General features: G+C 48.0%; 2 protein-coding genes and 1 non-coding gene across 3 annotated transcripts; 1 reads left to right on the top strand and 2 right to left on the bottom strand.

The window, feature by feature from the left end:
- The first annotated feature begins 9,561 nt into the window (after window positions 1–9,561).
- Window positions 9,562–51,121, top strand: Elf4 (E74 like ETS transcription factor 4). The gene is made up of 9 exons (XM_077106669.1): window positions 9,562–10,178; window positions 36,433–36,702; window positions 40,967–41,138; window positions 41,507–41,599; window positions 42,999–43,181; window positions 44,175–44,258; window positions 44,350–44,542; window positions 45,169–45,546; window positions 46,564–51,121. The coding sequence occupies exons 2-9, from the start codon at window positions 36,631–36,633 to the stop codon at window positions 47,366–47,368; spliced, it is 1,980 nt and encodes a 659-aa protein (XP_076962784.1). The 5' UTR covers window positions 9,562–10,178; window positions 36,433–36,630; the 3' UTR covers window positions 47,369–51,121.
- Window positions 16,819–16,890, bottom strand: Trnaa-agc (transfer RNA alanine (anticodon AGC)). Its single transcript has one exon. It is a non-coding gene; the product is annotated as a tRNA-Ala (tRNA).
- A 3,595-nt stretch (window positions 51,122–54,716) lies between the features above and the next one.
- Window positions 54,717–100,520, bottom strand: Bcorl1 (BCL6 corepressor like 1). The gene is made up of 13 exons (XM_077107252.1): window positions 100,399–100,520; window positions 94,887–94,977; window positions 91,342–94,602; window positions 86,623–86,788; window positions 85,414–85,494; window positions 83,091–83,480; window positions 78,955–79,178; window positions 74,137–74,358; window positions 71,339–71,505; window positions 69,888–70,033; window positions 62,334–62,411; window positions 61,098–61,251; window positions 54,717–56,777 (listed from the first exon to the last, which is right to left on the bottom strand). Exons 1-13 carry the CDS (start codon window positions 100,482–100,484, stop codon window positions 56,495–56,497), a joined length of 5,349 nt encoding a protein of 1,782 aa, XP_076963367.1. The 5' UTR covers window positions 100,485–100,520; the 3' UTR covers window positions 54,717–56,494.
- Between the last annotated feature and the right edge of the window lie 23,934 nt (window positions 100,521–124,454).

Here is a 124,454-nt window from a genome sequence, read left to right as displayed (position 1 = left end):
CACCATGGCTCTGCTGCCTCTTTGCCTCAACTAGTTTCACAAGTTTGTTGGTTTGTTTTTTATTTTTCAGCTTTCAGCTTCTTTGAACTAGCAAGTTACATGTGGACCTAGGACTCCTAGAGATTTCACCTTATCTTATTTCACCTCCATGGAGAGTCTGGTAGCCTCAAAACTTGGTTCTATGAAACACAGCAGCCTTTAGCCCCTAAAGTTTGGCTTCAAACAGGATTTCTTCAGGAAGGCTTTATAGTGTGACTGTTCTCAGTGAGGATCCTACCACATGTATTTCTACCCAGCCATTTAATATTTTCCAATTCCCAGCAAACACACCTTAAAGAGCTGGTAGGTGGACAGGTACCATAATCCAGGGCAGTTCTCAAGTTGATGCCAAGATAGGAGCTCAGGTTTGATGCCCAGCTTTGCAAAAACAACAGCAAGATCAACATCCCTCAGACTACATAAGCTCCAAGTTTAGCCTTATACCTCCCCCTCCTTGCTCTTTGTCCATGTCCATGGTAGAACTGTGCCCTGACAAGTGAGTCAGGAAGCTTGAAAACTTTAGCGCCATGCTGTTACCATTCAGACAAAGGAAATGACACAGCAAGAATGACAATCCATTTCCATGATTTGCTGGGTGGGAAACGATGCTTAAGGACCATGCCCCTCCAGAAAGAAAAGGGAGCTTTAGGTATTTCTGAGGCCAGCAGAGCTCCAGTTTGAAGCCTTCTCTAGCCTGGGCCTGAGCCCTCCACCACCATGTTGAAATTACTGTTCCAAGCAACTAGTGTGGGATTCTGGTCTCCCACTCCAGTGATGAGACACACCAATCCTGTGATCCTTCCACTGTCCTCAAACTAGGGGCATAAAGGAATGGGGTTAAAACTGCCTCAAAGACACCACCATCCCAATCTGAAATTGTTCTAGTGACAAGTTCCAGGAAGAAAAGCCACAGTGACCTGTCAGGCCATAGCTCGATGCAATGTCAAGACAGTTCAAAGCTCATAGCACAGTTGTCATTCTGGTAGCACAAGCCCTTCTGAGCCCCTACCCGACCCCAACCAAACACTTGTGCTTGTCTATTCACTGGAATAGGTGGTGCTAAAGAAGAGAACTCAGCTTCAGGTGAACTCCCTACTCTGCCCTCAGGCCTGTGGAAGGAAGGGGGTGCCCAGCTGCCTTCCCCTCAGCAAGCGCTTCCTGTATGAGGTGGCTAATTGCAAAAGGATACCTTAGTGGGAGCTTTGCCCGAAGTTGCAAACATGAATTCCCATCCCCTCCCGACAATTTCCATGCGCCCCAGAACAGTGCAGAGTGGCGAGGCTGGAACAGAAGCTTGGCGGTCTCCACGGGACCGGCCGAATACTTCCCTCCCAGCTGCCTTGCCAAAGCCTTCCTTGGGAGCCCTGAGCCGTCCTTGTTCGCCTGCCGGGACAGAGGAAGGGGGGCGGGAGCAGGAAAGAAGAGATTGAGGGGAAGTTTCAAGGGGTGTGCCGGGCAGCGGGGAGGATTCTCATTCTCATGAGTCAGCGGATCGGGCCCAGTGTGACTTCACTGCTTCCCGAGAAGAGGCGCCCAGGGCAGGAGGCCGCTCAGAGTGCAGGAGCAGGAGTGAAAGGTCGGAGCACCGGCGGCTTGCGCTCTGCAGTGCACTGGGCTGAGCGACTGTGGCCAGGCCGTTTGGGGCTGGGGCGGTGAGGGGAGGCCTTGCACCAGCTGGGAACGCAGGGGGGCAGAGGAGCCGACCTCGCCTCCTTCTGGGACGCCAGTTCCCGCCGCCTCCGCTATAGCCGGAGTCGCCGCGCCGCGCACGTCCCGCCTGTAGGTGGCGCTACAGAGGCGCCCTGCTCACACTGAAGGGAGGGTGGAGAGTTCAGCTGCATCGGGGAACCCGGAGTTGGGGGGTGAGCAAGGGGAGAAGGTGGGTGGCAAGGAAAAGACATAAGGGGCCAGGAGAGCTCTTGCTGCTCCTCAGGTCTGACGCTGGGACTCGAGAGAAGGCTGCGCTGTCACCCAGGAGCCAAAAGAGCCGCCCTGCGGCGCCAGCGCCCCAGGCTAAGGGCTGGCTCCTGCGACGCTTCTTCATAGTCCTTTGGGCCACCTCCCAGGCCCCGCAGAGCTCGGGGCGGCTCCTAACTTCAGCAAAGGGATTGTGGTTTCAGGGCCGTGTTTGCAACCCGGAGATGGTGCGCTTGATCCGCGGGCAGTAGAATGGAAACTTTGAGTCGCGTCTCCAGAGCTGGGGGTGGGTTTCCCTGAACAGCCACTCGCTAGCCTGGTTCCCTTGAGACTGAGAATGCATCTCCAGCACAGAGTTATAGACTGTGGCCAGGGCTGGGGCTCAGTCTGGGACCAGGACTGGGCCTATATGACAATTAGGGGCTCAGCCTAAGACAGGATCTCCAGCGAGTTTTAAAGATCCATGCTTGTCTTCTGCAGCTACTTAAGAAAAAAAAAATGCTAAGAGGCCCATCTGGGGCTCTAACTCGAAACCTCGGTCTCTGTAGTTAGAGTTTTGTGTCCTAACTAATCACAGGCCCCGAGCTCTGTAAGTCACTATGCTGTGCTGGACCTCCCATGGCTATGACCTATGGTTCATGGTTACGCGGTGACTGTTTAGTTAACAAATTGAGAATATCAGGACAAAAAAAATATATATCAGGACAGAAAAAAAAAAGACACCTCCCAGCTGAGGGGGAAAAACAGCTAGGGACTCTAACCCATCCTTCCTAGAGATTAGAGTGGCCATTTCCACGATACAACTTCACAACAAAATATATGGGTAGAGTGAGTCCCTTTATTTTTCTGTGCCAAGAAATAAAAGATACACCCTGTCCTAGTGTTCTGGGTGACTCTTCTCCCCCTCAGTCCATCCAGCTCTCCTGCTTTCAGGGTGTCCAAAACCATCTGAGAAAGTTATCTAAAGATTTTCCATAAGGAGAAAAGAGGGGAAAAACCCAAAGGATCCTAAACATTCCCAGGTTTCACTGTGTGCCAGGAGAAATACTGTCTGTCTCCCGCCCAGACCTCAGAGCCCGGGCCTCCTTCCTACAGGGCGGTGCCCAGCTATTCCTGGAAACCCCCTCCTTTCTATTAGCCCCCTCCCCAAGGTGTCTCCTCCCAGAGCACAACCAAGGGAAAGGATCAAATTGGCAAAATTCAATGCCTCATGTCCCCTCTTTTGCCCCTTCTCTCTGCCCCCATCGTGATCCTCAGTCCTAAGCCTATGCCCTTCTCTGATGCCACCTTGCCGTCTTTACTCAGAGCAGGACCTGAGTTGACAGCCCTCCCTCCAGCCTGGATCTGTGCCCTAAGAGGTGATTGGGATGAAGATCTGATTTAAAAATTTGTGTTAATGTGATAATGGGCACTGACGGGGTCACATGCTAACCACCAGCCACGTTCTAGCCCAGCCTCACAGCCTCAACCCCAAGTCCAGGCTGCAGGGATGGGAATTTCAGGCTGACTAATCTCCTTTGCTGGCGGGAGGGGGTGGGGGAGGAACCAGAGCCCAGGGATGATCCCAGGGTGCTGGTGCTTTAGTTCGAGCTGCTACTCCAGTTTCAGTTTCATCCTTGGCTGACACTTTCCTCCAACTAGTGGAATAGCTTTGGTTTCTCTCCAGCCCCTCTCCCCTCCCCTGCTACCTCCCTTTTGGACTGCTAGCTTCCCTCCGTCAGCCCTTTGCTTCGTGAGGGGAGAGATGGGAAGATAATTTGGCAGCAAAGAGAAAAAAAATGTACACGTAGTCACCCTCAGACGCACAGGCTCACATACCATACTGCCTTGCAGATGCACACATGCACACGCCCCCCGCCAAACACACACGCACACATGAGGGGACTGGACACTGATATCCAAAACTGGGCCCACAAACACACACACAAACCCCGAACACAATTACACCCTCAATCACATCTGTGAGACCCACACAGATGCATGCATAGGCAGGCAAGGCCCTAGCAAAGACCCTCAGGCAAACTCGTGCACTTTCTCACACACAGAGTTGCAGCAGCAGCCCAGTTGGATGGCTTCCTCAAAAGAGGGCTGGAAAGTTTATTTGCTGCCAGCAAAGGGGCCTAGACATTCCGTGAAATGACTCACACTGCACCTTTATAGACATTAAATGTTGTATTTTTCTGCATTAAACAACAACATCAACCTCAACCCGTGACATGTGGGCAGGGTGGGGAAACTGATGTGTGGCTGCCTTCCCATTGGGCCTGTGCTATCATCTGTCTAGCAAATGTCTCTGGCTTATCATTGCTTCCCTGTGGGATGGGGCAATCCTCAGAAAACAGGACCAACTAACTTTTGGTACAACCATCAGCCTGAGCCTGCCCTTTAGCAGGATGTAAAGTGGGGTCTAATGAGCCCCTATCACAGCCTCTTATCCCACCCCCTCATCCCCAGAACCAGATGTTGGGGGTCAGGACCCTATGCCCTCAACTGGGCATCTCAGTCTGAGCCCTTCCCCATCCCTTTTCTCTCTTTCTCTCTCTTTCTTTCTTTTTAATTGTTTTTTTAGTTGTAAATGGACATCATGCCTTTATTTTATTTGTTTATTTTTATGTGGTGCTGAGGATCGAACTCAGTGCCTTACATGTGCTAGGCAAGCGCTCTATAATGAGCTACAGTCCCAGCCCCCATCTCTCTCTCTCTCTCTCTCTCTCTCTCTCTCTCTCTCTCTCTCTCTCTCTCTTTCTTTCCCTCCCTCCCTTCCTTCTCTGTCTCTCCTTCCCCCCCTCTTTCCTGGGGATTAGAACCACAGGTGCTTTACCACTGAGCTACATTCACAGCCCTTTTTATTTATTTTTTATTTTGAGACGGGGTCTCACTGAGTTGTTTAGGGACTCACTAAATTGCTGAGGCTGGCCTTGAACTTGCAAACCTTCTGCCTCAGCCTCCCAAATGACTGGGATTACAAGTGTGCACCACCAAAGCAAGTTAGTTTGAGCCCTTTCTGATCTCTCCTATTCAAGCACCCTCTCTGAATCTCCTAGATCTGTACTTACTGCCAACTCTTTCCACAACTCCAGGGGCACCATTCATTTTATAAAATATGTAGAGTCCCATATGGGACCAGAACCCCCTCCCTTCTCCCAGATCTCTTCTCCATCTTAGGAGGAACTGTCAGCATGATGGCCATTTAGTGTCCCTGTTCCTAAGACACTCAAGGGTCTGCAGAAATCACTCAGTGCCCCTGTGGCAACATTTCCATTTGTTGATATTCTGGCCCATCTGCACTGGGATGTGGGCAGTGAGCCAAGGCCAGGGCCTCCCCAGTTTCACTCTGAGGACACATCAGATATCAAAAAGATGACACAAGATAGGTATTGGGCTAGCAGATGTTGAGGGCCGAGGGACTAACTGTGGCTCCACTGGGCAGTGGCCCCAAACCCTTGGATGCTGTATTGTCTCTGGTATGTGCCCACAGCAGGTGCCTGCACCTCTGTCCTGGCCCCAGGAACTTTTCCAGACAGTCCTCTTGCTCCAAGATAGGGGCTGTGGACCCATGAGACTAGAGACTCCTGGGGGCTTGCGGTCATTTGCAGAACTCTGTGTGAGGTCACTTCTTCCTTGTTCTTTTCAAATGAACCACAGTCTTGGGTCCCTCCCCCTTCCCACCTCCCAAATATGCTGCCATCCCAGAGGGACAATGGAAGGGCACTAAATCTGTTTCCTAAACACCAGCCTTGCTACTGGCTGTGGGTACAGTGCTTACAAGCAGCTACCGTGCCCAGGGTTAGCATGCTGAGTGCCATATCTGGGGCACTGCACCTCCTGTTGGGAATCATTTCAATTCAGGCAGTCCCCCGTACTGTTGTATAATCCCCCAAGAAGTGAGACCCACTGTTATCTGATGTGTTTTAGGGGTTCTCATGGTGCCAGGGCCTGTTTAAAGGGCAAATGTAGAACTTTCTATTTTAATCACTGAAAACTGAGTGGGGCTGAGTGGTTTTCTGTGAGCTCCAGTCGGGCATTGTCCCTGATCAAGGAAGTTGGCAAGACAGATGAAAAAATCATGATCTGGGAAATTGCTACCAATTCCATCCCCTTATCTGCCTGCATTATAGCTTGGGCACAGCATCCCCACCCCTATCACAGGCCAGAACAGCAGAAAAACTTTGGTATAATCTAGCCAGGGAAGGAACTCTATTTTGCAGCTACTCAACAAGCTTTATCTGTACTAGAGATTGAACCCAGGGTTGCTCTACCACTGAGCTACACCTCCAGTCCTTTAATATTTTTAAAAAATTTTGGGAGAGTGTCTCACTGAATTGCCAAGGCTGGCCTTGAACTTGCCATCCTCCTGCCTCAGCCTCCTGATCACAGGCGTGTGCCACTGCACCCAGTGAGGACCTCTTCATGTAAACACAATAAAAGCAACCCTGGGGTTACTGAACACAACAGAAGTATGACAACTGGCTTTACAGAAAGAATTATAGAAGGATTCTCCAGGCTCTTTTGAAACCATAACTTCTCTCTAGCTTTTGAATATATTTTTCCTTCAAAGATATGATGGACTGGTTGACAACTTTCCTAGCATGTACCTGTGGTAGAAAGCAAGGGCTACAAAAGTGGTGGCATTGTGGTGTTTTGTTCTGGTCACAAGTTTGACTAAAATTTGTTGAGGCCAAGGGGTTAAATGAAGAGAGAAGCAACCAGGCATCTTATCTCCAAAGAACCTGGGGAGGTGATGATTTGCAGAATAACATGAGGCCATTGGGCACCACTTGAAAAATGAGACACAAAGAGGGACTAGGAATGTTGTCAAGGTGGAGGGCAAGTGAATGAACAAGTGAGAAGTTTGCCCACAAGCTGTGGGCAGCTGGGAGGGCCCTCAGTTCCTGCCAGGATCCAGGTTCTGAGGCCCTGACAGCAATCAGTCATGGTTGGAGAGTGGGGGGAACAGGGAGGAAGGAGAGAGACTGCGAGTCCACTGCTAGATGGTACAGCCTAGGCATCCATGGGCAACTCAGGCAACCCGAGAAGGGGAATTCCTGCCAACTCAGGGAATGAGCCATTGGCAGAGACAGTGTGGCTGTCGTCAGGAGAATGGTGATCTCAGCCTGGCTGGCCCCACCTGGCTGGGGCTCACCCAACACCTAAGTGGGGAGCCAGGTGGGGAAGAGCTGACAGGCTGTGGAACATGAAGGTCATGGAGAAGGGCATCCAGGAAGGTCATTTGGGTGGCTCATGGCTCCCCAAGGTGAGGCAGACACAAGATTTTCTTCAAGGTGGGAGGGGGGATTTGCTTTGGCTACAACCTCCATATCATGGGGCAGCCATTAGTTCCAAGTGGCTGAGGAAGGTGGGAGTTTAAGGGATTCCTACAAGCCCTGGTCAGCAGGTCCCTGGCAGGCATTAGGGCCAGTCACCATGAGCTGCTCCACAATGCTGAACACTTTCCCTGCTCTTCCAAAAGGGAGACCTTGCCTTGTGCTCCACCTTGAGGCTTCTGCCCTGGTTGAATCCATATACACTCACAGGAGGGATCCACTATTACTCCCTAGCAGTATCTGCCCTGGTCCTGGTACATTTTCTCCCGAGACCTGGGTTGAGGAAGCAAAATGAGGATAAAGATGATGCTGAAGACAGTCAACATTTACTACACACCAGGCACTGCCAGAGATACAGATTATCTCATTCAATCCTCATCAGACCTTGTGAGGTAGGCTTATGATTCCCAATTTTTAAATAAGGAAAGTGAAGCCAAGTGCTGTGATGCATGCCTGCAATCCCAGCAACTCCGGAGGCAGAGGCAGGAAGATGGCAAGTTTGAGGCCAGCCTCAGCAACTTGGTGAGATCCTGTCTCACTAAAATAAAAATAAAAATGGCTGGGGATATAGTTCAGCAGTGCTGTGTCCCTGAGTTCAGTCCCCAGTGCCAAAAACAAAACAAAAAAAGAAAAAGAAAAGAAAGAAAGAAAAAGTGAGGCTCAGAAGAGTTTAAATGACTGGCCTAAAGTCACGTAGTTCACTAACTTAATAGTGGTGCAGCTAGCTGGGCATAATGGCAATGTGTATAATCCCAGTGACTTTGAAAGCTAAGGCAGGAAGATTGCAAGTTCAAGGCCAGCCTCAGCAATTTAGCAAGACCCTAAGCAACTTAGTGAGACACTGTTTCAAAATAAAAAACATAAAGGACTGTGTCTCAGTGGTTAAGCACCCCTGGTTTCAATCCCCAATACCAAAAAAGGAAAAAAGAAAAAAACCAACAACAAACTAATGGTGCAGCTGGAATAGACAGGGGTCTGTCTGATGTTACAAACCACTGAACTCAGACTGCAGATATAGTTCAGTGGTAGTGTGCTTGCCTGGCATGTGCAAGGTTCTGGGTTTGACCCCCACCACCCAACACACAGAGAACACTAAACTCTTAGCAAAGGGTAAATATGTTTGTGTGTGTGTGTCCATTAGTGAATTTCAAGATCAAGGTAATAGGGTTTAGAGAGAGTTGAGACCTACTGCAAACAAGTCTTATAAGCAAGAGCCAGCAGAGAACTGTGTGTCTCCAGAATCCCTTAAAAAATAAGTGGAAAGTTGTTCTTAGTACTTGTTTCAGGGACTTGGCTATGGGTATCCAGGAGGTTTTAGGGGCCATTGTCCCAGTCCAGCCACTACATCTTTCCTTGGAAACCTGTAATCTACAGCCACCTTTGCTACCATCATCTGCCACCACCACCCCTGTCCCTAGCCCTGTGCCAGGGATCATCTTTTCCAAGGCTGAGGAGCCAGACAGATGCTAGTGGCTGGGTAAGTCCTTGAACTGCAGGCCCTTTGGCCACCCTTATGCTTCAGAGGGCACTCCTCCTCTGAGGTCCCTTCAGCTGCTTTCTGCCAAGGTCAAGGCCTGGCTGGATCGCTCCTCCAGACCATGCAGAGCCATAAGGAGTGACAATTTCCAGCCAACTCCTTCCCAGAACTTCATTGCTGCTGAACCAGGTGGGAGCTGGCATGGGTGTGGAGGCGGTTCAGAGGAGGGGCAAAGGGGAGATAGAATGGGAGACCTGTTCACATGGACACTTCAAGTAGAGCAGATTGGCTTTGGACTGGAGAAGAAAGGTGGGCAGGAGCTTTCCTCCCAGCACCACGACTCTGGTTGCCTTTGCACCTGCCATGTCAGCCACATTGCCTCCGGCCCCTTTCCTGATTCCTATCCTCCCTGCCTTCCTCCGCTGGAGCCTTGGGTTGGACTTCCCTAGGAGTCCGGAAACTCTCCTGTCACACAAACTTCAACATGCATTTGACCAGGGATTCCACGGGGGTTGTCTAAGTTTCCAACTTAGAGCCTCTGGGTATCACCCCCCCCCCCCCGCTGGGCCCGTGCGGTTTGCACACAGCAGGCGCTTGATAGTGTTCATTACAGGGCCAGAGGCAAAGGCGTCAAATGAGTGGAGTGCACAGGCCAAGGTGGTTGGACGCAGCCTTCGAGTCCACTGGGAATAGGTTACTCCGAGGAACATTGTGTGTGTGTGGGGGGTGGTTCCCGCCCCGCAAGGGCCCTGGTTAGGGTTGACGGCCCCGGGGCCCGCCCACAGTGAGCGGAATGAAGGGGGGGCTGACCAGGGCAGCATCACGCGACGTGGACTCTGCGGGAGCCCTGCCCCAGCTGTTCCCCGGGCGAGCTAGCCGCGAGGGAAAGGAGAGGCCGCGAGGGAAAGGAGAGGCCGCGCGGGCCCCTGGCATGGCTCCTCCTGCCGTGCTGGCGACCGCGGCGGGCCGGGGGTGGAGGGGCGCTGTTTCCACCAAGATGCCTCGTCCCTCCCTCGCTCCCTCCTCCACCCCGCCCGCCCGCGGTCCCTCCCGTCGGTCCCTCCCTCCGGCTCTTCCCTCCCTCCCGCCCAGCCTTCTTCGCGCCCGCCCCAGCCGCCGCCTGCGGGGACGTGTGTGTCTCTACTGCAATTTCCCCTTTCGTTCGGTTGTCTCAGTGCAGGTCTCCGCTGGCTGGCGCCCCCTCCCCGGGCGCCCCTCCGCCCCCTCCCTCGCCCAGGCCGGCCCTCCCCTTCGTGTACCATTTCCCGTGGTGTTCCACTCCGCCCCCCGACTCATTTTTATCAGGGCCGCCGCCGTCTCACCTGGTATTTGCATCTCGCCCTCCAACTTGCCATTGGTGGCGCGACGTGTGGGAGAGCCCTGCGCCTCGCCCGCCCGGACCAGCCTGCCCTGGCGCCGAGGTGAGTCACGGGCGCGGGGCGGCGGGGGCAGGCGGGCAGGGAAGAAAGAGGGAGGGAAGCAGGGAGGGGGACGGCGGCCCCGGCGGCCGCGGGGACGGAGCGGGCGCCGCGCTCGACTTCCACTTCTCCTTTCGCTGGCGCCGAGCCCCCGGCGCCTCTTGCCCGGCCCGGCTTCCACGAGGGGTAAAGGCGCGCTGGCAGGGTTGGCGGGGCTGGAGACCCACGTCTCGTCTCGGCCCCTGCAACGGGGAGGGGACCACGGCTTCCGACCCTGGCTTGGCGACCAAGCCTGGCCCATAAGCCACTCAGCTTCAGGTACGTCGATGGCGCCGGTTCTTTGAGCCTTCGGAGACCTCGAAAAGTTTGCTTGAGGGCGGTAGCGAGGGCCGCGGGGCCCCAGAGTGGGGTTGGGGGCCCTGGAAAGGGTGGGAGAGCCGTGGCGCGTGGAGTGCGGTGCTTGCCTCGCCCCGCCGCGTGCATGGTGGGGAACCCGGGCTCCTGATACCAGAGTAGAAATGGAATCGATTTCCTGAGTCGGGTCGGGGGCCAGTTTTCCTGAGGCTCGCTCCACCTAGTTCCGTGATAGGGCTGTTTGTGATAGCTGGGGGCCCCCAAAAGCCCAACGCCCGAGGGCAGGATGTTGGTGGACTGTGGCAGGGCTGCTAGATTGATTGAGCCGGCCCTTAGAGCTCCTGGGGCCAGGTGCTTTAGGGTCACACACATGCACGTACATAAACCTATGACTTGGAGTATTGAATCGCCAAAATAGAGACCTCTTGGCAGAGGCTGGAGTTTCCGTGTGAGCCAGACGCCAGCCTTCCCGCTCCTGCGTTCCCGCTCTCCCAGCTTCTCCCGCCTATCTGTTCCCTCCCCTGCTACCACCAAGAGAACTCTGCAGAAGCAGGGCGAAGAGTCCCCTGACGCCAGAGCCTTGCTTTGGAGGTTTGGGGGGACTTCTGGGTTGGCAGCGACTTTGTGAATTCCTGGCCCCTCCGTGGCACCTTAACCCTGTTATCCTTTCCTCGTGACTATGCCTGCCACATAGACTTCCTGATGGGAGCCACCTCCTGACCCCTTGGCACCTTGGCTCAGAGAAGTTCTCCAGGGTGCCCCCCAGCAACACCACACCCCAACTGAGGGATTTGATGGCCCTTTGATTCCTGTCCCTCATCCCTCTGCCCGAGATAGAGGCCTGTCTGGTCCTGCAGCTTCTTCTGGTTAATGTTTGACAGTTCATTGTGGCTAATCATTTTAATTAGCTCTTAAAGTGGGGAGGAACAGTTAACCTTGGACTTCTCGATTTTGGCCTGGTGGGGCCTCAAATGGGAGGAGTGCTAGGGAGGTGGGGAGGTAGGAACGGAAGTGAGGTCACCATCCCAGGGCCTGAGCCACCACTGCTGGCCCCAACAGCTGGTGGGCACGCCCATTGGGGACTCAACCCCTGTGCACTGACCCCTGGCCTCAATGCCAGGTTGGGGAGAGGTGAAGGGAACCTATGCTCACTCTCCCCTTTGGAGGGACAGGGCACTTTGGCACTGAAAATGCCCAGGGAATATGTAAGAATGTCAATCCCTCCTTGCAGTCGGTTACACAGGGTTTTCCTAGTTATAAAGTGCTTCCTCAACCATTAATTCAGCGCACCCAATGCAGAAACCGTCTAACAGGAGTTATCTGAAGTAATGAGGATGATCCGGGAGATCCTGGGAGATGGTGTGGACAACTGCTGCCTTGCATGCGGTTGTCTCAGGGGCTGGGTTCAAATCCTAGAACCTCTTGTTGCAGAGGACCATGAACCAGGCTCCACGTTGCCACCCTCACCCAGCCTCTTGCTGGGAGCCGCTGGGAGCCGAAGGAGTGGCTTGTTTGCAACTATGTCTGGCATTCCTCCCTCTGCTGCGCTGTGTTTGCTCGGTGGTTACTCAGGAACTGGCGCCCACCCCTGGACAAGCTGGGGGCCCCAAATCCACCCACCTTCCCTCTCCTGGTTCTAAGTGGTGGCACAGTGGCTTCCATCTCCTCTGCCATTTACTGTGATCTAAAAATGAGGGTATTCTGGTCCTTCTGCCATGGACCTGATGGATAGCATGTTCAAAATGCCCCTAATTCTGCAAAACTCAGGGCTTTTGTCCCACGAAGGCCCAGCCAGCTACCAGCTGAGGGTTTTGCTTTTCCAGGGAAACTGCTCCTGAGCCTGTCCTGGGTTTTCTCCCTCCCAGCACCACACCCAGTTTTCTCATTTTACCTTTAACCTCTAGAGCCAGTCTGTCTGGGTGGGTTGAAACCCCAGCTTTGTCACTTACTCCATGTGTGCTCCCAGTCAGTCCTATGCCTCAGTTTCCTTATATGGCAAATGAGACCTATCTTGTAAGGTTGTGATAAGGACCAAATGTGTTAAAACATAGGAGTTACTTATTAGAACAGTGTGTGGCACACAGGAGGCATGAACTGGCATTATGATATTTTCTAATGTAGTGCCTAAAACTCAGATTCAACTCAGCAAATATTTGCAAGGAGTAGGTCCCAGTACTGGGCAGTGAGGAAAATATGGAGACACCTCCTACCTTCCAGGATTGTGTGTATCTTCCTATGTGGACCAGGGTGGTGGTGGGGGTGTGGGAAGGGGGGACTGGGATATTAGATAAGCCAGGCTTGGACCCTTGACTCAGGCACCCCAGACTTGGAAGCTTCTCCTTGTCTGGAGACCCTGGCTGGTCTGGATCCTGCCTGCTCCCCAAGCCTGCCTGAAGGTTTGGGTGAAGGAGGTCTGGTCCTTGATGCACTGTAGGTGATAAGCACTGAGGAAGTGATTTGCTGGGTGTCAGGGCAGGATGGCATCACTTGGGACCACTCTCAAACACCCACAAAATTCTCCCAAGTGGCAGGACTTGTGCCTGATATGCCTCCTGTGTCTTTCTGGTGTCCTCTGCTGAGTTAGGAAGGGCCTTGGGTAGCCTTCTCTCTTCAGCCTGGGCCTGACCCCAACCTGGCCTTGGTTATCACTCCTGGGTTTCTAAGCTGCAAAGAGGTTTCTGGCTTCACTGCCAATTTATTCCCTTTGTGGTTCACAAACTGAAAACTAGTTCTGCAGGGGAGAGAGGAAACTCATGCGAGGTACCCAGAATCCCATGGGCGCTTTCCTAGGGGTCAGGGGCTTTTCTCATCAACACCAACCTGCCTGCAAATCTCTGACCGCTGAGCCTTGTGTGCCCTGTAATAGCGGCCGAGCTGCTAATGCCCTGTAGCTCGGGCCCCAGTGCTGGTTGCCAAGAAACTGCTGGTCGGGGTGCTTATGAGGGTTCTGACCTCATAGGGGCTGCTGAGTTTCAATTCAACAGACCTTTATTAACACCTACTGTGTGCCCAACCTGTGCTAGGAGCTGTGGGAGTGAAGGGAAGGAGGTGGCAGGGTAGAGATGACTAAGACACTGAAACAATCAGAGGCGAGGACAAGCAGCCAGGCCAGTGGCTGGTCAGGTGCTAATTGTGCTCCTTGGAGCAGAGGCCAGCACGGCCAGGACTCTGAGGTCAGCAGCAGCTGGAGGAGGGAGGGAAGGCTTTGTGAGGGATGCGGGCATGAGCTAGACCTTGAAGGGGGCGGGGCAGCGAGGGGGAGACTTGGCTCAGCAGAAAAGGGAGAAAAGACGCCTTTCTCTCTATTCCCTGGCCACCGACTGACCTTCAGAGCCTGGATAATTGTTTAGTAAATGCATGTCACATAAAAGACCAGGTCAGCGAGTGTGGGTGGCTTGGTGCAAACTCTGATCTCCACTTTAGGAGATACAAAGTGGTCTGCCCAGACAGTGAGCCCAGTGTGTATTGATACAACACAAAGGGTGGCCAGGCTTTCCTGCCACCCAAGGTGAGGGGGTTTCATTCTGATCCCCACCGCCCCCTAACACACACAGGCCCTGGGGGGTAGGGAGAGAGGAAAGAGGTAGGGGACACCGAAGTGACATGCCACAAGTGTTCACCACAGACAGGCTGGTCGGGTCCTACCTTTTGCCAGGGTTTTGAGATTTCTCTGGAAGCCCAGAGGTTCAAGTGGAGGACAGAGATTTTCATAATTGCCCCTCTCCACACACAGCCAGCTGGGAACTGAAGGGTCCAGACCACCAAGGATTAGCTACATATTTGTTCTGTTGCTTTTGTGTCTTCCCTGGCTGGGTCTAAAGAGGGCCTTGGATCTTGTTGTGTTTAATTAGATAAAAACACCCGGACATACCCCCACACCCACATTCATTATTTTTCCTCTCAGTACCCTTTTGTTTTGCCCCCTCCCCAGCACATTTCAAACACTGAAGGGGCCCTGACTTCTGGGCTGGGAGATTGTGCCTTCAGTGAGTTTCTTGGCAAAGAGATCCCAGTCTGCTCCTGGGGCGAGGAGGAGGCTCAGGCAGCAGGGAAGGGTGTTTCACACAGGAGGGTCTGCAAGGGAAAGTGCCGGAATATGTTTCAAAGAAGCCAGCAAGAAACAAGAGGTTAAGCAGCTTGCCCAGGTTAAGCAAGCTTTGTGGTGGGTTACCACTTTCTAGATGGGCCATTTTGTCATCCCAGCACTGGCACTTCCTGCCTCTCTGTCCATCTGCCTTTCCTGAAGCAGCCTGCCCCTTCTAGTTTGACCCAGTATTCTTCTCCAGAAGCATTATTGTCTAGAGGAGAAAGAGCACAGGTATATCCCAGGTCTGCCACTTACTGGCTGTGTGACTCTGAGCTAGTTACTTAACTTCTCTGGGTCTCAGGGCCAACTTCACAGGGTCAGAGTGGGGATTAAAGAAGATAAATGCACGTGAAGCACTCAGCATAGTGCCTGGCACATAGTAAATCACCCAGTAAATATTCTGTGCTGTTATTATCATTTCCTGTGGCTAATATTGTTGTTGTCGTTATCATTCCCCCTCTACACACACTTGACTTTGCCAGGCTCCTGGAATCAACCACCTCTCTGACAGTGCTGGCAGGGTACACCACGCCCATTCCTGAAACCGACAGGGAGATTTTCCACGTTTTTCTGCCTTTTTTTTTTATGTTGTAGATGGACCCAATATCTTAATTTATTTATTTTTATGTGGTGCTGAGGATCCAACTCAGTGCCTCACACATGTGAGGCAAGTGCTCTAATACTCCACCCCAGCCCCAGCCCCAGCCCCATTTTTCTGCTTTTTGTTAAGTCTGCCATCATATAGGCTAAGGAGGGGATGTGAAAGCAGGTGTGTGTGTGTGTGTGTGTGTGTGTGTGTGTGTGTGTAATCTTTGTGAGTGGTAGGCAATGCTATAGTGAAGAGTGAAACTCAAGTCTTCCATATTTGTGTTAACATTGCCATCTTTCTCCCTCCACCATTTTCATCTTGAGTATCATTCAGTGCAGAAATCAGGGGATGTTAGCTCCTTCAAGAGAAGGCCTAATGTTTTACCCCTGGGGACAATTTTGCAGTCATCAGTTTGTTGTAATTGCCCTCCTGAGTGTTGAATTCTGGGAGCCAGCTGGCTGACCCCTTTCCCTCACATGGATGATGGTTGCCTTCTGTGCCAGTTCCCGGAGGCCTTGAGTTGGGGCTGGCACACTACCCTTGCCCAGAAGTACCCTTGGGGGCTCGAGGCCATTCCCATTTTCTAAAGACCTTTCAGAAGGTAACTTGGAGGTTCCACCTACTATTAACCAGCTTGTGTTTGCTTGAGGAGCCTGTGATTGCTTGCAGGGACAGGAGGCCAGGATCAACTAGACTGCACATGGACCACCCCTGAGCAGAGTATTCCACTGAGTCCCTCCATCCCACTCATTAGGTTAGGACAGCTAGGCCTTGGGGAATAGACAGTGGGCAATTAGTCTTAACCTCCCCATTCCTGATGACCTGATAACAAGGAGGTACTTAGTACATGTAGACTGAAGAGATAATTTGTCTTTCTCTCATAATGTCCTCTGAGGATAACAGAGGCTAGTTCAGCTTTGCTGAATCTGTGAGAATCCATGCACAGAAAACACCTGTCTCACTTGGTGATCATTTTGTCGACACCACACTGATTCTGAAAAAATTGCAACAGTCCCAATTCCCTGCCAGAAAGCTCTAAACCCCGTTCTAGAACAGTAGTGGCACACGCGTACTTAGCCCCACAGCAGGTGGGAGCCAGTGTGCCAACCGGCCTGTGGCACATACTGTTTGTAGACTGAGTGATGATCCATCCCGAGGCTTGTCTACCGAAAGATCAGTCTTCTTCCCCTGCTGCTTTGGGGAAGGCTTCCTGGAGGCCAGAGAGAAGATGGCCTTTCAAAAGAGGAAAGGGGGACCATTGGCTGGGTTCTGCTGGCATTCCAGCCTCCATGAGATGATAACACTGGCATGGGAGTGAGCAAGAGATAAAATGCCATAAGCCCATGACAATCAGCACACTTGATAAGTCCCAAGGTTCAGAATCAGACTCTATTGGTTACACCAAGGAATGTGTTTTCTAAGAGAGCACAGGAATTCTTGCTTCTTTTGTCTTGTCTGCTGTTACAGAGTGATATTACATTGTAAAGTTGGCATGGCAATGTCATATCATAAAATCATATAAGAAGGGTTGTCATGGTGGCTGTTATTTTGTCCAACCTGGGGTCCTTTTTCTTTCATTTTATTTTCTTTCATTTCATTCTATTCTGTTTATTTAGTGATGCTAGGGATGGAACCCAGGGCCTCTTGCGTGCTAGGCAAACACACTACCACTGGGCTACATCACCAGCCTTCTTTCTTTTAATTCAACAGCTTTATTGAAGTCATATTGACATACAATAAACTGCACATATTTCCAAGTGTACAATTTGATAATATTTGACATGTGTATATACCCGTGAAACCATCACCTCAATCAAGACAGCAAACACATGCATCAGTCCTGGAAAGTTTCCCTGTGCCCCTTGTGATTTCCCCCTCCCATCCTGAGGCAACCATGGCTCTGTTTTCTGTCACTATAGATTACTCTGCATTTTCTAAAGTTTTATATAATTGGAATCATATAGCGTGTAGTCTTTTTTGTTCTGGCTTCTCTCACTCTGCATATTTATTTTAAGATCCATTCCTCTTGTGTATATCAGTATTTCATTCCTTTTTATTGCAAAGTAGCATTCCATTGTATGGCTAGAGCATACATTGTTTATCCGTTCATCAGCTGATGGACAGTTGGTAGATTTTTTTTCTCCCAGTTTTTAGCTCTTACAAACAAAGCTGCTATGAACATCTGTGTCCAAATCTTTCTTATGGCTGTATATTTTTTTTGCTCTTGGATAATTACCTAGGAGTAGAAAAACTAGATCATACATTAGTGAAGGTTCAACTTTCTAAGAAACTATCCAGTTGTTCTCCTTGTTATCTAGCTGTACCACTCTACTTACCCAACAGCAGGAGATGGAAGTTCCCAATTGTTCTGTTCTTCATCCTCACCAACACTGGGTATAGGTGACCTTTTTATTTTTAGCCATTCTGATAAGTATACAGTAGCTTTAATTTGCATTTCCCTAATGACTGTTGATGATGAACATTTTTTGGTTTTCTTTTTCTTTTGGTACTGGAGATTGAATCCAGGGGTACCTTACCACTGAACTATATCCCTACCCATTTTTATTTAGAAACAAGGTCTTGCTAAGTTGCTCAGGGTCTTGTTAAGTTGCTGAGGCTGGCCTCAAACTTTCAAACCTCCTGCCTCAACCTCCTGAGTCACTAGGAATATAGGCGAACATTTTGACATGTATTTATTTGTCATCCATTTATCTTCTTTAGCAAAGCGTCTATACAAATCTTTTGCGTTTTTATTTATTTTTAAATTTTCAGACAGGGTTTTACTAAGTTGCTGAGCCTGGTCTTGAACTTGCAATCCTCCTGCTTCAGCTTCCCAAGTCACTGGGATTACAAGTGGCCACTTTTAAATTGAGTTGTTTGTTTTCTGGTAGTTAAGGTTTGAGAGTTCTTATAGATTCTGGATACAAGAACTTTATCAGATACATGCTTTAGCTTGTGTTTTCATTCTCTTAGTTGGACACAATACCTTTATTTTACTCATTTATTTATTTATGTGGTGCTGATGATCAAACCCATAGCCTCACACGTTCTAGGCGAGCGCTCTACCGCTGAGCCACAACCCCAACCCTTTCATTCTCTTTGTAGAAGTTTTTAATTTCAACAAAATGCAACTGATCATTTTTTTCTTTTATGGATTGTGCTTTTAGTGTTCTATCTAAGCAATCCTCATCTAGGCTTAAGTCACAAATATTTTATCTTATGTTTTGTCGTGTAAGTTTAGACTTTACATTTTGGTCTGTGTTTTTTTTTTTTTTTTTGAAAAAGGATTGAACCAGGGGTGCATAACTGCTGAACCATATCCCCAGCCCTTTTTATGTTTTATTTTGAGACAGGGTCTCGCTAAGTTGCTCAGGCTGGCCTCCAACTTGCAATCCTCCTTCCTTGGCCTCCCAAATCACAGGGATTAAAAGCATGTGGCACCACACCCAAGCTTTGGTGATCCATTTTGAGTTATTTTTTCTGTATGGTAAAAGATATGAATCCAAATTTATTTTTTTTCTCTTTTTTACATATAGATAACCATTTATTCTAGCACCATCATTGAAAAAGCTATTGTCAATCTATTTCTATTGTTTTTGTGTAGGTGGGCTTATTTCCGAAGTCCACATTCTGTTCTGCTGAGTGATCTATTTGGTTATGTTTATGCTAGTACCAACTACTTTGATTACTTTAGTTTTATAATAATTCTTGGAGTCAGGTAGTATTAGCCCTTCAACTTTGTTTTTTGTACTGGGGTTTGAACCCAGGAGTGCTTAAACATTGAGCCACATTCCCAGCCCTTTTTATTTTTTATTTTAGAGAGACAGGGTCTCTCTAACTTGCTTAGGCCTCACTAAATTACTGAAACTGATCCTGGACTTGGGATCCTTCTGCCTTAGCCTCCTGAGTTGCTAGGATTACAGGTTGCTGGGATTACAGCTGTGTACCATTATGCTCAGCCCAACTTTGTTTGTTCTTTCTCAAAGTTAGTTTCAGCATTTTTTTTTTTTTTGTACCAGGGATTGAACCCAGAGACACTCAACCACTGAGCCACATCCCCAGCCCTTTTTATTTTTTTTATTTTGAGACAGAGACTCATTAAATTGCTGAGGCTAGCCTTGAACTTGTGATCTTCTTGCCTCAGCCTCCTGTATCCCTACAGTTATAGGCGTGAACAAAAGTCCTCTTAAAACAACAATTTGTCCTCATACAGTTCTCTTTACATCCTACTCTCTGGAATCATTTTAGCTTATAAACCTGTTCCAGTATCATGAAGTCTTTTCCTGAGAGTTTAATGGCTCAGACCAGCACCCAGTATTCCCAGGGTAGAAGCACTATGGTTTACAAAAGGAAATCCTTTGATGATCATCAACTCCCTTCCAGTGCAACTTTGAATGAGTGATTCTAGCTCGGACACGTTGCCCCTAGCAGAGGCTTAGAGTAAGAGAGAAAAAGTAATGGAGCCTTGGAAACATTTGTCCCCTGACTATACCATTCCCCCTGCTTAACTGTAGCCCTAAAATCTATTAATATCTGTGGGTTGATACTAAGGACTTAATTCACGAATACTTAGACCTGTGTTAGCATCAGAAGATGAAACAGGCCTTGACCCCATAGATTTGACCACCTGTTGGGGAAATGAGAGGTTCATATGAAATAAAGAACAATTCAAGACCATGTGGGCTTAAGAGAGCTTGCAATAGAAATTAAAGGTTATGGGAGTTCAAAGAAGAGGGCTCCATGGATGTGGGCTGTAGTCACCCGGGCATAACCTGCTCCGTGAATTTGATGGACTTGGTCAGGACCTTGCTGGATGGGTACTATTTGATTAGCCAAAAGGAGCAGCAAGGGTATGACAGGCCTGAGAAACTCCGTGAAAGAGGCTGGAATGTTCCCCCAGGGGACCATGAGGAGACCACTGGGCTTGAAGCCCAGCTTGAGTTGGGAAATCATGGGAAACAGGGCTAAGTAGGTAGGGTGGAGTCACACTCTGAAGGACCTTTGGAAACTGAGCAGATGAGTTTGGACTCTACAGCTCTGCAGAGTCTGGCTGGTGTGGTCACAGCCACAGATCTGAATGCATGTCCTGGAGTAAAACTTGGAACCAGCTCCAAGACTGAGGGAGGAGTTAAGTGGAGGCAGGGCTAGGATTGGAACTTGATCTTTCTTGCTCCCAATCAAGTGGGCCTTGTGTTGCACCAGGCCTAGGTTTTATTTTTATTATTTATTTATTTTGGTACTGGGGATTTAACCCAGGGGCACTTTACCACTGAGCTACATTCCCAGCCCTTTTTAAAAACTTTTTTTTTTTTGGTTTTGTTTTCAGACAGGGTCTCACTAAGTTGCTTAGGGCTTCACTAAGTTGCTGAGGCTGGCCTCAAATTAGAAATTCTGCCTCAGCCTCCCCAGTCACTGGGATTGCAAGCATATGCCACTATGCCTGGTTTAGGCCTAGGTTTTATATTTCCAAAGGACATTAACATTCACTCCCTGTATCTTTCTAACAGAGGCCACAGGCATAGTGAGCTTTACACATTCCCTCCTTGATGAAGGTTGGCTCATTCCATGGCATATTGTGTGACTGATGACAGAACCACCAAGAAGTACCCTGTAGCTTTCCTACATACTGGTTGACCCCACTGCTTGCCCTGGAGCCCTTCCTTAGGTAAAAGCATGGTTATGCTATATAGTCTTTCAAAATGAAAATGTGAGCTGAATGGGTGAGAGTTTGGGACCTATGAGGCTCTGAAATCTGGGTGTGTATTGGCCAAGATTGTGCCCGAGGATTTCTTAGCCTCACCTCGTCCATCACATTCAGACTGTAGTTGTCCCAGCTACTTGGAGGCTGAGACCAAAGAATCACTCCATCATAGGAGTTCAGGAATTAGAGACTGGCCTGGGTAACAGAATGAAAACCCATCTCTTGAAAAGAAAGAAGAAAAATGTGTTAAGGAGAGAGATGACATTTTAACCCATTGTCAGCTATTAACACATTAACACTAAATGGCTTTTGATTTTTCTGAATGGTAGGAAATTCTGTTCCTGGGGGGATGAGACAGTGACCTGAAAGTTTTGATAGAGTGAAGAACTGTGGAGCCGGACAGCCACTAGGGTCAGTAAAGCCTGTAAGAAGCTCTAGATAACATGAAATCTCCAGTGGTTGGGCCTGAGGCTGAGGCTATGAGAGCCATGTGACATGGCATGCCTGTGGTTTACATTGCCCATTAATGGCAAAGTTGCCTTAGCAGAGTTTTCCTAAACTTTCCCATCCAAGTGACCCAAGCTATTGAATTATATTCTAGAGACCTAGAAGAACATAGTGTCATCACATTTCTTTGAAGTGCAGCATTTGATCTTAAGTGTGAATGTTGCAATCTACTGCCTCAGATATATTTTATTTTTTATTATGTACTTATTTATTTACTTTGGTACCAGGAATTGAACCCAGGGGCACTTAACCACTGGGCCACATTCCAAGTCCTTTTAATTTTTTTTATTTTAAGACAGGTCTTAAAATAAAAAAATTATTTTAAGACCTGTCTTAAAATGTGCGGCCCAGGTTCGATCCTCAGCATCACATACAAACAAAGATGTTATGCCTGCCGAAAAACTAAAAAATAAATATTAAAAAATTCTCTCTCTCTCTCTCTCTCTCCACTCTCTCTTTAAAAACAAACAAACAAAAAAAAAAAAAAACAGGTCTTGCTAAGTTTTTTAGGGCCTCACTAAGTTGCTGAGGCTGACTTTCAACTTGCAATACTCCTGCCTCAGCCTCCTGAGTTGCTGGGTTTATAGACCTACACCACCATGCCTGGCCCCAAATATATTTTAAATGATTTATCAGTGAACATAATGGAAGTGCCTGGAGGATGAGTGGGGTTTGGACTGTAGCTTTGATCCTTCGTCTGGGGCTTGGTCAGATTTAGCAAGCAGGCCCTGTCCCTGTGGGTCTGCCTACGGGCACATCAGGTCTTGAACTTTCAGGATTTTTGCCCAAGTGCTAGAAGGGAAATCCACCACCTGCAGCATCTTCATTTGCCTGGCATTCCCAACCCTGTCTTCCTTGGTTCAAACATATTTGAGAGGAAAATCTAGGCCCTTATATTCTAGGACACACTTTTTAATTAGTTTTTTTTTTCAATCTTTTATTTATTTATTTATTTATTTATTTATTTATTTATGGTGCTGAGGATCAAACCTAGTGCCTCATTTGTGCGAGGTAAGTGCTCTACCACTAAGCTACAGCCCCAGCCCCTGAGAGAAAGTCTTTGGATTTTCTCAATGGTTAGCTCTGCCCTCATCCCAACATTTAGGCAGGTGAGCAGATTCCAGGGTTGGGATAGAGAGTTTGGGACCTATGAGGCTCTGAAATCTGGGTGTGTATTGGCCAAGATTATGCCTGAGGATTTCTTAGCCTCACCTTGTCCATCACATTCAGCCTGCAGCCCCTCATTCAACCCTCCCTTTAGCCTAGAGTTTACTAGTGCTCTTCAGTTTGAAAAATCTGCTTGGACTGTCAGAACCTTCTAACCTGGTCCTGCTTTCCCTCATCTCTTGGGACTAAGGACAGAAGGACCAGCAAGGCACTCTGGGCCAAGGTTAGCCTTGCTAGCAATCCAGGCATTTCATTCTTCTCTCTAGCCTGCAGATAGAGAAGATGACAATTTAGAAAGATCTCATGCCCTCTCCAGCTTGGGCAGGCTGGGTAAAGCACTATGAATATTCCGGTTTCTCTCTGGCAGGCAGGGCCCCAGGCACTGAGGGATTGTGCCAAACAGCAGGCTTCGGTCCACACCCCTTGCCTGCCAGGGGGCTCCTGGCTGTGGGTGCCTATAGTGACGAAAGTGCAGGTAGGGCACTGAGCAGGCTGTCTAGGCTGGGCGGGCGGGGCGCCTGCTGGGTGAGGCCCAGATTCCCCAGGCTGATAAGGCAGCCTGTAAACACCCAGCGAGGGGAGGGGGCAGAGGGCAGGCAACCAGATGGTAGGAGAGGGGGGAAACCGGAGCCCAGGCCTAGCTGCAGGAAGTGGGGCTTGATGTGGAAACATCCTGTCCAGTGGGGGCTAGAGCAGTGGCCATAAGCAGTCATTCCCTCCACCATGAAGGCAAGCTCAGCACAAGGTGGGGCTGCCTGCCTGGGCGCCAGGCCAAGAACCTGGTTCCTGACATCTCAAAAGGACATGATCAATGGGCCTCTGTTATGGGTTGCTCTACCACCTAGCACTATCAGGGGGAAGGGGAAAATCAGAACCAAGCTACCCCACCCATGAAGAGACTTAGCAGAAGAACTGTCTGAGAGAATTTGACCATCACAAGAAAATTATTGTCATCTCTGTGAGTGAGGAACATTGATTGGAACATGGAATCGTGTCAATTGTGTCAAAGGACTCCTGCAGCCCTCAAAGAAGAGCCACACAGCTGATGCTCCATTCTGCTCTGCTTGCGGGGCCTTCTAATTAGAATCTCAGAGGGTCAGAGCTGGTGGAGCCTTTAGCAAAGGATCACAAACTCATCTGCTGCACTTTATGGATAGGGAAACCAAGATCCAGAAAGAGGGAGGGACTCAGCCTGTGAACAGCAGACCTGAAATTCAAGCTGCTGCTCTGGAGTGTTTCCCACCACTCTCCCTGATGCAGGAGGTCTGCCCCCCCCATCCTTCCACTTCCCTTAGACACACTCACTGAATCTGCACTTAACCTTGCTAAGGGCCACAGAGGAGCTGGCAGAAGGAAGGAGACTCAGGGTCATATATCAGAAGTCTTCCACTTGCCTGTGGCCTTAGATGACCATTCTCTGGGCCTCGTTATTTTTTTATTATTATTATTTTTATTTATTTTTTGGTACCAGAGATTGAATCCAGGAGTGCTTAACTACTGAGCCACATCCCCAGCCCTTTTTATTTTTCATTTCGAGAGATGGCTTCACTAAGTTGCTGAGGCTGGCTTTGAACTTGCAATCCTCCTGTGTCAGCCTCCTGAGTGGCTGGAATTACAGGTGTGTACCACAGTGCCTGGCGGGCCTCAGTTTTAAAAAATATCTTTCAGGAGCATGTGAAATGGGGCTCTGGCCAGGCACAGTGGTGCATGCCTGTAATCCCAGCAACTCGAGAGGCCGAGGCAGGAGAGTGCAACTTGGAGCATAGTCTGGGTAACAGCGAGACCCTGTCTCAAAATAAAAAGACTGGGGGTGTAGCTCAATGCTTGCCTAGAATGTCCAAGGCCTTAGGTTTAACCCCCAGTACCAAGAGAAAGGAACCCCCCAAAACCCAAAACAAACTCACCCCAACTTTATTAGAAGAATAGGGTGGACCTGTGATCAAGCCCCTGACCATGGGCCTGGCACATATGAGGTACTCAGGTCTGGCTTTCCATAAATATTTGAATAAACATGTGAACCAACACCCCAAGATAAGACCAAGACTTACATTATGTGTAAGTGGCAAGTAACTGTGTATTTATGGGGCAGGGACTATGCCATGGTGACTCCAGATATAGAGCTTGGAACTTTCTGGAAATAGTAGTTCCCTGGGGTACAGGAGTAAAGTCAGCCTCCCTATCAGTAGAGCTAGAAGCTGTCCTCCACAGCTGACTGTGGAATCAAATTGTCACCATTTTGGTTCAGGAAGTTAGGATCCACTTATGAAGCTGAGCTCTGCTTGAGCTTGAGGCCTCAAGGGGCACAGAATCTGAGAAGCTTCTGTTGAAGAAACCTCACAGGGGCCCTGAGCCTTCGGATTTGAGTGTCCCGAGCAAGCCTTTTGCTAGTGATCGCAGCAGATGATCTCCAGCATAGGCAGAGGGAAAAGCAGGGACTTTGAGATCAAGGCCACCAAAGCCTGGGTTTGAGTTCTGCATCCATTCCTGACAGGCTTGTGACCTTGGTCATGTTGCCTAATCTCATCTGAGCTTTCCTTCTGCTGTTTTTAAAATGGAACTGTTAAAACAGAATTATTGCCCAAATAGATTTTGCTGGAAACATAGTTCACAGAGTATGTAGTCGTTGGAAATAAACCTGGGTTCAAATTCTAGTTCTGCCACTTGCTAGCTACTTTGTAAGAATGAAAGAAGGCCAGGTGTTGTGGTGCATGTGTGTAATCCCAGCAACTCAGAAGGCTGAGACAGGAGGATTGAAAGTTGGAGGCAAGCCTCAGCAATTTAGCAAGACACTGTCTCAAAATGAAAAGTAAAAAGGGCTAGGAATGTGGCTCGGACCACCTCTAGGTTCAATCTCCACTACTGGTTTCAAAAAAAAAAAAAGAATGGAGAGCAGGGCGTAGTGATGCACACCTGTAATCCCCTGTAATCCCAGCTACTTAGGAGGCTGAGGAAGAAACATGGTAGGTTCGAGGCCAGCCTGGGCAACTTAGTAAAACCTTGTCTGAAAAATGTGTTTGAAAGGGGGGACCTGGGGACGTGGCTCAGTGGTAGAGTTTCCCTGGGTTCAACCCCCAGTACTGTAAAAAAGAAAAACAAAGAAAGGAAATAATATATCTATAGGGCATAAAACCAACCCCACAGCCTATACCCCAGAACTTTAAACCCCTGCCACCTTCCCTGAGCCTCATCCTGTCACCCTCTAATTTTTACTGTTTGGCTCCTTTCCCCAGAAGCAGGGGGAGCAACTTGAAGTGCTATCAGATGGTGTAGGAGAAAATCCCATCCACATTTAAATAAGAACCCACAGCCCTCTGCCCCTCCTCTGACAGGCCATGGCTTAGGCCATAGTGGCCACACCCACCGCTTTGGGCCCAGCATTTGCTCTGGTGCCAACCCTGCAAGTGCTCACCCTGTGCTGACACCAACCTCGAGTGTTTCCACCCCCTCCACCCAGGCTCAATGTGCTATACAAACACGTGCCAACAGCTTTGAGTCGGCTTGTAACCAAACCCCAGCCCTGGGTTTACACTGATGATGTAGGGAGGGGCTGGCAGGAACCCAGGTGCACATCCAGATGTTGTCTCTGAGGCTTCCTTGGTGTCCCCCATACCAGCTGTGAAACAGTATTCACTCCACTTTGCTGGGGTGGAGAAGTAGGCCCTCCCCTCGGGGACAGTGAGGCCCCCTTCTTGGGGGAAGGCTGGTTTCTTTGGGGAGCTTGGAGAATAAAAAGTGGGACCTTGGTCTCCTGACAGAAAGCCTGCTGGGAAAGGCCCTTGGCCAAAGTTACAAGAAGACAACACCCCAAGAGCCAAGAGAGGTATCAGGATCATCTCCTCATCCATTTTTTGCTGGCCCATCTAGAACCAGCTCACTTAGGAGTCCCCTGTGTTTCTTTCACTGCAGTTTGAACCTGATGGAATATTTAATCACCATGGGGGGAATAACGTGGGAATAAGGTGGCTGTGTTCATCTATTGTTAAGCTCTCATCTCAGACATCAAGGCTTCTAGGACCATCATTATGCAGTTCTGGCCTTTCCCTGGGAGGACTGGCAACTGGGCAGAGGTCCAAGACATTGGGCTGCTATTGCTGTCCTGACCCATGACCTTGAAAAGGTCTCACTGAACAGGTCGTATGTCTTCAAGATCTCTCTCAGGTACCCAGCCCTACTAGTAAGAGCCCCACCTTGCAAGGATACCTGGGTGGTACTTAAATATAACTCACCACGCCAAATCAGCAGCCATTACAGAATGTGAGAGTACTTTGCTTCTTTACCCAGAAAGGCCATGACCCTTGACCTACATGAGACTAGTATTTTGTTCTCCATTGTTGTCTCTGTCCATTGGTGCTAGGGGCAAATCCTCTGCAAAATAATGAAGTGACATTGGTTTCAGTATCACCTGCCCATCTGAATTAACTCCTCATTCAGGCCCTTCTTGCTTCAATCTGTCCATCTGAAGCCACTTTAGACTAGTCCCTACTAGGCACTGGCCTTTATCCAGTTCTTTAAGGCCAAACCCACTGTGCTAATTCCCAGAGGCTATAGTGACAGGAGAAGGTGTGTGGAGATGACCTCTTTGTGCCTCCCTCCCAGGTAATGAATCCTGCTCCCTCCCAGATGCAGGTTGATGGAGTTGCTGCTGGGGCATCCCCTTGTGTAGACAGCTGTCTTTTCAGCCTTCCTGTGAGGGATCCTCCCCTCTGTGCACTCTCTGACCTGTGTGGGGCAGGGGTGGGGCTGGGAGGGCCAGCAGGTCCTGAAGGGGAAACTGCAGAAACCCCTGGGACAGGAAGTGGCAGAGAGGGGCTGCTTCCTCTGGCAGAGCAGGGGTGCGGTGAGAGCAGGCCCTATCTCCTGCCCCCTTGCCTATCTGCTGTGGGTCTTAGGAGGTTGAGAAGAGGTGAGATTCCTTTTGCTGCCTCCCTCCTGTCCCCAAATGGAGGCTTTGGGAGGGCTCTTTCAGACATGCCATAGGGAGAGGAATTCAGAGAGCTGAAGGGAAGGACAGGGCGGGGCAAGTGAGTGTGGAGTGAAGGACGTCCCTGCAGGGGCAGCTTTAAAAAAACCACAGCTGGGCAAGGGAACCTTCTGTAAGCTCCTGTTCCAGGAGTAGGGACTAAGTGATCAGGACAAGGCCTGCTCAAAACAAGACAGATGAGCAAGTCTAGATCATAGAGCTAGAAAGGGCCTTGGATCATCCAGCCCAACCCCCTCATTGTGCAAATGAAGAAAGCAAGACACACAAAGCAGAAGTGACTTGCTCAGTTCACGTCATAGGCAGACCCAGGGTCAGAAGTCAGGACTCCTAATCCTGGACTGAGACTCTTTCTGATGAGAACCTGCTGAGTTTGTATTTAGTGTCCCACACCTCCCCCAGGCACCTCCATCTCCACGGCTCTGTGGCATTCTTCTCAGAAATAAACTTGAATTTATTCTCATTGAAGGGGAACAAGGCCTTCAGTCCAGGGATGAACAAAAATTTTTAATTTATTTTGTACTAGGGATTGAACCCAGGGGTGCTTTGCCACTAAGCCACATCCACAGCCTATTTATTTATTTATTTATTATTTTTATTTTGAGACAGGGCCTTACAAAGTTGCTGAGGGCCTCGATAAGTTGTTGAGTCTGGCCTTGAAGTTGCAATTCTCTTGCCTCAGTCTCCGGAGTCACTAGGATTACAGACATGCTACCACACCCCACAGCAAAGTTTCTTGTAAAGGACCAGATAGTAAATATTGTAGGTGTTGTGGCTCATGCAAGTAGCCTATCACAACTATAGATAAGGCAAAAGCAGCCATAGACATACCTGTGTGCCAATAAAACTTTATTGACCAGTATTGAATTTGAATTTCATATCATTTTTATGTGTCATGAAATATGCTTGTTTTGATTTTTCTCCTAATTATTTAAAAATGAAAAAAGAAACAAAAGCCATTCTTAGCCCATAGGCTATATAAAAACAGACACTGGGCCATATTTGGCACCTGGACCACAATTTGTCAACCCCTCCTTGGGTCTAAGTCAAACTAAGGTGTCAGGAGGAGGAGGAAAGAGTATATCAGGTGGGTAAGGCTTTGAAAAGGTAACATTTGCTTTAAGTCTTGAAGGATGTGTGGAAATTGGACCCACAGACGTTGGGGAGGGGCATACCAGGCCGAAGGGACAGTGTGAACAAAGGCATGCAGCGGGAGGAAGTCACTGTGAAAGTTAAATGTGTTCTGCACATGTGTGGCCTCATTGTTATTTGCCAGCCCTGAATCTTTGGCTGCTGTCCCTTCTTGCCAGAGGAAAGGGTTGGCTTTGTTGAGGATGCTGGGAGACAATGAAGAGGGGAAGAAAGAATGGTCGCCAGGGAGCCATGGTGACTAGCTGTGTGACCTTGAACAAGTCACTTCCCCTCCCTAGGGGTCTCAGTATGGAAGCTGGATAAGAAGAGGGATGGATCTTTCAAGCCCTTTTTAACTTTGATATCCTGGGACTCTGGTCAAGGGGGGACTTCAATAGTGCAGTAGGAGAGAAGGAAGAACCAACTAGGGGAAGAGTGCATTTGGGAGGGGCACCCAGTGCCAGGCACACAGTGACCCCACCATGGCCCCTTCCCTTGGGTGTTCCAGAGCTGAGCAAGGACTTCTGCCTCAGTTTCTAGGACACACTCTGGCAGGGGTCCTGACAAAGAACATGCTCCCTTCAACATAAAGTTATCTGAGTTAAAGTCCTACAGGTACCTAGTCACAGATTATCCCAGCTTCTTTAAAAAGAAAAAAGCCCACTAATGAATTTATTTAGTCTCTGGTCAGTGTTCCTGTTTTCTTCCTCCCCTAACAATGGAAGCAAGCAGGATTTCCTAGGGGCTGGGATGGGGTGTACTATTCTAAAGCACCATCCATTCAGCACATGTAACTCTCTGCCACCTTTACCAGGCCAGGCTGGTTTGTGTGGCCACTGGACACTTGTCTAGGCCCTTCCTTCCCTGAAGCCCCAACCCCAGACAAGATGGAAGCTTCCTGGGTCCTCTTTTTCCCCCACTACTCCTGGGTTTTTCAAGATAATCACAGCTAATCCCCACTTCGTCATGTTCAAGATGAACTGCTTGTCCTGCCCTATATCCTGCTCCAGTCACTTCACATCTTTTAATATTTTTCTAGAAAGAATAAGCTACCCATCTTGGGAGTCTGTAGATACTATATTACTCCATAGTCTACTACTTTTTTCCTTTGGGGATTCACCTCCTGGGTTCCAGCTGCCCCACCTGGAGTCCTTCCATCTCCTACACTCATAGACCCACTCTCATACCCAGATCAAATTGCTTTTTCTAAAGAATTGGTTTTGGCCTGGCATGGTGACACATGCTTATAATCCCAGCAGCTCAGGAGGCTGAAGCAGGAATATCATGAGTTCAAAGTCAGCCTCAGCAATTAGCAAGGCCTGAAGCAACTTAGTGTAAGATACTGTCTTGAAATAAAATAGAAGGGCTTGGGTTGTGGCTCAGTGGTAGAGTGCTTGCCTTGCATGTGTGAGGCCCTGGGTTCAATCCTCAGCACCACATAAAAATAAATAAATAAAGGTATTGTGTCCATCTACAACTAAATAAAAATAATTAAAAAAGAATTGCCCTTCCCTTGCTTAAGAATCAGCAGTAGGGCTGGGGACGTGGCTCGGGTGATAGTGCACTCGCCTGGCATGCATGCGGCCCGGGTTCGATCCTCAGCACCACATACAAACAAAGACGTTGTGTCTGCTGATTGATATATATATATATATATATATATATATATATATATATATATATATATATAAATTCTCTCTCTCTTTAAAAAAATAATTTAAAAAATCAGCAGTAATTTCTAGTTGCTCTCCAAATCAGGTACCCATTTCTACTGTTTGATGGATCTGGATCCTATCCACTTATTCAACTCCCCAACTAATCTTCTCTTCATATTCAAACCGTTTTTCTTTCTCTACCATGCATTTTATTTCATTTCTCTCTCTCTCTCTCTCTCTCTCTCTCTCTCTCTCTCTCTTTTTTTTTAAACAGCTTCTTCCAGTGTTACCCAGACTGGTTTTGAACTCTGGGCTCAAACAATTCTCCTATCTCAGCCTCCTGAGTATTTACAGGCGCCTCACTGTACCATTCATTTTACAGCTATTGGTTCCTCAGCCTTAGTTTTACCCAACCATCTCCATTTGCTTTTCTTCCTCTTCATCTAAGTAAAGACCTGCTGAATACTAAATTAGCAGAGCAACCAAGGCCCCAAAGTCTCAAACCAGATCTGGAAATTGAAGAACATATTCAGGACAAAACAGGGAGTTTTGTCTGCATTAACCCATCAGCTCTTCACAACAGCCCCTTGAGTTAGGTAGGTTATCCCCATTTTGCAAAGGAGAAAAGGACCTATGTCCCAAGGCAGAGCTGGCCCTTGTAGCCAGAAAGCCCATGCTCTTAGGGTCTGGTCTGCAGGGACTTCCTGGGGCCCCTCCTAGGCTGTAGCTGGCAACCCATTGTACTGGGATTTAGTAGCTTAGCTTTGTCCCTTTTCTTGAAGTGCATTCTCCTATCATTGGCTCAGTGTCCCTCTGCCTCTTCCTTGTCCCTGAAGCACAGAAGATGAGGATATGGTGGCTGGCAGGCACCTCCAGGGGGTGCTCATTTGGCTTTCTCAGGGCTACTGAGGAAATAGTTTCCCTTTGTTAGTAACCCTCCCCCTCCCCTTCCTCTCCTATTAGGGCTTCTGTAGTGCTCTTCTTGCTACATAACCACAACCCAAAGGACTGGGCGGGAGTGACATGGGTGGGGGAAGGGGGATAGGGGACAGAGCACTCTGTCCTGCATGGCCCCCAACCCACATGAGGAGTCAGCCCCTTTCCAGCTAACAACTATAACCCTCCAACTCCACCCTGTGTTTCTGGAGCCAAGGGGGACACGAGAGACTGTCATCACCCCCAACACTCACCGTGTTTCTGGGAGGTCACCTGAAACCCCATCTTCCGAATGAGTGCTTTTTAATTTTCAAAATTCTTTCCCACCATCCTCTCCATTCACTTGAGACTCTCTGGGGAGTACTGGCTAAGCCCTGATTACCCTCAGTTCTTGCTCCCCTGAGGGATGACAGAAGCCAGGGCCCAGAAAGGTGGCCACTTTTCCAGGGTCGTACAGCTTATATGGATGCAGCCAGGAGAGCACTTGCCTCCTGTTCCCCTATCTGAAAGGTGCTACACACCCTAAGTGGCCATGGGTCTCCTGGAGAATGAGGAAAGAACATCATTTTGCCTGGGGCCTGCCATTTCCTCCTGGGCAGGTTGGGGCCTTGGAAGGCAAAACCAAGAGGAGAGCAGAGGAAGGGTGAAGGGGACAGGTAAGGATGAGCTCTGGGTCACCAGATGGTGAGGGCCCACCTCATTACTGGAGTTGTGACAAGCCTACGTTGGAATCAGTCAGTGGCAGAAGGGCAAAGAAGGAAACTGGGTTTTCTTGTAAATAAGCACAGAGAAACCCCAACCAACAGCGTTGCAAAACCTTTCTTTTTTTCCCTCCCTCTTCCTGATTTCATCTCAAATGGAGGGGGCAGTGAAAAGAAAGGAATTGAGGAGAAGGGACTGACAAAATAGCCATGGCCCCCGCCCCTTAATTGGGCACTTGCTCAAGAAAGGGATTAGCTGGCTGGTTGGAGCCCAGTTCTAACTGGGCTAACGTTGTGAGTTTGAGTCCTGTGGATAGCTTAATTCCACTCTGTGCAGGACTACAGACTAGATGTCTGACTCTGGTCCTGTGGCTCTTAAATACACGCCACTGGTCACATGGTGAAGCAGGCACATTCACTGCTTGATGACTGTTAGCTGGAGGAGGGGCTGTTTTTAAGGAGAGGGTACAGCTGTTCCTGGGGTAGTTTCCATTTTGTTTGTGGTTGTGGGGGAGGGGTGTTGAGGGAGTGGGAAATGGCATGAAGGAAATTGTCACTTCCTTTCCAGAGAATTCCAGAAAGGTTTCATGGAGGACAAGGTATTTCAGGAGTGAGAGTTGGCTCAGAGGGGACAAGGGACTGGAGAAGGAGAATTGTGCTCTGTGGCCCTGCTGACCATCTGGCCCCCATGTTTCCTGGCATGTGAGAAAATGCCACGGGTGTTACCAGCAATTCTGTGACAGCCATTGGCTCAGCTCAACGGGTGTAGGTTTAAACTTACTCCATGGAGACTGTGGACGTGGCTTTCACATCAGGGCTGTTTCCTGTAGGGGAGGCCCAGATGGGTGGGCGCTGGACACTGCTTGATATGTTCCAGTGACAGCCCCAGGAAGGGTCTGTACCTCTGCAGGAGGCCCAGTTGTGGTGATGCAGAAGCAGCTCATACCACTTCTATTTTGCTTTGGTTTTGAAATGCAGTCAGAACCACAGAGAGCTAGAGGTGCATTTGCTGGCTGGGGACAGAGGGGTGCTCTGCTATTCGCTCTTTCCTGCACTGTACACTCAGCAGCCTCCAGGGGCCATATAGTCTCATAAAGAGTTCACTTTCAGCCCCAATAGGTCAGACCATGGGGGTGGACTTTGAGTGGAGCCAGCTGTGAGCTGTACAGTGGTGGGGCAGGGTGGCAGGGATTCACCACCAGTTACTAAGGGTTCCCTGGTACTTCAATTCCCTGTCTTTATATTCCCCGACCCCCACCCCCACCCTGCTGCTTGCCAGCAAAGCAGTGTCCAATGCTGTAGGTCACTGAAGCTCTATCCCAGGCAGAGCGCTCTTGGAAGGACCCTGGAGAGAGGCGCCCCTGGTGTGGGCCTCTCCAGGCCTCCAGTAGGGCGGGCCTTCTGTGGTGGTGGCTTTTTTGGTTTCAGGTTCCTGGGAGAGGGAGGTTATTTTGAGGGACTGGGGGAGAGTAAGTGAACATGCAAATGTGCCTCTCTCCACCTCTCACTTTCAAATCCTCAAACATCTTTGAAGGGGGAGGGGGAAACATTCTGGACTAGAAGGTTCCATGGAGGGGGGCAGGTTTCTTACCTTTGGCCAAGAGACTAGGACAGCTACTTCTTCCCCCTACACCCCTTGAACTTAGTTAGCTTCAGGCCCCGGGGCAGAATGAGACCCAAAGAATCCATCTCTCAAAACCTCACAACTGTGGGCCACTAGAACCTACACTAGTGAAATCCCAAATTTAGATACTTAAACATGGGCACACAAATAGTGCCACTGAAATCTCTTTTACTTCGAATCTCTCCTCTTTGTATTTGATGGCCAAGAGTTCCAGCCAATCCAGTGGCATGCCCTGGCTGCCTCCCGACCCAGCAGAGTGGACCACTGTGGGGGACTTGCCCCAGGGATCCATGGGCCCCATACCTATTCTGAGGCTATTCTCTTGGGAAGCACAGAGTAACAGTGACCCTTCAGCCAGCAGAATCCCAGCCCTCCCCCATCTTCACCACAACCTCTTTGAGCCAGCCATAGCCTGGGCTTCTCATTCTCACAAAGGTAGTTGAGGCCACTGGTCCCCAGAGGAGGAAGAACTGATGACTGAGCTTGCGGCTTTGCTGGCCAGACCAGGGCAGCCCTTTGACTTACTGACACTCCCACGCACAAATCCCACTCTTGGGACACAAGCACACACCCTGCACATGTGTATACCTGCTGTGTGTTTGCACACCCACAGCAAGCACAGTAGCGCAGCCATGTAACAATGCAAACAAAATATACTAATGTTACCTCGGGGTTTGCACATTTGTCCCATTCTCTTGTAAGACAAAAGTACATGGTACCTACAGGCCCTCCGTGTACACACAGTTACATACGACCCAGAAAACACACCTCACAGATGCCAACTGGCCAGTCCCATTCATTCATCATTTCTTTCTTTTGTTCCCTCCCTCTTGTGTTCATTCCACAAACACGAACTGAGTGTCTGCTCGTTGCCAGGCACAGGGCAGGATGCTAAATTTTCCTCTATGACCAACAGGCAGCCACTGTCCAACGGGACATGAAGGAAGGTGCATATGAGTTCCCTAGGCGATGAACACATGCAGTGAACTTGCAAAAGTGAAATTCTGGTCTGCGAAGAGAAGCCAGCAAGAAGCCAACCTGGAAGGAAGGGCCATAGTGGAATGACCTTGGGGGAGGGGCAGACAGAGGAGTTTCGTGTTTAGACAAAGTGGGATTAGGTGAAAGTGATCACCTTTCATTTGATTAGTATGAGAATGTTTCCTGGGGGCAGACAGACAGGCCTGTGGGAGGGTGGGGAGCTGCGGAATGCAGGCCTTGGGGCGCTTAGGCTAGGGGAGACAGACCTTCCAAGCATAAATGGCCCTGTGAGACCTTTCAGGATACTGGGAGACCTGGTCACATGCAGGGCCAGGTGGGAGTGGGGCAGGGTATGGGGGATGGAACCAAGACAAGACCCTTGTTTCCAGGTGCCTCCCCTGAGTCCTGCTGGGGATGGACCTCGAAGGCTCAATTTCTCATTCATCCAAAGGGAAACTCAGACTGACAGGTTGCAATGAGCTGAGTGACTTCTCTGGCTTTTTATTGGGGTGGGTGGAAAGGTGTGGGGGTGGGGAGAGGGCGGGGTCAGCCCTGTGGCCTAACAGAAAGGAAGTGGGAGAGGCCTGGGTGTCTCCTGTGAGGGAGAGCGGTCATCAGGGAGGTCACCCGTGGTCCCCCTCCCTTTCCTCCCCCTTGCCCCTCTCTGAAGTTCCTCATTTCTTTCCAACCCAGGACAAGGTTCTGCCACCCTGGTACTGCCCAGGGAGTGTCAAGGAGGTGGGATTAAGAGTGTCATTCTGTCTGTGGTGCACAGACACAATTCTTCAGGTGCTTATGGGTTAATCAGGCTGTTGGGGCACATCTACACAGTGAAAACATCACACACTCCAAATGAACCTGAAGGGCCAAAGACACAAAGACATACTCCTACCTGGATGGTACAGACGCCCCAGTGTTCTGGGGCAGAGAAGCAGCAGAGCAGGCTGTCAGGAGGGAGGTTGTAGGGGGTGGGGAGAGGGCTTTGGAAGGTGGCCATGGGTGTAACCCAGCGTGGAGGAGCTGCTAGGGTGCTGACAGTGAGGAGTGGAGGCAGGGGAAGTGGCCCAGATGCCATGTGAGCATGGGGACATTCGGATGAGGAGAGATGTGTGTGGGCTGCAGCAGAGATTTCCTGGAAAAGGGGCCCTGAGCCGGCCCTGGAGGCTGGGGAAGGTTCTGCTGGCCCCTCCCCCCAGCCAGGACTCTCCTCACAAGTTCCCAGGGTGACAGTTCAGTCTTGAAACTGAAAGCAAAGCTGAACCAAGAACAAACCCACACACAGCACAGAGGCCACCCTCTCTGGCTGGTGGGGGAGGAGCAGGGATGCTGACAAGCACGCAAGGCATGTGGCCCACCTGTCCCTCTGTCTCCAGGCTCTGTAGACACAGCCAGGTCTGAGAGTCTTCTCCCTAAGAGCAGGGTCTGGTCACCCCTGGCCTTGACACCACAAAACCCCGCACAGTGAGACATTTCTACCTCTGTAGAATGCCTCTTGGCGCTAACTGGCCTGTACTTCCAAGGTAAACTGAGCCTCAGGAACACCCTGCAAGTTCCCATGTCCTGTCACACCCCCCCACAATTCTTTCCCAGACCAAGGGAGTTACAGGGATTCTTCACACTTCTGCCCCACTTAGAGGGACAGATGCTGGTGACCCTGACAGGCACTGAGGCTCAGCCGTTTCCTCTTCCCTCTTCTTCTCCCATTGCCTCCCCCTCTTTTTTAGCTGTCCCTCTCCTGTGGCTTGTGCTGTGCTGGCACAGCAGGGACCCTCAGGTTGGCCAGCTGTCCCAACCACAGAGCTCAAGGCAGGTGACTTACTCAGAGTCTCCATCTCTCCCTTCTCCCTAGGTTGCCCCTGCAGTTGGCCCAGCCCAGCATGCAGCCTTGAGCTTGGCATAAGCCACCACTCACTCCAACTTTCTACGTGTGGCTCAGCGGAGACTCTCGCCTCAAGGTACCTGAACAGCATCTCTTTATCAAGAAAGTGCTGCAGCTACAGAGAGCCCGGGAAATCCCGCTGTCGGCTCTGCTCTGGGAGAAAACAGTATGGCTATTACCCTGCAACCCAGTGACCTGATCTTTGAGTTTGCAAGCAACGGGATGGATGATATCCACCAGGTATGACCTCAGAGAATAAAGCACAATCAGCCAAGGGAATGGACAGGAAGGCAGGCAGGTAGCCAGTGAGCCAGATCGCAAGTATCCATCAAGCACCTACTATGTTCGGGGTACTTGGCCTGCTTGCCAGTCAGCATGTGTACCAGATATTCACTCACACAGCCAGTCAGTCATCCCTGGACATACATTTAGGGATCTGGTTGCCCACGTGGGGCTCATACAACCACCAAACCAGCCAAGCAGCTGCTAGGTCAATCAGCTGAGCTATCAGCCAGTCAGCAGCAGGGACTGAATGCATGAAGTGTACACTGACAATCATGCGGGTTTGGGGCCACTACCTTTCACCTTCAGTGTCACAGCAAGGAAATAGCTAGGACAACCACAGAGTAAGAGGGGCCACTGCCAGCTGGAACTGCAGGGTGGAGTCCAAGTCCTGGCATCTCCAGACTCATGACTGCAACCCAGTTGATGGGCTCTCCATATCGTCTTCTCAGCCTCAACCTGAAGATTCAGAAAAACTGGAAATGTGTTCTTTTTGTGGAAGAAAGCTGGAAATAGGATAGGATAGGCACTCGGGTCCCTTGTGTTCCATACCTTGTGATGCACTGGGGCTAAGAGGGCACATTTTTCCATGCACTTGGATGTCCCCACTGGATGATATCCTGGAATATTTATCAGTGCTCTCCCCCCATCTCCACCTTCCACACAGTGGAGAAAGAAGAGGTAGCTAGGTATGGTAGTAGGAATGGAAGAGGGGGAATCAGGAACCCTAGGTTTTGATCCTAGTATGGTCACAGTGTCACCTGGCCAAGTCATGTCCCCTACCATGACTGGCTGCCATCTCCCCCTTCTTTGCCAAGAGGATATCTAGCTGAATTATTTCTCAGGACACACCAGCTTAACTCTGATGCTCTATCCTAAATCCTTGCAAGGATGGAAAAACCGTCCCATATCTGGCGACCTACCAAAGGCTGCCCTCTAATGGGCCTCGAGTGCATTGCACCCACAATCCCGTAGCTTCTTTTCCAAGGTTGTTCAATTTTATTGAACTCTGCTGTGCCTAGTCTTGTGGAAGGCATCAGAAGAGAAAGGAAGAAATATCTGCCCTTAACTGGATTCTCCATGCTACTTCCCACCTTTCATCCCTTTCTAGTGTGCTGGACAACTGTTTCTGTTCTTCACAGAGGTTATTCTGCCCTCCACCCTCAGCAATCTCTCCAGTCCATAAAGAAGCCGAAAACTAAGGATGCCTTTAAGTTCCCTCCCTTCTCACCTTTATCTAAAACTTTCCCATTCTTATTTCCTTCTCTCTGACCTGGCAAAATGATGTATCCCTCTTCCTTCCCAGGGTAATGTCTACCCCTGTACCTTATCTGTTCTTTCTTGCTTTATTCAAAACCTCAAACCATCAATCACTTTTTCCTGTTCCTTATCCCCCACCCACTGTGCCCACCAGCCCTCCCTCTCCAACCTAGTCCCCACTCGTCTTTCCAACCTCTGAGATCCTCAGATCCTCTTCTTCAATTTGAACGTCTTCAGGTCTCCTCAACCCTAAAAGAAAACCTTTACTCCCTTCTAACCCCTTCCTTCAGAATACCACCATCTTAGGTCCTTTCTCTCCCAGTCCCAAGATAGTCTCCACCCTCTGCTTTTACTTTCTTTACCACCCTTTCATTCTTCTTAGGAAACAATTTTGGTTGTGAAATGTATCATGAGTACAAAAGAGTGCATAAACCATAGATAGACTATAAAATGAACACATATGTTCTCACTACCCAGGTTAAGAAATAAAATATTACTCTTCTCCTAGAAGCGGCTGATACCTAACACTTAGGAGAACTTACTCTGTACCAGGCCCTGTTCTGAGTGCTCTATGTGTGCTGATCTATTTAAACAACCCTAAGGTATCATTAACATGAGTATCCCAATTTTATAAATAAGGAAACTCACACACAGAAATATTAGGCAACTTTCCCAAGGTCATACTGCCAGTAAGTACCAGAGCTGGTTTCAGACCTAAGTAGTCTAGCTCTACATCAGCACAATCCAATACAATTTTCAAGAATGCTGGAATGTTCTGTATTTGTGATATCTAGTATAGGGTCACTAGTCACATGTGGCTATGGAGCACTTGAAATGTGTCTAGAGCAGTTGAAGAAATGAATTTTTAATCTTTTCAAAATTTTAATTTACATTTAAAGTCCTCCTTGGCTAGTGGCTTTCATCTAGGACAGCAGAGCTCTAGACACTGTGGCCTTAGTCACTACACCTGATGCCTGCCTGAGTTCATCCTCATATCTTTTGTAACCTGTCCTGGGACACTCCCCTCCAGCACTGCTCTGAAACCACTCCAGCAAGGGAAACTGCCCAGTGGTCAAATCCAAAGATGGTTTATAAGTTTTCACTTTTCTGAATCTGCCAGAAATATTTGACAGAGGGAATCATTCACATTCTTTTTTTAATGAAGCAAATTTTAATGTCTCATTGAAAGAAAATTTGAAAAATACAGTAAAGTAGAAATAAAAGGGAAAACCACCCTAAGTCCCACAACCAAAATATAACTATTATTACCATTCTGGTGTATTTTCTCTATATAGAACTTTTTTTTAAAGAGAGAGAGAGAGAGAGAGAGAGAGAGAGAGAGAGAGAGAATTTTTTAATATTTACTTTTTTTAGTTTTTCGGCACACACAACATCTTTGTTTGTATGTGGTGCTGAGGATCGAACCCAGGCCGCATGCATGCCAGGCGAGTGCGCTACCACTTGAGCCACATCCCCAACCAGAGAACTTTTTTTTGAGTGTAGTGCTGGGGATTGAACCCACATCCTGGGCCATGTGAGGCAAGTGCTTTACTCCTGAGCTAACTCCCTAGCCCACTATATAGATTTTTTTTTTTTAAGAACAGGGCTCAGAATATAGCTCAGTGGTAGAGCTCTTGTCTAGCATGCCCAAGGCCCTGGCTTCCATCCCTAGCACCAAAAATAATAAACTAGACATAGTAGCACACACCTGAAATCCCAACAACTGGGGAAGCTGAGGCAGGAGCATCACAAGTTCGAGGCCAGCCTCAGCAACTTAGCAAGATGATGTCTTAAAATAAAAAAGTAAAAAGGGCTGGGAATGTGGCTCAGTAGTTACTGAGCCCTTGGTTCTATCTCCAGTACCAAATTAAAAAAAAAAAAAGGACTGGGAATGCATCTCAGTGGTAAAGTGCCCTGTGTTCAATCCCTATGGCAATAAATAAATAAATCCCAGTTGTTATCCTCCTTTTTTTCTTTGTCATACTGGGGATTGAACCCAGGATGCTTTACCACCAAGCCACATCCCCAACCCTTTTTTTAAAAATATTTTTTAGTTGCCAATGGACCTTTATTTCGTTTATTTATATTGGTGCTGAGAATCAAACTCAGTGTCTCACACATGCTAGGCAAGCACTGTGCCACTGAGCCACAACCCCCAGCTCCCTTTTTATTTATTTTTTAAAATTTTGAGACAGTGTCTCACTAAGTTGCTGAAGTTGACCTCAAACTTGCAATCCTCCAGTCTCAGCATCCTGAGTCACTGAGATTACAGATGTAGGCCACTATGCCAGGCTCACCTGACTTTAGATTGAACCCCTCATCCCTGCTATCAACTAATCCTTTTCCACCAGCCTCAGAATGAGCCTAACCTTTTTTTTCCCTTTAGTACCAGGGATCAAACTCAGGGGTGCTTAACCACTAAGCAATATCCCCAGCCCTTTTTTTATATTTTATTTATAGAGACAGGGTCTCACTGAGTTGCTCAGGGCCTTACTAAGTTGCTGAGGCTGGCTTTGAACTTGCCATCCTCCTGCCTCAGCCTCCTGAGCTGCTGGGATTATAGGCATTCAGCATAATGCCCGGTGAGCCTAACCCTTCTCATAGCCTGAACTCTAACTCCAGGCTGTGGATTAATTCAACCAGTTAAAACTGCTTTCTGGGACCAGGGCTATAGTTCAGTGGTAGAATCTGTGCTTAACATGTACAAGACCCTGGGTTTGGTCCTAGATACCAGGCATACACAAATGCTTACCCTTGGTTGAATGTAGGTGGTGCCAAGCTAAGCCATCTGTATTAGTCAAGTACTCACAGCATCAACTAGTGAGGCTGGATCAAGAGCAATGTTATCCTCAGCCCCTGGTGGCTCCAAGAATTAGGAATTACACAGAAGGCCAAAATCTGATAGGGAGGGCTTCGCAAAGCGGTAATTGGGCCTTGAAACAGATCCCTGTCTTCTTTACAGCTGGAAGACCCTTCAGTGTTCCCGGCTGTGATAGTGGAACAGGTACCCTACCCCGAATTACTGCACCTGTACTCAGGACTGGAGCTGGACGACGGTCACAATGGTGTCATAACAGATGGGACCTTGTGCATGACACAGGATCAGATCCTGGAGGGCAGTTTTTTGCTGACAGGTCTGTTTTCTTTATGGGCAGGGAAGGTGTGGTGGAGAGAGGGGTTTTCTCTTCAGGGAATAGCAGCCCACAAAGGCTGAACCCGAGCAGAATAGGCAAGGCCCCCAATGAAAGGGGGTGCCACTTCATAGAAAAGGAACCATCTTAATGCATTCACATACTGTAGATGAGATGGAACAAGGAGGAGTGGAGATTAGCTGAGGGGGTGGAGAATTAGGGCAGGAGGTAGACGGCTTCTTTCCCAGCTTTCCAGTAGGGTCCCTGTGACTCCTCTACTTACTACTCTGTTGACCTGGGCTGGCCCTGGTTCTACCTGTATTGTGCCCTAAGAGAACTCTTCTCCCCCCTCCCATGGAACCTGGAATCAGATGACAATGAGGCCACTTCACATACCGTGTCAACCACTGAAGTCTTACTGAATGTGGAATCTCCTAATGATATCCTGGATGAGAAGCAGATCTGTAAGTTTGACCCCAGGGCCTTGACTCAAGGCAACACAGCTGCCTTTGAAAATGTTGCATCTGTGTAGTGGATTCCGAGGCACACGTGCAGACAGGCCTAGGTGCTGACACCCCACCCATGTGCATAGGAACAGGCCTGAGCTGGGACTCGTAAGGCAAGGGTATGAGTGCACTGGAGACATGGAGAAAATGGCCAGGGTGACTTTTGGGTTTTTATCCAATATTTAAGTTGTGGTAAAATATGTATTAAATATACCATCTTACTCATTTTTAGTTTTATAGTTCAGCAGTGTTAAATATATTCCCATTGTTGGGCAACCATCACTACCATCCATCTCCAGAACTCTTTGCATCTTGTAAACCTGAAACTCTATCCCCATTAAATGACTTCCATCCCCTAACCCCCATCCCCAACCCACAGCAACCACCGTTCTACTCTCTGGGTCTATGAATTTGACTACTCTCCATACCTCATTTAAGTGGAATCATACAGTATTGGTCTTTTGTGACTGGTTTATTTCACTTAGCATAGTGTCTTCAAAGTCCATCCATGTTGTAGCCTTTTCAAGGCTGAACACTGTTGTCCAGGGGGTTTTTGGGCCCTTCTGTTCTCTTACTTGGCTCCCGGGAAGACTAAGAAACACAGGACCTAGCTTATTGAGAATTGTAGGAGGCTTGGTACATCTTCATCCCTCCCCTGTTAATGGAGGCTAGACCGTAAGAGGCCTCAGATGCTTGCTGATCTTCCCTGGCTCCCAGCCCTCCAGGAGGTTCCCAAGGCAGATTCCTCCCAGCACCTTCTCAGGCAAATGCCCTACTACCACAGGAAGGTTCGCCCCTCAACTTCCCCTACCCTAGGGGGTACTGTGATGCAGTGAGGGGAAGAAAATCCCTGAATCTGAAAGGTAAGAGATCTCATCTTGCCTCTCACTAATATTCGGCCAGGATACCAAGTGCCCGCATGTACCATGCAGCAACTTGCTGTAACCTTGAGCACGAATTTTGCCATCTTTGGATTGGTTTTCGTTTCCTCATCAGGAAAGCAAAGGAATTGGGCTCACTGGTTTCTAAGGTCTCTTTGAGTTGTCAAATAAGTGAAAGATCAAATCAAGGGGGCCTGTTACCCTGGATGCTACCTGGAACTTTCCCACTGCTGGCAGTGGGCTATAAATTTGGCAGCTGTGATTGAAGCCAGCTCATGCTCACAGCTCTGCAGATGTTTCTGCCCTTCGTGGTACAATACTCCTGAGGCATTTTCAGGTATGACCTATGTCTAGGGCTGTGGGGAACAGCATACCAACCCTCCCTAGGTGCCCCCAATTCTTGGGTTCAGCAGTGCTGGGAGACCACTGTCCGGCCCTGCCTAGGCCCTGTCCACCTCAGGCCTTTCTTCTTGCAGTCAGCACCTCTGAAATGCTTACAGACTCAGACCCTGCTGCAGCCATCACTCTGCCCAACTACCTGTTTCCTGCCTCTGAGCCTGATGCCCTGAATGGGGCTGGTGACCAGGAAGATCATTCTCTGGAGGGAAGGGTCTCCAGAGAGGAAAGTTCTAAGAAGACTGGAAAATCAAAGAAAAGAAGTAAGGAGGGCTGGGGTTGTGGCTCAGCGGTAGAGCACTCGCCTCACACGGGTGGGACCCTGGGTTCGATCCTCAGCGCCACATAAAAATAAATAAGTGAAATAAAGGTATTGTGTCCAACTACAACTAAAAAATAAATATTTTAAAAAAAGAAGAAGTAAGGAGAGGAGGGGTGTATGTGTGTCCCCACGGAGTGGGCAGTGGGGCCAGGGAAACTCTAAGGGCTGAATGAGCTGAGGCTCACAGATACATTAAGAGGACCTTTCTCTGGTCTGGCTGAGATGGATTAAAAGGCCTCTCTTCTGTAAACCTGGCCTCATTGGCGGGCCTGCCTGAAGCCTGACAGTCCCCTGCTGCTTTTGTCTGCTGAGTATATGTGTAAACTCCCCAAATGCCAACAACCCCAGTGGGTTGAATCCTAGGCTGAGAGTTCAGACTCCAGGCCTGGACCCCTGGTCTGGTCTGGACCTCTGGGGCCTCTGCCTATAAAAAGTGAGTCATGCCATGTGCTTATCTCCCTTCTGCAGAGCTGATGAACCCCAGCCATATATGAGAGAGGACTTTGGGTTTTCCCAAGCCCTGGTGTTATTGATTTACTCAAGATGATGGCTGGCTTATACTGTCTGTCTTATATTGTCTTAGATTCGCTGTCAACATGGCAACCAAAAAGCCTCAGCACCACACTGACCTGCATGACAGTGGCACTTGTGGGCTGTCTCTCCACTTCAAACATTAGGCCAGGCATACCCTGTTCTTATGAAGGTGCCTCATTTGCAAGCATTACATTTTCCTACATCCTATCAGTAGCCTTGTTACCAAGCCACCTTAGGGGACTGAAAATGAGGGTACAGATACTCACAGGCTATGGCTGTAGAGAATGATTGGCCTCCAGCCTTGGTGTCCTGGCTCCTCCTGGTTGGTCCTATCACATGCAACTTGGCCGGCTCACCATAGCCTTAGCCTCATCCTGTTCTTTTACCTTTCCTCTCACAGTCCGGAAGACAAAGGGCAACCGCAGTACCTCACCTGTCACTGACCCTAGCATCCCCATCCGGAAGAAATCAAAGGATGGCAAAGGTATGGCTGAGACTCAGGGGAGGTGGGAAGCGGGCCCCATAACCTGCTGCCAGGGAGCCTAAGCCGCCCCTCACCACCTACCCCTCTGCAGGCAGCACCATATATCTATGGGAGTTTCTCTTGGCGCTTCTACAAGACCGAAACACCTGTCCCAAGTACATCAAGTGGACCCAGCGAGAGAAAGGCATCTTCAAGTTGGTGGACTCCAAAGCTGTGTCCAAGCTGTGGGGAAAGCAGAAAAACAAGCCTGATATGAACTATGAGACAATGGGGCGGGCCCTAAGGTAAAAGCTGCTGGGACACAGACTCCCTGCCCTAGGGGAGACACCAAGCTCTTCCCAAGGCATCTCTCCCACTTGAATGGAGGCCTGATCAATCCTTTAAGGAAACAGGTTTCATAAATCTCCCATTTGCTTGCCCCATGCCCCCTCTGGGAGGAAAAATCACCTTGTTGCATCTCTGTCCTGGAAGAATAGTGCCCCCGCCCCTGCCACCAATTCCAAGAAGGGATTTCTTCACATTCTGTAAGCCAGAGGCCCAGAGAGATGGCCTTGAGTTGCCCCAGAGTTAATCTCTCAGGCTAGGGGACTGCTGAGTCCCCTGCCCTCTATCTCCTCATTCATATTGCTATTCTTCATTCACTGCATGTTGTCAGCCATGAAACAGGCTGGGGTTGACACTGAAACATCCTTTTAGTACAACCTTTGAGTCCACAGAGGGAAACCTCAGAAATGTCATAAAAACCTTCTGTGTATCCCTTCCTGGCCCCTGAGTCCCCACCTGGCTCCCTGACCAACCTCAGCCTCATGTCTGCCCTGTCCTGGAGGGTGGTGTGTTGGTAACATGGAGAGCGAAGTTCTCCCCACTCAGTCCCTGCCTAACTCCCCACTCCCTGCCCATTGTCCCCCAGATATTACTACCAAAGAGGCATCCTGGCTAAAGTGGAAGGGCAGAGGCTGGTATATCAGTTTAAGGAGATGCCCAAGGATCTGGTGGTGATTGAAGATGAGGATGAGAAAAGTGAAGCTCCAGCAGCACCGCCACAGGCCTCCACTTCCTCTACTTCCTCCACCAACACCACCCGGAGGGCCAGCTCCAGGGTCTCATCCAGAGCTGCCACCCACAGCAAGGGCAGCCCTTCTTGGGAGAAGCCAAAGGTTCAGCATGTAGGTCTGCAGCCATCTGCGAGTCTGGAATTGGGACTGTCTCTAGATGAGGAGATCCCCACTACCTCCACCATGCTTGTCTCCTCACCAGAGAGCCAGACCAAGATCACCAAAGCTGTGAGGTGAGGGTGCCAAAGTAATTATGAGTCTTTAAATAGTCCCTTTTGTTGGGGGTCAGTTTTCAAATTCTTGCAAAGCTCTGCGCTGTCTGTAGTCTTGTGGGATTCTCATAGAACCCCTGGGAAACCAGTGGAGCATGTCAAAAGGAAAGGTGACTTGCCCAAGGTCACGCACCACAAAAACCCCAAAGCAACACTTGACCTGGGGGGCTTCTGCCAGTGGGGACTGTTCCTGTTATACCAGAGTGCACCCAAAAAATCCATCAGGGGTTTCCACACCTGGGCCAATCCTGCCAAGCCTCTACTCATATGTAAGAAAACATTACAGATAGACCTGCTCTGCCTTCCAAGCCTCCCTAGAAAGCTCTCACTACTTCTTCTCCATGTCTTCCCTGAAAAGGCTGGACTTTGAGTTATGTCTGCACCTCTTGCTACTTTGGTTTGGGTCCCTGGGATGCTCTTTCAAATAAGGGAGGCAGGCCAGGCACCGTGGTGCATGCCTGTAATCCCAGTGACTCAAGAGGCTGAGAAAGGATGATGCAAATTCAAGGCCAGCCTGGGCAACTTAGTGGGACCCTGTCTCAAATTTTTAAAAAGGGGGCTGGGTATGTAGCTCAGTGGTAGAGCACCCCTGGGTTCAATCCCCAGAACTGCAAAAAAAAAAAAAAAAAAAAAGGCACGGGGAGGGGCAGTAGAATGGTCTATGGGGCTACAACTTCTAGATGCAAATCCCAGCTATGTGGTATTGGGGCAAGTTGCATGACCTGTCTGGGTCTCAGTTTCCTCAAGCTGTAAAATCAGATTCCTCTTAGTTCATGGGCTGTTTTGAGGCTTGAGAAAAATGCCACATGCCAATCATTTAGAATGACCTCTGACCTGAACTAAGTACTCAATAAATGTTAGCTGGAGCAACAACACATGTGCAAAATGCCTGCCACTCTGTCCCTCTTGTGCCCTCCTTCGTAGCTGGTGGCAGGGTACCTCCTGCTTTAACAAACTTTATTTTCTGTCTCTTCTCAGTACTTCTTCAGTGCCCAGCAACATCCACCTAGGAGTGGCCCCTGTGGGGTCAGGCTCAGCCGTGACCCTGCAGACCATCCCGTTGACCACAGTGCTGACCAATGGGTCTCCTGCCAGTACTACTGCTTCCACTCAGCTCGTTCTCCAGAGTGTTCCTCCTGTGTCAACGTTCAAAGACACCTTCACTTTGCAGGCCTCCTTCCCCCTGAACACCAGTTTCCAAGAGAACCAGGTGGCAGCACCAGGGACCCCCCTGATTCTTAGTAGCCTCCCCCAACTGCTGGCTGGGGCCAATCGTTCAACCAACCCAGCACCACCCTCGGCCACAGGTGCTGGACCAGCAGGGCCCAGCTCTCAGCCCCCTGGGACTGTCATTGCTGCCTTCATCAGGACTTCTAGCACCACAGCAGCCCCTGGGGTCAAGGAGGGGCCACTGAGGTCCTCCTCATATGTGCAGGGCATGGTGACTGGGGCTCCCATGGAGGGGCTGCTGGTTCCTGAAGAGACCCTGAGGGAGCTTCTGAGAGATCAGGCTCATCTTCAGCCACTTCCAACCCAGGTGGTTTCAAGGGGTTCCCACAATTCGAGCCTTATGGGAAACCAGACTTTCTCTTCCCCCAGCCGCCCCACTGTTGGGCTGACCCCTGTGGCTGAACTTGAGCTCTCCTCAGGCTCAGGGTCCCTGTTTATGGCTGAGCCTAGTGTGACCACATCTGGGAACCTGCTGACTAGATCCCCAACCCCAGCCTCCTTCTCCCCATTCAACCCCACCTCCCTCATTAAGATGGAGCCCCATGACATGTAAAGGAAGGCATCACCAGTGTGACCCATCAGGTGAAGCTCAGCAGCATTTTCACACAGACTGACTTAAGTAGTGTACTTGCCCTTACATATCAGTGGGATTCATTACACCTGATCCCGAGTCCCCCCCGCCCTGCCTGGCATCACCCTGGCCAAGCTATGCTCACTTTGAGCATCCCTGGCAGCAGACCATGGCCTTCAGGAGCACTAGGGGATATGCTCTTGGCAGAATATTGGGCTGACTTGGTGATAGAGGGAAAACCCCTGAGCCAGGGAGAAATTTGGGGCCAGGGCATAGGGGGTTTGTGAGAAGAGTCTGGCCTGACTGCATCTCACTGTCTACATTCCCTATGCAGGGAATTTACTATCCCGTATGTGAATATCTCTGTATGTATTTGTGTGTACTTGGGGTTCTGTATCTTCCGTTTTGGGGGGAAGATGGGGGTGTAGCTGTGAGGTCTTCAAGGGGTGGTGTGTTCCTCCATGGGTCAACCACAGAGATGGGGATTTTTTTTTAAAGGAAAAGCATTCTGTAATTACCTGTTCAAGCCAAGATTTGGTTGCTCTGAGACCATAGGGTACTGGTTGGGTCCCCCAAACCTGGAGAGATGTCACAGAGCTGGGATGGGACCAGGTAGGAGAGCTTCAGTGGGTTTGTGTGTTGCAGAAGACACATGCCTAGGGGACAAGAAGGCTGAGTGGGATTGGACAACAAATGAAGAAAGAGAAGAGAACTCAGCACTGGATGTGACCCCCACAGGCTAGACCAAGACTCTTTTCCTAGAGTTTGCCACATTGCCTGCCAAAGTCATCGATTCTGGCAGGTCGCAAACTTGCCACCTCAAAGTGCTTTGCTGAAGGATTAGTCAGGGAAAAGCACACCTCTAGAGTCAGACCCAGCTACAGGGTCCCCGGTCAGGACTGGGTTGGTTGAATGTTTGTGCCCAGGACTTGAGCTGTTGGTGTAATACCATCTTTCCACCAGACAACAGCCTCCTCTGGCACACTGCCCTAGGTGCCCCATCCTTGGTTCCTTCTATATTACTTTTGACCCTGAGATTTTTCTAGCTGTCAGGCATTTCTGGGGCTAGTCAGTAGACAGCCCAGCCTGGGCCTGCCTCCATTCCTGCCTGTGGGCGTGTGCTGTGTAGTGCCTGCTCTGCAGTCTCTGCTGCCCATCCTGCCCTCTCACCTCAGAGGTGTGCCAGTCCACTCCCACAATGCCTACCACAAACCTTCTCCGGTGAGCTACTGCTCTTCATTTCCAACTTTTTGCACCTAATGCTGATTCCTTCTTCACCGAGAAGACAGGAGCCAGCAGGCATGAGTTATCTCCACATGGCTCCCTTTCTCTTTCTGAGGCTTGGGTGCCCTTCCCTTCTTTCTTCTTTGAATCCACTCACCACTCCTGCCAAGTTTGGGGGCAAAACTAAGAAATGCCTGGAAGCAACTCTGGTGAATTTGGTTAATGTGAATCAGTGCCTCAGGACTTTTGCTCTGTCCTCGGCACAAAATCACCCACTTGATCTAACTACCTCCCCTGGCTGCTCTTTTCTCTCTTTCCCGTCCTTATTCTTTCCCACTCGCTTCTTCCCCAGGGAGGTGGCCATGCAAGTGCATTTACTATGTTTCTAGCAGTTGGCATTGAAGTGCCTTTTTCTAATAAAATCAGCTTATTACAGACAATTTCCTGATGGTTGATAGTAAGCATTTTAAGAAAGGGTTATTGTTTAAGAAAAAATTGCACAAAGGCATAGCATGGATTAGGGGTGATTCTGCCCCTGACTGAAATGTGGCTTCTATCTGCCCACTCCTGCTCTACTCCATAGAAACATGTCATCTGAAGGTCTTCAGTACCCTATAGTGAAATCAAATATCTTCACAGTTCTCGTCACAGTAGCTGGGCTCTCCTTCCCCCAACATCCTTTCTCCATGCCTGTGCTGGCTCCTTATCTGACACTTCAAATGTGGGTGTTCCCCAAGGGTCTTGTCATTCTCACGGCCTGGCTCTTCCGGGTGAGAATTAAATCTAGAACTCCAGTGCCTGCTTTTTCTCCTGAGACCCTGGCTCACATGTCTAGGGATATGCTGAATGTTTCTCCCCAAATATCTGTCAACTCCTCTATCGAATGTGGAACTTTTAAATTCTTTCCACACACAAAATCAAGCAAAAGGCCATCATGACTTGCCAGTGTCATGACTTTCTAAGCTTCAAATTTCAGAGCTATCTGATGGCTGTCTTCACTTGACCCTGTCCCCATCCCGGCTCCTGAAGTCCGGAAGGTTTGCAATGCCTCTCAAATCTCGCCTGCCTTCCTTTCACATTCCCAGAGCCTCCAGTCTGGCTCATACTACCCATAGTTCCCCCTACTCTAAACATCAACACCCTGCTCAGTGTGACCTGCCTAACCACCTGCCATCTATCAGGACACCAATCCTATCCTTTCCCCACTAAAAAACCTTCAGTGACTCCTCCTGGTTCACAGGTAGTGGTGATACTTAAAATATGCCCCCAATCCTTTCTAGATGCCCAGCATTAAACCTCTAGTTGCTAATTCATGAGGCAGTCCAGAGGTCCTGTGGGAAGAAAGTGGGAGTACTTGGAGAGCTCAGAGAAGGAACTCCAGAGGGATTTTAAGTCTGGTGTCAGCCCCACCTTCGGGCAAAGCCCAAGTCCTTGGCCCTTCACCATCTGGTCCTATCGAACTTTCCCAGTCCACTGACACTGCTCCTTCCTCTGCCCCAGTGGATTGATCTGTTGGTCTTTGAACATCCCTCCATTCAAAATTTCCCAACTCCATGCTTTTCCTTTACTGGGTTCTGCTTAATCCAAATGCTCTTCCTATCCCCTAGTACCAACATGTCTGTCTTCAAGACTCAATTTCATGGAAGCCGCCTCCCCAGACCAGCCTATCATTGAGTTCTTTTTTTTAAAAAACTCATTGCATTTGCCACTCTTTAGGCAACTGAACATGAACAGCCTGTGACGGCTCCTCTATTACAATCAGAAACTGTTACTTAAAGCTTCAATGACCTGATTCTATTTAGTCTCCCCATTCAGTGTATTCCCTGATAGGCAAGGGGAACTGTAGCACACATAGAATAGGGCACACTACAAAGCAGATAAGCATCAACAAATGGTTACTGATAGAGCTGGTGGGAGATGGGGACCAAAGTTTTGAGGTAGGTTACCTCTGACCTTCCCACTGCACAGGCACTCACCCCAGGTGCTCCACTGCCCAGGGCCTGCCCTCCCTGGCTCAGTGCCCTCATGGTACCCCCACCACACCCCCATCTAAACACCCAAGACTTGTTACTACTTTGAAAGTCCTTTTCCCCTAAAGAAACTTCCCTGTCCAGTTTCTTTCCTACTTAAAGTGTTAAAACAGCTAATCTGATAAACTAATCTGTGCTGGTATAGTTATGGGAAAGGGCTAGAGGAGAACCTCAGGAGAGAGGTTCTTTTTAAACAGTCAAATGACACTTAACCAGTCATGGGACAACAACATCCCTGACTTTGCAATGGTTTAAGGGAGTCAGGAGTCAAGCAATGATCCTCACCTCCTAGCAGCTGATGTGTCACCACTTAGTCCTCGCTCCCACAGCACTTTGTATATACCTCTTATTGTAGCACATAGCACAATGTAGTTCTTTAATTATGTGTTTATTATGTATGTTTCCCCTCCAATAGACTGTGAGCTCCTCAAGGACAGGGACTGTGTGTTAGTCACTGATGTATCCCCCAGCGCCTAGCACAGTGCCTGGCACACAGTAGGTGCTCAATAAATGTTTATTGAAAGGATGGATGAGTCCTGATTCCAATTATGGTGACTTCCTGCCCTATACTATGGCAAGCAAGAGGAGACAGAAGGATAACCCATACTCAGGAGATATGGCAGCATGTTGACCCATCATATAACACTGCAGGCATCTATTTCATTTGTCAACATCTGTAGCTATCCCATGCACAACAAGGTCCACAGTAGTTCAGAGCTGTTCTCAGCTATGCCTCGCTGCCTATCACCCAGTGCCATAGGCTCTTGAACTGCCCTTTACCACTGTCTCTTTCCAGGGACCAACTCACTATTATTTCCTCATGCCTGGGTGGGACTGAGTGGTGGAAATGCAGGGCCCCGGTGGACAAGACGGGACACTTATTCTGACGGCCACAAGCCTCCTGACCCCATCAAGTAGTCTGAAAGAGGCAGTTGCCTCTGGCACCAAAGCTCCCCCTGCCCAGGCCTATGGTGAGCCAACTTTTGCGTCCAGGGGTCCCAGTCTCCGAGAGCCTAGGCCCTGGCGCCCGGACATGGGGCCGATGTCCAGCAGGTGGCGCTGTCGAGCTGGTAACGGCGGGCTGGCTGCCCAGCGGCGCTCAGGAAGGAGGGGCGGTCAGGGCGGGGCCTACCGCTCTTCGAGGAGGCGGCCGTGGCCCGCGCCTTCCCGTAGCTCGTCTGTGCCCCCGCGCCCCCAACTATCCCTAGGCAATTCCAGCCGAGGACTCCATTGCTCCGGAGCTTCGAACTTTCCCTTCCGCCTCTGCCCCCTCCACTTTCCGAGGGGAATTTAGCAGGCCATTGACTGCCTTCCCCCAATTGGCCAGTCGTGCTCTGGTCCCGCCCCCGAGCCCTCCCTCCCCCGGACTTGCGGACCAGCAGGTGAGCACGCGGCGAGCCTGGCCTCCCGCGCTGCCCGCCGCGGGCTCTGGGACCACTGGAGCGATCCCTCGGCCATCTCCACCGTCCCCTCTTCAGGGCCCCGCGTCTGTACCACTCCCTGCCCCAGACTGCTTTGAACTACACTTTTCACGCATCACCGCTTTCTACCTTGAAATCAGAGAGATCGAGGCGCCCATGACATCCATTTGCCCGCGGAGGGCCCTGACCGCCTGCGGCCCGGAAGGGCCGGCGCCAAAATGAGGAGTCCGCACCCAGAGTCCCGACGCTGGGGTGATCAGCCCCCTCTGCGGTGGCAACCCCACCTCTAGGGGAATACATGGAGCCCCCGGCGACCCCATTGCTGGGTCCCTTAGGCCCATGCATCTTGCTTGCCCCACTGGCAGCGATGCAGGATGCCCTTGGGCAGATCCCACCCTTCCTAAAACATGTCAAGACTGGACACTTAATACCTAATAGATTTCCGGGTTATTAGAGTATGGAAGAGGCAGGGATGTACTGCCAATTCACCCCTCCACTACCCGACATCATATAGTGATCTGAATATTGTCCTCTAGGAATACAGACTTCAGGGCCTCTCAACCCTAAAGAGGAACATTCTGGTAAGATCATCATTAAACTGTAGGCTTGCGACCTTGACTCTGAGGAGGAACTAACTTCAGCTAAACAGTCCTGTTTTGTCCTCAGTATGATTCTCATTGGTCTGGAAGTCGGGAGAGTACCATTTGACAGATGGAGAAATGAAGGGCTGGGAAGATTAGGTCCTCAGTCACAGTGGGCCTTAGTAGTAAGTAGTGGTACTCTTTCCCACACCACAGTGGAAGGATTAGGAGACCATTTAATAAGAAGTCGCCTATGGAGATGTGTATACCTCCTGCCTTGATCATTACAACCTGGCAGAGAAGGGCAGTAGAACTCTAGGTGGAAGGTAAAGTATGAAAACAAAACTGTTTAGTTCCACTTTAACTTCCTTCCTTTGTCTCCAAGTCTTTGTTCAGATTGTCCTCAGTTCAAACATTCTCCCCTGCCACCTCTAATGCCTACTTTTCTACTTGAATATTCAAGTGTCCATTAGGCATCACCTCTCCCAGAAAGTCTTTCCCAGCCACCCCCATCCCCTTAGCCCATCCCTTTGAGCTCCCATAGCATTCTGGGCCTAATTGAATCTTTACACTTAGCACCATGGCTTCTATGATCTACTGACATGTCTCACTGCTTAGCCACAAGTTCCAGAGGATGGACCTGAAATCAGAATCACTATGGGGTTGTTTGGGAAGATCATGGGATCAGAAAGCGGGTAGGGAAGGTCTATGAGGAAGATTAATGCTGTGGCTCAAAAAGGATGATGCCCCTCTATCTGAACAGAATGACCCCGTCAAAGAAAGCTTCTGAGGTTTGAGCAAGGAGAGCAGCTCACAGTTCACTCCTGGTGATGGCTGAACCAGACCAGACACACAGATCTCCTTACCTGTTCACTGCAGCCACAGCCTACTGGAGCCACAGCAAGAGCTTAAAAGGGGATGAGAGTGGCTGGGAAAGATTTCATGGGAGAGGTGATGCCTACAGGATACTTGAATAAAGTAGAAATGTAGCTTAAAAGGCTCAGCTCAGGCCTCTCCAACATCCCCCTCAAACTGTAACCACATATTCTAAAGCCTGCAGTGAACAAATCATATTTTTTACCCATTTTTCAGAAACAAGGAGAGTTGGGTGTGGTGGTGCACACCTGCAATCCCAGCAACTTGGGAAGCTTTCAAGTTTGAGGCCAGCCTAGGCAACTTAGCAAGACCGTGTCTCAAAGTAAAATCTATGATGTAGCTCAGTGGTAGAGCCCCATGGGTTCAATTTCCAGTACATCCCCCAACACACACACTCAAAAAAAAAAGTGGGAGGAGAAATTGTAAAATCAACCATGCCTTCAGAGTAGCTGGGTAGCTAGAAACCAGAACTGTAGAAGGCCAACACTGCAGGGTGCAGGGGAGACACTGACCAAAGGGCCAGGGCAGTGTGATCAGATGTGCAGCCAGGTGGGTGGTCCAGAGCTGGAAGGAGAGTCAGCAGGCAGGTGACTTTTTATAGGGAGGATCATTCCCCACCACTACTAAAAAGATGGCTCTTCCCCTCCGTCCTGATACTCCCGTAGCAAACACAATGCTCAGGCACAGCCTCCCAGACCAACGCAAGGTAAGCCAGATATTCTGTTTTCCCCCCAGCCCAGCCCCTGGGACTTGCTCCTGCCTTTTCTTTTCAGATCACGACCCAGTGACCCAAATGTTCATGAGCCAGTGCATGTTGCCTTCACCCTCTGCACCACGGGGGACCACAATAAAGAGGATCCAGGATTTCCCCATTTACTGAATCTAGATGCCCATCTTAACCCCTGAAAAGCCTCAAAGGGAAGAAGAGTAAAGAGAGAAAGGAGACAGAGGCCCTGACACAGATTTTTCAGTATGCAAGTGTTTTTGACTCCATAGCCAGTTTTGTTTAAAATGAAACATAAAGAGCAGCCAGAATACACACCCAAATGCAAAAAAGTAAAGGCAAACATAAAACAAAATAAATCACACAATACCATGAATCCCAACAAACAAAAATTAAAATCCAAAACCCCTCAACTTTATATATATATATATATATATATATATATATATATATATATATATATTTATATATATATATATTTTTGTGGTTTTTTTGTTTGTTTTTGTTTTTTAAAAAGGGAGAACAACTGTTCAAAACCAACTGGGCAGGGTGGTGGGGCTGGGGAGCAGTCCTACAGAAAGGGGGCCCAGAAATTCCCCCAGGAACAAAGAACAAACAATACAAAGAAAATAACCACCAATGCTCCCGAATGGGTCAGGAGCCTCCAGAGAACAGATTGTCCCATCCTCAAACTGGCTTTTTTTTTTCTTTTTCTTTTTTTTCTTTTTTTTTTCTATTTTCTTCTTTTGTTGTTGTTGTTTAGCACCTGTACAATAAAACTGTACCATCTCCAACCAGAGCCAGCCATAGCAAGGCCCTTCTGCCTTTGGATGGTACATACTCTCTACAAGGATTGTTCGGAAAAATAGCAATTGGTAGAAAAATAAGAACAAGAGTGGGAAAGACAACACCACAGAGGGGGCGGGGACAGGGAAGCAACCCAAACTCTTCCCTCTTTCTCCCTGAACAGATCCAGTACTGGAGGCCCAGGGGCCCGAGGCCAGACAGGAGGCCTGGTGGGGCCACATGTGCAGCCCAGGACTCCAAATGGGAGTGGAGTCTGGGCTGGAGATTGGTCTCCTGCCCTTGCCTAGGGAGCAGCTGATGCCTGATTTCACATCTGGCAGTCAGTCCCACAGCCCTCTACAAAATCCAAAGGAGAATGGCAGAGGAGGGAGCAGAAAGAGATGCTGCAAGTCTGGGAAGGGGTAGAGGTAGGGGGTGAGGGCTGGGAGATGAGAGGCTCAGTATCTTGAGAGGGGGAGGCCAGGATGGGATGGTGTAGGTGGGGGTACAGGGGGAAAGATGCAAGAACAAACCCATATTGTGCACTCTTGAGGGAAGCTGTGAAGAAAGCGGGAGGAGGGTACCCTCACCCCTCAGACCCCTTAACTCCCCTTTATTAGAGTAATTGAAATGAACCCCTCACCCTACAATTCTCTCCCCAGTAAACAGGAATCTCAAGATGGGAGGAGAAAAACTGGCAGGGGGATGGGGAGCACCAAAGCCTCGGGATTTACCCCCAGCCCCCCAGCTCTGGGCCAGCAGCAGCCAGCTTCCTTAATCACAAGTTGATGTCTCCCAACCCGGCCCCCTCCCCAGTGGGGAAAAGCAACCTGGGAATCACTCTTAGAGGGAGGGAGCAGCCCCAAAGCTTATCAAGAAAGAAAGAGAAAGGAGATAAAGAAAGAGAAAGGAGATAAAGAAAGAGAAAGGAGGTAAAGAAAGTCCCTCAATACAACAAGTTGTCTCAAATCGTCACAGTGATACAGACTTATCAGAAACCAATGAAACAATACAAATTAAATACTAATAAAATAAATACTATGGAAGACAGAAGAACACAGGGGGACGGAGGGGGTGCTCAGATTTGGGCTTTTCTGATTTCTCCTTTGGACAGGCCGCAGCCATCCAGGCCCACATTTGGTCTTGGTCATGCACAAGGAGGCCAGTCCAAGGCACCCTGGCACCACTTCCCACCACCCCCAGGGACCTCCCATCTTCAGACGTGGAGTTCAACTTTCCACCCCCATCACCAACCACAACAACAATGACGATGACAGGGAGATGAGAACTAATGTAACCAAAAAACAAAAAAATCCAGTCACTAATGCTGGCATTGATAAGGCGGCTTCTTGTTGGTCCGTATTATTGCCTCATTCTGCAGTCTGGTGCTCGGTGGGGGGAAGAAATGGGAGGTGAGGGAAGGGTGAACTTGAAGGAGAAAGAACAGGGAGGGGCTGTTTTCCCCGTCAACTGTTCCAAGACTGGAATTCCACCTCAGACCCTAGGAGCCGAAGCAGCTCGGGCTCATAGGGCACTAGCTCCACAGTCTCAGAGGAGCCTGGGGGAGATCTGTCGTCCAAGCCACCAGGCCTCTCCTCAGGGGTAAGCAGCTGACTCGAGGCCACCTGCCGGTAGAACTCGGCCTTGGGCAGGGTGGTGATTTCAAAGTGCGGGAACCGGGCCTGAAAGATTCTAGAAGAGAGCTTCAGCCGCTTCAGGACATCCGTAAAGAGGAACCAGTTGCAGGGCCTAAAAAGGCAAGGACAGGAGTCAGAGAAGGAGGCTCAGGGTGCAGGGGAGCACCTAGCAGACACGAGATGCTGCCTGTGGGAAGCCCAATGAGCCCCTGAGGGGGCAAACCTAGCTCCTCATTCTCCCAAGTCTGTCAGTCTGGCTACTTCCCACTAAACCAGGGGCTCTTTGGGTGAGGCTGAGACAAATATTTTCTCTTGTCCCCAACACTGCCTGGCCCAGCTTTCATCTGAACACTTCCCCAATGACTGAGCTCTTCCAAAAAGAGGGAGCAGGAGGGACATGGGCCTTGGAGAGCTGAAACCTCAGCAGGCTTCCCCAGGGCTTAGCTTGCACTCCTGTGACCTGTGGCCCTGTGACCTGGGGTATACCATGTGCTGGGACCACTCCTTCCCTGGCCCCCTACCCCTGCCGACCTTGGCTGGTTTCCCTTTCCTGTTCTCACTCCTGCTTCCTCTGCCTTCTTGTTCTCCAAGATCTTCCCTAGCACATGGGGAGCCGTGGAGAAAGGCCTAAACTGCGGGTAATCCAAAAGGCATTTCTCTTTGGCTCTGGAATGCATTAGACAAGTTTTTTCTCCAGCGGCAGGCAGCACCATCGTTGTTTCTGCAGGCCTGGGGCTCACATTACAGCCAGTCTGCCTTTGCTGAGCACACCCGACTGGGCTGCAGCCTGGGGACAGCTGGGAGGGGTGCGAAGAGGCTAGTCACAGGCCAAATGCTTACGCTGACCAAACCAGACAGAAACACTACATCCTCATGTTGTGGTCCCAGTTTACCTGGCTTTCCCTCCTAGCCAGTCCACTGTCCCAGCTCCAGCATTTGCCACCTCTGGCCTGGGATATACTGCACAGCCCCTAATCGGTTTCGCTTTGCCAAGAGTCATTCTTCTGTACCCTTCCCACCCTCACTGGATCCTCTTGTTACAATTAGCTTTTTTCTTTAAAAAAAAATCTTGGGGCTGGGGTTGTGGCTCAGAGGTAGAGCACTCGCCTAGCATGCATGAAGCACTGGGTTTGATCCTCAGCACCACATAAAAATAAAATAAAGATATGGAAAAATTTTTTTAAAATGCAATTTAATATTAAAAAAAATCTTGACCCTTCACTCCCTGAATAGCTTCCTAGCTTCCTTCCTTTTTTTCTCCCGATTACTGGGACTAAAACCAGGGCTGCTTTACCAATGAGTTACATTGCAAGCCCTTTTACGTTAAAAAAATTTTTTTGAGAGAGGGTCTCTAAGTTGCTGAGGCTGGCTTTGAACTTGCAATCCTCCTGCCTTGCCTCTGAAGTCACTGTGATTACAGGCATGTACCACTATACCCAGTTTCTCCCTGGAACAGCTTTCAGTGGATCCCCAGTGCCTCCAGGACATACTTCTAATTCTTTAGCATAATATTAAATAAGACCTTCCAAAGATGACCCCATTCAACCTCTTCAGCCTAATCTCCACCCCTAAACCCTCCCCACACTGTATCCCCCACCCCACCAAGTGCCAGCCACCTGATACAGGACTATCCCTGCTTTCTGAACTTCCTGAATTTGTGTATCTCAGTTCTTTTGCTCATGTGCCCTGTGCCTTTCTCTCCTTCCTGGGCCAGTTTTGATGGCCTATCACCTGTGAAATCTTTTCCCAATCGAAATGATCACTCATCCCATCTTCCATGGTTCTCAAGGCACTTGGTTCACCCTTCTATTAGAATACTTCTAAGCCAAGTGTGGTGGCACACACCTCTAGTCTCAGTGGCTCAGGAGGCTGAAGTAGGATCGCAAGTTCAAAGCTAGCCTCAGCACCTCAATAAGGCCCTAAGCAACTTAGTGAGACCCTGTCTCAAAATTTAAAAATAAAAAGGGCTGGGTATATAGCTCAAGGGTACAGGGGAGCACCTAGCAGACACAAGATGCTGCCTGTGGAAAGCCCAATGAGCCCCCCAAGGGGGCAAATCCAGGTACAGGATTCTACATCCAGTACAGAAAAAAAGAACAACTTCCAGTAGAGCCCACTGCAGAAAGGCTACAAAAGCAACATTGCTGTGGTCCCCTCTGGGGTCCAGGAATAGAAGCTCATGGTGGATTGGAACTTTTGTTTTCACTTGACACCCTTCTGAACTGTTTGAGCTTTATACAATAATAAAACTGCTTAGAACATTTGGTCTTTATTATTAGAGTTAATTATATACTTGTCTGTCTAGTACACTAGACTGGATTCTTTGAAGCCCAGAGCTTGTTCTGGTCCTCAAAGTTTGACCTGGTGCAGCTGCTTAAGACATGTTTATAAAATTGAATGTTCTGTATATCTTAAAATATCTACCCAGATCCACAATCCTTATCCCTAAAATGCAACATTTCTTCCAAATGACAGCAAACGCTTGTCATCGCATGTGATTAGGGAATGGAGTGTTGTAGGTTGAGAAAGGAACTACAGTCATCGTACACTTGGCTCATCCTTCTCAAAGAATGGGGAAAACCTTCCAGAACTTGCTGGTAATCAGAATCTAGTCTGATAATACAGAAGGCACTTCTGAACCCACAGAGCTTCAGAGTACCCCCCAATTCTTTACTTATTTATTTTTGCGGTGCTGGGGATTGAACCCAGGGCCTCATGCATGCTAGGCAAGTGTTCCACCACTCAGCTACATTTCCAAGCTTCTTACATTTTTATTTTAAGACAGAGTTCCACCAAGTTGCTGAGGCGGGTCTCAAACTTGTGATTTTCCTGCCTCAGCCCTCATGAGCAGCTGGGATTACAGGTGTGTGCCATGGCACCCAGCCCCTTCCCCCAACTTTTTAAAGACTTGAACTGTCCATGTTGTGCTACAGCTATGGGGGAAGGGCAGTTTTAGAACAAGCACAGGGGGATGTCACGTCAGGAAGGCAGCCTTGCCCACAGCCAGCTCTCAGATGAAAACACGCCTGCTGCCTAGCTCTGGGAGCAGTTCACACAGTGGCACGCAGCCCTCGATTGCCCATTTTCTGTCCACACCTAAAGCAGACTACCCTGGTCCTTTTATTGCCTGCAGTCCAAGATCCTGTTTCAGAGAAGGAGGTGCTGAACACTCTGGAGGAATTAATTCACTGTGCAATACTATATCCCAGAGGCCCCGCCCCACCCTCAGGGATCAGCTTCTGCTCAGAAGAAAAAGGACCAAAAGCCCCTGAAACCTGATCCCTACTAGTGCCATCATATAGGCTATTTTTATTCTTATCAGGCCATGGGGGGAGGGATGCAAAGAAACCAGGGTCTAGTGAGCCTCATAAATGGAGAAGCTTACCTCACACATTTCTAACCCATCATCCATCCAGCTCCCTGACCTGTTCATGTCACACTAGTTTGCTGTTTTTTTTTTTTTTTTCAAATAGGGTCTAATTGATATGGGCAAGGTGGTGCACGCCTGTAATCCCAGCTACTTGGAAGGCTCAGGCAAGAAGATCACAAGTTTGAGACAGGCCTTGGCAACTTTGTGAGACCCTGTCTCAAAAAAAAAAAAAAAAAAGGGTCTGATATTTGAAAAACAGATATCAAGGAAAACTATCCTTAAAATTGTTTGCCAAGGTAATCGGAGACTAGTTCATGATGTAGGCTAGGAACACAAGGGCAACGGATCCCACATTCCCATTCTCCCAACCAGCACTTTCACACACTGATGTGCTGGGAAGCCCAAGGAGAACCACAGCCCTGCAGGTTGAGCTCCCTTCTGAATCATCAAATAAAGAGTCAATTTGGTTGAGTTTAACACTAAGTGTCAGGTATGCTACAGTCTCAGAACATGGGTACTCTATTATCAGACACACAGTCATCTGAGCTGGCAGCATTGATGCCATCACCTTGCCCACATTAAGGCTATGGGAAACCAAGCTGTGGATTGCTTAAAGACCCTAGCGGCTCCACAGCTATGGCAACCATATGTCCCCGTTTTTCCAAGAATCTCAATTGCAAATATTCTGTCTGGCTGCCCCCAGAAACCACAAGAATGTTCCAGGGATTCTAATAGTTCATCAGTCCTACAGATTATCGCTTATACACAGAACAGTATCCAAAGGCTTCAGGGAGTAAATCCAGATTTGGGGTTCTGGAGATTCACACATTTGATGGACCTATTACAGACCGAGAGGTCCACATACTCCAGTTTGAACAAAAGTTATGTTCAACATGGGCTGGAGGGTCACGTGGGCACTTGTCACATGTTATCTTGCCTACACTCCACTGCTCATTTGCCAGGTCCTCATCTCCTTCTGGAGAGCTCCACCTTCCCTGAGAGGCAGGCTAGAGGTTGCCAGGATCCTGGCACTTGGTCCCTACAGATCTCTCAGACACTTACCCGCGGGACACTGACACTTGGAGGTTGTAGCAAGGGAGAAGAGGCTTGTCTGAGAGCTCAAACATGAAATCATCCTCTTCCAAATCATCTCCCTCTTGATCAGCACTCCCAGGAGGATTATGCAGGAGGTCACAGGTAAACCCGTCTTTTTGCTCTGTATGGAGAGTACATGGGAATTAGAACTTGGCTATACGTACGAAACCAAAGACAAAAAATGCCAGTGAAAGAGGCATAAAGGGTATGATTAGGAGATAAACGACAAGGCCACAGGTCCCTGGCTGGGATCAAGGTTTATTGAACCCATGGCTCACATTCTTGGGAGAGCACGTGAAAGTTCTATTCCCCCCCCCAAAAATATTTTGTGGCAGAGATTCATTATATTCCTCCACCTGCTGATTGGAAAAGGCAAGGTGATGTGAAGGATGAGCTTCCCAGCTGTTGGAGATTGAGGCCTGAAGATGCTATCCACAGTCAAGGGCAGGCTAAAAACACCTGCTCTTCTCTGGCTGCAGCTTTCCCAAACTGCTTTACTGCCTGATCCCTAAAGCCTGGGGGCTCAGATGGTTCCCTTTCCAGCCACATGTTTGGGTGTGGCTGATTGAATTCCATCCCAATCTTCTCCTGCTCAGCTTCTCTCAAGCTTAGAGATAGTCAGTTCCCTTAATCTTCAGCCCCTGGCCCAACAGGCAAATGCTAAATGACCACCACAAAGATGTACTGATCTTCCAAGAGAGGAAAGCTTGAACCAGAAGGCTAAGGTTCAGAAGACAGCAGCTATCTCAAAAACTAGAGTGCATCATCAGGAGAGGGGAGGGAGGGAATGATAGCTGCCAGATGAGGATTTGGGTCTCTGTTGAGTAATACCAAAAAAAGTGTAGAGGCTCACAAGGGGTGGGGGGGGGGGTGGCTTCTGGGAGAGTTAAGACAAAGCAAGGAAGGAGAAAGGGACCTTGGGAGAGAGAATTTTTAAAGTACTCAGGGTGGGGAGTAGTAGAGGGCCAAGGAAGGATGGCTTTGTCCAGATGAGTTTTACATCTTCTCATTCCGGCAAATGAGGTCATGGTCTAGTGGTGGAGGGATTATGGTCTGGATTAAAATGGACTGTAAACTACTAACAGGTGAGGAAGGACCTCCACATGGCAATTCCCATCTTTGAAAAGAATCAGTGAAACCCAAACCAAGTCCCATATCTCTGATCCATAGATGAGGGTAGAATTCTTTCCACCTAAAGCTTACCCAACACAGAACTGCTGTAAAAATCCCAGGATACACCAGGATCACCTTCTGCCCGGCCCTGAAGATCTGAGAGGTGATCTGATGAAAGAAGAGAAGGCCGTGAGACAAGGAGGAAAGGCTGGAGAAGGCAATGTCCATGAATATGGGGTTGGGGAAATGGGAAGGAAGGAAGGATCACAAGAGAGGCGGGACTGACCAGACAGCTATCTGCTTCTTGTTCCCAGTCAGAGATTACAAACCAGCAGCCAGGACCTCAATCTAACCCACTAACCACCTGAGATTTGGCCTAGTATTTAAAATGTAACCCCTAGCACCTTAAAACTGGGAATTTCCCTTAAAAATATGGATTTCTAATTTTTGTGGAAAAAAATTGAGAGAATCTGGCAACATTGCATCCATATTCCTGCATGTCAACAGTTGGCTGGAGGGAGCTGTGACACGTGTGGGCTCCAGTCCCCACCCAGCTTCTTCCCTCTTTTACACATCAGCCTGAAGGCATGTAGTTTTGGGACCCCTGCTTCAAATGGTATAGGTTATTCCTCTGCAGGCAGAATCCTACAGCAATCCCAGGATTTTCCTTCCCTGCTGGTTCCCAATGTTAACATATCCAATCAAGATGTCTCCACTTTAAAGTAAGTGGCTGTGGGTAGAGCTCAGTAGGAAAGCGTATGCTTAGCATGTGAGAGGCCCTGAGTTCCATAGCCAGCTCCAAAAATAATAAAAAAGTAAGATGAGCATAATTCCTTCTGTTTTTGTCTTTGAAATACATGGGAGAAAAGACGATATTTATCCTCAAAAACACCTTTTGCTTCCACTCATAAGTATATACACCCAAAAGAATTACAAACAGGTGTTCAGGCTGGGGATATAGCTCAGTTGGCAGAGTGCTTGCTTTGCATGCACAAGGCCCTGGGTCCAATCCCCGGCAACACACACACACACACACACACACACACACAAAACAGGTATTCAAACAAAAACTTATCCACAAATGTTCATAAGAGCTATACTCATAATAGAAAAAGGTGGATGGGAAGCTGAGAGAGGAAGATTCCAAGTTTGAGGGGCTCAATCCCCAATACCAAAAAAAAAAAAAAAAAAAGGAAAGAAAGAAAGAAAAGAAAAAAAGGTTTGGAAGCAGCTCAAATGGCCATCCACTGGATGGATAAACAAAATGGAGTATATTCATACAGTGGAACAGTATTTAGCCATAAAAGGAATAAGTATTGATGGGTGCTATGTGAAATAAAAGAAAAAAATAACTCATACAGGAAAAAAAAATCCATACATGCTATGACCTGGATGAACCTTGAAAACACAATAATAAGTAAAAGAAGTTAGTCACAAAGGCCACATTTATAAGATTCTGCTTATATGACATGTTCAGGATAGGCAAATCCATAGAGATAGAAAGCAGTTTGGTGGTTGCCAGGGGCTGGGGAAAGGGGCAGATGGTCAGTGACTGCTAATGGGGATGGGGTGTCCCTTTGGAATAATGAAAATTTTCTGAAACTAGATAGTGGTGATGATTGTACAACATCATGAGTGTGTTTACTGTCACTCGATTTTATACTTTAAAATGACTAAAACAGTAAATGTTATGTGTATTTTACCACAATAAAAACTTTTGAAACCACTTTTGTTTCCTGGCTCTAAAGACAGACTCAGGTCACCCTTAGTAACCTCCTTGTTTCCTGGTTAGGCACGAACTAGTGGAATTGTTTCACCTCTTGGTTCCACCTGAACAAAAAGCAGGCCCACAGCTTTTATGACAAATTCAACTGTGCCACCTGTGGATGCATGGCCCCGCAGTTATCAATATGCCAACCAACACAACTGGCAAGCTGATTTAGCTATATGTAGTTGCCACCAGCCCTCAAGCAACACCTGGGCAACAGGACAGGAGAGAGTCCAAAGGGCACAGGTGAAGTGAGGGCGTCACCTGCAAACCAAATCTCAGAAGGAAGTTGGCAACCTTCTTAAAGGAATGGAACTCATTTCCCCCCATAGAAAGCACCTCCACCACCAGATGCACCTTCCTTCTGGGTCATCTTAGCATCCTATTAACTGCTACCCATTTTTAGGCATCTTCTAAGAAACAAAGGGGTTCCTCCAGTAGGAGGGCATCCAGAGAGAAACTTTCAAAGCAGTGGTTGAGCAACCAGAGTGGGAAACCTTCAGTCATGAACATTAGATCTTTGGTGTTTCAGGAAAAAACTTGGAGGTTGCACTGTCAGCTTCTGGGCTCTTTACTCTGTGCCACTTGAGAATTGGAAGCAGTTTCTTCCAGAAGCATCTGTCAGGTAGGTAGGAGTCTACTCTAGGCCTAAACCTGTGCTTGGTGTCATGGAAGATAAAGGAATGAGAATGTAAGTCTCAAAAAGACAGAGTGTCTATTGGTCTTGTTCATTATTACCCAAACTGTACTAAGCCCAGTTCCTGGCACATAAGAGCTTAATATGGGGGGAATCACTATAAGGTGAGACTATAAAGTGCTTGCTCAACCAGCATGCCAAAACAGATGCACTCCTGCTGGTTGCCCCCTCCTCCCACAAGAGGTCACACAAGGATTCCATCAGAGCAGCCCAAGCTCACCACATTCCTGGGGCTCCTCTCTAGGGACTGTCTTCAGAGCCCCTGGCACATTCCTCTAATTCTCTGCACTGCCTGCAAATCTTTGTCATGTGCAGGTGAACCTGCCCTTCTGAGACAGACAAAAGTTAACTGGCCTGAGCAAAGATGGAACAGGCCTATGAGTGGCACACAGGAGGAGCTCCAGGACCTGCTCAAAGGTGCAGCTTCAATACGCATTCCATAGATATTCACATACAATCAGAATGAAGTGAACTTCCTTTTCCTTGATCCTCCCTACTCCTACTGCAAAGCACAACTTTCAGTCCTTTCCTCTTATCCTTTCCTTGAAAAAGTTCCCTGGGCCCAGCAGTCCCCCTCTCCTATGTATATAATCAAAAAATATGGAAAATGGATAGTAAAACACATACTTGTATCTGCATGATCATAGCAGCACTGTTGACAATAGTTAAAAAAATAAAAGGTGCACACTAGCAGGGCACGGTGGTGCACACTTATAATCCCAGCCACTCGGAAGGTTGAAGCAGGAGGATCACAAGTTCAAAGCCAGCCTCAGAAACTTAACAAGGCCCTAAAGCAACTCACTGAGACCCTGTCTGTAAATAAAATACAAAAAAAGACTGGGGATGTGGCTCAGTGGTTAAGTGCCCCTGGGTTCAATCCCTAGTACCAAAAAAAAAAAAAAAAAAAATAAGGTGTACACTGCCCAAAAGTCCACCAGTAGATAAAGGGAAAAGCACAATGGAATATATACACGCAGTGAAACATTACTCAGCATAAAAAGAATAAAGGACTGAGACATGCTAACACATGAAGAGACCTTGAAATCAGTGTACTCAAGAAAGAACCCAGACATGAAAGCCCCAGATTGTATGATTCCATTCATAACAAAATTTCTAGAAAAGGTAAATCTGTAGAGACAGAATGCAGATTAATGGTTGCTAGGGGTGGGTAGGAAGGGGAAATGAAAGCAACTACTTCATGGGTAACATTTGGCTTCATTTGGGGGTAACAAAAATGTTTTGGAACTAGATAGAGGTAGTGGTGGCAAAATATATTGAATGCAGTAAATACTACTGGATTGTTCACGTAAATCATTAATTTCACATTACAAGGAGTTTTACCTCGATGTGCTTTTTTTTAAAAAGCACCCTCAGAGCTTCATTCCAAGAGTAGACCCTCTCACCTCCATGTGAGCAGCAGCCTGCAGAGTTTCTCTGTTTCCTAGGGTTCCATAAACCCCTCCCCTTCTCTACCAGCTAAGTCACTAGCTGAGGGACATGAAAGGATTGAAAAAACAAAAAGCAAGCCGTCTTCAACATGGGGTCATACGGCAGAGGTCTCTAGAAAGAAAAACAAAACCCTGTGATTCAGTGACCTCAAGTGGTAAATTGCTAACCCTTCCATCAGTGGAAGGAAAAGCAGTCCTGGCACTGCCTTAGATGCCCTGACCAAGCTGTGGCAACTCTCTCTGACTCCAACGTTCCTTCCCACAGAGGAGGAAACAAACATGTCTGTTTTCCTTCTGCTCGCTTGGATATTACTCTTTTCTTCAAAGGGTCAAAGGTAAATCAGTCACAGGCCTGTCTGTAATTTGGTTCATGGGGGAAGCCTTCCAAAGGCCTCTTGGGGGGGCGGTTTGGACAGCTTGATACTCCAAGCCCCAAAATTAGGGTAGATACTGTTTACTGTCTGACTTCTAGTACCTAGCACAGCACCCAAAATTTAATAGGTGCTCAATATATGAATGGGACAGGGAGGGAGTGCCATTTGGTCCTTCATGATCTCACAGGAAATGAGCTTCACCTCAAATCAACCCAATATAAGAAAATCCACATTTACAACCCAGATGAATTACCAGCATCTTCTGCTTTACGAAAGGATTCATTACAGGATGCCTGTAAATAGTGACATTCTGCTGCATACACAGAAGATTTAAGTCACAGACAAGTCTTTCAGAATAGGGCCCTTGCATAAAGCAAAGGAAGCTGTACAGGAGGCATGACCCTGATGCTCGGGCCCCCTTGACCACTAGCAGAAAAGAGAGCCCTTTGTGCCCTACAGGGATTCACCTTCATTTTTGTCCAGTGAGACCTTCATTGCGGGGAGGAGAATGATGATAATCTATGAAGTTTGGTCAGGCAAACACTTGGGAATGAAAAGAAAAAAAATCCCCCCAAACAAAATAGTTTCTAAAATACCTCAAAAATACCTCAGCCAGATAGGCAAGGTGAAAACAACAACAACAAAGTCCATGAAAATGTATCCAGGTGGGGGGGCAGGGAAGGAATGCTTCCCTAACCTCCAACCTATTGCTTCCCGCAGTCACTATCCAGTTACTCCAGTGGTTTCTGGAGAACTGGTGGGGAGGAGTCCAGAGATGAAAAAAGAAAGCAAAAAATACTCAGATCAAAGCATTGAAAGAGCCCCTGATGTTGGTTGCACAACATCATGAATGTCCTAAATGCTACTGAATTATTCACTTTAAAGGGTCACATTAGGTGAATTTCACCTGATATTTTAAAAAAGCCACTGAGTATTGTCCTTTCACCTTCTCTCAACCAAATAGCCTTTGGGGCCAAGTTCCCCCACCCTTCCTGGGGGAAGCCTGCTGACTCCTGCCAGTGCTTGCCTCCCTGGGGCTGAGGTCCTAACCTGACTTGCTAGAACTTTTCCTAACAGGCTGATAGAGCTCAGTCTTTGCATGGAGAAGTGGTGACCTAATCTCTAAACCTGCATAGCTCCTGACCTCCATTATTAAGCCACCTCGTGCCTATGAATTGAGAAATGTTGTTAACATTTGAAAGAAGGTGCTCAGCCTGAATAGGGTAGAAGTACCAGTTTTAAGAAAAGTCTTCCCAGTCAGGCATGGTGACCCATGCTTGTAATCTCAGGCCTGGGAGGCTGATGCAGGAGTATCACAAGTTCAAGGCCAGCCTCAGTTACTTAGAGAGATCCTGCCTCAAATTAAAAAGTGGAGGATGTAGCTCTGTAAAAACACCTTAGGGTTAAATCCCTGGTACTGTTCCCCCAGCAAAAAACAAAATTCTTCTCTGGATTTTGCAACATGAACGGGCATTTGAGTTAGTTTAAGGAGATGTCAAAAGACTGATTAGGAGTTGGTATGAGTTGACAGTAAGAGGAAGAGGGGGAAAGAGGGGTTGGGGATATAGCTCAGTGGGTAGAGCACTTGCCTAGCCCTGGGTTCAAGGCCTTAGGTTCAAGCTCCAGTACAGCAAAAAAAATGAGTGAGAAAGGTGTTTATTTCTAATTTTTTTAGTACCTAAAAAGTATTTAAAATGGTCTCAACATTCAAACTCTTTGGGGGGTTTTAGAAAAAAAGAGTTCCTCTGCTTATCAAGGTGGTCAGAGATAGCTTTACTTAGACCCAGAGAGTTCTGAGACTCTCAGGGAGATTTCTAGCCTGGAGAGGCCCCTGCATTGGCCAGTTTATGAAAGAGTTTCACACTGCCTTTATCATATTGAGATGTTCAGGATGTTCATCTGTGCCCCATTTTCCTGGGAATCCAGTGGAGTACAGATAACACATGTATATCTGAGAGAGAATGCATTTGTGCCTGGTATGTAAGAGGGGGCCACAAAGAGCACATCCCTAGCGACTAAAGGGAATGATGGTTATCACTGGCCCAGGACAAACGGCTGAATGGAAATCCAGAAGTTGCTCTATCCCTTAAGAACAGAGGTTTGAGGAGCCAGAGCTAGGGGGAAGAAAAATGGAAAAGGTAGCCCTCTTGCCTCCCGGGCTGAGGTTCAGTCAGGCTGGGAGGACTGAGGCCTAGATTCCAAGGTTCAGGCCAGGATCTGAGTGGAGGGGGGCTAGGCAGAAGTCAAAATCTTCATCAGCAGTCTTCCATCACCCTTGCTTTAATCCCCAGCTTCCACCAGTCTAAAGACAGTGCACCCCACCTGTTTTTCCTTTCATCAGAAACTTCAGCTCAGGTTCACTGAGGTAACCTCTGTTTAATAGACAAATAGGCCATGATTGGGAACCCAGAATTGTATCTCTGACAGGTAGGGTTTGGGGCCGGGGTTCGGGAATAAGTAGATCCAAAGTCCAGGTAAGAGAGGGGTGAGAGGTCTTAGGTTAGTTGGTTCCTGGTCCAAGAGTTTCTACTGCAAACACTGAAGTCTCTAACCAGGTTCAGAGATAAAATTTTCAGCAGCTCTGTTACTCAGGCAGTCTGAAGTAACAGCCAAGTGTCAAAGCTATGATGTCACTAAGAGGTGGGGTTCTGTATTACAATGTCAAATCTAATGAGATTCCTACTGAACATATATAAGCTAGGTGCCACCTTTCCCCTCTTCCCCCTGCCCAACTCAGTAGAGCTATCTACCTGCACACTAACAGCTGCTACCCACTATGGAGAAAATAAGTGCACACTGGCTTGTGGTCCTTATCATGGGCCTGGACACAAGTCACTTTTCCAGAAGGGACAGGTGAGGGTGGAAGAGATGAAATGGAGAGAAGGGGGATTACATCACAGTAACCACTGGTAAGAGCTGTGAGGAATAAAGCTTCAGGGAGGGTCCCAGGGGTTTCACTTTGATCACAAAGAAAAATTGCAAAAACAATAGCAACAAGCTAAGCATCACTTCTTTGCCACTGACATCCCATTCACAGCACAGATCAACACATTTTGCCCCCAACCAGATCTACTAGCAGAGCTGCTGTTCCTCAAAGAGGTCTACACCAGATACCTAGTGAAATGGGTCCCCATGGGCTTCCAGGATCCTGAAGAGGTTGAAATGTGGACACATACAGCAAGTGGCTTTTTATTTTAAAGTAGTTAGGGATTTCTAAGAAGCTGAAAAAAACATGTGAAGTAGGAAGGTGCTCCTCATAGGTAGCTGTTTGGGATGGAGGAGGATGAAAAAGATCCCCTGACAGGTTCAGGATTCAGAGGTCAGAGGATACTGGCTGCAAATCTCGGCCACACTTACCACTCAGAAAGCGTTTCATGGTGTCGCTGCTGGCCAGCTTCATGGCTGTCTGACCCGAGTAGGTGGCCAATGTGGGATCAGCCCCATAGGACAGCAAGAGCCACATGGTTTCCAAGTTGTCATTGACCACTGCATCATGAACTGGCCTGTGGAGGTGATATGGGGTGAGGAAAACAGGGTCCAAGTGGGAACTATGAGCTTTAAGTTTCAGGCTACTTCATCAGAGAAAAAAAATGATATGGCCCTAGGATAACTCCAGTGGAATGTGACTAAGCTCCAGGGAGGGGGACCACCTCTGACCTGTAACCCCCCCATACCTCCTTCTCTCTCTGTGCTTCTTTCTCTTCTCTCCCCTTACTCTCTTTACCTCAGCCCCCCACCCCCACATCTTGGGATAGTCCCTAGGGCACAATGAGGTGCCACTAGTAGCTCAGAAGAGAACGGGTCCCTGACGAAGGTTAAAATTAAAACAGATACAGGGGTTAAGACCTGAAGAACCCAGGTGACCGCCCAAGAGCAGGGATGGGCAGAGCAGCTCCACACAACAGTCAGTGGCCAAATGGAGGCTGCAACTTTTGGTCTGAATCCCCCTGCTTGTCATGTAGCTCAGGTTTATTTTACCTAGGAAGTAGGTCCTCTGGTAGAACAGAGGAGAATGTAAGTTTCTCTAAGATGTAGCAAGTATGTATTTGTTTTAAAGTGGGTAGGAAGCAAATTATAGTCAGGCTTGGTGGTGTACACTTGTAATCCCAGCAACTTGGGAAGCTGAGGTAGGAGGATTGCAAGTTTGAGGCCGGCCTAGGCAACTTAGCAAGGCCCTGTCTCAAAATAAAATTTAAGGGCTGTGTTGTAGCTCAGTGGTAAAGTGCTTGCCTCGCACACATGGGGCCCTGGGTTCTATCCTCAGGACCACATAAAAATAAACAAATAAATAAAAATAAAGATATGATGTCTATCTACAACTAAAAAATATTTTTAAAAAATTAAAATGGAGGACTGGGGGTGTGGGTCAGTGGTAGAGACCCTGCCATTCAATTCCCAGAACCACAGAAAAAACAAAATTATAAAAATCAAATCTAGAATCTTAATCTAAGGTCAGCCTCCCATTAGTTCCTAAGGCCCCAGATTCTGCCTGAGACAGGGCCCCACCAGGATGAAATGAAGGGAGGCTTAGTGATCTTCCTGGTAAGAGCTACATGAGATGGGATGAACCTTGGAAAATCTTAGCCTCCCCTTAGTAAACAGAGTGGACTGGCCATCCAGGAATTCATTCTGCTTTAAACTGGTTCCCTCTTCAGTCTACAAAAAATTTTCCAAAAGGCTTCCTGGAAAGGGCTCTCTGCAACTCGCTGCTTGGTGTGATACAAATGTCCAGGCTGGGGCAAGTTCTTTTCATGGAGGGGCTAAGCTGGAGATGGGACTGGGCCTCAGAGAAGGAGAAACTTTCTTGCCTTGTGCCATCCTGTGCACTACAATTCACATTGGCACCATGCTCCAGCAGGATGTTCAGGATGTCAGTCCAGCCCCGGGAACAGGCCTCGTGCAGGGCTGTGTAGCCAGCATTATCGCGGTGATTGACATCCTCACTGTCCTTCTGGAGGCAGTACAAAACAACGTCCTGTGGGGATAGGGATAGCTCCATGAACAAAGAGAGGTCAAATTCTCGGAATCATACCAGTTAGACTTGAAGCCCCCCCAATATGTCTCAAAATCTTTCTTCAAAGAAGTCAGTTCTAGCCAGGCATGGTGGTTCATGCCTGTAATCCCAGTGACTTGGGAGGCTGAGGCAGGAGAATCACAAGTTCAAGGTTAGCCTAAGCTTAGGGCCTCACTCAGCAATTGAATGAGGCTCTAAGCAACTTAGTGAGATCCTGTCTCAAAATTAAAAATAAAAAGGGTTTGGGGTGTAGCTCAATGGTAAAGTGCCCCTGGATTCAATCCCTAATACCAAAAAAAAGAGAAGTCAGTCCTGAGCCACCAGTCACCAAGACCCCAGCTCTAGGCCATTTCCTTGGCAGTGGAGAGGCATTTTCTTATGATAAATAGCACTCATCTAGGTAGTTGTCACTGGGGTAAGGTCCTCAGAGGGGCTCCCCTGCCCACACAGAGCTCATACTCCCAGACCTGGACTCCCTGAGCTTTGTGAGCCAGCTCCAGTCCAGGAAAATGATGAGATGTGGTAGTGAGCACAGCTCTTGGTGGTAATTCAAGAACTGGGAAGGAAGAATTGTTTTAAGTACCATCCTTGGATGCTGGGCTCAGCAGGAACAATGTCCCTGCCAGTTCCAGCCCTCCCCTCAAGTCAGGATTTTTCCAAGCATAATTCAGTCATTCATCTATACCTTAATGGTTAACTTCCTTGGGCTGAGCAGACAGGACCAGAGGGGAACTCCAGTAACTTGAAGCACCCTAGCTGGGATGGATGAGGCCTTGGGTAAAGGGCTCAGCAGATATTGACTGACTGACTTTCAGAACAAGGTACTTGCCATCAGCCCTCTTTGGGGCACTAGGAGATGGGAATCTTAGCCCTTCTGCCTGATACCTCAGAGGCTAGCTGGCCAGAGTGAATGTGCGTGTGCCTGTGTTGGGGGGGGGGGTGCTGCCACCTGTTCTCAGAAACTGGCCTCCTGCCATCCTTACCATACAGATGTTCACTTCCAGACCATTCCTTTCCTTCGAATCCTGACAGGCTTCCCTGACCTCTGCTTCTGCAGTGATGGCCTATTTACTGGTTTTGCCTTCCACACACGCACACAAGAAAATAACTTTGAGGGCCAGATGTGGGCTACCATGCCTGAAATCCCAGCAATTTGGGAGGCTGGGGCAGGAAGATCCCAAATTCCAGGCTAACCTTGGCAACTTCTGCTGAGGCAGAAGGATTCCAAGTTCAAAGCCAGCCTTAACAACTTAGCAAGACCTGTCTTCATATAATAAAAAGAAAAAGGACTGATTATGTACTCAGTGTTAAAGTGTCCTTGGGTTCAATCCCCAGTACCAAAAGAAAAAAAAAAAGATGGCCATGGGAAGGAGACACTATCAAGTCTTAACAACTCAGCTTTCCTGTGCTGACCAGCCTGGCTGGGAGTGGCAGTCTTAAAAGGAATAGAAACTTGAAAAGAAGGCATGCTATTTGGGCATGTTGGCACATGCCTGTAATCCCAGTGATTAGGGAGGCTGAGGCAGGAGGATTTCAAGTTTCAGCAATTTTGCAAGGCCCTAAGCAACGAAGTGAGATCTTGTCTCTAAATGAAAAAATAAAAACAAGAGAGGACGTGAATCAGTGGTTAAGTGTCCCTGGATTCAATCCCAGTACCAAATAAATATGTAAATAAATAAATAAAGGGCTGGGAACATGGCTCAGTGGTTAAGTGCCCCTGGGTTAAATCCCCAGTACCAAAAAAAAAGGCATGCTATGTAATCTAGCAACTCTACTGCTAGGAGAAAATTCTGAGGAAATCATCAGGGCAAAAATACATGGTGAAGAGAGTTTGTATCAAGAAAAAGTGGAAAATGACAGAAATGTGTGACAACATAATTTAATCATGGTAAATGAAGCAGTCTTCTAACCCTACCCTGGCACTTGGAAATCAAAAGATCTTGGTTTGAATTTTGACATATATATATTCACAGTATTGAGTGATCTTGAACACATCATTTAACATTGCTAGCCTTGATCTTCTCATCTGTAAAATGAGGATGATAAAGTCTATCTCCATAGGCTTACTATAATCAAAACTCTTATTAACATGACAAAAGGGGTGTTCAATAAATGCCAGCTGCCTTTCCTGCCTACTTTCCAATGTATGGGGAAGTAGTAGTACAAGGTGAGGTTAGCAAAACTCTGCCCCTCAAGCATGCTCCTGACCCTTCTACCAGAAGCCAAAATTAGTGGAAGGTGCAGAGGAGATGAAGAGTGAGCAATAACCACCCCTGGTCCTCTCTGAGGGTGGGAGCTACCACAGAGGGAAATTCAAGACGAAGTGAAAATCCCAAAATCCCCATCCTGGCCTAGGAATGCAGTGCGTGATGTTGCATTACCATTTCAATTGCATTTATCCCAAACGGACATTCAAATAAGCGTGCATTCCCACACACTGAGATCAGACAAGGGGCAAGGCAGCCCCACAGGCCATGTGGGCAGTAGAGGGAGGCCAGCTGGGACTCAAGCCGAAGAGGAGCCAGTGACAAGACACTCCCTCAACAGAGGCCCAGGCCAGTGTCATGTGTGGCCACAGGGGAGCTGGCTCACCTTATAGCCAAGACGTGCTGCCCGCTGCAGGAGGGTCTCACCAGCATTTTTGTTCACAATGAGCCGCCGTGCCTCTGGGGGGATCTGCCGAGTTGTTGGTGACTCTGAGGCCTCCTCTGGGCCGGCACTTCGGGACTTAGAGGGTGTACATGGTTCAGTGGGCTTCACTGGGGTGGGAGATTTGGGAGATCGTGTCTTCTGTTGGCTCCAACGACCTTTACCCTGGAAAGCAGAGGTGCAGCCCTGGGTCAGGCCAGGCAACCAATCTCATCCATCATGGCCATGCCACTTGGCTGCCAAGGCCATCTCACCTCATCAGTGTTTCATGTGGTGCTTTGCTGAAAGTACCCCAAGTGGCCGTAAGACCACTGCCAACTTTGAGGCTAGAGGTTGAGCAGGTCACACTAGCCATGTGGAGCATTTGTTAGATCACCATGGCTTCCTGTGCACTCCCACCATGGGTTAGGGAGTGAAGAGAATCAAATCTTCAGCCCATAAGCCATGGAATGATAATGGGTTTGGGAAAGTGAGGGTACAGGGTATCCCAGCTTCTCTCAAGCACTCTGCAGGCCTTTGTTACCTGCCTCAATGTCCCCTCATGTGGTCTGCATGAGCCATGTCTATAAGTAAGGAGGGCAAAGCGAAGCAGAGACAGCTGTCATTTAAATAGTCACACTTCTTAATGCTTTTACTCTTATTGCAAAAATCTCCCCCCAACTTCCCACCTCACAGGCTTTTCCCATCTTTCACCACACCCAGCCCCCAGATCATACTCAGGCCCACCTGAGGTGCGGGACCAAGATGAGGCTTGGGAACAAGACAGTGCTGAGTTTAAAGCTTGCCTCTGCTACCCACTACCTGTAACACCTGTGGCCTGGTCCAACCCCTCTGAGCCTTTCGCCCTTGCAGGGTCTGTGTGATAATGAACTACTACTGCAATGAACAGGGAAGGAATTTACAAAATGTTAGTAGAGTCCTGTCCTCACAAGAGGCACCTGGGTGCCTCCCCCCTGCCACCGCTATTTTGAACTGAAATGTCTATGCAAGTTCACATGCATGTTCCTACCATGGCATACTGGTAGGAACATTGGTTTATGGGGGCAAGTAACTTATTTCTTTAATTTAGGGGTCTTTAGAGCAGAAGGAACTGTACTTGAGGAGCTATATACTTAGGCAATGAGATGTAAGAGCCTCTTCTGTCTGGACCTAGGTTAGATGGTGTGATTTTAAACTTGGGAGTTGATGCCATAGTTGGATGAGACTTGGGAAGGGTAAATATACTTGGGAGTGATATGAATCATTGAAAGCCAGAGGGAAGACTGTGGCAGCTACCCTCCAAAATGGCTCTTGAGGATCCTCCCCACCCCGTGACATTCATTATTTTGTGTAACCTCCTCCTCCAATGGATAGGGCTGACCTGTATAACCAGTAGGAGACTGCAGAAAGGACCATGTATCACTTCCAAGGCCAGGTCCTGAAAGACATTGTGGCTTCTGCCTTGTTTTCTTTTGGATCACTCACTGTGTGGAGAAAGCCAGCTGCCCCATATCATGAGAATATTCAAACAGCCTTTTGGGGAGACCCATGGAGCAAGGAAGGGAGGCCTCCTGCCAACAACCATAATCAACTTGCCAACCATGTGAGCCAGCTACCCCAAAAGCAGATCTTCTGGTCCGAGTCAAGCCTTCAAATGAATATAGCCCTGGCTGACACCTTGACTACAACCTCATGAGACCCCAATCCAGACCCAGTAAAGCTGCCCCTTAATCTCCTAAACCCCAGAGACTGTATGAGACAATATATGCTTAGTGTTGTATTAATCCACTACATTTTAGAGTGATTAGTTACACCACAATAGAGTTAATATATATACTTATCCAAATCCCTCAGAGCATTAAGATTTCACTTAAATCCTATATACTCTACACTATTCTACAACACCTCTGATCCCAGTCCTTCTTTTCTGCACATCTGGAGCAGAGAAAGAATCACAGACTGATGTCCGATGTCTCACTTTCTTATTTCTTTCCAATGTTTTATGTTTTTTGGTGGTGGGGGGTGGGGTTTCTGTGGATTGAACCCAGGGTGCTCCATCCCCAGCCTTTTATATATTTTTTAAAATTTTTCAGATATGGTTTCACTAAATTGCTGAGGGTCTTGTTAAATTGCTAAGGCTGGTCTCAAACTTGCAATCCTCCTGCTACAGCGTTCCAATTTCCTGGGATTACAGGCGTGCACCACCATAACTGGTTAGTGTCATTGTTTTTAGCATTTTATGGGTAAGTCTTGATTTCCTCTGCTAAGATTTAAAAAAAAAACTTTTTTGAGACAGGGTTTTACCATGTTGCCAAAGCTAGCCTCTAACTCCTAGGCTCAAGAGATCCTCCTGCCTCAGCCTCTGCAATAAGCTACCAGGCTAGGTCTTAAGCTCCTCGGGGACAGGGTTTATACTGTCACCTTCTATTTAGTTTCTTAAAGCACTGGACTCAGAACTCAGGGTCATCCCTGAGTCCAACAGATAGGTATTGTGTGAGCCATGTATAGAGCCTTGGGTGGCCAAACCTAGGAAGACAAAGTCAGAAAAGGAGAAGTAGCAGAGAAAAGATGAGGGGTCAGGGCATTTATTTCCTCTGGTAAATCCCAAGATCACGAGAAGCCCAGTCTTCATCCCAAAAGGGCAGAGGTACAATCCCTAGCAGGAAGACACCAACTATGAGGGTATAATGTTGCTTTATTGCCAGGAGAATGGGGCATTTAATGGCAGGACTGGAGGATGCTGGGTAAAGTACCAGGTTTTCACTAAGCCAAGCCAGAAGCCAAAGGGTGACTCTCTTTCTGGGGGCCAGAGCTGCCAGAGAGCAGGAGGGAGGCTGCCTGAAAGAGGGAGGAGCAAGAACAAGTAGGGGGACCCCTCCTCCTCTCCAATTCCCCCTGGCTCAGAGCCCTTGTGGGAAGAAGCCCTTGGCCAATGCCCTGCTTTAGTGCTGCAGAAGCGTCCCCCTCCCTCCCCCGCCTTGCTTTCCACTACAAAGCCCATGCCATGGGGGCAACCAGAGCAGGTGGTGGGGACTGGGAGAAAAAGAAAGGCGGGAGAGAGAAAGGGAGGCCCTGAGGAGGGACAAAACCCTCTCCAGGAGAACATTTCAACAGACACACTGCCAGCAGAACAACCAGACAGAAGCATCAGAGTGTGCGGCTGGTTACCTTTGTGTGGGACTGGGCCATCTGAGTGTCTGGGGCAGAACAGGGGAGGGGAGGGGGAAGCAAGAGACAGGGACGCCCACCTTTTGCCAGAGCTGCTCAGGGCTGCAGTGTTTCCTGCCTGCTAGCCCCCTCCCCCTGTGTCTCCAGGATACAGATAGAAGCCACCCATTCAGAGTCTATGAGGCACATGGAACCACTGGGGCTGCAGAGGTAGACAGGCCTGCTCCAAGTCCCAACTCCGGCCCTCTGGACCACTGAGTGACCATGAAATGAATCCCTCACCTTCCCTCAGTTTCCTCACTATAAAATGAAGATAATATAAGTACCTAAGTCTCCAAGATCCACCACAGGAATTAAGAGCAATAACATAAATGAAGCAGAATTAAGAGCAATAATTTGAATGAAGCAGAATTAAGAGCAATAACATAAATGAAGCATTTAGCACAGACCGGGGATTCCTTGCTCTTCCCTTAAGCCCCTCCCTGTCTTTCTACCACTCTGGGGGTGAGAGGAAACGGATGCCACACCATGCCTCTGTCCCCTCATTCGTGCCTCTGCCTGAAGCACAAGGATGCAGACCAACCCTCGGAGAGTACTCTACCGTTATCAAAGCCTGTCACAGACATTGCCTCCTTTGTTCCCCCAAGCACCCTTGTGAGACAGAAAGGGCATGAAGTATCAACTCCATTTTTAAAGATGAGCAAATAGACTCGAGTACCTTGTCTGAGCTGGAACAGGGTTCCGGAGAGGGGGGAGCAGAAAGGAGGGGGAGATAAGCACCCACTCTTTGATAGTGCTATTCAGGGATCCCTGCTCAGGAGCTGGAGAGAGCAGTAAGAATCACAACCACCAAAGCAAGCCCATTATAGCCTGTTTGGGTTTTTTGATTGTCAATGACAAATACTTATTATGGGTACAAACTTTACCTTAGACCTTCGCTTTCTTCAAATGCAAAACCCACCCAGGATGAGGACTAATATATTTTTTTCTAAGGATACAGGGTAGAACCCAATACCAATGCAGTGAGCATCAGATCCAAAAAAGATGTCAATTTTAAATGGGGGTGCCTGGCTAATTAGTGAGTGCCCACTCACTCAAAGAAATGGGGGTGGGGAGAGGCAGCTACAACTTGGACCCAAATAGAATTCCTTCAGCTCCACCCTCAAGCAACCTTTGTCTGGACATCAAAACCCTTGCTTCTACAAGTTGTTTTCTACCTTGATTGACTCAGAAAGCTCCATGATTGGTTTCCAGTGAGTTAAGCCCAGACAAAAGCTTCTTGATTGGATGTTAACAAGCTATTCAGGCTAACATCCTGCCATATTCTTTAACTCTTCCTTAACTCAAAGGAGATCCAAGGATTGTAGAGGAAAAGTCATGGTGGGCCAAACTCTATAGTTGGCTATAACTTTAGTTCCCATTCTTCAAATCCACCCCCAACCCTTCTGGAACTAATTTAGAACTCTTTAATAAACATGGGTTAATTTGATCATTACCATCCACTCCCTCCCTGCCCTCCCCGAGAAGATTCCTGCTGGAGGAGTTCGGTGGAAAGCTCCCCTGCCACACACACATACTCCTGTCCCCTGCCCTGTTCCCCTAGTGGCCACATACCTTTGACTCTTCTGAGATGTTTGCCATGTGCTTGGTCTTGCACTTTCGTTTTCCTGATGGCTTTTCTGAATTGTCAAGGCAGGCTGGCTCCTCCAGGTTATTTGGGAGGAAACCATTTGGTGAATCTGAGATCCCCTGGGCTTTGCTGGGCAAGAGAAGGTTCCTGTTCCTGAGGCGATGCTCCGAACTTTGGGAGGGAGTCTTCTGCTTACGATTCTTTGAATCTGGGCAAGAAACAGGAAAGAATAGATATCAGAGAAATGCAACACTAAAAAGCAACGCCATCCTCTAAGATAATCAGAGGACTTCGGGGATTCGAATCACTGTGCAAAGTTGTGTAACTATTAGTTCTTGGTATATTATGCAGTGCTGACTATTCCACTCAGTGCTTCTCAAATGGACAGTATAGTTCAACACCAAAGTCCCTCCTCCACAAGCAAGAGACAGCTCCCAGCCCTGCCAGCAGGGTGGCAGCCCATCTGGCTATTCCCAAGATGAGGGTAATTTTAAAGAATTTTTCCCTAGCCCAGAACAAATTAGAATTTCTTTTCAACTTTCTCTCTGTCCTCTTTGTCTCAATCTCCAATATAAAAACAAATCTATTCAGGTATGTTGGCAAACACCTGTGATCCCAGCTACTTGGGAGGCTGAGGCAGGAGGATCACAAGTTTGAGGCCAGCGTTGGCAAATTAAGAAGATCCTGTCTCAAAGAATAAAAAGGACTGGGAAAGCTGGGTGCGGTGGCACATGCCTGTAATCCCAGCTGCTGGGGAGGCTGAGGCAGGAGGATCACAAGTTCAAAGCCAGGCTCAGAAACTTAGCAAGGCCCTAAGCAATTTGGTGAGACCCTGTCTCAGAATAAAATGTTAAAAAGGGCTGGGAATCTAGTTGAGTGCCCCTGCATTCAATCCCTGGTACCAAAAAAGGGGGCAGGGGCTGGGGATGTACCTCAGTAGTAGAACACCCCTGGGTTCAATACCCAGTACTGCAAAAATACAAAAACAAAAATACAAATTGAGTGGCTCCACTGAAGTATCAGTATAGTAAGGTGGGGGCTACACGTAGAAGGCTGCCTTTATGGTCTATCCAGCTAACTGCCTTGTTTGTCACTCTCTGAAGACACAAAGATCAAAGCAACAGAAACTCCCCAGGACTAGAAGGTGTCATGGGCCTACTTAGCTGGTGGGCAATGGAAGAAAACTGCCACCTTCCTTGGTTGGAAATCAAGTCACTGGTGTCACTGAAACACACAAGGCCATATATCTATTTCTAACCACAACTCACTGAATAAAGTGCATTCTAATTTCAAAAAGGCCTGCTGGGAACTCCATTAGCAAGAGCCTCAACCTTAGGGTTTGCCCTAAACTCCATGTGTAGGGGCGAGAGATTGTATTTGCTCTCATCTCTTAACATCAGTGTTGTGTGGCCTGGCCACTCTGTGACTGGACAGAAGCAAGCCAGAAGCTCTGTGAGCCTGTTTCCATACCTATAAATGGGGAGAATATAATCCACATCCCAGTAGTGGTGGGAGAATTAAGTGAGATCATACATGCAAACTCCTTTACAACACGTTATAAAAAGTAAGGCACGATTATTATCTTATTTAAATGCAAACTCCCTAGTAGAACCATGCCTGTGTGTTCTTTATCTCCCCCATGGGACTGAACACAAGTACTGGTTTTTTGCCTAGCACATGGCAAATGATCAATATGTCTATGAAGGGAATTAACTATAACCTCAGTTTCTCTACATCCTGAAATGAAGGCATTGATATCCAAGAGTTTTCAACTCACCTCCAGCCACAAGGACTCTCATGTGTGACATTGCCATGGGCAAACCCAGATATGAGAGTCATGGTTCCAATATGGCAAACTGTCTGTAACTTATGTACAACTCCTAAAGCCACCTCTTTTTCCCAACTAGCCCTAGCCCACTGTCCAAGAATTGCTATGCTGGATGGTCTCTAATGGCACTTCCATCCAGAACATCTAAACCAGGGCTTTTGATGCAACACGTTTGGACTGAGGCAAAAGAGGAAGGAATAGAATGGTGCCTTGTGAGGACCTCAGGAAGCATGAAGAGCCATATTAGAGCATTTAATGCCACAAGAAAAGAAGCAGCCCCCTCCCCATTTACCTAGGGCAGGGAAGGCTCTGGAGTTTATTCAATTGCAGAGGAACAAGGGCTTTATAAGAGTACATAAAGGAACAGAGTGGAGGTAACAGGTGTGTGAGGGGAATGGCTCTTCCTACCCTCTCCACAGGTGAAGAAGGGAGACCAGCCAAGCCCAGGATGAAAGGAAAGGTCACAAGGCTCAGACAGGAGGAGGGTGACCTGCTTGTCTGACATTGATCTGAAAAACAGGTAATAGTAGGAGGGACTAGAATTTCCTGAGGAGAGACATGTACGTCAGACAATTCTTGCATGAAAATGCCATCATTAAATCTGGAGGCAGTTAACCAGACCATATGCCAAAGCCAGCTGCCTCAACACAAAACACTTAGATACATCCGTGGAGGGATAATGACCTATTTTCCACAACTGGAGCTCCCCCCAAATCAAGCAGGATGCCCTGATCACTGGTATTCTCCCATGTTAATTCCTGTTGAATGCTACAGAGAGCTCTCTCCGCACTGGGTAGTAAACTGGACCAGGCAACCTTGAAGGTTGTTCTAGTTCCAAGAACTGATAGCTCCATAGGAAGCTTCCAAGCTAGGAAACCACCCCTCATTAGAGAAGATCAGGTGCAACAAAGCTCCTCTTCATCCTAACATAAGTGGCGCAGGCCAATGATTTGACAACTCATTCATGACCAATCCATTATGGTTCTGGAAAAAGAAAGGGAAAATTGCCCCCACTCACTCATACAGTTGAAAATTAGCTCAATTACTCTCTTGAGCACAGGGATAGGTATCATATATATGTCCACTTTAATAGAGTCGGAAATGAGGCTAAGCTTTCTTTGCATTATTGCAAACCCAGAATCTACTACCCACTTGATGTGAGGTCATTCCATTTTTAGCTAATAAGGGAGCTGCAGGTGTTTACCAGCAGCTCAGAATGAATACATCATAGGAGACAATCAATTGTTGTTTCAAGGGTAGAGGTCAGAATATAAGGGGGAGACAGAAATGTTTTAATCAAACACAGAGATCTGCCTTTTTCTCAATTAAAAACCCACTACAGGGCCAGGCATGTAGTGTGTGCTTGTAATCCCAGCTACTTCAGGATGTTGAGGCAGGAGGATCACAAGTTCAAGGCCAGTCTGAGAAATTTAGCAACATGTCTCAAAAAAAAAAAAAAAAAAAGACTGGGCATGTGGCTCAGGCTCAGAGGTAAAGCACCCCTGGGTTCTATTCCCAGTCCAAAAAGAAAGAAAGAAAGAAAGAAAGAAAATCCACCACAGGAATGGGCCTGAATAGTATTTAGTGGAGCATTCTGATATTAGCTTCTTGTGCCAATCTGTGCCTTCATGGTCATATTTTTTAGCATCTGGCATGGCCAAAAAAACACTTGTTTTTCTCTTTGGACTACCTACTTTTCCAACTAATGTCCAACAAAAAAAGATGCCACCTTGGGTCACCTCAAACCTTCACTTCTGAATAATCTTTGTGGTTTTAACTGAGAAAGCAAAGTTATACCCACTTCTACTTGACGTTCTTTTGTTTGTCTGAGGGAACCACTGTACTTTTGTTTAGTTTAGGGGCTGGAGGTATCTCAGGAAAGATGGTCAATGCCCTCTTTTTTCTTGATCCCAAGATTCTAGGAGAGAGAACCTGTCTTCCTCAGACACAACTCCCCTAAGCCAACCAGAGGACTCACTGGTATGGTGTTGGCCAATGCCAAGGATGTCACAGTGGCCTGGCCCACAGGTTCAGCTAACTATGGGAAACCAGAGGGCTTAGGCCTTCATGTCCTCAGCTTATCTGTAGGCCAGTCAGAACTTATTCAATCTCAACCTCTTGGGGCTGGAGTTGAGTGACCCTCTCTAGCAGCTGAGATCATAGCACCAGGTTTCTATAGGTACCAAGGCCTTGGGCTGGTGTAGAGCAGGCAGAGGTGGGAACATGGCGATGCCCCAGGGTTCTCAGAAACCAACCTTGCTGCTGGGACAGTAGTCCCCCGGCCAGCCTTACCTGCTCTCCCTTTCCGCTGCTGCTCTTCTTCTTGCTCGGTCAGGTACTCCCCAGTCTGATATTTTCGGCTCTTCTGCCGTCTCCGTTTCTTCCTCTTCACCAGCCCCTCCTCCTCATCTTCCTCCTCCTCCTCATTGGTGTCCCACATTTGCCGGGCGGCCTCTGTCCTCCAGGGCATCTCTCGGGCTCGCCACAGGTGCCTGCGGCCCTGGCTCAGCAGAGTCTTGTCCTGGGCATGATGGCTGCGATACTGGGTGTCCCGCTGAGTCTTTCTCACCTTTCGACGCTTAGCTGGGGTGGGGGCCACCTCCTCCTCTTCTTCTGTGGGGAAGACTTCCTGGCTTCCCATGTCATTATCTGCCATACCAGCAAAGGAGCTACAGATGCTTCCTGTGGATGGGATGTACAGAGGACAGTCAGGTATCTCTTCAGAGGACTAAGAATGATGTTGACAAGAGTGCCCTGCACTTGGAGTTTGAAGGTCTGGGCTCAAGTTCAGGCTCTGCCATTTATTAGTTAAATACTTTGGGAAAGTTCCTTCTGGTTCCTCATCTATAAAAAGGGAATAATATTCTCTCTTTGCTGACCTCACAGGACTATTCTGGGGATCGAATGAAATCTTTCACTGGTGTTTTACAGAGCCCAGAGTATCATACAACTATCAAGTATTAAAAACACACAGCTTTATTCATCCACAGTGCTGTGTCACTTGAACGGACTTCACAAACTCTTGCTTCCTGCTTACAAGGTGCCAAGCATTGTGCAAAGAGCAAGAGAGAGCTACAGGCTCCCGCTGACTGGGAAACAGGGGCTGAGTGGAAGGTGAAGGAAGAGCCCCTGCTCACTCTGTGGCCCCACCTGTCTCACTGACAGAGCCACCCTGGACAAGCAGACCATCACAAAAAAGTCTCAGAAAAAGCAAAGCAAGGAGCCCCTTTCCTGTAACAGGCCCTGGCTCAGTCAGGCCCAAATGTATTGGAGCAGGCTGTCTTCCCTTAAACTGACCCCACCTCCTACCAAGCTGCCAAGAGTTCAGGGGTGGAGCTGTCTCCCCGCCCCTCCCCCCACCCAGCTGCAGCTGTTCCTCACCGCTGGGCAGGCACTTCCCCCTCCATTCACAGCCACCCCAGGATGGATGGCACCTTTCTGGTCCTTCTGGGCCACCTTGCCAAGAGGCCATTTTTTCTACTCACTCTTTCCTTTACCTCTGCTAACAATAAAAGTACAATCTTAAATTGGCCTGGTTTCGCACTACAGGAGATCTGACACCTTCCTGGGAAGCGCTGTGAGACACTACCATCTTTCTCCCAAGGCCCAGCTGTTAACTTGACAATCCCAGGACCCCAGTGAGGTCAGCAGCAGAAAGAAATGGTTCTAGGGGAACAGAGCTGCCCTTGACCCAAGTTTCAAGTGGGTCAGACCACTTAAAGATAACAGCTCTCCAGTAAACCTTCCATTATATGGACCAGGCAGGGAAGAAGTGTTCTGGTTAATCTAATATTCTGGTTAATACAGCATCACCACAGAGATCACACAGGGATCACCAATTTTCAAAGAATCAAATACACTACAATGTGTTTAACATGAAAATGGGACTGGCAGTAATGTAATCGCTCTCTGATGATTCAGAGGATACTTCAGGATTTTGTGAGACCTCCAGGCCATCATTATGAGCCCCAATTACTACCACGCTCGCCATGTGCTGAGGTGCTGTTTAATAGAATGTCAGATCATTGAGTTTACAGTGTGCCCTGCTTTCCCATTCCATCCAATTTGCATGGAAATCTGGGTGAAGCAGGGCAACCATCTCCAGTCCTGTGTACCAACATGGAGCAAGCAAAAGAGAACAAAGGCTGGAAAGGACTCTTTTTTTAGGCCCTGGGGATTGACCAACATAAATTCAGGGTGCCAAAAGTGAATCTGAAGGCCTTGACAACTCAATGGCCTTTTCAATTCTGATGATGCCTGTCATATCAGCCAATAAGACCCAGGTCTAAAGGTTATGTCTGTACCTGAGATGGGCCCCAATAATCATGAGATGCCAAAGCTGAGTAAACCAGCTTTTCTGAGTGGCACAGGCCTTTCCTCTTATCAGCTCCCAATAAGAGATGTCATCACTGCTCTGAAAAGCTAAGCAAATAGTCCTAAAACCATGGGCAACACTCCTAGACCCCACCCAGGGCTCTCTTGTATCTGCATTTTAGCCCAGTGAAGCAAATTCCCAACTTTCTACCTGGGTCAATGGCAAAAATCTCTCAACCACATGTCTACCTCTCTGTTCATAGAAGATGCCAAGACGGACCACAATCTTGGTCTCACTCACCAGACTGACTGCGTGTTCGTGTGCTCAGAACCACTGGGATAAAGTCACGGAAACTGCTCTTTGCTTTCTTTTCCAGGGAACCTAGAATTATGTGTGGTTTGGGGACAGAAGGCAGAAACATCACAGTCAGAATCTAAAAAATAAAAAACCCACTCAAGAGGCTCAGGTGGGAAAATCAAGGTGGGGATTCTTATTGACCTTATGGTTATCCAGGGCTATCCCCACTAGCTCCTCTTATACTGCCATCACATACCTATCTCTTTTAGGGAAGGAGCTTTTCCCAGTAGTTTTTGAAAACTGGGAGTTGTGTCATTTTTGCTGACACCAAAAAAGGCAGTGCACACAATCGATTCAATTCAACAGCACACCAGAAGGTAGAAGACCCAGCTGTCCCTATGACTTGAAGGCTCTGCACCTCCACTGAGTTATAACTGAGCTGGAAGAAGTCCCAGAGAAGGGCAACCTCAATGAACCTTAAAGTACTGAGTGAGGTGGGAAGACAAGAGCAGGGGGTGGTCAACAGAAGAAAACTGTTATATAAGAGCAACCTAGAAGAGGCAGGTCATGTCAGATGAGCAAGGCCATGAACAGGGACTGCTGTGGTCAGACATGCCTGGGAGTCTCTCCCTGATGAGGGCACCCAGGGACCATCTATGGCAGAACACACATGTCTAGTACATACTCCCCCTCACCCCAAACATCCTGTGTGCCCATAAATGATAATGAAGGTTTAGGATATCTCTAAACCCTTGTAGCTAGAGAGCTAGTGATTTTTAAAATATTTTTAGAATGGGAGTTTTCCAGTATACTCAAAGGTAGAGAAAACAGCATGATGAACCTCCATTCTGCTGTCTAACGGGGGTTCTAATAATTTTGTCTAAATCTTCCTAAGCCTGTTTCTTCCTCAAGCCTAGACACACTGCAGGGAAATGGGCTGGCTACTCTGTTACAGGACTGCCATCTGTCTATCTGCAAATCACTTCTTTGGCTTTTGGAGTGTGCTGTTTTTTAATGTGAGGGGCAGAATACACCCCTGCTACCTCCCTTCTCTTGTCCTTGACATCAGAGATAGCAATTATATCTCCCTTCCATAGTGAAGAAGGCTCACTCTTCCAGTCTCTGGGTCCCTCTTCTCCTACTAACATGCCACAGGACACTCTCTGCAGCCTAACACAGAAAGCTGGGGCCACTGGGGCCACTGGGGCCTACCTTCCTCATGGCCATCAGCTCGTTTTCCTGGAGATTGGGACTCTGGCTTTGTTTGCTTCCGGTGCTTGTGCTTTCCCCTGACTCCATTGTGCTCTTTTCCTGAATCTGAAGCCCCCCTGGGGCTTTTCTTGGTGGGTTCCTGGGGGTCACTGGGAGGCTTCCGGCACTGTAGAGAGGTAGAGAGTCAGGTCTGAGATCAGTTTTGCTTAAGAAAGTTCTCCCAGGGTTGAGCCAAGCACCCATTTCTGACACATGAACATGAGCTGCCCAGGGTGGGGTGGGCAGAGGAGAGGGACTCCAGGGAGCTACAGAGGCTCTCCTGGACTGAATCTAGTGCCCTTACTGGTCCCCATAGGCATCCACACCCCATCACTTTAAAGAGGTCTACAGAATCTGTGCTGACAAGCCACTGAACACATACCCAAAGTCATTTTAAAAGGTGCAAAGTCAGGCCCCATATTCTCTATACCCAACACCAATGGAGTGATGAGTTTTAAACAAAAATGTCTCTTCTGCAAGTTGGGCAACTACATTGTTTAAATAACATCATTGTGAATGGTATTGACACCAATGACTGAAAATAATTCTCAATAAGGGCCAAGTGAAGAAACCTGTCTATTTTCATACGCAAATTAATATCAGAAAACAAATTCAACTAAAGCAAGAACATGGCACAGGAGAAATTCCCTTCCCATATTTTCTGAAACACAATTTAGAGATCCCAGCCTGGTTAATAATGCCACTTTATACTCTGAAGCACTTTCAACTTTGCAAAAGGCTCTCATGTCTATTATTGGAATTTTTTCTTCCCAAGGACACTGACAGAAGAAGCTATCCCCAGTGAACAGATGAGGAAACTATAGCTCCAAGACTAAAGGTTAAATGACTTTTCCAGGGCAACACACAGCCCAATGTTTACTCACTCAGGGGCTTTCATGTAGCAGGCCACCTTGTGAGTTGGCTAAGTTGTGCTTGCAGTGAAAAAGATGAGGAGCTGGGACTAAGACCCACTGGGACTGACACCCAGAGCTTCTGGCCCCACTCTGGGCTCCCACATCAACTTTCTTTTTTTTTAATATTTATTTTTCGATTGTAGTTGCACACAATACCTTTATTTTATTTATCTTTATGTGGTGCTGAGGATTGAATCCAGGGCCTTGCACGTGCTAGGCGAGCGCTCTACCACTGAGCCACAATCCCAGCCTCCCCACATCAACTTTCAATGCTCTCCTTCCCTACTCACGTCCTCAGCTGCCTTTGTTCAGCCCCAACTCCCACCTACTAATGGGACATTGCACGTGTACCGTGGTTGTCCTTATATGCTGCAGTTTCACTCTTAGCCTAATAGTCTGATTCTTATAAACTGAGGTTTCTATGTGCCACTAAACAAGAAATAGGGCACCAGGCACACTGGCACATACTTGTAATCCTAGTTACTCAGGAGGTTAGATCAGAAGGGTCACAAGTTCAAGGCCAGCATCGGCAACTTAGCAAGACCCTGTCTCAACATAAAAAAAAAATAAAAAGGATTGGGGATGTCGCTTAGTGGTAAGGCACCTTGGGATTCAATCCCTAGTACCCCTCAAAATAAAGAAGAAGAAAAAATAGGGCAAGTAGGGAGTAAAGAATAAGCAAATCATTAGAACAATGAAAGGAGGTTTTTAGGAGGAAGAGTTAAGGCTGCTTGTTTTTACCCTAAACAGATCTGTCTCACCTTCTAGAAGGTTATCACCATCTAGCTCTAGTTAAGGAGACAGCAGATATCTTACTGAGAAAGTATTTTGGGGGTGTCTCAATTCTTCAGGCACAGGAAGCCCCCAGGATCCATCAGATTCCAAGGATTCCCCCATCCCATGAATTTGTCCTCCTTCTTAAAATTCAGAGGAGGGCTGAGCTTGAAATTCAAGTTCAGTTTCTCTCTTTGCTTGCTGCCAGTTCCTACAAACCCAAATGTTAGGAGAAGGAAGAATTGCGAAGGAAAGACAAAGATGGGGAACAGCTGCTTCAAATCTGACCTTCAGGTATGGCCGCGGGAAAAACTATTTTAAGTCGGGGAATAAAGTTAAACGCACATAAATTTGAACATGTCCTATTTATTTCTGCATATCATTTCTAGCTGGCTCTTTCAAGTACAGATCATTAACTTTTACTTCCTAAGATAGACAAAAACAAGTAAAACAGAACATCTACAAAGGATTTCTGTGTGTATCTTGTGCAAGGGCATCCATGAAAGTAAAAATATATTGTGTACTCCAACTCAGGCAAATAGTCAGGAGGACAGCAAGATCACATAAGATGAATGTTCTGGTTAACAGAGTTTTGAAATATTTTCCAAAGAATTTTCCAATGAATGAGAAGACAGTAAAACACACCCAGTATCAAATGAAGCACAACTTTCTTTGCTGATGATCCGGAAGGCCGCTGAGGATTTGAGAGATGATGGGCAGGTGATATAGGCAAGAAGACTATTCTGCCTCTGGGCCATGCCCTGAAAGGAGCTGTTTTGAATTAACACCTGATCTTAGTTTGCTTATCAATGGCTTCTTTCTCAGGAAAATGAAACAAAAGAAAGAAAAAAAGTTGCTCTCCTGAAAAATACATTTACTAAATGGTCACAGACGGTTGGAAAGGGCTGCTTTCCGGCCACCCTGCAATGCTGTCATTTTGTTCTCTGCCCTCAGCATTTGTCAGTGGGCCCACTGAACTGTCTGTTCATCTCATATAAGAAGGGGTGGTTTGGGGCTGGGGTTGTGGCTCAGCGGCAGAGCGCTTGCCTCGCACGTGCGAGACCCTGGGTTTGATCCTCAGCATCACATACAAAAACAAATAAGTGAAATAAAGGTGTTTTGTCCAACTACAACTAAAAAATAAATATTAAAAAAAGAAGGGGGTGGTACCTGCCTGTCATTGAATCATGGGCAACACATAATATAAGAGCAAAGAATATGTCTATTTCATTTGTAATACTAAAAATAACAACAGCAGTTGCCAATACTAACTGAGCATTTACTATGTTACAGGTACTATTTTTTATTGCAGGACTGGGGATCAAACTCGGAGCCTCATACATGCTAGGCAAGTGGTCTACCACTGAGCTTCAACCCCAGCCCCCTGGGTACTATTTTAAGCACTTATGTAATCACCTCATTTAATCTTAACAGCTTCATTGAGATACATCATATAACTCACTTATTTAAGTGTATAATTAAATTGTTCTCAGTATAGTCATCATCACTTACACTTAGTTCTAGAACTTTCTCATCACCCTGAATGAATACCCCAATCCATTAATCAGTTATTCCCCAAATTCCCCATCCTCCCCCAGTGCTAGGCAACCAATAATCTACTTTCTATCTCTATGGATTTTTCTATTCTGAATATTTCATATCATCATCTCATTTTCACAACAACCCTAATAATATTATTGTCTTATTGCACAGATAAGGAAACTGAGGGTCATATTTAACCAATATCACATAGCTAGGAAGAGGTGAGGCCAAAATTCAAATTCCAGCTCTGTGCCTAGCCTCAGAGGGTACACTCCTCACCAATCTATTATAGCATCCTCCTGAAGATGTATTCCCATTACTTGGGAAGGACTGCCATGATAATCATTCAACAAACACTTGTTAAACATTCAGTGAAATAATTCCAAATAAAGTGAGTAGAAGATAGTATGGCATAGCTGAAGAATATGGACTCTAGGGTTAAAAAGACCAAAGTTTGAGTTCTAGTTCTGCCATTTAGTAGCTGTAGTAATTTACTTGTAAATTTAGTGAGCATTCCCCTCAGAGAGTTATTGGAAAGATTAAAATAGGTAATATATGTAGAAAACACTTGGTATATAGTAGGAGTTCAATAGGAACAACATTAATGACAATAAATTATTATTTTGTTATTATCTCCAACAAGGGAAGATTGCAGTCAATCTAATCAAGTGTTATACACTTTACTACATTAGGATCTGTTTCTACTTTGTCTCTGACATAGAGGAGGTGAGTGAGAGGTCACTGAGGAAAACCCACCCAATCTCTCTATTCCAGGGGTCCTTAAGATGGAGTATATGTATGGCCTTTGGGAGAGGGTGGGTCTATGAACACCCTGAAATTATTGGCAAAGTTCTGAGGTCACATTTCTGGCAACAAGGTCGCCAACCAACTTCTCGACATGCCAAAACCCAAAGCTGCCACCTCAAGCTTGAAAGGGATAGGAAACTAGTGGATTGGCCTGAAAGCCAAATGGGCTCTGACCCCACATGACTCCAAGCAAATCCTAAGCAGGCTCCCTGAGGGTGCAAAGAACAGCCCTGTAAAAGGCCCTTTCCCTCTCTGGGACCCTAGTTCTCAAGGCCAGTAGCCAGTCTTCTTGTCAAAGCCTTGTCAGTAATTGATCTCCCTCATTAATACCTTCTTCTGCTTGCCAATTTCATCTGGGACAACTGCTTTCCTGGCCCCTGGGACATAATCATTCCTACCTCCTACAAAATACAAGCCCACCCTGCCCCAGATAAAAACACCATATACAGAGAACATGACTTAGAAAGGGGACAGCGGGTCATTATTCACTTTACAAAAGTGTTTCAATCACCACAATTCACACAGCTACTCAAGAACACTGTGCCATGGGGGCAGGAATTCAGTGCAGTTGAGATCTGCAGAGTGAAGCAGACTGGCAGGGTCCTGGTCCACCCTTGTCCTGAGCCTGGTCACTGGCACTTACCTTGGATCCCAGGGAACTCCGGACTGTGGGCTTGGCTTGTGGCTGCTGCTGCTCCTCGCCTTCCTTCTCTTTGCCACACTTCATCTTCTTTGGTGGCAGAGATTCAGTCACTTCATCTGGCTGCCACTTGTTCTTGCAAGCAAAGACCCCAACGCTTTCCCGTTTTACTCGAGCCTGCCCTGCCTTAGGCCGTGCTTCAGCCTGGCCCCTCTGGGGAGGTGCTGGAAGGCCATCAGCCCGGAAGCAGGTGGCTAAATTGAAGACCACATCACCATCCACCTTCTCCATTTTCACCCGCCCTAGATCCACCTGACTTCCGAGCTGCGAAAGCTCTGTGCTGGAGCCCCTCTTGCTGCCCGGTACCACATCCAAGATGAGTTCCTGGGGGTGGCCGTCATGAGGTAGCAAAGGCAGCTCAGGCATGTTGCGCAGGTTCTGGGGGGTGGCCAGAACCAGCTCATGGGACATGTAGGTGGCCAGCACTTGGTTCTTAGGCTTCGTGTCTCCTGCCAGCTTCAGACCACAAGCTGTCTGGGGGCCTTCCATCTTAGGAGTGCTATCAGAGCAGAGGTGGCTCTCTGATTCCTCAGGCCCCTGATTTACTCTAATGTCCCCACTACTAGACTGAACAGACAGTGCCAAGGTCCCTGTCTGAGGGCTGAGAGTCAGTAGGACAGGGTTGACTTGTTCTTCGTAAGGCTTGGCAGCAATCCGGCAAGTTTTGTTTTTTGTTACAGTGTCCTGCTCTGAAGTAAAGGGACCCCCAGGCCGTGGCTGCCCCTCAGGAAGTCCATGCACAGTTTCACTGGAGCCAAGAGATGGCACTCCAGAAAACTCAGAAACAACGCTGGTGGGCCTGATGGGCACCCCCTGACTGGGGGTCAGCTGCCCGGCACTGGAAATGCCAATGGAAAGCAGAGATGCCTGGTGGTATGGTGACCAGCCAACAGGCAAGACCTGAGTGCTGGTGGGTTTCCCATTGACTGAACACCGTGGATAAATATTTGCCGGCCCTGTAGGTTTCCACAAAGAGAGCTCCTTGGTTTGGCACCCTGGCAGCACAGGGGCAATACGGGCTGGGGTATAACGTGTTTTGACTGTGCTTGGCTGTCCCTCAGCACCAGACTGGCTGCCCTTCTTGCCACATGTGGCACCAGTGCTCTTGGGCTCTCCTTGATCAATAATGGAGATGGGCTCTTGCTTGGGGAGATGGCGGGGGTCTCGATTGAGGCCCAAATTAGGGTCTTTGTTCAGCAGCAGGGATGCAGGCACTGGGTTGGCCACTCCCACGTAAGTGCCAGGAATGGTGCTGATCAGCGCAGTTGAGTTTTTCACCCAGGTGCTCGGGTCACCATTCCTCACGATCTCAGGAAATATGACAAAGGGTGAGGAAGTGGAGCCCAAGCAGGAGGTGACATTGCTGCCAGCAGCCTGGGTTGTGCGCTGAGACCTAGACAGGACTGTGGAGAGGAGGGCCTTGCTGCTGGTGTGCACAGGGGTCAACACAGGCATGGGAGGTGTCTTGCGCTGGTTAGGCAATGGAAGCTTCTGACGGTTGGACTTGGAGGAGAGGTCAAGGGGCATCTCACTGCACTCAGGCGGAGAGGCCATCTCTCGCTCCAGCTGTGGAGGCGACTTGAGGGGAGAGAAGGTAACAGAAGTCCCTTCTGTTTGTTGCTCAGTGCCACCTGGCATCTTGGCAGGGTGTGGTGGGGCTGAGCTCCCACTGGGGGCTGGCAGCAAAGGCTGTGGAGTTGGAAGCACCTTGGCAGAAGCAGTGGCAAGGGAGGTATCTGCCAAAGGCCCAGGGGCCCCATCAGGCGCAGGCTGGGTGGTGGTACTGCCAGATGGGGAAGTGCAGGGGAGCCTGTTCACCTCCAGAGAGACCAGCTTGGAATCTGAAGTCAAAGGCCGGGCCACAGAAAATGCATATGGGTAGGACCGAAGCTCTGGAGAGGCCAGCACACCTGGGAGACACCTGTCCTGCAGGTACGATGGCAGGACAGGGAGCGTAAGAGTGGATGAGACCCCCAGGGTGGTTGGAAGTGTGGCCACACTGAGAGGTTGCCCACAACTTGGAGGTGGGATGTATACCAGCGGCTGGCTTGGGGTCAGCACTGTCCCTGGCTGAAAGGACAGGGGGACTTTTTGCATAGCTGGTGCCTGAGCTGCAGGAAAACACACTCGACTCAAACTGAAGGAGGCCGGGATGGGTGCCGAGGTGGGAATGGCAGTTGGTGTGGCAGCCGGCATGGGCGTGGGGGCTGGAGTAAAGATTGGGGCTGGGGTGGGTGCAGGCACCGGTGTAGGAGCAAAGGCAGGAATGAGAGTAGGGGTAGAAGGAGGGCCAGAGGATGGGGCTGGGGTGGGCATGGGCACAGAAGGAGGGGCAGGAGCTGCTGGAGGCGTAGATGCTGGCATGGGAGCCAGAACTGGAGTGGGGACAGGAGCAAGGACCAAGGTGGGAGCTGAAGGAGGCACAGGAGCCTGGATCAGAGCCAAGGGTGCTGCTGAAACTGGGACCGAGAGAGGAGTAGGAGCAGGAGCAGACAGGGGAACCGGGCCTGAGGGAGGAGCAGATGCTGGTACAGGCACCAAGACTGAGGCCGAGACAGAAAGAGGGTTCGAATCAGAAATGAGAGTGGGCACTGAGGGTGGTGCTGGAGCCAGAGCCGGAACTGGTGCTAGGGGAGAGGAAGGAGCAGAAACTGAAGTGGCAACTTGGACTGGTACTAGCCCAGAATGGGGTACTGGGGCTGGGACAGAGAGGGGAACCTGGAATGGATCTGGAACAGATGGGGGGACAGAGGCCGAACCAGGTGCAGGACAGATAGGTGCCGGCAGTGGACTGAAGTTAGTGGTAACCAGAGGCAGGGTCCCCTCCACAGGGACTCCAGTTCCCAGAGTTGCCAAAATGAAAGTGTTCTTGTCTCCAACACCATGCCGAGAGTCCAAGGCCTTCACCCCGGCTGGTGAACAATCAACCTGTTTGCTCATTTGGGTGCTGAGGGGAGTCCAGGAGCAGTCGGCCCTGCTATTGCCAGCCTCTGTGCCGTCAGGAGTAGGCAGCTTAAGCCCGTCTCCGGGGCTGCTCAGTGGCACCAGGAGGCCCTCAGCCTCTGCCGCATTCCCAGCATAGTCCATTTTTGGCTGGGGATCATCAGGCTGGTCTTCTGACTTGTGTCCAAGTTTTTCTGTCGCATTGCCATCTGGGTCTGCCCCCCGGGCATTGCTGCCACTTCCAACTGCTGTGAGCTCCACCTGCAATGACAGAACAGCATGTCCATCTTAGCAAGCTCCCTATGGCTGGTGCAAGTGTCCTGAGGCCCCTGAGAAGCAACTTCTGGTCCTCTCTGCTACTCGACCAAGTAGGTCTTGGCAGCAGCCAAGGGCAGCTGGCCAATCTCTGTCCCACCTATAGCAACTCCTGGGATATACCCTGTCCCTTCCTGCCCTCCCCCTTGGGACAGCAAGCTGGGCATATTGCCAGGAAGCTCAGTTCCACCCTTCTGTCAGGCAGCATGTGGCACAACTTAGCCTCTTACCTTGGAAAAACTGCTGCTGACACAAAACTCCTGAGACCCAAAGTGCTGGCAGTCACCTGTTGTGGACTCCTCATCAGAAAGAGGTGCTCTTCTAGCATGGGAGACAAAAATCAGAGAGGGACAAGAGGCTCAATCTTAGAGCCACCACTTCTTACACAAAAGGCTCTGTGGCTGCCTGAGTTCTCACAAAACCTTCCTGTCTCACTTCCCATGGTGGCTTGAGGGAGACTATAAGTAATGGGGTGGGGACCAGGATGCAAAGTAGAGTCTCTACAGTCAACTTTGCAAGTTCCTACAAAGGAGTCCAAACTGACTAGGCTCCCCTCTTTGGGCTGCTTATCCTATTTTCTAGGGCTCTTGCCAGGAGTGTGGAGTATCTCTAGCACCTTCACCTTTTCTTTAGAGCTTACCAGTCAAGGTGACCATCCAGGATATACAGGACATTGCCCAAAGGGGAGAGGGATGTAAGTCACTGCAGGCCTCAAAAGGCATGCAAACTTTTTCTTTCAAATATGATCTTATTTCAAGACTATAAGAGAAGTTGGATGAAGATATCAAATGGGTAATCCTTTTCTAAAGCAAATCACCACCCCCATTGTGTTTGCAGGTCTAGTCTAAATCTGAATCATCACCTATTCACCTGATGGACCTGCCTAGAGCCAATACACGTTTATCAGCATGTGTAATGATACACTTTCAAGGCCACTAGATCACTGGGTGCTGAGAGGCACTTTAAGGACACTACTTCCTTTCCTCCAAGGGACATATTTCCCCACTTTCTAGGGTTCTGCCCAGCTCTAGCCAGTGCCCTCCACTTTTACCCTTCTTCTACCTTTGGCCTACTGCCAGCCTCTGCCAGCCCTCAACTCTCTGTTCAGACTCTTAGCACCAACATAATTCTTTCCCATCCCAATGGGAAGCTCTCAAGGCCACAGATCCCAAATTCAGATTGGCAGACTCCAGGGGGAAGTGCTCAAGGCCAGAGAGCTGGTCCTGAAGGAGGAAAACTCAACTGTACCCCCATGTGCTCCTAAAGCTTTCTCCAATTTTCAGGTAAGAATCCTAGAAAATGGTATATCCCGATAGGGTCAGAGAAGGATCACACTGGAAAGGTAAAGTTGAAGAGAGGACAAACACCCAAAGTTTGATATGTTAAGAATAGCAAGAACATACTAACCCTGTCCTAGGAGAGGACACCACTGGGGCAGAAGCCTGGATGGTCATGGCCAAGAGGGTGGTCTGGGTCAAAGAATAAAAGCCCCAACATAAATATTGCAGTGGGTTTCCTGGATGGACAAAGCATAGGACTGCTCTGCATGTACCTGGAGAAATGAACCACATTTTGGTTCACACATCTTCTTTGGAGCTTCACCTGAGCTCCAAGAAAGCCCCTGTAGAAGTCAGCCACCACCTTATCAGATATCCTAGCCACAGGGCAGTCAGGGTGCCTGGAGACAACCCCAACGAGAAGGGGGATTGTTCTCCTTATAAATCCTCCCAACCACTGCAACAGGGGCTCCCAAATTGTACCTGGGACAAGAGAAGCAAAAAAGGCAAGGGGAATCACTGCAGGCTTCTCCCCATCTTTTCAGGGCTTCAGAAAGGGCTAATCAAGGGGGAAAGCTTGTCCCCTTTAAAAGTCAGCTAGGCTGGCAGAGGTAGGAGGGTCCCACTGCTGGAAATGACTGTTGGTAACAAACAGAAATGACTGTAAGGCAAGGGCTTTTGAGGCAGTCGGGGGAGTCTTGAGGAAGGGGAGGAAGGGAGGGCCTGAGGGAAGGGGAAAACATATTTTCATGGCAACTCCTGAGAGACCAGAAAAGCAAGACCTATAACCAGCCTTGGGCCAGGGGGAAGCATGTTCCAACTAGACTTGCCAGGGATGACATGGGGGGAGGATGGTGGTGGTGGTGAGGGGAAACTAGCAGCAGCCCCCCTTCACCAACCTCACATGGGAAGGCACCATTTATTTACATTCTTTCCCCTCCTGACCATACAAAAGGGAGCAAGTTACATGTTCATTCCCCTCTTGCTGGGTTCCCACCCCACCTGAAATCATACTTGAAAGCAGAAATCCTGCTCTCACTAGCAAGCAGCCACCAGAGAACTGAAAAACCAGGACTAAAAAGCCGGATAATCAGGACTAGAAGCTGAGAAACTAGCAATGGCAGCAGGAGCAGCAGTCCAGCTACTCCAGCCATACCCACCCGAGTGATGGCCCCCAAGACTCTGGGAAAATGTCGTGTGGCCATAGTTCTAATCCTCTTGAGGAGAAGGGAGTGCAGAGATAAGCAAACATTTGAATAGTTCCACTGAGAGAAGAACCTGGGACAGGAATGGTTTGTAGGGGAGGGGGGCCCTGGGATGAGCTGGGTTAACTGGGCCAGGTTAAGAGGATGCAAGTGAGTGGGAAGCAAGGGTCAAAGCAGCCTTTAGTCAGGACTGACAATCAATCCTGCTGTTTCTTCCCACCAGAGATGCTGGGCTAATATGTTCAAGGCTTTGTTGAACTTAAACCAGAAATGGCCATGACCTTTCAGGGCCATTTTCCTAATTATTAGGGTATAGCACCACTGTTAAACCAAATCTTTAGCAATTTCTGTTGGGCCTGAACTACTCATAAGAAAAATGTACAACCCAGCAAGCATGTGGCTCATTACCACCCAGCCCCTGCAAACTTTCCCTGCCTCCAGTTTCACCACCCCTCGAAGACCACCTTCATTCCATCCAGGACCTTCTACAAACACACCACCCTCTCTTACCGTCCCAGGGAAATATCAGCCCTCACCTCCAACTCCTATTCATCCCTCTAGCTTGGGTTCAGATGGTACTGCCTTTCCTTATTCCCCAGGATGTTTGTCACTCTTGCACCTAGACTCCCTTAGGATCTCTATGTCCCACTCTGTAGCACTTGCCGTCAACATACCATGACTATTGGTTTGCTCTCATTGTGTTTAATAGATGTTTGAATGAAGGAATGAACTAATGTTAGAAAGAAAGAAAGCGAACAGATTTAGCTGGATGTTTGACTAGAGTTGGCCACAGGGGGCTAGTAGAAAACCCATGCCCCTATTCTGAGGTTCTCAACTGCAGCTAGTGAAGCCACACAGGCTTCTACAACATGACTTTAAGAGTGAACTCTGAGGTGTGGTTTTATACCCCAAATTTCTAAGTTCTACTCATTAGCAAGGGTGGAGAAAGATGGTTTTTAAATAAGGTGAGAACACATTTTGGAAATCAGGTGTAGCACAGTCTAGATTGGTGAGAAAGCGACAATAAAGGGTGGATGAGATCAAAAGTGACAATATTTAAAAGGTCATCTTAACCAGATGGCATATTTGGTAATGCAGCATCCCAAGGAAGGTCCGTAAGAAGAGATAATCAAATTTTTAGTCCACTTTCTGCTCGTTTCTTGGTGGGGATATAGAGTGGACAGTGAATCACTACTATCCTTTAGTGGCACTGGGGATAGAACCCAGGAATGCTCTGACATTGAATTATATCCCCAGACCCCCTTTTTAAATTTTGTTTTGAAAAGGGGTCTAAGTTTCCCAGGCTGGCCTTAAACTTGGTGTTCCTCCTGCCTCAGCTGCCAGAATCACTATGATTACAGGCATGCACCCCCACACCTGGCTCTACTGGTTCTTTGAAGGCTCCGGTCCACATCTCTGCATCAAACTCACAACTACTTTAACAAGATCAACATAACCTGCCAGTGACTACTCACAGAAATAAACACCACCACCCTGTCTTGCCACAGATCATCTCCAGATTATCTAATAACATACCTCATATGCAAAGAAAAATACCTTTCTTCTGCTGCCTCTCAGGATAATTCTGTCTTATTTTCCTTGGTCTTGACTTTTGGATTCTAATTTAAGTTCCTTTTAAGTCCATCTCTAACTTATTCCTTGGTATGGAGAACATTAAGCTATCAAGCACTGATGATTTTAGAAAATAAAAAAAAGGTCTATTCTCCTAACTTTAACCTCAGACAAGTTCACGCGTTTCCAGTTAGTAACAGAAGAAAAAAGCAGATAAAAACACAGCGATGGTGGTGTAGCTCAGTTGGTAGAGTGCATGCTTAGCATTCCAAGGCCCTGGGTTCCATCCCCAGCACCACACACACACACACACACACACAAGAAAAAAAAAAAGAAACAGATAAAAACAAAGACACTAATTTTTTTTCTTTTTGGTATCAGGGATTAAACACAGGGGTGCTCAACCACTGAGCCACATCCTCAGCCCTAGATATATTTTATTGAGAGACAGGGTCTCACTGAATTGCTTAGGGTCTCACTAAGTTGCTGAGGCTATCTTAGAATTCCCAATCCTCCTGCCTCAGCCTCCTGAGCCACTGGAATTACAGGTGAGTTCTCCTGTTCTCAGAAACATTCTTTTTCCCCTCAAAATTACCGATATTCCCAGGATGATCTTGAACACCAATACTTCTTAGATTCACCCAACGAATGCCAGATCTTGCATCCCAGGAAAAGTCTGTGTTCTAAGTAATTTCTCTGGTAGGTTTGAATTTAAATCATCAATGGATTGAAATTGGCAGCAAAACATCACCAACTCTGGAGGAACCAAGCCTTCTCAAAAAATGGGAGACGCACTGCACCTACCACAGATAGCTCTTTGCCAAGGGTTAAGAAAGTCAATATAAAATCTACAGGTCATTTTGGGTGCCCTTGGTATGGAGCATGATCAGGACATGCCAATCCTGGTCAACCAAATAGTGTCTGACGAGTAGAAAGCTGAAAATATACAGGATCACTAACGTTCAACTTTGTGTTAAAACTGTTCAGCATTCTCACTGGGCATGGTGGGACATGCCTATAATACCAGCAACTCTGGAACCTGAGGCAGGAGGATTGCAAGTTCAAGCAACTTAGTGAGGCCCTAAGCAACTTAGTGAGACCCTGCCTCAAAATGAAACATAAAAAATGCTCAGTGGTTAAATGCCCCTAGGTTCAATCCCTGGTACCAAAAACCCCGAAAACAAAATCCTGTTTGGTAGTCTCATCTCCCTTTGATATTTTATAGGGAACTTACTGCAAATTTTCGTTAGCCTCATGAGGCAGGAAAGCACTTACCACAAGAACACCCGCTATCAGTTCCTAGTACAAAACCACTCAATGAAACCCACCTTTCATCCAGTCCTAGGTCAAGGACTGAAAATACCTTTTACTTATCCTTGAGCACCAAACTTTGACATAGGAAATAAAAACTGCAATTACCTGGGCTTCCCCTTACTTCTACAATCGACAGTTCTGAATGAGTAGACAAATAGTAGCTGGCAAAAGTCATCTGCTGGCCTCCTCACCTTTATGTGAACAGGACAGCTTGGCAGAGCAGGTTACTCTCACAGCCCCAACCCCAACCCATCTCAGTAAAATTAGAAATAAGCAAGAGTCTCCTCCTCAGACCCTACAACATGCAGCTACCTCTCTGTGACCAGGTACTGTTCACTGGAAGCTGGCAGCAGCCACCTTGGAAGCCTCCTCACCTCTCCTGGTTGATGCCACACATGCGAATCCGGTCAGAACTAGTCCAGTTGTGCACGCCGCTGTAGAGCGGTGCTGTAGAGATCATGACAGCCACTCACCACCAGATAGGACCTGCTGTGGCCACTCCCCCTGGGGAAAAAGAATCCCAAGAAGTCAAACTCAGAACAAGAGCAGCTGCTTTACTTACCTTTTACACAGAAACGTTTAAGTAATTATAGCATCAAAACTTTAAAGCAGTCTTTCGCAAGCCAGCCTGCTATGGAAATGAAGGTCCAGATAGACAAGAGCAAACCAGCTTTCCAGGAATCCATGTTTCAGGATGGAGATGAGGACACTGTTAATCACCTAGAGTGATTTTTAAATTATCTTCAAAGACATACCTGCTTGAGTGTTCGAAGAAATTCAATCTATTGCAGACAAATGAGATGACAGTATACTTTCTGCATATACTTAGCCTAAGCAACTACAATTATAGGGTCATACCTATATATGAGCAGCGAGCATACTGAAAGATGACTGGGGTCCAGACTCAGTGGTGCACACCTGTAATCCCAGCAGCTGGGGAGGCTGAAACAGGAGGTTCACAAGTTCAAAGCCAGTCTCAGTAACTTAACAAGGCACTTAGCAACTCAGCAAGACCCTGTGTCCAATAAAATATTTTTAAAAGGGCTGGGGATGTGCTCAGTGGTTGAGCACCCCTGGGTTCAACCTCCAGTACTATGACTGAGGGTCTTTTTCTTATCTTCTTTTTAAACCATGGATACTAAAGGATTTGAGGGATGCAGCCAATTTAAGCTTTCCAAAGAAACTACATGCTTCTTTCTAAGCCCTTTTGAAAGTATTCTCTTCTGCCTCCAAGTTGAGCGTGATACATTTATCTAATGTGGCAGAAGGCTCCCTCTAAATCAGGTGTAATACTTCTTGTACTCTGACCATGAACAAGCAAACAAACACACCAACAAAGTTCCATCAAAAACCCCGTTTCTCTCCTTGGCCCTTCCTATTAGTCTGCCATCCCATGACCTACCACTCCTTTCACTAGCCAGTGCCCAGCTCTTGCTGTTGACAATCATGGCACAGTCAATTCACCTTCCAGAAAAAAAGATGTATCAAGAAACAGAGCTCTATCCAATAAGCTTGTCTTGAAACCCTTCAACTTATTAGCTAAAACTCTTATTCACCAAAGTTCAACTGAACATAAACTTACAGTGATCAGAATTCTCTGCTGTTTTCCACTTTCCAAAGAAGCAAATTATAGTAAAGGGCAGTCACATCAGGGATTTGCTCCATTTATACTTTTTTGATAATTCACTTATTCACTCAACAAATAGCTACTGAGCTCCATGTGCCAGCACTGACATAGGTACTGGGGACTGAACAAATAACAAACAGACCAAAATCCCTGCCTGCAGAGTGCTATTTTGTTTTGTTTTGTTTTGCTGATAGTGGGGATTTAACCCATGGGCCTTTATCACTGAGCTACAAGGGTAGCAAGACACGGTCTTGCTAAGTTACCTGTGTGGCCTAGAACTTACAATCCTCCTGCCCCAAGCCTCCCAAGTCACTACAATTACAAGTGCATGCCACTGGGCCTGGCTTGGGGTGCTTACATTCTAGAGGGACTAGATGGACAATAAGCATGTTATATCATTCTGTCATAGCATGTTAGAAAGTCTACAACACAGGCTAAAGGGCATGGGGACAGTGTAGGATGTGTATGAGCAAATGGGGATTTGAAATAGGGTGATTAGGGTGGGCCTTGCTGAGGAAATATTTCAACAACCTGAAGGGGGTAAAGAAACAAGCAATGTATATATTTGGGGGAAGAGCATCCCATCGAGGGGAAAGAGTGTCCTAAGCAGGAGGCTGCCTGCTAAAGTCAAGGAAGAACTAAGGAGATCAGTGTGGCTGGACCTGAGGGAGGGAGATAGGAAGGGAGGATGGGAGAGATGTATCCACTCACTCCCCTCCTGGGCCTCCTCCTACCCCCATGTCTGTACCAACCTTGGGACCCTGCTGCCCTTGCCCCTTTTCTTTATACTTTCCCCTCCCCTGGCTTTCCTGACCCTGTTCCTGCTGGCTTCTCTAGGGTCCTTCTTTCCTGCTACTCCCCTGCCAAACCTGGGCATTCACTGAGGTCTAGTCCTCACCTTGCTCTTCGTCTCTCCTCACCTTTACCACCATTTCTTCACCTCCCTACTTTCGAAGGCTCATCTCCTCTCTTCCTACCTCCTCCTCTGTCTTCCTTCTCCCTTCCCTCTCAATCTCTCCTCCCTATTTCACTCTAATTCCTCCTCTTCCTCTACCCTCTATTAATCTTCCTACTGTCTCTCTCCCCTCTTTTCTCTTCTCTCTAGGCACAGTCCCCTCTCCTCCAATTTTTTCTCCCTTTCTACCTCTCTTCCCAGCCTTTCCCAGTTTTTTCTCCTCCTTCCCAGTTCCCTCAGGCTCTCCTTTAGTCTTTCCTCCTCCTTCCCTTTCTCCCTTTCTGGCTGTCCCCCATCCACTCTGTCTCCATATCTCTGCCTTCAGTCTCCCTGTCTTATCTGTCTCCACCCCCTTCCTCCTATTTATCTTTTTCTGGCTCTTCTCCAACACCTCTCTCCCTGCATGTGTTTGTCAACCTTGCCCCTTCTCTCAGGTATAAGCTCCCAGTTTCAAGCCACTCTTGGGTGTGCTGATGACTCCCACATCTCTATCTCTAGTCCTGACCTCTCTCCGTAAACCCAAAGCAGAATTCCCAGTTGCCAGCAGCTCGCCGTTAATTGGATGTCCACCGAGCCTCTCAAACACAATGGGTCTCAAACCAGACTCGTTATCTGTTCCCATAAACTTGCTCCTCACCCCCCATGCCCAGTGTGCAACACATTTCCTATCTTAGTTAATAGCACTGTTCCCAAGCCTGGAAATTTCTTCAACTCCCTCTCTCTACCGCCCAGATCCAATCAGGAGTCAAGCCTGGATAATGCCATCTCTCTCCTCTCTTCTACCCCTCTTGCCAGTACCCTGGTGAAAGTCCTCATCATCTCTCCCCAGGAATACTATACCAGCCTCTTAACTGCTCCCTTGGCCTCCCATCTCTTGATTCTACAATCAATTCATCCTCTAAAGCACCAGTTCGATCAGGCTTCCCCCTCCCTCATCAAAAGCCATCAGAATCAAGCCTGCATTCTTTGCACAGCCTTTGGGGCCCTCAGGATCTGATCTCAAGCCTCCTCTCTAGTCTCTCTTCTGCAACATCCTACCATTTCCCTGCCACCCCCTTCCCTAAAATGACCATCCAATTTCAGGACTCTACTGCTTCCTCGCTCTGAAATGGCCTTTCCCTGTGTCCCCTCTTCCTCTGTCATCCCTCAAGGCCTAGCTTAAATGTCATTAAGAAGTCCCCCCAGCCCAGGCCCCTGATCAGTTAACTCCGTCCTCTCTGGTTCTTCTCAAACATTTAATTCCTACCTCTAGTCCAGCACCATTTTTCCTCTGTAGTGTGATTAGTTGGGGGTATTGCCATGTCTGTCCCTGCCACCAGATGATCAGCTACTCAAGGTAAGAAATATCATCCTGCCTTGTCTTTGGTTCCTCTGTAATACCTTGTACATAGTAAGTGAACTCAGAAAATGCACGTTATTAGGGTTGAGGTTGTGGCTCAGTGGTAGAGCGCTCACCTAGCACATGTGAGGCACTGGGTTCAATCCTCAGAACCACATAAAAATAAATAAAATAAAGATATTGTGTTCAACTACAACTAAAAAATATTTTAAAAATAAAATGCATGTTATGTGGAACTGAATTCTGGATGAGATTTGAGGTGATACACTGAGAAATAATAAGACACAAAATCAACCAGGAAAAAAAAGCATCCACCGTGCTGCTTACTATATATTTATTTATTTAAATATGTATTTTTTAGTCATAGGTAAACACAATATCTTATTTTATTTTTATGAGGTGCTGAGGATTGAACCCAGTGCCTCATGTATGCTAGGTGAGCACTCTACCTCAAAACCACAATCCCAGCCCCGCTTGCTTACTATTAAAAAAAAAAAAAAAAAAGCTATTAGTTACCTATAGCACACCATTTTTGGAGCTGCCTGATTTCTGCCTCTGTTCATCATCTTTGAGCTATTTTGCACCTCTATAAATTGCAGGAAACTGATGGATATGCAAACTCTATCTTGTCCTATAGCATTTGGATTGACTTCCTTCTCCACTGTGGAAAAACCAGTTTTACCTCTATTTGCAATTCCATTCCTTTACTCCAGATAAATTTGTGCTTTTTGACTTTTTCTTTGAACTGGCTATAACATCTGTCTGGTTCCCTTGTTGATTAATGATTAAAATAAAATCTTTAACACATTTTTATTTTTATATATGTACAAGAGTCATGACTTTCTACCTTTTTCTAAAAACTGTCTTTTAATGTTACTAAGACAGAGTTAGCAAAATTTTAGAAAAAAAATTAACAAGGACCCCATTAACTGAACATCTTGATTAATGAAGGTGTTATTATTTCTTATACTATCTTGGAATAGCCCCAGATTAAGAAACAACAGCTCAGCTTGTTGGCTGATACACCAGTACTTTTTCATCTTTTTTCTCTGTGAAGTATTAGAAATCTCAGGCAATAGATGGGCCATTATCAACATAAGATGAATTTCAAAAAGAAGTCCAAGTTTTAGCTGCTACCTAAATATCTGTAGGCAGCAGATATGTCAGTAACCCAGAGGTTTTCATTCTCAGGTATGTTTTTGTTCTGTTTAAAGAGGATTAGTAGTTTATAAGGTCGGGGACAGAATTCAGAGGAGGAATCCCAGAATTTGAAAACAGATCAATATACAAACTGTACCAGAGATAGAGTTTTTAGGCCAATAAAAAAGGAAAACAAAGTTAAAATGAAGCATGTCAACAATGCACATTTTATGACTACCTAGAGAGCAAAACTGATACTGAATGCCCCCCCCATTTTCACAAGATCTTAAAGATGGAGCATCCTCTTAAATCTTTGCCTCCCAAATTTGTCATTATTTTGTCAGAGCAACATCCCTGCCCATCTAAAGCTCACTGTTACTAATTAACAGTAGATTTGGTTTGGGCGTGTAGCTCAGTAGTAGAGCACTTGCCTAGCATGTACAAGATCTTGGGTTCCATTCCCAGCACTGCAAAAACTAAAAACTACAGTAGCTTTTGCGGATGAGGGGAGGGGTAGAAAGACAGGCAAGAGAACACTGAGCTAAGTGGTCTACATAAGAAGGCAAGATCCTTGTGGTCTAGCCAGAGAGAAAGCCAAGTGAATGTCTAGGGAACATGTTCCTATTGGCAAGAGAGGAGTCACGATGGTCAATGTAAACCAATGTTTCCCAAGCCAGAATCACTGAAGGGCTTGTTTCAAATACCAATTTGTAGGTCTTGGCCCCAGACATTCTGATTCAGTAGACATAAGGTTTTGTTTTCCAGCATCATGTCCTATCAAGTTATTAACCACTTAACCATATACTACTCAGGGGAGGTGAGTGAAATGGGAAAACCTTACAAATACACTACATTCCACATTTGGTAGGTTCTGCTGGTGTACTTTCATGCCAGCTTGCTTTCACTTGAAGCTCCCACACTCATGTGTGTGCATGTTTGTGTGCACAAGCTCACATGCTTGCTTGTTTTGATGGGAACCATCACATCAAAGACAAAGTTTCTAAATGGAACTTGGAAGAAACTTGGTAATCCCAAATGACCCAGGAAGCACAGGCACAAATATATGAAATATCTCAAAGGATTTTACCTGATGTCACACCATGTAATTGTTAAGAAATGAAGAAATGAACAGCTGTACGGCCCAAGAATCAAATGATGGTCATTGCCTGGACCACCATGAGCTATCCCCACTTTGCAGGGAGTAACTCAAAAGTCAGATCCAAAGGACAAAGGAGAGCACATGATTCCACCAACACAAAGCAATGAGCTTGGCCAGGCACTGTGGCACATGCCTGACATCCCAGCATCTTCGGAGGCTGAGGCAGGAGGATTGCAAGTTCAAGTCCAGCCTCAGCAATTTAGCAAGATCCTAAGCAACTTAGTGAGACCCTGTCTCTAAACAAAATATAAAAAGGACTGGGGATGTGGCTCAGTGGTTAAGTGCCCCTGAGTTCAGTTCTGGTACCAAAAAAAAATAGCATTAAGCTTGACTGAAAAAATGTCAATAAAACTTTCAATTTGGGAGGCACATGCATATGGAAGCAAAAGGACTGACCGAGATCTAAGGAAATGATCAAGCAAGCAGCAGAAAGTAGATAGCCAGACATAATCACTACACTATGAAACAGAGAACCAACAAGAGAATGGACTAATGGGAGAGCAATAACTTTAAAATGGTGAAAATAGCTGCTAAGCTGAGAGTGAGCAGATAGTAGAAGAGAAACCATAATGATAGAAAGATCTTTTTAAAAAAATCCAAGAGAAAAAAAACTGCTAGAAGGCAAGATCAGGTATGAAAGGCATAAAAGAGAAGCCCATGGCATACAACAAACAAAAGGGAAAAAATGAAATAGGGGAACCTGAAATATTTCACCATCATGGGCCAAACTGAAACACTGTGGGGAAGCACTAAAGACAGACATTTTAGAAAAGTTTAGAGAGAACATATTCTCAAAAGGGGAAGCACAACATCAAATTACAGCCCAAGTCTGGGTTGGGGGAGTTATTAATAAGGGTGGGCAGCACTAAAAGCCAAAGATTTTACTGATGGGATAGAATTACTTGTTTTGTTTTGAAATGAAGATGCCAAAACAAGCAAGATTTCACAATAACTACAAGCAAAACCATGGTCATCATTGTGCATATGAGGAAGAGAAGGACATTAAAGGAGGTAACAGCATCTATCTGACTATTGTTTTATATCAAGGTAGACTTTGCTTTAAAAGTTTTTAACCTTGCTGGATACAGTGCTGCATGCCTGTAACCCCAGTGATTCAGGAGACTGAGGAAGGAGGATCACCAAGTTCAAGGTGAGCAGTGAGGTCCTAAGCAATTTAGCAAGACCCTGTCTCAAAATAAAAAGGGCTAGGGATGTAACTCGGTGGTTAAGCACCCCTGAGTTCAATCCCCAGTACCAACATACTTTAAAAATGAAAAAAAATGAGTTTTTAATTTTGAAAATGACAGGACAGGGCATTTAACCAGTTAACAGGTGGCTCCAGAATAATGTAGCTCCCTTTGTGGCCAAATACCCCTTAATGCTGAACAAAGCTGGTAACGTATGGGACACAACCAGGCTCTCTTTACACAGCACAAATCTGCCTTTTTCTTCATGGTTGGACTCTACTATCAAGACAGCAAATTAGAAACCCAAGATTAAGAGGGGCTCAGTTCTAACTAAATCTGGTAGTACTCTCACAGGCTCCTTTTGGTTCATACTGCCTGGTGACCTGGAAGCAATTATGACTTAAAAAAAAATGAAAGAGCCGGAAAATATTCATCTTGAAGCCTGGCCCTGAATCTGTCCTCAAGAGGATAGGCGTGGCCAGTAGACAGTTTAAGAAGGAGGGTTGGGTTGGTGATGACTAATGAGTAAAGAAAACCAACTTTGGGACCTACTACTCCAATAGAAATGCAGAGCTCCCTGTAAAGCTGCCATAGACAGAGGCAAACTTCATAGAGACCAAGGACAGGCCACTTTGGGAAAAGTAGCATCTAAGACACCCTCAAGACCAACAGAGAGCTAGACACAGTGGTACAAGCCTGTAATCCCAGCAATTCTAGAGGCTGAGACAGGATGATTATAAATTCAAGTCCAGCCTCAGTACTTTAGCTACCCTGCCTCAAAATTAAAACAAACAAACAAACTGCAGGGCTGGGGATATGGCTCAGTGGTAGAGCACTTGCCTGGCATATGTGAGGCACTGGGTTTGATTCTTAGCACCACATAAAAATGAACAAATGAAGAAGAGGCATGATGTCCATCTACAACTACAAAAAAAATTTTTTTTAATTTGCCAGGTGGGGTGACGTACGTCTATAATCCCATGGCTCAGGAGTCTGAGGAGGAGGATCACAAGTTCAAAGCCAACTTCAGTAATTTAGTGAGGCCCTAAGCAACTTAGCAAGATCCTGTTTCAAAATAAAATGGGCTGGGGACATGGCTTGATGGTTAAGCACCTCTGGGTTCAATTCCTGGTGAAAAGAAAGGAAGGAAGAAAGGAAAAAAATTAATTAATTAATTAATTTGAAAAGAGTTGGGGATGTAGCTCAGTGGTAAAGTGTTGTGGCTACATCTTCAGTGCCAAAACAAACAGACACACAAACAAAAAATGACCACCAGATCCAAGAAACATTGAGATTTCAGGAATAAAACAAGAAAAAAAAAAGGCCATGACTTTCACCCAGTCACTGGAAGGCTTTTAAGAGAAGTCAAAACTTTTCAAAATCATTGTTTTCTATGGGAAAGTTTACACAAAGTCAACAAGGAGACTGTACCAGACTTTAGATATGGAACTCTTAGCACAGATCTCCCTCTCCTCGTTACTCTGCCTCCTTTTATATATATTCAAAAAGAGAATAACATTCCCATTTTCCCTGCTTCATTACATGTCCCAACCCCTGCCCCCCAGTGATAAAGTTCTCCAACTTAAATTGTTTTCTAGTTTAATCACTTCCCATAGAAGAGTTCTCTGGTATTCTTATGTTCTCCTTGGGCTCCACCCATATCTATAGCCCCTCCTCTTTCCCCACCACTAACCAATTATCATTCCCTCAAACTCAAGAGTCCCATATCATGCACCCATCACTTCCCTTCCCTTCATGAGAAAACAGGTTCCTCTACCACTGCACACAACTGTACACACACAAAATCCACTACAAATAATTTGTAAGGTAATTAATCTTTTAACTTTATTTTATTTATTTATTTTGGGTACTGGGGATTGAACCCAGGGGCACTTCATCACTGAGCTACATCCTGAGACCTCTGAGACAAGGTCTTGCTAAATTGCCAAGGCTGTCCCAAAATTTGCAATCCTCCCGCCTTAGCCTCTGGAGTCGTTGGAATTACAGGCATGCACCACCACACCTGGCTTCTATACATCCAACCTCTGTCTGACTAAAGCCATTTTAGCACTTTATAGTTCCCCCAGGTTTTTTTTTTCCTACTTGCATGTTTCCACTGGTGTCTACACCAAAGATCAGACTTAAAAGGGACATTGCATCCTGTTCCCAAATACATTAATTCTTGTATTTACAACGAAGATTAAGTAGTTGCCTACACACAATTCCTGCATGGACACCTTCATAGATTCCTTGGGTACCTCCATGTTTAAAAACCCTGCCTATAAACATTTATGAGACTGGATACAAAGGGATGTTAACTGTCTGTTAAACACATGAGAGCTTACTCATTCAAATTAATGTAGTTACCTCCAACATAGTCACCTCAAGAGGCTGGACATTTGTCTCAGTAACTGGGTAGCCAAGCCTCATAATCTCCCTGAGAGCTCCTGAGAACATTGCTAGCCAAACCCATCCACATCATTTCAATCTCCTCACTACTTAGATACTGAGTCCCATTCTTTCAGAAGTGATATGATATTTAGTAATATCCAAAACCCATTCAGAACTATCTAATCAAACAGCACCTTGAAAAGTGATACACTCCAGGACCATCAGCCTTAACTGATAGAAATCTTGGAGGGCGATTCCAGTCCCCACTTCTCAGTCACCTCAGATCATCTTGATATGTCTCTTTACCAGGGTATCTACCAAATAGGTATAAAGGAGTCCCTACCTAAAACTGAGCTTGACATGAAAGCCCTTAAATGAACCAGACGTAATCTATTCCAATGATGAAGTAGGCCAAAGCAAAAGTTTCCATCTTTTACTTAACATTTTCTTTCTTTTTATTTATTTATGCATTCCAATTCTAATACACCATTATACCATAATTTATCATATCTCTGATTATATATAAGATATGTTGATACCAAATTCACATCTTCATACATGTATTTTCTATAATGATGAGTTACTTAACATTTTCATACCCCCAGATTGTTGTAGCTTGTCTACCCATTGCCATGATACTTTTTCCTATTATTCAAATAGTACTCACTTCCATTTCCTGCTGTTAAGAAAATGGTTCTACTCCATTTAAGGAAAATACCTCATCATAGCTTTATATCACACCAGGGCTCTAGCTACGAGATTTTATTCAACTTCTGGAGGTCACAGACATCTAGAAAACTTTAGCAAACATTGTGAAATTAATCAGCTCTTTTCAAAATGCAAAGACCTCAACATGTCACCCTAAATAAGTAGGGTCATTTTTTTGAGCACTTCTAATTCCTGCTAGACCATATTAAGAGTTGGCTTTCTTCATTCTTGGTCTTCGGCAGGACTCTGTGAATATTTAGTGTGTTTTCACACTCCAGAGTTGCATCACTGCAATATGACACTTAAATCTCTTTTGTGATGCTTCTGTGTCCTGCCTACCATGGACTGTGACAGTGGCCCTCTAATGTCTCCATTTCAGTATACTGCATTCACCATATAGGATTCCTCCTCCCCCCAACTTTTATTTTATATTTTGGTACTGGGGATGGAACACAGGGGTACTCAGGGGTACTTTACTGTTACATCCCAGACAAAGTCTCACTAAGTTGCTTAGGGCCTTGTGAAGTTGCTAAGGCTGACCTGGAACTTGTGATCTCCTGCCTCAGCTTTCCAAGCCGCCAGGATTACACCACCACACCTGGCTTTCTTTTTATTAATTTTTTTATTTGTTCTTAGTTACACATGATAGTAGAATGTATTTTGACATTTTTGTGTGTGTGTGTGTGTAATTTCTCATTCTCCTGGTTGTACATGATATAGAATTACATTGGTTATGTAATCATATATGCACATAGGACAGTGATGTCTAATTCATTTCTTTTTTTTTTTAAGTCTCCTGGACCTTGTACCTAAATTTTTGAAGAGACCATCATCAGGTTATTTTTTTCTGTTATCTCAACCCAGACCAAACTCAACTATGGATTCAACTAATTTATATATATTATTCATTCAAAGGTATATCTATATGCCTTTCATTACACAATATTCACTGAAAAGATTTCAAACTCTCAGTATTGACTCAAGCTGCAACCAGTCCAAAGGTTTATTAGCCTGCCCCCAATAGTGTCTAGCATGATACAAGGCACACAACATGCATTCAACAAATAACTTGCTAAACTACTGGGAAAACCCAAATCCCTCTCTATGTCATCCAGAGACCAAATATTCCACGTAAAAAGCACTGGGTCTATGAATTCGTTTTACTTCCCTTGCTCTCATATAACTTTCTCATCTTTTCTTTATTTCCAAGATAATGACAGTTACAGAAATAAAATAAAACTGGTCCACACAAAATAATAAAATCAACTTCCAACTATCTGAGTGTTCTTTAGCCACAGCTAATTTTTAAACCCAGCCGACTTATGGACTGCCTTCTGCCACCATCAGTAGATGTGTGCTCAGGGAACAACTCATTTAAATATTTGCCTAAACAGAATATTAATAGACAGGTAAATCTTCTGGGGGTAGCAGGATAGAGAATAATAATGCATTGCCAAAGTCCAACAGAAATTATTAATTTCAAGCAATCTACTACCTTCAGTTGACTTGTCATCAGTCTCTTCCTATACTGGCGTAACTAACAGAGAGTTGATTGTTGGCACCAAAGTCCACTCCAACTACAGGAGTGGAGATTTACTTTACAGGCCACCATTTTTCTCTGTTCAGAGGTTTGGTTTGGGAAATCCAGAGCTATTTGGGGTATTATTTTCTTCCACTCAATCATTAATGAACATCCTTGTCATAGAGTCATACCAGGCCCAAGCTCTATCTACCAGCTTTTGTACAATTTCCAGATGTCAGGGACAGTTGTAAAGCCCAACCAGTCATAATTAGATACAGCATCCCTTTTCAGAAAGCAACAGTTTTTTAAAATGTCACCCATGACCCAAAATGTCCCCCAAAGTTTTGACTGGATATATATTCTTCAGTTCTTGCCCTGAAATATTGAGCAGTGTCACAGCACAGCTGTTAAAGAGGCTGCCACTTCCATCTTAGAGGTAGATGCAATGATGAGTCAAGCTATTTGTTCCTACCAAATTGTAAATGCTAAATGTATACTAATCCAACAGGCATATGGAGAAAGAGGACAGAGAATCAAGGGGGATACTCCGGAGCTATTGATGGCATTCATTCCACTACCATGTTTACTACAAAGAAACAAAAAAGCAATGTCAGTCAGGCCTGGTGTGTCCTAAGTTCAAAGCCAGCCTCAGCAAATTACTGAAATCCTAAGCAATTTAGCAACACCCAGTATCAAAATAAAAAATATAAAAGGGCTAGAGATGTGACTCAGTGGTTAAGTGTCCCTGGGTTCAATCCATGCTATCAATCAATCAATCATTCAATCAATAGTAATGCCATAGGATGCAACTGAATAAGAAAAAATTAGATTATAGCTGGGCATGGTGGTGCACACCTGTAATCCCAGTGGCTCCAGAGGCTGAGGCAGGTGAGTCACAAGTTCAAAGCCAGCTTCAGCAACTTAGCAAGGCCCTGCACCTCAGTGAGACCATTTCAAAATTAAACATAAAAAGGGCTGGGGTTGCTGGGGTGGTGGCTCAACGGTAAAGTGCTCACCTAGCACGTGTGAGGCTCTTGGTTCGATTCTCAGCACCACAGATAAATAAACAAAATAAAGGTACTGTGTCCAACTACAACTAAAAAATAAATATTAAAAAAGGGCTGGGGATGTGGCTCATTGGTTAAGTGCCTCTGGGTTCAATCTTTGGTACTTAAAAAAAATAAAATAAAAATTAGATCATACTATAATAATAGATCCCATTTCTTGGGCACCTACTATGGGCCTGGCAGCATATACACTCAACTCATATAACCCTCACCACCCTGTGAGATTGGTATTACTATCTCCATTGTGTAGATGAGAACACTGAGGCTCAAGGGAATTAAGTGACTTGCTTCCTGACACATAGCTAGGAACTTGAAAAGCAAGGGCTCTAAATTATGGCTGTTATGTCTCCAAAGCCTTAGGTTAATTCAGATGCAGGCTAAAGTTCAAGAACCATCACTCTTGTACACAGTGGTGCATACCTGCGATTCCAGCAACTCAGGAGGCTAAGGCAGGAGAATCACAAGTTCAAGGGTAGGCTCAGCAACTTAGCAAGACCTTGCCTCAAAAAATAAAAGGACTAGGGATGTAGCTTAGTGGTAAAGCACCTCTGGGTTCAATCCCCAGAACCAAACAAAAAATAATGAAAAAAAGAAAAAGAGTGAAAACTACTACACTACACTAACCTAGGCACAATAGAACCAAATTAAACTACGTAGACTCGCCCACTATAACATTATCTAATCATCTCATGGACTCAGGTATAGAGTACATCAACTGCCACAGAATTATAAGATACTGCACACTTCACAGAACTTAGAATAATGAAAATGTGCTTATTCTTGTCTCTGGACACCAGTGTTATAACAAAACTTGACTGTACCCTTAAATGGCACTAACATTATGATTTCTAGGCATACCTTAGTAATGAGGTAACCAAAATTTGTTTCTTAACAGACTGTCCATAAGGAAGCCCAAAACACAAAGCTCTGCCTGCTTATTACTCTCAATTCTTCATGGACCCTTAGCTTAAGAACCTTCTTAAAATCCAAAGACACATCCTGCCTCACATACTCTGATGGGTAAATCTGAAAATTACTACATTTTACGAATAATAAGTCACCTCTCTTCAAATTCATCACAATTCATTAACCAGGAAAAATATGACCTTGACATGCAGCCTGCAGTTACTTTAAAAAAAAAATGATCCAATTTTAGTTGCATTCAGTGGCACAGGCCTGTAATCTAAGCAACTCAGAAGGCAGAAGCAGAAGGATAGCAAGTTCAAGGCCAGCCCCAGAAATTTAGCAAGACCCTATCTCAAAATAAAATATAAAAAGGGCTAGGATATAACTCAGTAGTAAAGAAACCCCTGGGTTCAATCTCCAGTACTACAAAAGAAAATCCATTTTAAATGTTTTATGTTTTTATGAAGAGTAGATTCTGCTTAAAAAACAAACAAACGTGGGAACTACAACAGCTTATTTGAATTATGACAGAAACAGAGTTAAATTTTCCTCTTGACCAGAATGTAACTTAAGTTCACCAAAAGAGTTTTCATGATAAAAGATTGTTTTAAAGTTATGAACGGTGGGAAATCCTATGATTTAGAAAGAGAACAGTTTCTATCTACATCATTTTAAGGACAACCATTCAAAACCTGGCATTAATAAAGCCTAGTTTGTGAGATCACATAAAAATACTGTCCTAGAATCCTCGTGGCAGAAAGGTAGATTCCTTATTTCCTCCCTCTTTAGCTGTCCTGACACTAAACATTATGGCAAGCATGGACTCACACCAATTTTGAACTTTAGCATTAAGAAATTGCCTTTCTTGCTGGGTGTGGTGGTGCACACCTGTAATCTCAGCGGCTTGGAGGCTAAAGCAGAAGGATCACAAGTTCAAAGCCAACTTCAGCAACTTTGTGAGGCCCTTAGCAACTTAGCAAGACCTGTCTCAAAAATAATAAAAAAAAAAATTAGAAGGCTGGGGATGTGGTTAAGTTTCCCTGTGTTCAAACCCTAGTACAAAAAAAAAAATCCTTTCTTGCCTGGCACAGTGGTGCACACCTGTAATCCCAGTGTCTTGGGAGGGGAAAGCTTTCTTCTTGAAAACTTGAAGGTCTGTGTTCTTCCCTCCCCTGTAATGTAATCATCATTGACTTTTCCCCTTTCCTGCCTATTTTATCTCAAAATTTTCACTTTCCTTAGCACTCTCTCTATTCCCCTCTAGTGTTCACTTTCCCACCTGAACTCAACCATGAATTCCTTTCTCAGAATCTCAGGATGCCTAGCCCTAGAAAAGCAGCTCTCTACTCCCTATGGCCATTCTACTGCATACCAAACTTAGTTCAGTCTAGAATCAATGAACCACTGGCAAATGTCTTCTAGTCCAGCTTGATTAAGCCTTTCCTCTGTGCCTCTACTTCATTCCCCTATTTTGGCCCAAGGTTCTCATGCCCCTGTTCTTTATTCTGTTTCACTCTAGAATTTCCATCACTTATCTCCTCATATCTAGGATCCCTCCCACTTGCAGACTGGAAAAACTGATATATTCCCACTTCTTCTCTTCCTTTCAAGGCCATTCTATTTAGGATAGTGAATCCCTTTCCCCATTCAGTAGCCTTTATTTAGTCCAGATTTCCTAATGAACGCTTAGACTTACAAGCCCTGGATCCCAGCTCCTCTCCTTTCTAGGTCTTCCCAGAGAAGTGGCTACCAAAGGTAAGTTTTCACATTCTCCAACACCAGCTCCAAATGACACCTGAGTCTTTCACATTTTGTTCCTCTTTTTTTCTTACACTGTACATTTTTTCACTTGTATACTCTAAGTTCTCTGTTTCCTTATGGGTAATTATATTTATATTTCCTCCTATATGCCAGTTTCTCCCCAATCTTACTTCTGTCCAAGATCTTCCTCCTCTCTTGCCCCAAACTTTGGGATTTCAGCATGAAAGTACAAAGAGCTGAGACATTCTTTGAACTTTTTTTTTTGGGGGGGGGACGGGTACTGGGAATGGAACCCAGAGGTGCTTTCTACTGAACATTCCCAGCCCTTTTTTATTTACTTTTATTTGTTTATTTAGGTACTGGGGATTTAACCCACATCCCCAGTCCCTTTTATTTTGAGACAGAGTTTGGCTAAATTGCCAAGGTTCACCTCTAACTTGTGATCCTCCTGCCTCAGCCTTCTGAGTCGTTGAGATTACAGATGGGTACCACTATGCCCAGCTTCTTCAAACTATTTTTTGGAAAACATTATCCTAAAGGTTTCAAGGTGTTTCCTTTTCCTTAGTTGCTACTCACACAGGTATAGTGATGGTCACCTTTGTTCCCCCTTTTCTGGACAACCAACCCTCTTCCTGACTTCTCTTTTTGCCTTCCTTCTGATGGTCCTTTTCTCACATGATTCTGTTTCTCCCAAAGAAGCCCCTCCCTAAAATTCATAATCCAGACTCATCACACCAGAAGATCTTCCCCACCTGTACTAAATATTTTTTCCCCATTTAATGAACTACATCATGAATAAGGTAGAGACACGCCCCCTTCCTCAGGATTCCCTGTCCATTCCAAGAACATTGAACATCTAGGCCACTAAAAAAGGGATCCTCCCTCTCCCTACACTTTCCTGGAAAATCCAAATAGCAAGATCCACATGAGTGCCCTTGGTATAGCCACCATTTCTTCTGGAATTCCTTTCCACTCTACCCAACCAAGATGCCAACAGCCAGCTCGACAGGGCCTTAGCTTTCCTCTACCCTATCCCAACAATTAGCCACCCCTTCCCTATTGCTCTAAAGAACTAGTCCTTAACCCAAATATCAGCATCCCTGCCCCTTTCTCCACCAATGATAAATCCAGTCTTCATGTTTTCAGAGTCAGAATAAAAGGAAACCTGCCTACTTCTTGCTGCAAAACTGATAGCAGGGGCAATCCTTCTATAGTCAATTTTAGTAACACTCTGTGCCTCAAGGCCTGTGACTCTTGTCCCCCATAGCCAGCCCAAGGGCAATTACCTCAGTTATCCTATCAAAAGGTATCTGACTACCAATGTCCCCATGACACAAGATAGCCATGTCCCTCTGACTCACCAAGCCCCCTGCTCCTCACAATTCTCCCCTCAAAACTTTACAAGTTCCTCCTCAACCTTCCACTTCTATTTGAAGCCTCTAAGTGATTCTCAAAATTGGATTATCTCATTTAATCCCAAGTGGAATCTTCCGAATTTCTTTCCTACATACAGTCATCTTCAGTACCACATAGTGACATCACCATCCAATTTGAGTACCCTAAACTGCCCCAAATATCCTCCATTGTGGCACATACCATTTCCCCCATAATAAAGCTCCCTCAATCCCACCATTCAAGGACAAGAGAGATAAACAGAGAACTAGATGATCTTTCAAGTTTCCTTTCATTCTTGTTTTTTTTATTATCAACCTAATCCACTCCCAATTTCAATGCATCCCCCATTTACTTCTCCATAAAACATTTAATCAGTGTGATTTTGGAGAAACAACCTTCTGAGTTGAAAGAAGCACTCCCAGTTCCAATGCATCCCCCATTTACTTCTCCATAAAACATTTCATCAGTGTGATTTTGGAGAAACAACCTTCTGAGTTGAAAGAACCATTGTAACCTACAAGTGCATCCCCAGAAGTCTCACCAAAGCTTTTTGCAACTGTGCTCCACCTCTGTGCCACAGGGACGACCTCCAAATCGCCTTGAGAGTATTCAGCTGTGACACGAAGTTACAGGCCCCCTTGCCACACTCATGCAAAGAGCCTCTTAAACCCTGAGCTAGACGTGTGCTCAGCAAGAGATGCCTGCCCTTACTGTCTACTCTAGGAAATGCCAAGAAGGAGTAAGTATCACCACGTCGACAGTTTTTATCATCTAACATTGAAAATTTCAAAACAATAAAACAAAACCAGTGCTTCTACGGGGGGGGGGGGGGGGTGAGTTGCAAGCGGAACAGAAAGACCCCCACCGGCCTGTGCCTTTGGCCTCTTGGGTTTGCAGCGTTTCCCTCCCGTCTTTCCCCTCGATTATACCTTTTCCTACAACAATCTCCCGCACCTCCATAACGATAAATCCCCAACTGTGGTGTGGCCGGCTCCTCCCTGCCTGGCCCCGGACATCCCTCTGGCCCAGCCCTCCTCTCAACGGGACCCAAGCGAGGAGGGCCCCCTTCACTGTCCAGTTCACCTCCCTATCTCTTCCCGTGCCTCTGGGCGCCCCTGCAGGGCTCTGTCCCGAAGCCGAACCTCGAGGAGCCAAGCCCACGAGGCCCGTCGCGGGACCCACCGCCCCTCCTTCTCCCAGCACCTCGTCCTCCATGCAACCGGCCCCCGGGGCGCCTTGTCGTCGTCGTCCCGGCTCGTACCGCCCCCCGTCGGGGGCTCCACCCCCCGCCTGCCCCCGCCCCCAGGACTGCCCCCTCCCCACTGCGCGCCGCCTGCGCCCTCTGCCCCGGCACGGGACTCTCTTTGGCCTCCGTTCCCCGCCCAGAACCGGCGGCAGTGGCGGCGGCAACGGCTGCGGCGGCCCCAGCAGGAGCAGCAGCGGCGGCGGCAGCGGCGGCGACCGCGGCAGCAGCGCCGCCCCGGCCCCGCCCCGCCGCCCGCCGGAGCCCCACGCCCCGCCCGCCCGCCCCGCCGCCGGACTGCTCCCCCCGCAAGCCCACCACGAAGCCCCCCCACTCCCTGCCCGCGATCTGCTCGAATCCAGCTCCGCTGGGCCTGCTGTCCGTTCCTCACGCCCCTTAGGACCCGGGGTGGGGGAGCCCCAGGGTTCGTGGCCATCCCTCTCCCTCCTTCTCCTAGGGCCGGGGGATTGCCCCTGATCCCGAAACCCGGCCCCGTAACCGGAGCCTCCCTCCTTCCAGCCCTGAGCTTCGCTCAGACCCCTAGCCTCCAGGCCTGGCGCGAAGCTGGTGGAGGGCTTGCACGCCGGATCTCCCCCCTGGCTTGCCGGGACTAATATGAATTGCCCCCGATCTGATCCTCCTTCAATTTAAGCCCCCCTCCCCGCCGCGCCTGGCCCGGCGGCCCCCGCCCCTGAAGCGAGGGCAACGGAGCCAGGGCGCTCCGAAGTCATCCCCCGCCTTTTTTCTAGGGACTCGGATAATTGCCCCTGCCCCCATCACAGCACTCCCACTCCCGAACCCAGGCCCCGCCGCCACCTAGGGGTACCCCTTACCCTACGGTTCCCGCACCCCAGCACAGAGGAGAAAGCAGCCCTGAAAGAGCACCCGTCGCACCTCCCCTCTGAGGTTGGAGGGGTTTTTCTCCTGGTCTCTTCAAGACTTCATTACGGACATCCCCCCCCCCCCATAAAAAACCAGCCTTTTCTCGCCCTGCCCTGCTGGCCAGCCTTCCTTCTGAACGTCGGATCCTTGGATCGGGGTTGGGGCCAGGTAGTTAAGAAGACCGTAGCCTCAACCTCCCTTTCCGAGGAGGAGTGGGGTAATTCCTATGGTTCCCCCCCAAGATCAACCGACCCCCGTTTCCATGGAGACCCCCGCCCAGCCGGGAAGAAGACTCTCAGATCTTGGCGAACAAGTCTCACCTGGCTAAGAGAGAAGGGGGTCGAGGAGGGGGTAGGGCAGGGCAGGGATGGGGTACGAAGGTGGGAAGTGGTGGGGAGCTGTCCCGAAGGGAGGGGCGAGGACAGAGCGAGCTCCAGGGAGCGATACGTCCGGGGACACGAAGAGGACGGCGCCCCCGGGGGGCAAGCAGAGCGGCTGCGGGGCGAAGAAGGGACAGGGTTGGGGAAAGGCTTAAGATAGAAAGAAGCGGGTGGGGGAATACGAAAAAGCCGGGGAGTCAAAAGGGGTGGAGGGGTTGGGGGAGAGAAAAAAAAGACGCACCTGTTCCCGGGTCGGCTCCGCGGGGAAGCTCAGGCCGCCACCCGGGCTCTGTCTTACCCCCTCAGAACCGCCGCCCGCCTAATACTGCCCCGATCAGATGCCCCCCTCCGCCCCTTATCGCCACCGACCTCCTTCTCCTCTCTCGCGGCGGCGGCGGCGGTCGGACTCTAGGAACTGAGAGGAAGAAGGGAGGGCTCAGCAAAGCGGAGGAGAGACAGAGCCACACACTGGCAGCAGCCGCGGCGAGCGAAAGAGTGAGGGGGAGAGCGGTGTGTGTGTGTGTCTGTGTGCGAGCGAAGCCTGGTGAAGTGGGTGCCGGTCGCAGGGCTCGACGGGAAGTGGAGTCCGGCCGGGTTCGCGGGCGGCGCCAGCCCGCTCTCCACAGGACTACAACTCCCAGAATGCCGCCTACGCGGGTGGGGGAATGGAGAGGAGGAGGCGAAGGGAGGGAGAGCGCAAGAGAGGGGAGGGACGAAAGCTGGGAGCAAGCGGCGGCGAAGGGGGCAGAGCCAAGCAGCCCCGGTGACACTGGGAGGGGAGGGGAGGAGGAGGGGATCGCTGCGAGAACCGAGTGGATTCCGGAGAAGGAGGCAGCGGTAGCTGCAGCAAGCCGGGCAAAAAGCTAGACTCCTGGGAGAGGTGGAGGCACTCAAATCCGCCGGGCTGCAAGAGCCCCACGCCCCCCCACCTCGACGCCCCTCAAGAAGGAGGTTGAGGAAGGGAGATCATCAGTACGCTTCGACCAGGGATTTCTCTCCCTTTCTTCTAACGCTCCCCACCTCATGCCCCGACCTGACTTTCTTAGGCCACTGGTGCCCGATCTAGTGTGCAAATCCCGAGACCCTTGATCTGCCCTGCCTGGCAGCACAGAGCAGACGCATTCAGTCCCCTTTTCCCAAGGGCCTGAGGGAGGCTCCCCTTGCACGCAGGGCGTGACTCTCCCATTCTTCCCGCCCCCCCCCCGTCGCCAACCCCCATCTCCCTCCCCGGAACCCCTCCTCCGAAGCCAGGGCTAGCCTCTCCTCGCGCGAAGGAAGAGTCTGGGGGCGACTACCCACGCCCTCCCCTAAACTGGGTCCCTACCCACCAATGACCCCTTAGCATTGCCCCCCTCACCGAAGTAATAGTGGGGGCGACCCGAGTTGGACTGGTGGTTACTTTCCCTCTGAGACTAGCTGTCCTTCGCCACGCTGATCCTGTGTAGAGATAGAAAAGCACATTAATACTCCCGTCCCCCCTCCCCCTCCAGGTTCGGATCCCCATGGAAGCCGCTAACAGTAAAGAGAGGTTGGTAGTGGAAGTGAGCTGGGGTGCCCAAACCTCAACCCCCATCCCAGACATGAAAATCCAGTGATCTGTCCTTTTTCCTTAAAAGCCATCAAACAGCTTGGGGGGGATTATCTAAACCCCAATGTCCACACCACTCGAAAGGACACTACCTTGTAGGAATAAGATTCGAAATGGGCTGTCCCCACGGGAGGGAAAGTATACCCTCTCGTCGCCGTCCACCCACTAAACACATACCCCTAGGAGAATCAGATGGCCAAGGAAGCGGGGGAGGCGGTGGGAGTGCTGGAGAGTGAAAGGATTGTGGCGAGGAGGGTCCCCGGCCCCCAGAGATCAGAATCCAGATGCTAAAGGGTGGGTGGGGGGTGCGGCATAATTGCAGACAGTGTCTTTCCTCGCTTTTCCCAGAATCGACCCTGAACACCGTCTAACACGCAGAGTTGCTTACCAGTCAGTCCCCTAGCCCCATTTGTGCGCGTGGGGCGGCCAGAGCCCGGCCGGGAAGCCCGGGCACAAACTCCGCGGAAGCTGGCCTTCGCCGCCGCCGCGCTGCCGCGGGCCTCCCTCCCTCCGCTCGCGGCCCGGCCGATCTACCTTCGCCCCCGGCCGAGGCCAGACCCCGCTCGCAACTCCACGCCCCTACTCCACCCCCGGGTCCCCCTCCCCTCGCCCTCTCCCCGCGGGTCCGGCCCAGCCCCTAGCGCCGCCCCGCCCTACCGCTCGGTCCAGAGCCCAGCAAGTGCCCCGAACTCGCCCCCCGCCCCCACGCCCAGGCCAGTCCTGCCGGGCCTGGTTTCCCCTCCCGCCGCGCCCCGCCCCCGAATCCACGTCCTACTTCACCACCCAACTCGGCCCGGTCTGGGTTCGGCCCGCGCCCACGCCATCGGAGTGCCTGGTTCGGTCCGGTGTACGGCCACCCACCCCGCCCTTGTCTGGGTGCCGGCCTGGCCCGCTGCCTGCGCCCGCCGAGCCGGCCCGAGCGCGCGGTACCGGTCCCGGTCCGGATCCGGGTGCCGGCCTCGGTCCTGACGGCGTTGACGCGTCTCGCCACGAGGGCTCGGTTCACGCAAGATCCGAACCCGCGGGAGGTGGGGGCCGCATAAAGCAAGTTTCTTTATCCTCCCCCCGCCCCCGCCGCAGGGCCACGCCGTTCCCCCCCACCCGCCTCACAGCTCCCCCTTCACCTGGGCAGAGCCCCCTGGCTGCTGTCGCAACTTTGCTCTTCTCCACGCCGCCTGGGAAGCGGGCGAAGCGAGAGGAGGAGGGAGGTGGCAGGGGGTGCTGGGATCAGGCCGCTGGGCTCCGGGAGGACACGTGGGGGAGGAGGGGAAGAAGGAGGAGGAAGGGGGGGCGGGCCTGCAGTTCTCGGGGCTCCCCCTGCCAGCCCCGGGGAAGCCGGAACCTCGCCGGGCAGCCGCAGACCCCGCACTGACCACCGAGGAAGAACAGAGGCACCTTCCCTGGCCAGCCCCTGGCTCCGGAAAGGGTGGGGGGGGTGCGAGCGTTTTCGCTCACGGTTTACGTGTGACTCTCCCGGTTTTGCCTCAGTCTATGTGGGAGGGCGGGGGTCTTGCCTGTGGGGTGAACGCCCCCACTGGATGCCCCGCCCCTTCCCCGGCCCCCCACCTCCCCACCCTGTGCGACCTCCGTGCGTGGTTCTGGCGCTCCAGCACTGAGGCCGCCCGCCGGCGCAGCCCCAGCCCCGGCGCCGAAGTGGGACAGGTGCTGGAGACGGAAAACGCTGGGGCTCGCTGCCTTGCCTAGCGACTCCGGAGCGGCCCACCCTTCGTGGCAGCCTCCCAGTTGCAAACCCCTTTGGCCACTCTCGGTGGGCAGCCCGTGTCTGGGCGTGGAGGCATGGGGGTGGCAAGAGACCCGAGGGAGGAAGGAAGAGGAGGGGGACGAAAGGTCTGTAAACGGGGAAGCCTGCATGACTAGGAGGCGAAAACCCAGCTCAAAGAAGACTCAGCTTCTGTCCGCTTTTGTGGGGCTCTTCAACCACCAAACTGAGCCCCTTGACCCTTACCCTTTACCCTAATGATTCCCCGCCTGGCCAAAGGAATAAATCCTTGCGTGTGTTTACGTCCCAGGCCATCCCTGGGACTGAAGGTCTCAGAAGCTTGCGGTCCACATTCGAACTCTGGTGACTTTACATTAACTCGGAGGAAAGCAGCTTGCGAAGGAACTGAAGCTGCCTGCCGGCTTGCTTTCAGACTTAGGGTGTTTCTTAGCAGTTTGGACCCTGAGTCGGTGATGGGGACTTCACAGCCATCGCCTCAGCCTAGAGGGTATTAGGGGAGGTGCCCAGCAGTTCCTGACGGATTCATTGCTTTGTAAACGGAATGTGAAATGAATAGCAGGAATTTGGGGAAAAAATCATTACGTGCAAATATATTGATATTATTCGTTATATATTTATCTATACTAAGGAAGTCAGAGGGTCATTTGCACTAGAAGGAAGCCCTGCAGGATTAATGTCTTCCTCCTCCTCCTCCTCCCTGCCCCACCCCACACGTTCTCTTAGGCCAGAGGTTCCATGTCTAAGCTAGGGGGTGTCTTCTCTCCTTTGGGAGGACTTTACAGATGACAGTTGAGACTTGCCTGGTATATTTCCCTCACCTTGTCTGAGGGATAAGCATGAGTATGGGAGCAAGCTAACTAAGGCTGCAGTGTCTTTGCTGTTGCCTGAGGCCTGGTATTCTATAACCCCTCTTACTTGTCCTCATCAACCTCAAAATTTGTTGCCAACGAGGTGGTCATACCCTGATCATAGTATTATGATTTGGCAACTGCTTCACTAACTGGCCACGCCCACCCTCCCATGCACTCCGCCCCCATACAGCCATAACACACACTGGTTAAAAAGTGTTTGGCCTAAATTGCACCAAGGCAAAGTGAAGATTTGGAAAAGATATGTTTAAGCTAATCAACATAAACTCAAAATACATTACTAAGGGGTAAATATCCTCCATGGGGCCTGATAATGCAGACCCCATCAATTCTGCTCTGATTGCAGTTGGCTGTCTTCACTGATTTTAATTAAGCTAATAGTTACTAAATCTCTTAAGGCCTTAGGATCTTAGGGCTACTTTGCTCCTTGGTTTGAGGTTGAAATGGATTCTGGACACCTCAGATTGCATAGTCTCACCATTTGGCTGCATCATTTATCTGGTGAAATGAAGGTTGGGGCAAGATGGTTGTTTCCTGGCTGAAGCTCTAGCTTCTCTGAGCCCTTTCCTG

This window comes from Callospermophilus lateralis, chromosome X, assembly GCF_048772815.1.
Source record: "Callospermophilus lateralis isolate mCalLat2 chromosome X, mCalLat2.hap1, whole genome shotgun sequence".
Lineage (NCBI taxonomy): Eukaryota > Metazoa > Chordata > Mammalia > Rodentia > Sciuridae > Callospermophilus > Callospermophilus lateralis.
This window is presented reverse-complemented; position numbering and strand designations above follow the sequence as displayed.

Bases quoted from the DNA above. Each gene is read 5' to 3' on its own strand.
- Elf4 (XM_077106669.1), top strand. From the start codon at position 36,631: ATGGCTATTACCCTGCAACCCAGTGACCTGATCTTTGAGTTTGCAAGC. The intron at 41,139-41,506 runs GTCTGTTTTCTT...ACCTGGAATCAG, and splicing joins GGGCAGTTTTTTGCTGACAG to ATGACAATGAGGCCACTTCA. The intron at 41,600-42,998 runs GTAAGTTTGACC...TTCTTCTTGCAG, and splicing joins CCTGGATGAGAAGCAGATCT to TCAGCACCTCTGAAATGCTT.
- Bcorl1 (XM_077107252.1), bottom strand. From the start codon at position 100,484: ATGATCTCTACAGCACCGCTCTACAGCGGCGTGCACAACTGGACTAGT. The intron at 94,978-100,398 runs GTGAGGAGGCTT...CTCCCATGCTAG, and splicing joins TGTGGCATCAACCAGGAGAG to AAGAGCACCTCTTTCTGATG. The intron at 86,789-91,341 runs GTAAGTGCCAGT...ACCTCTCTACAG, and splicing joins GGAGTTCCCTGGGATCCAAG to TGCCGGAAGCCTCCCAGTGA.